General features: G+C 37.7%; 2 protein-coding genes across 3 annotated transcripts; one reads left to right on the plus strand and one right to left on the minus strand.

Annotated features, from left to right (window-relative positions):
- Positions 1-39,722: 39,722 nt before the first annotated feature.
- On the minus strand, positions 39,723-114,744 carry ND-B8 (NADH dehydrogenase (ubiquinone) B8 subunit). Of its 2 annotated transcripts, none has more exons than XM_090386085.1 (3): positions 114,630-114,744; positions 94,809-94,915; positions 39,723-39,973 (listed from the first exon to the last, which is right to left on the minus strand). In XM_090386085.1, the coding sequence occupies exons 1-3, from the start codon at positions 114,719-114,721 to the stop codon at positions 39,885-39,887; spliced, it is 288 nt and encodes a 95-aa protein (XP_090242211.1). In that variant the 5' UTR covers positions 114,722-114,744; the 3' UTR covers positions 39,723-39,884. The 2 variants fall into 2 exon arrangements, with proteins under 2 accessions (XP_090242211.1, XP_090242219.1); XM_090386093.1 differs by lacking the exon at positions 39,723-39,973 and adding an exon at positions 79,539-79,830.
- Positions 114,745-115,063: 319 nt separating this feature from the next.
- Positions 115,064-116,218, plus strand: msl-2 (male-specific lethal 2). Its single transcript, XM_090386105.1, has one exon. It carries the CDS (start codon positions 115,109-115,111, stop codon positions 116,189-116,191), a length of 1,083 nt encoding a protein of 360 aa, XP_090242231.1. The 5' UTR covers positions 115,064-115,108; the 3' UTR covers positions 116,192-116,218.
- Positions 116,219-116,810: the final 592 nt, after the last annotated feature.

The following is a 116,810-nucleotide window of genomic DNA, read 5'->3' on the forward strand; positions in this document are numbered from 1 at the left end:
TTATATTCATTCAACAGATTGTAATTTATTGGAAAAGATCAATGCTCATTCTGAATATATGGAATAAAGCGGGTAATGACCATTTTGTTTATGATTTTTAAGATAAGCACGTTAATATTACAATTCATTTCTTTTTTTTTTTCTAATGTGAGAGGTTTGTTTGGCTGGACAATAAAAACCACGAAGATAATTTGGGTAAGTAAAAACACAAGAGATATCCCTGCTTGCCTTTTTATAAATGCATCCTTAAGTTATTGCAACTGATCGATTATCCACAAATTGGGTATAAGTGGTTATGTCTTCATTGCTCTTGACATGTTAATTGCTGACTCAATGTTTTCTTTGATTTTGCTTTTATATCTCAAAGTATCCATTATTTTTCGTGTGTTGTTGTAGTTAGGGTTTTAGGAGCATCAGCAACTGAGGCCATATTGCTCCGTGTATACTGTCTGTAAATTGCGTGTGGTCGATTTTCTGTTTTGATGGACGAAAAATCCAAGTTTCCGGGACAAAAAACCGTGTTACCCTCGCCTGAGACCAACTAACTCAGCCACGTTGTGAAAGAGGCTCATAAAAATTCCTCACATCATTGACGAGATTCGAACTGAAGTCTTTTCCACCCGGTTTGGGGAGGATGCCGATTTTACCAACTGTTCTACCCATCAGAGCTTTTTAAGTGTTATGTTTCGTGTGTTTGACAATGTTCACTATACTTTTTGTAGATTCGCTGGTCAAAAAAGTAGTTTTTTGTAATTGGCATCAACAGGTAATTAAACATGTGGTATGTAAATGAAAGCTATCACATGGTATGATCACAAGTTCCTTGGTATCAGATAATTACTGTACGGCTTCCTGATGCTTCTTAGCCGATCTGGTCGTGGGGGTGACAAGCTGTTTTTCTAACGTTCGTAAAGATGTTATTGTTGAAGCACGTATAACAGGAGCCACAGTGGAGAGAAAACTAAGGAAATCACTAGTAAGTCGAAAGCAGGCATCTGAAAAATATATACAATGGGTGGAAGATGAAGGGAGAATGCAACTCTAAAAAGGAAGAAGGTCTGCAGAAAGTTGGTAAGCAGAACGAGAAGCAGGAATTTATAATTCCTGAGTTGCAGCACTCTGGAATTTATAATTCCAGAGTGCTGCAACAGACTGAAAAATTCAATCTGTACAAAAAAGGCCCATTTACAACTGAACTACGTGGTGAGAATTGTTGCAGTAAGGTTTAGGAGCATCATCGACTAAGACCACACTGCTTCGCATATATGTCTGTAAATTGCGTGTGTACAGTGGAAGATTTTCTGTTTTGTTGGACTAAACACCAGAGTTTCGGGAGAAAAAACCATGCTACCCTCACCTGAGACCAACTAACTCAGCCACATTGTGAAAAAGAGACTCGAACTCAGGTCTTTTCCACCCGGTGTAGGAGGATGGCAATTCCACCTGCTCTGCTACCTACGAGGGCTGCGGGAATTCAAGAATCTGTGATTTGGTAGTTGTGTGTCTATACAAAAGCCACTTCTTTATGTAAAAGAAGAAGGAAAAAGTTTCGACTGGACTGGTACCGCCAACGCCAAGACACTGGACTGGGAATCAGTGGAAAACGATCATGTCTGACGAGTCTCGATTTACACTTTTTTTTTTTTTCTTTGCACCAGTAGTAGGGTGAAAGTGTGTAGTGAACCTCAAAGCCATTCATAGAAACTGTCTCGTGTACACCATTCAAGAGGCTGGAAGTAGTATTATAGTATATGTTACGTTCTGTTACTGTTAGAAGGTCGTAAAACCTCCACTGAATATCTTTGTCGCATCTGACCAACTTCACCCTTCGGTGATTGCAAGGATTCTTTCAAGAAGACAGCGCAACTGTCCACCGTGAGAAAATTGTATCTGAATATGGTTCGTGGAACATTCCTAAGATTTCTAACATCTGCCGTGGCCGCTTAATTCTCCAGAATGAAGGTCTGGGATACGGTGGGTTCGGCTTTGGAGTTCTCTACCGATCACAATACAGTATCTGACATTCCTCTCGGAAGAATGGTGTCAAATCTGGAACTAGATTCCCTTAGACACCTAGTGGAATCCATGTCACGACATGGATAGGCCCTACTAGATACTAAACTCAACTGTCATTTTTAGGCCACCCGAATAATTAAATTGATCTGCCGTGCTGTGTGTCTTATGTCTGTTAATTACATGTGTTCTATGGTCGATTTGTCTGTTTTACTGGACCAAAAACCCCAGTTTCTGGGGGGAAACTATGCTACCTACACCGGAGACCGACTAACTCAGCCACAGAGTGAAAAAAGCCCATTAAAGTTTCTCGCGTTATCGACGGGATTGGAACCCGGGCCTTTTCCACCCGGTGTAGGGAGGACGGTGACGATACCACTGTGATACTACAAGGTGGAAGAAGGGAATTAAGGTTTGTTTTGAACGGTGCAAATGCAAATCAGCCTAGGCAACGCAACAATATATTATGTAGTTGCGCAATTCTGCATGTATTCTCCTATCAGAATGCCAGTTTTTTGGAGGAAAAATCCTTGAATTTCCAATCAAAGCTTTTAATAACTCGATGTGCAGTAACTGAAGCTGAAGCAATGATGTTATGCTAGAAAGACAGTCATCTACAAAAGTATTCTAAGCGTGTAGAGAATGTCCATTAGAGATGCATATTGCTGTCCTACAAGGAGGTCGCAAAACGTTTTTCCCCTGACCATGTTCTGTGTTCCAGGAGTAGGGCCGTGCAAATGGGGATGCATTGTAGCCCTATTTGCGGTATCTATGTACCCCCCCCCCATGAAAGGGTGCCATGAAAATCTCAACATAAATAAACGAGGTCCATTAACTCCTTTTGCATCCTGTCCCCAAGTACCTTTGCACGCCCTGCCCAGGAGGTTGGAATTAGGAATTACTCCTCTACGTAGTCACTACCCAAAGCGACACATTTCTTCTGTATTTTGAGCCACTTATGCCATTTTGTAGGTCTCACTTTGCGCTTTAAACCATGCTTCTGTGGCATAGATTACCTCTGCATTGCCAAAAAATGCCTTCCATGCAGAAATGATTTCAATTGCGGAAAGAGGAAGAAGTCAGAAGGTGCAAAGTCAGAGGAACAAGGAAGATATGGCAAGATCACTGGTTGCGAGAGCAGTGTGTGTTGGTATGTATTTGTGAAGCAACAGCATTTCCGGGTATCTTTTCTTTAATCGCCGCATGTAAATGCTTCAGTAAGTTGCTGTAAGTGCATTGATGGTGGTACCCTTCTCCAGGTAATCTATGAGAATAATGTCCATCTCATCCCAGAAAAATCACAGCAACATCCCTGCAGATAGTTGCACTGACCTATTTGGGAGTTGGTGACGATGGATGTTTCTGTTGTTTAAAAACCTGTTTTGTTTCTGGGTCAAAGTGATGAATCCAGGATTCCATTCATAGTCAACAATCGGAGGGAAAAAACAGGTCACAATCGCACTTAGCAGAGCAGGCCTTCCTTTTTTTTATTTCTGGACATATGAGCAAGAAAGGAATCCATAATTCTGAGACCTTATTTATAATCAAATTAATGTGACTTATGTTCCCCACGCCTTTGGGTAGCACAGTTGGCATAATCGCCATTCTCCCCACACGGAAACGGTCTCAGTCAATGAAGCAAGGAATTTTTATGGGTATTTTTCACAAAGTGGCTCAGTTAGTCGGTCTCAGGTGGGGACAGTTAAGTTTTTTCTCCCGGAAACTCAGGTTTTTCGTCCAGCAAACAGCAAATCGGCCACCGAATCACGCAATTTACAGACATATATGTACTGTGCAATATGTCCTAGGTTGCTGATGTGCCAAAAATCCTACAACAACAACAACAAGAAGCTGTCCACTGATCTGGTGATTATTGAAGATCGCCTGTTCTCTCCACGAATTCAGCAGTATGAAATGTGGATGGCTTTTCATTTCTTTCTTCATCACGGACACTCTCTCAGCTGCATTTCAACTATTTCCATCAATGTTTTGCATCATCCCATGGACAGACATACCCATACACTGCAGACATCTCTTCTTGGATAGTCCCTGTCTGTTTGCCTTGCAAAAACAGAAATTTCATAATGGACCGATGTTCAGCTTTATCCATGATGACACTGTCATACATTTAGCTCTAACAAAAGAAACATGACAGTTAAAGCAATGAAACTTCTGGTATATATTACTGCATAAACAAGCAATACAGTCAAAATAACGTTCATAGAACACACAGGGGAAGATCAAGGGAAAAACTTTTTGATACCCCTCGTATATCCTCTTCTAGGAGCTGGAGAAAAGGTCTGGTAGACCAGATGGCAATAATACCCCTTGTCCACTAAGCTCTTTCTTGTGATAGCTTCATCAAGAATAAATTAAATCGTTGTAAATCCCATATTTCAGATAGGCAGTGGAGACTGCTTTTTTGTGAGGGAGGGGGGATAGCAACTTTTATAACCATTAACAAATGACAGTACACTTATATAATATAAGAAAATGTTCTTTGGAGGGGATTCCTTACATCGCCACCGTGAGTATGCCTATGCAGACAAGAGAACCAGACCCTCTTCCCTTTTTTTATTGGTCCTCCACTACAGTACAGTGGTTTCGCCATTTACCACTCATTTAGAAAAGTCTGATTTTGATTGCTGTATTGGTTCTATGACTGTAGGAATTTCTAAAGTCCTCTTCAATCGTGGCTGTCGGTAGTCGATCTCAGACAGAGGGAGTAAGGAACTCTGCGAGTAATTACCAGTTTTTCATCCCGTACAACATGCAAATCGGCCCGCGAACACACACTTGTACAGATATAACACCCAATGGTGCAAGATGATCTAGTTGTTGGTGCACATAAAACCCTCAGCAACCTTTTTTTTTTTTTTTTTAATCAACAATTGACATTCTACTCACGTTTCCACTGTTGATCAGTATATATAATTGGATATTATGTATACTGATGAACTATACATCAATGTTATTTTACCAATAACATTTTCTATTTACTAATCTATAAGGGGTGGACAAAATAATGGAAAAACTTATGATAAGAGCTGGAGATACCCTTTGCTTTTAAAAAAAAGTCTGCATTCTATGTGGAATAGATTCAAATAAGTCTTGAACTGTCTCAAGAGGAATACTGGACCATTCTTTATAGAAGGAACGTTTCAAGCTCCTTGAATGATGAAGGTGGTGGAAATCTGCGCTCATTCCAAATATGCCCATAGTAGATCAATAACGTTTAAGTCTGGTGATTGTGCAGGCCATGTTTAGCCTGTTTAATGCTCCCCAAATGAAGATTGGACACATCTTGCTGTGTGCATTGGACGAAATGATATCGTTTGTGGAAAATAATGTTTGCACCTGGTCACTCAGAATATCAAGGTAATCAGTGACAGTAATTTGCCCTTTCGGGGTGAGGACAGGACCTAGAGAATACCAAGAGATTGCTGCCCAAACTATTGTTGACCTTCCTTCAAATTGACATTTGGCACAAGTCAGTGAGGATTATGCTCCCTTCCTTCAGCATTCGCCAAACATGCTGTTGGAGAAATTATGATATCCCCTCTAAGACCACACCAACAATTTCACACCTTTGAAATTCAGGCAGGTCGGTTATTTTCTTCATGTACCTTTGATATCACCACTAAATAAACATCAGCTTTTATCTTCCTTCCTTCACAGTACTATCTGGTAAGAACAAAAAAAAAAAAAAACTGTATGTTCACAAATACGTCATACAGCCATTACAAAAACCTTTCATACCGGGTGTTTCCATTATTTTGTCCAGCCCATGTGTATTCATTAAAGGCCATTGAAGCAATCAACTCTTTCATTGAGTTCCTGTGATTTATTCCAGTTTATGACTGATACTTAAATCTTGGAAGCCAGTGTATATCATTTGAGAGGGGGGGGGAAATTTCTCATGACACTATTAGGAGACCGCTGTATGATTTCAAGGTCGGATTTATGCTTCAACCACTCTTTCCTCAGAGGAGAATAACATGAGAGCTGCAGATATAATCGTGAAGGGAGATTATCTCCCTTGGACAATAGTTATGGTATCGAGATGATTCCTAGAGTCATCTCGATACCATAACTATTCTCCTCCTTTTTATTATATCCTCATACTACATAATGATCTTATGCATACTGAGTTGGTTGATTTCAGGTGATGATCGCATGATTTATTCTCCAGGAAACTCGGGTTTTGAGTCCAGCAAGCAGAAAATCGATCACAGAACACAGGAACTTTACACACATCATATAAAGCGCAATATGGACAAAGTTGCTGATGTTCCTGAACTCCTACAACGACCAATTTTATGTATATATTGTAACAGAGACATATCCTAGACTTGACACTCCTGGTAATAAAACCCTAGGGGCTCACATCTGGTGAGTATGGGCTTGGTACACCCAGGATCCTGAGCTGGATATAATCATTCTTCTCTTTCTTAGTGATTCCTCCCTCTATCTCTCTCGGGAACTCAGGAATGTTTTTTTTCTGGGTGGCGCAGCAAAAGCCTCAGGCTTCCTTTGCACCATATAGCTAATAATAGTAATAAAGCTGACACTCCTACGAATAATTAACTTCTGAGAAATGGATAATATCTAAGAAAAACCAACAGCAGTTCCTATTTAAACACTTTCTGGGCTAGCCACAATTTTGTAGGTTATTCGAAATTGTTTTAATTTTGACATTTCTCATGCAGTATGTGAAAATACCATAAGTGGCATTAATGAATATACGAGCAGGTTTTTTCACCAGAGTGGTGAAACCTGAGGATATAATGGTACACGCGTTTTTGATTTGACTATGGGTTCTAGCCCATCTGACTGCTGAATGCGGTGGTTTTGTATTCTTTTTACTACACTGGTGTGCAAAACTTAAGGACCAACACTATTTCTAAAGGTTACAACCACAAAATCAAACGAAACAGCCTCTGGCCATTTGCAGAACTGTGGCCGTTCGGTAGAAAGCTGGTGCACATGCAAAAATTTGAATCGTGATGAGAAGGCTCACATAAATAAAAGCAGCAGTTCAGCAGATTACCGAATGGTAAACACCATTGTTACAGACGTTCGATTGATTTCATACAGTGCTACAGACAACGAAATGGCCAGTAGACAACACTAGATGACTTTACCCGTGGTCGAATAATTGGGAAGTTGGAGGAAGGTCGAAGTGCGAGGAGTGTGGCTGCAGAGTTCGGTATCACCCATAGCATCATCTCACGTGCGTGGTCGGCCTTCAAAACGACAGGTACAGCTGTTCGAAGGACGACCGCAGTGGTGGTCGTCCACGAAAACCAACGCCCAATGATGAGCTCTATATACACGAAAGCGGGATCCATTGCAAACCACATGCACATGACACATGATATCGCAGTTTACTGTGACCGGGCGACTCCACAAAGGTGGACTGTTCACCCAACTGCCAGTACACTGTGTCCTTTTAACAACTACCCATCCGAGACACCGTTTAGAGTGGTGCATCGAACACAAGGACTGGACAGCAACGCAATGGGGTAAGGTATTCTTTGCTCGTGAGAGTAGATTCAGTCTTAGCAGCGATTCTGGATGTCAGCTAATCTGGCGAGAAGCACACGGTATCACCCCGCAAACATCATTGAAAGGGATCGATATGGCGGTCGAGGTGTTCTCGTCTGGGGAGGCTTTATCTTGGATGGACATACACAACTCCAGATACTGTAAGGCGGTACTGTAACAGGTGCACGCTACCGTACTGTGGTAATCCTTCCCCATGTGCGTCTGTTCCGAGGTGCCATTGGCCACGAGTTCGTGTTTATGGATGATAACGCCACACCCCATCGCACTTCAGCTGTTGATATGCTTTTGGAAAGTGAGGACCTTGTTCGTATGGATTGGCCTGCCCGTTCCATCGAACTAAATCCCATCGAACACATATGGGACGCTCTGGGGAGACGTCTAGCGTCACGTCCACAACCACCAGAAAATCTTCACCAACTGAAGATGGCGCTGACAGAGGAATGGACGATGTTACCCCAAGAACTTATCAACAACATTGTTCTAAGTATGGACAGGCGGTGCAACGCCTGCATCGACATTAGGGATGGCCATAACTCCTACTGAAGACCACCTCTTCCCTTTGTTCCATCTTTGACAGTGATGCATATGTATCCTGGCAGCCAGTGCTATGTTGCCATTTTTGAATAAAGTCCTTAAGTTTTGCACACCTGCTATGACCATATGTGTCTATCCTGCAGTATAAACAGGATTTTTTTTGTTTGTTTTCTATTTAAGTATTTTTCTTTTGGATTTTAAAATTTTCACTTATTTCGTTAGTTATTTTTTGTAATGTAATATGTAAGTAAATTGTAATAAAAGTAAATGTTGTGGCCTCTAAATTGAGCCCCCTTTAAATAGAGCCCTTATCAGGATGGGAAAAAAAAGATAATAATAAATAATTAAACTTGTACTCCCAGTATGGATTGTTTTTTATGCAAATCTTCCCTTAAGATTTCCTTAAGAAAATCACAGTTCTACTCAAGGACTTCGTAAAAATCGAATGGAATTATAAAAAAAAAAAAATAATAAAAAATATGCCTCTTGGTTTACCAATCAACAGGACAGTGTTATTCTTATAAACAGTTTGAGCTTCCATAACTTCCATAGTTCTGGTTGTCTACAATATGTCTGACAAAATATTGTCTTTAAAACAACAGTTCAGTTGGTTGAAATGAATCTTAGCATAATTACATGCCTTCTAGAAATAAAAACACACTCGTGCTGGGACCTTATTCACATTTAAATCATGTTCAGATTATGCTCTCCACTCCCTCTTGGGTAGCACAGTTAATATAATTACCGTCCACTTCCTCCCACCGGGTGGAAAAAGATCTGAGTTCCCATTCTGCCAATGACGCGATGAATTTTCATGTAACTTTTTCACAGCGTCGTTGAATTAGTCGGTCTCAGGAGAGAGTCGATTGTTCTTCGCTCCTGGAAACTTTTTTTTTTTTTTTTTTTAATTCAGCAAATCGACCAGAAAACACACACATCACTAAGTTGCTGATGCGCCTAGAATACTACAATAGGAACAAGTTATACTCGTGAGGTGCTGCACCCCAGTCACAATTTCTTTTTATATTCATAGGTTATCTTGTCATGGTAGTCTTCGTGATGGCTGAGTGGACATGTTACTTACCCAACTGCTACTTGTTTGGAGAAGGTTGGTTCGATTTCTGTTGGTGATTGGAGGAATTTCTTAAGTTCTCTTTACTCGAAGTTGTAGTTGGGCGATCTCGAGTAGAGGGAATAGGTTGTTGTTGTTATAGGATTTTAGGAGCATCGGCGACTAAGGCCATGTTGCTCAGTGTATATTGTTTTTAAACTGTGTGTGTTCTAAGGTCGATTTTTTGTTTGCTGGACGAAACACCCGGTAAATTCATTCATATTGAAATGTGATTATGAACTACAAAATGGCTTCATGATTTATTATCTCGGTCATACATTTTATTATTCAGTAAACACGAAATAAGGCAGGAGTAACTTAACCTAGATACTGGAAAAACCGATTTAATATTGACTCAATTACTCGAAAACTGTCGGACTCGTGATATTTCTTTTTAAACACATGGTCCATGACTGAAACGTAAAATAATGAACCAATGTATACTCCTCACAATGTCTTATGGAAGTGAAACTTGAGCACTCACCAAAAGAATGGAGGAGAAGCTGAAAACTACACAGCAAAGAATGGAACGAATTATATTAGGAACCAGACTGTTGGATAAGAAGAGAAAAATATGGATTAGACAGCAAACACAAATAAAGGACATTCTTATCAAAATTAAAGAACTGAAATGTACTTGGGCAGGGCATAAAGCTCGAAGACGTGATAACAGATGGGCTAAGAAAATAAAAAAATGGTACCTAAGAGGAGCTAAAATAAAACCTGGAAGACAACAATGGAGATGGATAGATGAAATTCAAGAGCTCGTGGGTAGTAAATGGATAGCCTTTGCACAAAACAGAAGTAAGTGGAAAGTTGCTGGAGAGGCAATTTTCCAGATCCACTGCAGGATTGAAAAGCCTGCAGTGGATCTGGAAATTAAAATGGATTGAAAATGGCTGATGATGATGATGCATGACAAGAGCAAGAACCGGGAGGGCGGAACATGTTAAGAGTGAATACTTCTGAACTTTACAGAAGTATTCACTTCTGTAAAATGCCATTTAAAATTTTAAAACAATTTAAAACAATATATCTTTATAAATTTGTAATACTAATATTTTGTGTTCTACAATATTCTACACACAATGTTTTTCTAGAATACAATATAAAAGATGTATTTTATAAATTCATAATAAAATAAATAAAATTTAGCAAGACAGAACAAATTATAAAGTACAAAATTAAATTATAAAATTAAAATTATAACCGATCAGCTTCTTTTTTTTTTTTTTTTTGTTTTTATATACATGTATATAACTGAACTGTTAATGCGAAATATGGAGCGCCCTCTATAATGCATCCATTTTCATCTTACGAGAGCTGCATGGAGGGTGAAGTATCTTTGCAAAGCTGTTCAATGGTAAAAGCGACAGTTAACTGTAGATTTTCAATGTCTACTGCATTTTCGATGTTTTTTTTCTGAGGTCCCTACATCGATTTAGTGATAATATGGGCTAGTGTCTAAATTCGGATATAAATAACCGATTTCAGACTAATGCGTTATCATATAAAATCGATTCCAGTGACAGACATCGTCTTCTACTCCTCCTCTTTCTTATCTATTCCTTCTTTTCATTGATTAAACGCTTCTGTAAAAACTTAATTTGTATTCAGAATTATTCAGTGTTCACAAAAACAGAAAAACACGTCTTTTTATTTACTTCCTGTCGGTTTAGAGTTAGGAGTAGAAAATTTACGAAACTAACTTTGAATACGGTTTTCTTTCCATTTTTAAATTTTTTTTTTTTTTTATTTTAAAGGTAGCAATTAGATGGCGGGATACTTGAATGGTAAACAGCAATCGAGTGTTTCCAGAAAGCAATTTGCTCGCCCAGTACCAAAAAAAATAACGATGATCGATTTGAACTAAACCAAATTAACTTTCTGCTAATAGCTACAACGACTAAACCGTTTTTTTTTTTTTTTTGTTTTTTTTTTTGTTTTTTTACATTGTAAATGGATTCACGAACGAGATTCTTGAAACTGGCTGGAGGAATAAAAATGCACAACAGTTAGCTCAGGATTTATTTGTTTTTTTATTAATAATGATTTCGGGAAATTATTTTATATTCGCAAAGAATACATGGTATAAATAGTGTATTATCCATATTCGTATGCCTGTCATAGAGAAGGAAGAAGAGAACTGCCAAGTTAGCGATTTTCAACAAAGAAAGGGAGGGAGGGTATAGTATACGTTGAAACTGACTGGGGCAAACCTCAAATTTGTTCTGCTTTTATAATAAATACACAAAGTAAAGGCCATGTAATTTTTATTATTACAAAGCACCCTAAATCTAAATAATGCAAAACTAAAACTATAAATCAATGGACATATTAAGTGCAAATTTAAAATATCTATCTAATCTGCACTAATGTTTTGGTGCAGCTTAGATAGATGTTTTATATTAATGATTTGCAAGTACAAGTATATTTTAGAAGCTATCAACCTTTTTCACCAAAAAAAGTTTATACCATTCATCCAAATAATAAACGCTGGTTTTGCAAATTTCCAGAGGATTTTCAGTTAACTGAGACCTGTTAACTTTCATCTACTAGCATGACAGATGTCACTTTTTAAATTTTTTCTGTTTTTTTTTTTTTAAATCTCGAAATAAAATCAGATCCGTGTATCAGAGACCTGTGACAGAGACCTGTTAACTTTCATCTACTAGCATGACAGATGTCACTTTTTAAATTTTTTCTGGTTTTTTTTTTTAAATCTCGAAATAAAATCAGATCCGTGTATCTTTCCCCACCAGTATTCTCTAACTGGTCACACTGTATTTCTGTTTTCATTTCAATATAATACTATGAATTATGAGACATTAAATTTTAGTTTGGCATTCAACAGATGCTAAGTGAGCAAAAGCATCCACCTTCTAGAAAACTCCACTTCCCAAGAGTAATCTTCAAGATTCCAGCAATGGATGTCTAATTTTTGCTGTTATGCTTTAATTTCACTGACTAAACACATACAGCTGATAAAAATGCAGATGTTCATGTTGTGAGCACCTGGGATCAGTGATCTTGAAATTTCTATAAAACTAATAAAAAATTTATTATTATTATTATTCGTTTCATTTAGATATTTTTAATTTGGCTTAGCAAATCATAATTAACAGATCACTTTTTAAACTTAAAGCTAAAAATAAATTTTTTATGATTAAAACAAAACAAGAGTTAACATATGCTATGCAAGTGTCCTTATTGCAATTAACAGTGCAAATACGTGAAGATTACCCAGTGGTATATGATGCAACAAAGCAAGCTTATACAGCATCAGCCAAAAAAAAAAAAAAAAAAACTTCCCCTTTTTACCTATCCATTTTCTCCAGAAGCGTCCAGTTCTTAAATTTATTTAAGCTGTCAACTTCCACAATGATAGATGGAAGTTTGTTACAGCAGTCAATCATGTGCTAGCTAAAGGCAAATTTCCACACATCTATTCTACAACTATCTTTTCTTAGTTTTGAATTTTTGCCCCCTGAAGTGCATAATCTGGGCAAGAGGAAGAACCCTATTAATATTAGTTGAGGCATATGATGCAAGAAGGCAAGCTTATATAGTATCAGCCAAAAAGAAAACCTTCCCATTTCACCCATCACTCCAAATGTTTGTCTAGTTCAGCCTTAAATTTATTTAAGCTATCAACTTCCACAACAACAGATGGAAGTCTGTTCCAGCAATCAATTACCCACTGGCTAAAGGCAAACTTCTGCACATCTATTCTACAACTGTCTTTCCTCAATTTGAATCTATAACCCCTCAGGTTCTTAATCTGAGCAAGCGGAAGTGTCGCATCAGCATTGAGCCTGCTCAAACCATTCAAGGCCTTCTACACCTCAATCAGATCACTTCACAGGTGCCTAGTCTCAAGATGCTGCAACTTGCAGGACTTAAGCTTTTCTTTGTAAGCAAGCCTTTGCCTTTGTTCCCCTGACCAATGTTGCTCTTCTCTGTACTCGTTCTAGCAATTAATTACCTCCTTGTCGCTGCTAGCAAAATTCTTATATATAATTGACAAAACTCCATGACCTGCTCTAGCAGCCTGTCTGCACTGCTCAAAGAACTTCATATCTGACTGCACAATTATCCCCAGGTCTTTTTCATTCTCTGCCTCCCTGAGTGTAGTACCACACAGTTGGTATGTTTCTCTTGGATTACTGCTGCCCACATGCAGTACTTTGCTTTTGTCAATGTTAAACTTCAGTTGCCACTTCTCGGCCCATCTGCCTAAATTATCTAGATCCTGTTGTGGTAGCATACTGTCTTAGTGTCATTAACAACCCCAGGGGTTCACATCTGGTGAGTATAGGCTTGGTACACCCAGGGTCCTGAATGATTATAGCTAGGGTCCTGGCTATAATCATTCTTCTCTTGGTGATTCCCTTCTACTTTTGACACTATCTCTCTCAGGGTAACTTGGAAATTTTTTTTGGTTGGTGCAGCATAAGCCTCAGGCTTCCTTTCACCATATTGCTAATAATAATAATAACCCTGCCAACCTTTGTATCATCTGCAAACTTGGACATTAGGCCTGATATACCTTCATCAATATCATTGATAAATACACAAAACAACAATGGGCCCAGCATTGAAACCTGGGGGACTACACTAATAACATTAGTCCACAGAGCAGTGTCCATTTATTACCACTCTCTGCCTTCTCCCACTCAACCATCCCTTTATCCATTGCAGCAACTTACCCTTAATGCCATACCACTTCAATTTGTACAGCAATTTTCCATGTGCAACAGTATTAAAAACTTTTTTGAAATACAAGTATACAATATCAATATTATTTTTTGCATCCAGTTCCTTTGTGACCACATCGTAGTATACAATCAAATTGGTGCCGACAGGGCTAGCCAGGTGGGTTAAGTGCCTGCCTGGCAACCCAAAGGTCGCGGATTCGAATCCCGCCTCTGGCTTGGATATCACGATGGTGCCGCACCTCCAGTTACAGTTGGATTTCACGGCCATGATACACGAAGGAAGCAGGAAAAAACTGGTTCCTTTGTGTATTGCTCACATCATATGAAATAAATAAAATTGGTTAGACAAGACTTCCCCTTAACAAACCCATGCTGTGTCTGAACGATTACTGCAGTCTTGTCTAGGTGATCCTGTATCACCTCTTTAACCAGTGACTACATTATTTTCCCCGGAACAGAAGTTAAACTAAGAGGTCAATAATTATTTGTGTCATCCTCTGAACCCCCTTTGTGAATTGGGGATATATATTTGCACATCTCCAGTCCATGGAGACCTCCCCTGAATCTAAGGATGCTCTCATAGTTTTGGCTAAGGGTCTGCTAACTTCCCTTATTGCCACCTTCAATATAACTGGATGGATTCCATCTACCCCAGGTGCCTTTTTTATGTTTAACTTCAACAATTTCTTCTCCACTTTGCTCTCAGTTATTATAAAATCGCTTAGCTTCCTGTTAGAGTTTGATAAACTTCTAGCATTCCCCTTCTGGAATAACTCCTCATGTGTGAATGTAGATGAAATACTCATTCAGTTTATTGGCTATTTGAGTAGGCTCATCAATAGTTGAACCTTCAATGTTAAGTGTACCAATCTGATTCATCCCCTTTCTTCTAGAGTTTACATAAGTAAAGAACACTTTGCTGTTCTTTGCATCCTTGGCCAAAGATTTCTGGTAATCTGTCTTTGCCTGCCTAACTTCCTTTGGGACTTGATTAGACTGGCTTATATCTGGCATAAGGCTTCTGTGTCGCCTGATAATTTATATGCATCCCATGCATGTTTCTTCTCTGCCATGAGCCTCATTAATTAATCTGATATCCATTTAGGCCTGAACCTTGAAAATATTTCTTAGTTGGTATGAAAAGCCTAGTAGCCTCCAAGATTAAGTCCCCGAAGGCTTCTCATTTAGAATTCACCATTGGTAACATTTCCCACTGTATAGAATTTAAAAACTGTCCGAGACCACTGCAGTCACCTTTACAAAAGCAAAAACCCTTCCCTTTACCCTTGATGGTAGTTATGTCTTTAAGTAAATCCCACATCAGTACACTGTGATCACTGTCACCTAGTGGTTCCTTTATCTGCAAATTCTTAATGCATGAATAATCACTGCTGATAATCAGATAAAGAGTATTACTCTTTCTGGTTGCCCCTCGAATATGTTGCTGTAGAAAACAATCCTCCAATAAATCCACAAAAGTCTTTTTAGCATACAAGTGACCAACCCACCAGTTCCAGTCAATATCTGGAACGTTAAAATTCCCCAATACAAGACATTCTGATTTACTGGCCCTCTCTATTTACCTGCACAACTGTTCGCTGTACTCATCAGAGTCATTAAGCCTATAACACACTCCTACTCTCATTCTCACTTTCCCAGTGTTTACATCACACCAAACAGACTCAATATTGCACTGTACACCCATGTCGACTGGATGCACTTCCTTAGATTTTATGTGTTTCTTAACTAACAGCATAATCCCTCCTCCCTTCCTACCCTTTCTGTACACATTGTACAAATTTCAATTGTGCACTGCTTATATCTGTGTGACGCTGTCTCTGATATTCCAACAATAACTGCATTTGATGAATTTGAAGTGCTGATCAAGGCTGCATGGAACAAGTAAATACATGGGCTGTATTTACTATACTTCTAACATTGGTGTACATACAAGTATACATGCACCTGTTTCTACTCTTAGTTACCCTAACACAGCCCATGTATTTACTTGTTCCATGCAGCTCCTGAAATCCAGCAATTTGCTCTCTAGACTGCTGCTCGTTATATAAAAGCAGTGCAAGAATCACTTTCGCCTCTGCCTGCAGCTACCATTAATCTTTTAGTCTGTGAATCCCCCCAAGCTAGCAGTTTTCTGACCCACCTAATACTGCCTTGATAGCATCAGCAAATATTCTTGCACCCTTTCTATTTAAGTGTATCCCATCCTTGTAGAAGCAGTCTCTCCTGTTAGCAAGCACAGACCACGCTGAAAAAAATTCTACTCCCGTTAACCTTGCACAATCTCTCCAGGGCTGAAATGATTGACAAGGCTCTCATCATATACTCCCTCCTATCATGTCTGGGCAGAATTGTAGACACTTTCAAATTTAACCCTAACTCGCAACTTTTTTCAGCATGGACCTGTGCTTTTTAAGTAAATCTGCAGATCTCTTACTCTTAAGGTCATTATTTTCAAAGTGTACGATATTACCTTTTGTGCCCTTAAAAGATATCTGCCCTACAATGTCATGAACTTTTTTCTCTGGCAGACATACCCTGGTATGATTTTTTTTTTGGCTGATGCTGCATAAGCTCATACACTTGCTTTCTTGCATCACATGCCACTACTACTACTACTACCTATCCCCTTTGCATAATATATTCCCCGTCTCCCTGACAATAGAGTCACCAACAATAACTACTTCCTGTGGGGCCAGCAAATTCTGCCAGTAAAAAGCCATTAAAAGCCTTATACACCTCAACCAGATCACCTCACAGGTCCCTAGTGTCCAGATGATGCAATTTGCAGACCTTAAGCCTTTCTTCGTAAGAGCACCCCTTTGTACCCCTCACCAATCTTGTTGCCCTTCTCTGTACTTGTTCCAGCAGCTCTACACCCTTCCTAAGAGGCCACCAGACCAGTATATAGTACTGAAGGTGTGGCCTGACCATTTCCTTTTACAAAGGGATAATCACCTCCTTATCCCTGCTAGCAAAATTCCTGGAGGGGTTATCCCTTACAGCTAATTTCAACATGCATATAGCAAAGTACATTGCAGAATAAATGAATAACTTCTTGCCAATCAGTCCCTGCAATTTCTTTGAAGAATGCCATTTATTTCTAATACATGTGGTGGTACAAGATGCTAATTGAAGTTTTTAAGAACACCAGAAAACCAGGAAAATATTCTTATATATTTTAAAACTCTGGGCATGGTCTAACTCATTATATAATAATAATGATTTTTCTGTTTATACTCCAGAACGACCACATGGTCAGAGGAGTTCACAAGATAGAGAGAATAAAAGAAACATCACCGTATTTAGCAATCACAAGCTTGAACCCCGGTCACTCAAGGCATATGTACTTATGCACCCTCGTGCCAACAGCTATGGCAGCCATTGTATCAAAGTAATGAGGTTTACATGTTGTCTTGACAACAGGGCTGTGATTGTATATATTTTGTTTCAACTCTCATTCGTGTATGGCATTCTGTCAATGATATGTAGAAACTCTGCCAATACTGATGGGGTGATTATCCCACTGTATAAGGCCATCTTGAGTACTGCATACAAGTCTGGAAATCTCGTTTTAGAAAGGATGTGGATCTGTTGGAATGGGTGCAGAGTAGAGCAACAAGGTTAGTTAAGGACACAAAAGGGTACTCTTACCAAGAAAGACTAGTTTTATAAATTGCAAATTTATAAAACTAGTCTTTCTTGGTAAGACTGTGTGGGGAGACCTGTTGGAGGTGTTTAAGGCTTTAAATGAATTGAGTAAACTAAATTCAGATGGGATCCTTACTCTTCTTGTATGAATGCACATAAATTTAATATGGGTGGTTCATGATAGCTGTGCATAATTCTACATTCAACAAGAGATTAATTGTTGGAACAAACTTCATCTGGTGGTTATGGAAGTGGGTAGTGAATACGTTTAAGGGAGGATTAGACAAAGATAAATTGTCTAAGAGACGGATATTTTTTTTTTTCTTGGCTGTACTTTATAAGCTTGCTTCCTTGTGTCATATGCCACTACTAATCTCAGATAAATTTTTGCTCCATTCATTACAGACCAGCTTTCACAAACATTGGAACTTTCTCTATAAAATTTTTAAAAAATGATATGGCCTTTTTTTCCCTTTTTTTTTTCTGAAATTTACTAGTCATCCATGCTACCTTAGATCCTTCATGATTAAGATCTTTAGCAAGTCTTTAACAGTTTAATGAATAAGTGTCCCATTTAAAGATTATTCTTTTCTCAGCACTAAAAGTAACTTCTTGAATACACATAGGCATAGAGAGCTGCACTCCTTATTTATTTTTTACCACCTGCTTCAAAACTGCATGTATACTTGCTAAACAAGGAGAAATTCCAGAATCAATATAAAACTGAGGTAATGAATGTGCTGCTGGCAAAAAATTTTAATTAGTATTAGCCATATAGTACAAGGAAGCCAAAGGCTTTTGCTGCACCAGCCAAAAAAAAGAAAAGAAGTAGATAAGAAAATGCAAATTATATGCTTCCTTCCTCACATAGTTGACCTTTGAATTTCTTCAAACTGTCAGTCTCAACTATCTGCAGAGGAAACTTATCCCAGTAATCAACTACTAGCTGGCTAAAGAAAACTTACAATTTAGTCTAAACCTCTTCTACTGTAATTTGAATTTATGGACCATAGTTCTGGATTTGTTTATAACAGTGAAAATTTCACCTTTTCATTTTACTAATCCCTCTCAGAGCCTTATAAACTTCAATCAGGTCCCTTCTGCAGTGCCTGGTTTCCAAGCTCTATAGCCAACATAATTTTTCTTTGGAATCTTTCCTCATATGGTTGGCCATTTGCCAGTCTAACCATGCAAGTTGCCCATCTTTGGACCCTTTCAAGAAGCACAGTCTTTTTTTCAGATAAGGTCTCCATGCTTGGGCATAGTATTCCAAATGCATCTTACAATTGCATTATGCAGTGGGATTACAACCTCCCTATCTCTACAGATTATTGTTTGATATATCATCAACAGGTCACCATCGTCTTTGTTCGCCATCTGTTTACACTCAAAACTTCATATCTGCCTGTATTGTAACTCCCAGATCCCTTTTTTCCTCTACTGTTTTTAATTCAATCCCACCAAGTGTATAAATTATTTTGGGATTGTTATTCCTAAATGTATTTTGCTGCATTAAACCTAGCTGTCACTTTTCTGACCATTCTTGAAGCCTGTTCAAGTCATCCTGAAGGAGTGCTGCTTGGCACTAATCATTAACGACTCTCCCAATCTTTATGTTGCCTGCAAATTTTGGCATCGTGCCCTTTATTTCTTTGTCAATGTTGTTTATGAAAATGAGAAACAATAGTGATCCAAGAACCGATCCATGGGAACCCCACTTCTAATGTTACACCAATCTGAATAATATCCATTAATCATAACCTTCTATCTTCTACCCTGCAGACACCCTGAAATATATCTTAGAATATTTCCAGTAATCCCACTATATTCCAGCTTATACAGTAACCTCTCATGAGAGAATGAGTCAAACGCCTTGCTGAAATCCAAATAAACTGTGTCAAAATTGTTCCTTACATCCAGCTCATGAGTTGAGTAACTGTCAAAATAAGTTGCTAGGTTAGTTAAACATGATTTTCCCTCTACAAAACCATGCTCTATATCCTTCAAAATGCCATTTCTATCTTAATGTACTTGGATTATATAGAGGATAACTTTGACATTGTTTATTTGGATTTCAGCAAAGCATTTGACTCAGTCCCAAATGAGCAGTTACTTTAGAGCTGGAACAGGTTGGAATCACAGGGAAAATCCATAGATGGATGGCTTCAGGGAACAAGGCAGAGGGTTGTGATAAATGGTTATTCCTCAGATTGGGATAATGTAAGAAGTGGGGTTCCCTAAGGATAAGTATTGGGACCACTGTTGTTTTTGATTTTCTTAAATGACATCAATGAAGAGATAGAGGGCATGATATCTAAATTTGCAGATGATGTAAAGATTGGTAGAGTAGTTAATGATCACCGCCAAGCAGAGTGACATAGACAGACTTCAGGGATGGTCAGAAAAGCAGTAGCTATGCTTTAATCCAGCAAAGTGCAAGGTCTTACACCTGGGGAACAGTAACTCCAAAATAACTAACACACTTGGTGGAGTTGAACTAAAGTCAGTTGTGGAAGAAAGAGACTGGGGAGTTACGATATGGTCAGACAAAGTTCTCCGAGCCTTTTAGACAGGTTGCAAGGGAGGCCTTTGGTATCCTATCAAAGATTTATCGAACATTTGCTAGTAGAGATAAGGACATCATAATCCCATTATATAAGGCTATTGTTAGACTACACTTGAAATATTGTGTTCAATGTGGATTCCGCACCTAAAAAAAGACTGAGCTTCTTGAAAATGGTCCAGAGACAGGTAACTTGCCTGGTGAGATCAGCAAGAGGACATCCTTATGAGGAAAGACTTCAAATATGTGGGTTGCATAGCTTGGAAACTAGGCGACTTGACTGAGGTGTTTAAGCCCCTGAGAGGCAATAGTAAAATGAATGAGGATGAAATTTTCATGGTTATAAATGATTCTAGAACTATGGGCCATAAATTCAAGATAAGGCGGGGGGAAGATGTTTAGACTGGACTGCAGGAAGTTTTATTTTAGCCAGTAAGTTATAAATTACTGGAATAAGTTACCTTCAGGTGGTAGAGGCAGACAATTTGAGGAAATTCAAAGGTCAACTGGATAGTAACCTAAAGGAGGAGGGACATGCATAAGTTGTCTATTTTATTTATTTATTTTTTTGGTTGGTGCAGCATAAGTCTTGTTGTTGTTAGTATTAGTAACGTCCGCATGGTGCAAGAAAGCCTATGGCTTATGCTGCACCAGCCAAAAAAAAAAAAAAAAAAAAAAATCCGAACAAAACAATGATAAAAACAAAAAAAAAAAAAATAAAATAAAATAAAATAAATAACTAAATAATAATAATTAATAAAAAAAAAAAAAAGGAAATTAAACCTATCATCCTATGCGCTTCCCTTACCCGAAAGTACTATCCAGATGACCTTTGAATTTCCCCAAACTGTCAGCCTCTACCACCCATGAAGGCAACTTATTCCAGTAATTTATAACTCGCTGGCTAAAATAAAACTTCCTGCAGTCCAATCTAAACATTTCTCCCCGTAACTTGAATTTATGTCCCCTAGTTCTAGCATCATTTATAATCTTGAAAATTTTGTCCTCATTCATTTTACTGATGCCTCTCAGAGCCTTAAACACCTCAATCAAATCTCCTCTAAGGTGTCTAGTTTCCAAACTCTGCAACCCACATATTTGAAGTCTTATTGTTGTTGTTGTTTGGTTTTTAGGAGCATTAGCAACTAAGGCCATATTGCTCCGGGGATATGCAGTGGTCATTCCCTGATCTTTCCGCATCCTCCATATTTAGTGGTCATGGGCTCGAACCCCGGTCTAATCAAGCAGGTGCTCTGCACTACTGCTCCTGCCCACCTGGCTATGAAGGTGCCAGCATAAGTCTTAGGCTTCCTTGCATCATATGGCCATTACTAATACTATTATAACCTCAATGTGTGCAACCCTCATCTCGTGATGTATTGTAAAGTTAAGTGTTCTCCAGAAATCTAAAACAGGAATATGACTCAACTAATGAATATTTGGAAAGTACAGCTAACACTGAAAACCATGCAACATATTCAAGTTCTAGAAGAGCAGAGAAGAAACTATGTCAAATTTTGCATTCATGTTAAATTTTCTCTTGTCCTCACTTTATTTTTAAAACCTTGTCTTTCTGAAAGTAATGATGATGAGATATGATGTTATTTTAAAATAGTTTTTAATGACAAATGATATTGGTAATTAAAAGAAAAACATTATAAACTACATGTGAATATTACATATGTTTATTGGAATAGGTAAAAGGTAACAAAAATTGATAACAGTAAAACCACCATAATGCTGCCATCTAACAACCAGGTGATGTTTTGTAATGTCATCAAGCATAACATTCAATACCATGTATTGCCCCCTTTTTTAAATAATTATGAGTTTTCAATTTTAAAATTGCATATCAGTAGCAGAACTAGGGTGAGGTAGATGGGGCACATGCCCTGGGTGCCAAATTTGGAGGGCAGCATTTTTATGGTTAAAAAATGCAAAAATTCTAATTTTTGCATTTTCAAAAGGGCACCATTTTTTTTATTTGCCCTGGGCACTATCAATCCTAGTTACGCCACTACATATCAGTCTTTGATGAAGTCTAGACAGCCTATCTTGTTTGAACGAAAAGGGGAGGAAAAAATACACAAAACCAACATTAAAGGTTACAAATTTTGTGAACTCCAGTCTCTAACATATTTTAATAGTCTTAAAAATTTTTAAATGAGTGCTATAGAAATTGAATTACAAATTTATGGATAAAATAAGTTAAAGATCAATAGTATGAATAGCACTATTGATCAAAGTATAAAATCAAGATACAGAAGTTAAAGGATATTCTACCCTAGATAACAACACCAGAACTACAGCTTGGAATTAATGACAACTCTGCAATCTGGCCAGAGGAATTTAAAAATTTATTGATTTAAAATTTGGAAAAAAAGCATTATAACGTAAGCCTAATATATCAGCAGTGGTGAGGGTTGAAAAAGAGTTACAAAAAGGTATCCATTTCTTGCCGGAGCAGAAAAGAAATGCAAGATAAAAATTTTTCTTATCTTAATCAGAAGTTAGGATAGCAATTGTGTACCTCTCTCCTCATCCAGCAGGTAGCAAGTACCTTTCTGTATTCATATTGCAGTCCTCTGTATATTAGAGACACGACATGGTTGTGTCTCTATTTCCCAAAGCAATTTTTGTGATTAAGAAAATACACGTGATCAGCTGTTTTCCTCACTAATAAAAACAGTGAAAACGTTTTCCACACTAAACAACATCTTCACTATAAATTTAGTAATATTCTTGCAATCATTTTTTTTTTTTTTTGTAGCTGCAAGTTTGAAGGTCAACAAATCCGTTCTTCCACACTTCACTCTCTGAGAATTGATCAATTCTGTTTCTACAGTAAAAACAAAGGGGTACTTATTCCACTGTTCAAATCAATATCCATATGACCTTGTGAATATTGTATATAGGTCTGAAGCCTAATTTAAAGAAATATACTGATTTAATATTAGCCATATTGTACAAAGAAGCCACAAGCATTTGCGGAATGCAGAGTATGCTGGAACATTACAAAAAAAAAAAAAACAGCAATAAATAAAGAATAAGCATTAAAAATAATAAATAATAAAGAGAAAAATAAAGTATATATAAAACAAGTTAGTTAATGTACACAGTACATTATATTTAAATGAATGTTCTTTTATTTTTTTCTTAAATAAAATGTTTTTTTCTTTTTCTTTTATAATGGACACTGCTCTTCATGGACTAATATTATTAGTCAAGTCCCTCAGCATTTGGTGTTGGGCCCATTGCTGTTTCATGTATTTATCAATGTTAATGATGAAGGTATATCAGACCTAATGTCCAAGTTTGCAGTTTAATGACAGTATGCTACTGCAACAGGATCTAGAAATCTTTGGCAGATGGGCCGAGAGGTCGCAACTGAATTTTAATATTGACAAATGAAAAGTACTGCATACGTACTTTTACATATGCAGTTAGTTGGTATGTTACTCTGGGGTTAACAGTAACCCCAGAGTAACATACCAACTGTGTGGTAAGGGAAGTGGAGAATGAAAAAGACTTGGGAGTTGCAACCAGATACGAAGTTTTCTGAACAGTGCAAACAGGCTGCCAGAAAAGCCCATGGGGTTTTGTCAGTGATATACAGAAATTTTACTAGCAGGGATAAGGTGATGGTCAGGCCATAACTCAAGTACTGTATGGAGGTATGGTATGGAGGCTTCATTTTAGGATGCTGGAATGAGTACAGAGAAGGGCAATGAGATTGGTGAGAGGAACAAAGGGTCGCTCTTACCAAGAAAGGCTTAAGTTCTGCAAATTGCAGTGTCTGGAGATTAGGCGCCTGCGAGATGATTTGACTGAGGTGTATAAGTCTTTGAATGGTTTGAGCAAACTCAATGCTAATGGGATTCTTCCTCTTGCTCAGATACACACCTAATCCAATTTTTTTTTTTTTTTTTTTTTGGCTGATGCTGTATAAGAATGCTTTCTTGCATATGCCTGTGCTAATGCTAATTTTACAACTTAAATTATACAGTTGTAATTAAGCTGAATTTTACTTGTATAATATTTATTACTCTCCTCCCCTATACTTTTTTTTTGTCCCTTTTCTCTCTAATATATATGTATCTCTTCAAAAATGATAGCATATTCACAGGCTATACATAATACATGCAGGGTTTTTTTTTTTTTTTTTTTTTGTTTTTAGGAGCATTAGCAACTAAGGCCATATTGCTCTGGGATATGCGGTGGTCATTCCCTGACCTTTCCGCATCCTCCGTATTTGGTGGTGATGGGCTCGAACCCCGGTCTAATCAAGAAGCGTGTGCTACGCACTGCTGCTCCTTCCCACCTAGCTATGGAGAGTATGCATGGACTGTCTAAAGCTAACAACACAGCATTAAAACTGCATTTAATTTATGAATTTTATACATACAAATTGTAAAATAAGAAAATAAATATATAAAATTTCATGAAAATCCACTGACTGAAAGTTGAGTTGTTACCTGCAGATGGACAGACAGACATGGCAGAGACAACAAGTGCATGTATATATGTGAATGCACCTAAAAAAGATTTGTTGAAGGGGTACAAAGGAGTAGAAAGCAGCATGATTGTGGATGAAAATATATTCTTACAAGAAGTGGTTTGAGTTTCGTACACTACATAGTTTGGAAATGAGATGTTCGTTGGGATTTTGAATCCTTAAAAGTGTTGAGCAAACTTAATGATGGAGGCATATTTTTTACTTTAAGGATAGTGTAAGCAAGGGAGATACAAATTCAAATTAAGAATGATAATTGTAGACTGGATGTAAGCAAATATGCCATCAGTACTAGTGGGTAATGGCAAATAATTTAAGAGAGATAGCTTATACAGCATCAACCAAAAAAAAAAAAAAAAAATTCTCACATAATCTGTCTATCTCTTCTAATAATTTATCTAATGATTCCTTAAATTTCGTCATACTATCTGCTTCCACAATGACAGATAGAAATCTGTTCTTGACTCTGGCTGAAAACAGGTTTCTGCGCATCTATCCTGTAGTCAACTTTTTTCAATTTTTTAATTTATGTTTCCATGTGTGTGTGAAAGAATAGGCATGCCATCAGCATTTAGTTTATTCAATCCATTCAAAGCCTTAAACACTTCAATCTTGTATGAACCTAGTTTTCAAGTGTTACAATTTGCAGAACTAAGTCTTTCATGCTAAGAGTATCCATTTGTGTCCTTAAATAATCTAGTTGCTGCTGTGTCCACCCATTCTGACAGATCTGCATTCTTCTTAAAATGAAGCTTCCACACCCGTATGCAGTACTGAAGATATGGCCTAACCACTGCCCTATACAATGGTATAATCACCTGTTTCCCTGCTCTTCAGTCAAAGAATATTCAATTATCAAGTTATCTATCACCTTGTCTTGGAATCCAAGGAAGTTATCTAGTTTTAAAGAGATTACATTAATATATGGAAGAAATAGATAAAATACAAAACTAGAGATACATACTTTGTTTATCCTAATGGTAGCTGCTGCATAAGGCTTGCTTCCTTGCATTGTATTTCCATTTTAATACTAATATTAATATTTTGTGCTGTAGTATCTATAGGCAAAATTATAGTGACAGATACTATAGCCGTCTACAAATACATTAAGACCTCTATATAACAAAATCAATCGTTCCTTTGAAAAATTTTGTTAAACAGAAATTCTGTTTTAATGAAATATGACCTTTTCAGCAATGAAAAATACTATAATTCAACATTCAGAAATATAGCAAAAGATGGAAAATAAATCAGAAATAAGTGGAAATGAATAAATTTCCTAACATTTTAAAACAATTAATTTATTAATACATACATATTAAGAAATGACTACTTATGAGAGACCTGGGTACAATGCGTACCCATGTCTCTCGAAATCAGAACATTATATAGAAATTTTCTTCGTTATACAGAAACTACTGAAAATAATGAAGAAAATTAAGAAGAACAAAAGACCAAGGAGAAATAAAAAAAAAGCTTGAAACATAGAAAAATTCCTATGTGGAAGTTTGTTAAAGAGAGGTCTGACTGTAATTGCAATATTTAATCCATTTAATTAATTCTATCCCACTATTTTTATTTTATTTTTTTATTTACTGTACCAGGCATTCTTTGCCAAATTCTGGCATCTTGCTGTAAATTACAATGTTATACATATAATATTTATTACAATTTACACTATTATACAGAAAATGTGCTACAGCCATTAAAAAGTATGGAACAATGTCCAAAGTGGCTCACTCTCACAAAGGTAACTGCAGTCCACCATATTTTGGCAGTCTGGAACTGAACGGTACAAGGAGCTGCCCAGTCCTGGCAAGAACCGTACACACCACAGGAAGGTGGGCCAGTCCCAGTAATGCATGTACTGTCTCAAAAGAGACTCTGACCCATATGATGTTGCCAGCAGGTAGGTCAGGATCCTCTGGGGGGCTCATTCCAGAGGGGCAGACAAAAAAAAAAAAAAACTACCCATGGTGTAGATAATTATTAAAAGCCGAGAATTAGGGTTGAATTTGAAAGTGTCTGCAATTCTGCCCAGACACGATAGGAGGGAGTATATGATGAGAGCCTTGTCGATCAATTCGGCCCTGGAAAGATTGTGCAAGGCTCAAGGGGTAGAATTTTTTTCAGCCTGGACTGTACTTGTTAACAGGAGAGAATGCTTCTACAGGGATGGGATACACTTAAATAGAAAGGGTGCAAGAATATTTGCTGATGCTATCGAGGCAGTGTTAGGTGGGTCGGAAAACTGCTAGCTTGGGGGGAGACAAAGACCAATATATTGACAGTAGCCACTGGCAGAGGTGAAAGAGATTCTTGCACTGCTTCTATTAGAATGAGCAGAAGCCTGAAAAACAAGATGCATGGTATTTCAGAGACTGCTGGGAGCCATTGCGGTACAAGTAAACACATGGGTTGTGTTAGGGTAGCTAAGAATAGAAACAGGTGCAGGTATACTTGTGTGTACACCTAGCATTGGTGTACACACAAGTATACCTAGCATTGGTGTACACACAGGTGCAGGTATACTTGTGTGTACACCAATGCTAGGAGTTTAGTAAATAAATTTGATGAATTTGAGGTATTGCTCAAAACATCAAAGGCAGATATTGTTGGGATATCAGAGACGTGGTGTCACACAGATATAAGGGATGCAGAACTGCAATTTGGGGAGTACAACTTCTACAGAAAGGATAGACAGGATAGGAAGGGGGGAGGGGTTATGCTATTAGTTAAGAAACACATAAAAACCAAGGAAGTGAAGCCAGTCAACATCGCTGGACAGTGCAGTGTTCAGTCAGTTTGGTGTGACATAAGCATTGGCAGATCAAAATTGTGAGTAGGAGTGTGCTATAGGCCTAATGAATCTGATGAGTATAATAAGGAACTGTACAGGGAAATAGAGTGGGCCAGTAAATCAGAGAGTCTTATAATGGGAGATTTTAATTTCCAAGATAGTGACTGGAATTTGGGGGCTGGTCACTCACACATTAGCAAGGCTTTTGTGGATTTATTGGATGATTGTTTTCTACATCAGCATGTTCAGGAGGCAACTAGAGGGAGTAATACTCTTGATTTGATTATCAGCAGTGATTCTTCATGCATTAAGAATCTGCAGATAAATGAACCACTAGGTGGCAGTGATCACAGTGTGCTGAAGTGGGATTTACTCAAAGAGGTAACTACCATTAGGGGTAAAGGGAAGGGTTATTGCTTCCGTAAAGGCGACTACGATGGACTGAGACAGTATTTAAATTCTATACAGTGGGACCAACTGATGATGTTACCAACAGCAAATTCAAAATGGGAAGCATTCAAAGAACTTATCTTGGAAGCTACTAGGCTTTACATACCAACTAAGAAATATTGTTCAAGGTTTAGGCCAAAATGGATGTCAGATGAACTAATGAGGCATATGGCAGAGAAGAAAAATGCATGGGATACTTACAAATTAACACATGACACAGAAGCCTATGATAGATACAAGTTGATATGCAACCAAGTTACAAAGGAGGTTAGGCAGGCGAAGGCAGATTACGAGAAATCCTTGGCAAGGGATGCAAAGAAAAACAGCAAAGAGTTCTTTACTTATGTAAACTCTAGAAGGAAGGGGATGAATCAGATTGGTCCACTTGATATTGATGGGTCAACTGTTGATGATCCTGCTCAGGTAGCTAACAAACTAAATGAATATTTTGCATCGACATTCACACATGAGGAGTTATTCAGCAAGGGGAATGCCAGAGGTGTATTCAACTCTAGCAGTAAGCATCTTGAAATAACTGGGAGTAAAGTGGAGGAGAAACTGTTGAAGATAAACACAAGAAAGGCACCCGGGGTGGATGGGATCTATCCAGTTATATTAAAGGAGGCAGCAAAGGAAGTAAGCAAACCCTTAGCCATAATTATGAGAGCTTCCTTGGACTCAGGGGAGGTACCCATAGACTGGAAATGTGCAAATGTGACCCCAATTCACAAAGGAGGATCAAAGGCTGACACAAGTAATTATAGACCTGTGAGATTAACTTCTGTTCCAGGAAAATTAATGGAGGCACTGGTTAAAGAAGCACTGCAGGATCATTTAGACAAGACTTCAGTTATAGCTCAGACACAGCATGGTTTTGTTAAGGGGAAGTCTTGCCTGACCAACTTGACTGGATACTATGATGCAGTCACAAAAGAACTGGATGCAGGGAATAACTTTGATATTATATACTTGGATCTTAGAAAGGCTTTTGATACTGTTGCACGTGGAAGACTGCTACACAAATTGGAGCAGTGTGACATTGGAGGCAAATTGCTGCTATGGATAAAGGGGTGGTTGAGGGGGAGAATACAGAGAGTGGTAATCAATGGACACTGCTCATTGTGGACTAATGTTATTAGTGGAGTCCCTCAGGGCTCAGTGTTGGGTCCATTATTGTTTTCTGTATTTATAAATGATATTGATGATGGTATATCAAGCTTAATGTCCAAGTTTGCAGACGATACAAAGGTTGGCAGGGTTGTTAAGGACACTACTGACACTATGCTGCTACAACAGGATCTGGAAAGGTTGAGCAGATGGGCTGAGAGGTGGCAAATGAAGTTTAACATTGACAAATGTAAAGTACTACACATGGGAAACAGCAACCCCAGAGCAACGTATCAACTCTGTGGTACTACACTGGCAGTGGTAGAGAATGAAAGGGACTTGGGTGTGGTTGTGCAGGCAGATATGAAGTTCTCTGAGCAGTGCAGACGGGCTGCAAGAGTAGCTCATGGAGTATTGTCAATGATATACAGGAATTTTTCCAGCAGGGATAAGGAGGCGATTATTCCATTATATAAGGCAATGGTCAGGCCACACCTAGAGTACTGTATACAGGTCTGGAGGCCTCATTTCAAGAAGGATGTAGAGCTGCTGGAACAAGTACAGAGAAGGGCAACAAGATTAGTGAATGGAACAAAGGGGTGCTCTTACGAAGAAAGGCTTAAGTTTTGCAAATTACAGTGTCTGGAGACTAGGCACCAGCGAGGTGATCTGATAGAGGTGTATAAAGCCTTGAATGGTTTAAGCATGCTCAATGCTGATGGGATTCTTCCTCTAGCTCAGAAAAATCACCTGAGAGGGCATAAATTCAAATTGAGGAAAGACAGATGTAGGATAGATGTGCGGAAATTTGCCTTTAGCCAGCGGGTGGTTGGTTGGTGGAACAGACTTCCATCCCTTGTGGTGGAGGTTGATAGCCTAAATAAGTTTAAGGCTCAGCTGGACAGGTATTTTGAACGAACAGAGGGGTGAAGTGGAAGTGGGTTTTTTTTTTTTTTTTTTTTTGGCTGATGCTGCATAAGCTTGCTTTCTTGCATCAAATGCCTCTACTAATGCTAATACTAATGCTAATAGGGAAAAAAAAAATAATAATAAAAAAAATAAATAATAAAAAACCCCCACCCATGGTGCAGGTTATGGGGGAAAAAAATAAAATAATAATAAAAATAAATAAATAAATAAAATTTTAAAAAATAAAATAATAATAATAATAGATGAATAGATAAATAAAAATAAATAAAAAAATAAATAAAATAAAATAAATTTGGAGAAAAAAAAAAAAAATAATTTAAAAAAAAAAAAAAATATATATATATATATAATAAATAAAAGTAAGTGTGGAGTGGCTGACTCCAAACAGAATGCAAAGAGCAGAAAAAAAAAAAAAAAAAAAACCATTGTCTAATCCACTTCAGGCCCAAGCCAGGGGTGTTGACCACTCTATATGATCTCCTCCTTCGAGCAAAGACTTTTGTAGCAAAGTTGTGAAGAGAAAATAAACATTCAGGGGTTTGGAGTATCTGGTCTAATTGGTTTTCCGATATTGGGATGGTGTTCACTAAACCTTACGAACCAGATGACATAATAGGGCTGACAGTACAACCTGTAGCAGTAAGTAATCATGGAGTTCTAACAGTGGACGATGAGAAAGGTAGCAGTAGTTATTAAAGGTAAATGAATGGGTTATAATATCAGGAAAGGAAATTACTATGGCTTAAGGTGCTACGTGGCCTCTATTAACTGCATAGATATAAGAGATTAACTCGGCATTGCGGTATAATATTATTAGTGGAGTCCCCAGGGTTCAGTGTTGGGTCCATTGTTGTTTTCTGTATTTATTAATGATATTGATGATGGTATATCAAGCTTAATGTCCGAGTTTGCAGACAACACAAAGGTTGATATGGTTGTTAATGACAGTATGCTACTGTAAGAGGACCTAGAAAAGTTGAGCAGATGGGCTGAGAGGTGACAACTGAAGTTTAACATTCACAAATGTAAAGTACTGCATATGGGTAATAATAACCCCAAAGTAACATATCAAATGTGTGGTACTACACTCAGGGTGATAAAGAATGAAAAGGACCTGGGGGTAATTGTGCAGTCAGATATGAAATTTTCTGAGCAGTGCAGACGTATAATGTCAGGCCACACCTTGAGTAGTGTATATAGGTCTGGAGGAATCATTTTAGGAAGGATGCAGAGCTGTTGGAATGAGTACAGAGAAGGGCAACAAGATCAGTGAATGGAACAAAGGGTTGCTTTTATGAAGGACGACTTAAGTTCTGCAAATTACAGTGTCTGGAGACTAGGCACCTGCAAAGTGATCTGATTGAGGTGTATAAGGCCTTGAATGGTTTGAGCAAGCTCAGTGCTGATGGGATTCTTCCTCTTGCAGAGATCAACTGCCTGAGGGGACATAAATTCAAATTGAGGAAAGACAGTTAAAATAGATGTGCAGAAATTTGCAATCAGCCAGAGAGTGGTTGATTGCTAGAACAAACTTCTATCTGTTGACAGCTTAAATAAATTAAATACAATTGAATTAAGGTATACCTTTAAAACATTAATCACAGAAGCCTTGAATGCGTATATACCATTAAAAAATTACTCCATGAGGAGGATTGCAAGTTGAATGAATAATGAAGTTGCCAGATTACTTGAGCAGAAAAAGACGGAATGGAAAAGTTACAGAGCAATAAAAAGTACTTATAACAGCTACAAATTGATCTGTGATAATGCCACAGAAAATGTTAGGCTGGCAAAGACAGATTAATGAAAATCGATGGCAAAGAGAGTGGAGTGGGGATAAGGAATTTTTTGTATATATAAATGCAAAGAGGACAAACCAGATCAGACCCTTATGTAATGGGCGTGGGATAGTATTAGATACCTAAGCTGATCTTGCAGATAAACTCAACAGTTACTTTTCATTGATATTTACAGAAAAAAAATCCTTTATATCAATGAGAAATGATGGGAGTGAAGTTCAGAAATATGCAATTAATAATATTAAAATTTAACATAATTATTTAATGAAAAAACGTTTGAGCCTACAGGCAAGTAAGGCTCTAGTAGGAGTTGATGACATATACCCTATAATTTTAAGGGAGGTGGCAAGTGAGTGCATTGAACCATTGAGGCTAATTATGAGAGCATCACTGGACTCAGTAGAGATTCTGTTGAATTGGAAAAGTGACAATGTATCTCCAATACATAAGGGCAGTTTTAAGGGTGGGAAATTACCAACTGGTCAGTCTAACTTCAGTAGTAGTGAAAATCATGGAGGTAATGCCGACTGGGCTAGCCGGGTGGGTAGAGTGCCTGCTTGGCAACCCAAAGGTCGCGGGTTCGATTCCCGCCTCGGGCTTGGATCAAAGTACTGCAAAAAAACCTTGGGAGGTGCACTATGGCCACAAAAGCCTATGCGCCAACAACTACCAAAAAAAAAAAAAAAAAAAAAAAAAAATGGAGGTAATTATCAAGGGTGGAATTCTGGGTCATTTGGATGGAAATGGAATTCTGAAGAACACAAAGTATGGTTTGGTAAAGGGAAAATCATGTTTCACAAACCTCGTTAGCTATTTTGACAAGGTCACTCGTGAGCTGGATTTAGGGAATACTTTTGACATTGTTTATTTGGATTTCAGCAAAGCATTTGACTCAGTAACACATGAGCGGTTACTTTATAAGCTGAAACAGGTTGGAATCACAGGTAAAATCCTTAGATGGATAGCAGGATGGCTTCAGGGAATGAGGCGGATGGTTGTGATATATGGTTATTCCTCAGATTGGGTTCATGTAAGAAGTGGGGTTCCTCAAGGATTAGTATTGGAACCACTGTTGGTTTTGATTTTCTTAAATAATATCAATGAAGGGATAGAGAGTATGATGTCTAAGTTTGCAGATGATGTAAAGATTGGTAAAGTAATTAATGATCACTGCCAAGCAGAGCTTCTTCACAGTGACCCAGACAGACTTCAGGGATAGTCAGAAAACTGTCAGCTATGCTTTAATCAAGCAAAGCACAAGGTCTTATATCTGGGGAACAGTAACCCCAAATTAACTTATACACTTGGTGGAGTTGAACTAAAATCAGTAGTGGAAGAAAGGGACTTGGGAGTTATGATATGGTCAGACATGAAGTTCTCTGAGCATTGTAGACAGGTTGCAAAGGAAGGCCCATGGTATCCTATCGTTGATTTATCGAATGTTTGCTGGTAGAGATAAGGACGTCATAATTCAACTATATAAGACAATTGTTAGACCATACTTGGAATACTCTGTTCAAGTGCAGAGACTGCACATAAAAAAAGACATTTAGGTTCTTGAAAGGATCCAGAGACAGGTAACTCACCTAGTGAGATTGGCAAAAAGAATCCTTATGAGGAATGACTTTGAATATGTGGGTTGCACTGCTAGAAATCTAGGCACCTTAGAGGTGACTTGATTGAGGCATTTTAAGGGTCTGAGAGGCAGTAGTAAAATGAATGAGGATGAGATTTTCATGGTTATAAATGATTCTAGAACTAGGGCCCATAAATTCAAGTTACAGGGAGAGATGTTTAGACTGGAATGCAGGAAGTTTCATTTTAGCCAGTGAGTTATAAATTACTGGAATAAGTTACCTACAGGAGGAGGGAAATGCACAGGTTGTCTATTTCCTTTTCTCTTATTATTATTTATTTTATTTAATTTTATCGTTATTTATTTTTATTTTTTTTTATTGGCTGGTACAGCATTAGTCTTAGGCTTTCTTGCACCTTATGGCCATTACCAATACTAACTGAACTCCTCAAATATTTGAGCAGTGCAGACGGGCTGTCATGGAGTTTTGTCAAAGATATATGGGAATTTTGCTAGCAGAGACAAGGAGCTGATTATCCCTTTGTATAAGGCAATGGTCAGGCCACACCTTGAGTACTGTATACAGACCTGGAGGCCTCATGTTAGGAAGGATGTAGAATTGCTAGAATGGGCACAGAGGAGGACAACAACATCGGTGAGAGGAACAAAGGGATGCTCTTATGAAGAAAGGCTTAAGTTCTGCAAGTTTCAGCATCTGGAGACTAGGCACCTGCAAGGTTGTTGTTGTTATTTGGTTTTTAGGAGCATTAGCAACTAAGGCTATATTGCTCTGGGATATGCGGTGGTCATTCCCTGACCTTTCCGTATCCTTCGTATTTGGTGGCTCACGGGCTCGAACCCCGGTCTAATCAAGAAGCATGTGCTACTCACTGCTGCTCCTGCCCACCTGGCTACGAAATATTCCAGTTATAAGAGAAATATTCCAGTTTGTCTGAAACATAAAATAATGAATCAATGTATACTCCCCACCATGACTTATGGAAGCGAAACATGGGTACTCACCAAAAGAATGGAAGAGAAGCTGAGAACTACACAGCGAAGAATGGAACGAATTATATTGGGAATCAGACTGTTAGATAAGAAGAGAAACACATGGATTAGGCAGCAAACTCAAGTAAAAGACATTCTTATCAAAACTAAAGAACTAAAATGGCTTCGAGCAGGTCACCTAGCTCGAAGACATGATGACAGATGGACTAAGAAAATAACAGAACGGTACCCAAGAGGAGCTAGAAGAAAACCTGGAAGACAAAGGTGGAGATGGATAGATGAAATTCATGAGTTTGTGGGTAGTAAATGGATGGCCAGTGCTCAAAACGGAAGGAACTGGAAAGATGTTGGAGAGGCCTTCATCCTGCAGTGGATTGAAACATACTTGTTTTTATTTTAAATTCAATTATATTTTGGACACTTATAATATACTTATTTATGATAATATAAATCCACAAAAAGTATAAAAATAATACACTTTTTTTGAGAAAAAAAAATATTTATTACTTAGTGATACAAAAATGCAAAAGAAATGCATGTCTACCATATTTTTCATGGAAAAAAAAAATAAAATAAAAAAAAAAATATATATATATAAGGATTAAGTTTTTTTTGATATATAGAACATATTAAAAAAAAGACTAAGTAAGCATTATATACATAAAAAAACTAAATAAAGAACAAACAAACAATATAATTACAAATGCTAAATACACGCTTTCTTAAGACATTTTCTATACATTGGAGGCAGTCTCTTTGCACATTAGCATTAGCAGAAGCATATGATGCAAGAAAGCAAGCTTATACAGCATCAACCAAAAAAAAAAAAAAAAAAACCATCCCATTTCACCCATCCATTTGTCTACTTCTGCCTTGAATTTATTTAAGCTGTCAACTTCCACAATGACAGATGGAAGTTTGTTCCAGTAATCAACCACGTGCTGGCTAAAGGCAGATTTCCGCAAGTTTATTCTACAACTGTCTTTCCTCAATTTGAATTTATGTTCCCTCAGGCAATTAATCTGGGCAAGAGGAAAAGTCCCATTAGCATTAGCATTAGCAGAAGTCCCATCAGCATTGAGTATGCCCAGACCATTCAAGGCCTTATATGCTTCAATCAGATCACCTCACAGGTGTCTCCAGCCACTGTAATTTGCAAAACGTAAGCCTTTCTTCGTAAGAGCAACCCTTTGTTCCATTCACTAATCTTGTTGCCCTTCTCTATACTTGTTCCAGCAACTCTACATTATTCCTGAAATGGCCTCTAGACCTGAATACAGTACTCAAGGTGGTACCTGACCATTGCCTTATACAAGGGGATAATCACATCCTTTTCCCTGCTAGAAAAATTCCTGTATATCATTGACAAGACACCATGAGGTACTCTTGTACACCACCTGCACTGCTCAGAAAACTTCATATCTGACTACATAATTACCCTCAGGTCGTTTTCATTCACTACCAACCCTCAGTGTAGTACCACACAGTTGATATGTTACTTTAGGGTTACTGCTACCCATATGCTTCAGTTGCCACCTCTCAGCCCATCTGCTCAACTTTTCTAGATCCTGTTGCAGTAGTGTACTGTCATTAACAACCCTGCCAACCTTTGTACCGTCTGCAAACTTAGAAAACAACAATGGACCCAACACCTGGGGGAGTCCACTAATAACATTAGTCCATGAAGAGCAGTGGCCATTGATTACCACTCTCTGTCTTCTTCCACTCAACCATCCCTTTATCCATAGCAGCAATTTGCTCCAATACCACACTGCTCTAATTTGTGCAGCAGTCTTCCATGTGCAACAGAACCAAAAGCCTTCCTAAGATTCAAGTATATGATATCAAAATTATTCTTTGCATCCAGTTCCTTTTTGATTACATCATAGTATCCAATAAAATTGGTTAGACAAGACTTCCCCTTAACAAACCAATGCTGTGTCTGAACTATAACTAGTCTTGTCTAGATGATCCTGCAGTGCTTCTTTAACCAGTGTCTCCATTAATTTCCTCAGAAAATTAAAGACATATAGTCTTCTCTTACATGAATTTTGTGGGATATGCAAAATTTTATTTCTCTAGCACATGTGAATTTGCTTTCCTTCTTTTCATATGTAGGTCAACCATTTGTCTTGCAAGTTGTTTCAAAAAATTTGATTTTTCTGGTATTTGGGATTGTACCTATAAGACTGGTGGACTATGTATGCATTAGTGCATGCAACATCTAAAATTCTAAAAAATATTGACATCAGCCATCTTTCTGTGCAATGTCTTGTGGTGCTTTTAGAATATTTGTAATATAGTGAGTCTACACCACCTTTGTTTGATTATAAAAAGATATAATTTCTGGTTGATTTGCAGCTGGATCAGTCTCTCTATTGTGGTGCATCCATGAGATGAGGAATAGTGGCCTTCCCTTTTTTACCAGCATATGATAACAAAGTAATATATTCTGTAAAAACCATAAAGTTCCAACCTCTCTTTTTCCATAAAGAGAGGTTGTTCCCTAAAAACCATAAAGTTCCAACCTCTCTTTTTCTGTTTGGTAGGAAATTGGAGGGAATTTTACTTTTATTTTTTTTTTTTCATGGTTCCCACATAAGTCAAACCATTGCTCTGTAGAAGTTGCACTAATTCAACTGAAGAAAACTAATTGTCTGCAGTGACATTTTAGTTTATTTTGAACAATGAACAAGAATGTCTTATAATAGATTGGGTTGGTTTTGGCAGCTTTCTTTCCTCTTCTGCTAGCCCTTTCCCATTAGCCTTTGCCACTATATATGTAGCTATTGTACAAATAAACATTTCTGACATCTGTGAGAAACATCAATTTGATGCCATATTTATCGGGTTTGTTTGGTATAAACATTTGAAATTTACACCTTCCCTGAAAACCAACCACCATTTTACCAATACATGCAGAACTTCCAATTGTGTACACACTTAGACAGTCTGTAATAAATTTCTCAAAAAGTTCTGATATTGGAACTGTTGGATCAATTTTTCAACATTCTCTTGTCAGTCCTCAGAATTACTGCAAATCTTTCTCTACTCATGATGTACCAGAAAATGTCTCTTCCAGTGCCATCTGTTTAAAAAATAATAGTGATTACTTTCTATGGATATGAAATAAAATGGATACGTTCATGATTTGAGTCAAACACAGCAATATATAAAAGCATACCTAAGAATGCTGCAATTTTCAAGGAATCCGTGTCAACAATTTCATTTCTGTTTTGACGTTTGTATTTTTCACACTAACAATGAATTTTCACATTTATCCAACAAACTTGTTCAAGCATGCCCGTACTAAATAGTAAATTCCATATTGCTAAAAGTTTGCTTGATTACCAAGTGCACAAGCTTGTCCTTTCAGACCAGGAAGTTGTAAAACTATGTTATGTTTTAGTGTTCTACCACGTGTAGGTGCAACTTCTTTTGTCAAACATTTGAAACGGTTTTTGCCTACACAATTTTTATTTGACATTCCATTTTCTTGATTATCTGGATCAGGATTTTCACTGTCGCTCTTATTGCCTCCGATATTTCAGATGCTGTATCATGCTTGCTTTCAATTGCAAAATCATTATCAACATCCCTTTTAGCATTAGATGAGGCATATGACGCAAGAAAGCAAGCTTATAGAGCATCAGGTAAAAAAAAAAAATAAAATAAAATAAATAAATAAATAAAAATCTTCCCATTTCTCCCATCCGGTAACTCCAAATGTTTGTCTAGTTCAGCCTTAAATTTATTTAAGCTATCAACTTCCACAACAACAGATGGAACTCTGCTCCAGCAATCAACTACCTCCTGGCTAAAGGAAAATTTCTGCACATCTATTCTACAACTGTCTTTCCTCAATTTGAATCTATGCCACCTCAGGTTCTTAATCTGAGCAAGTGGAAATAACCCATCAGCACTGAGCCTGGTCAAACCATTCAAGGCCTTGTACACCTCAATCAAATCACCTCGCAGGTGACTAGTCTCCAGATGCTGCAACTTACAGAATTTAAGCCTCTCCTGGTAAGAGAACCCCCTTGTTCCTCTCACCAGTCTTGTTGCCCTTTTCTGTACTTGTTCTAGCCACTCTACATCCTTCCTAAAATGAGGCCTCCAGACCTGTACACAATGCTCAAGGTGTGGCCTGATCATTGCCTTATACAAACGTATAATCACTTCCTTGTCTCTGCTAGCAGCAGCCCGTCTGCAATGCTCAGAGAACTTCATATCCGACTGCACAATTACCCCCAGATCTTTTCATTCTCCACCTCCCCGAATGTAGTTCCACACAGTTGATATGTTTCTCTTGGGTTACTGCTACCCATATGCAGGACTTTGCATTTGTCAATATTAAACTTCAGTTGCCACTTCTCAGCCCATACACCTAACTTTTCTAGATCCTGTTGCAGTAGCACACTTTTTATTTCACTATTTCATACCTTCCTTTCAACTCGTACTTTCTATTTCACTCGCATCACTATTACACTCTTCATACCATTTTTGTACTGTTTCTTCAAAATCATCATCCATAGGACAAATAGTCTTTGAATAACCCACTTTACTATCCATTTTACTGACAACAATAAATGTATCTACATGCAATTACAGTTATACTTGTACTGACTTGTCATCTGTCAGACGATGCTCACTTTCAATTTTGGATAAATTCGGTAATATTTGGATTATTTCATTAACGCATAGGAAATATGTTTGTTGTTTTCCCATTTGAGAGTACACTAAGAGAGAATTTAGAGTTTTGTCAATTAAAAGAGATATCGCAGTTTTAAAAATAGCGGTAGTCTGTTAGACAGGACTCGAACTGAGTTCTTTTCCACCTGGTGTGGGTAGGACTGTGATTTTGCCAACTGTGCTACCTACCAGGTGAAGTCTGTCAGACGATGTGTCAGTTTTTTTTTTGATTTTGATTTGGTAGTTGTTGGCGCATCGGCTTCTGTGGCCATATTGCACCTCCAAAGGTTTTTGCAGTACAGTGATCCAAGCCCGAGGCGGGAATCGAACCCGCGACCTTTGGGTTGCCGGGCAGGTACTTTACCCACTCGGCTAGCCCGGTCGGCAACGACGATGTGTCAGTACTTAAGGGTTAAACTGCTTAATAATTTCTGTACATGCCTTTGTGTTTTTTATTAGTCAACTAAATACATTTCTAATGTAAATTATTTTCATTTATAAAACTGTTTTCCAGCTATTCATAATGCCAGCCAGAGTATCATAGCAGCTAAGGACGCTACTCTGCAAATCAAGGGGTCATAAATCTTTCCAGACAGGTATTTTGGATTAACTGATAGATTTTTTTTTTTTTTTTGTAAATAGTAAAAAAATATATAAATTCAACAATCTTGGCTTCAATAGTATTTAATCGATGTTCAAATAATTACATAATTCAATAAGGAAACAAATAATATAGTAATAACAAGATAAGTGGCATCTGCTTTACACTATAAACAACTACAACGTTATGGGAAGGACTGCTATTTATTGACAGAATAATGGACATTTCTCTAATGTTTAGCTGCTAGCTTCTCAATGGTTTGTAAAACTTGATCAGCAGACAAGCCTTCTAAAGACAGATGCTCCTCCTTCCCATATTCTTGAAAATATAAAAATATACCATTTAATTAAAGATATCAAGAAAAACTTAACAAACAGAAATGGTCATACAGAGTTTAAAAAAAAAAATTCAAATGGAAAATTAAACATAGGTTTTTAATACAATTAGCCATTTTGAAGAATGGTTACTTATATCTGAAACCCATGCCTGGATGACATATAGTATCTGGGTGCTGATTAACCTAGCCCCTTAAAAAAGCATTGACTACGTTCAATGTCATAAAAAAAAAGTTAAAATGAACCAACAATGGGGGTTTCAAAAGGATAGATTTGAGGTTCAGCCATCCAAATAATTGCTTCTCCTTCTACCAAAACATGCTAACAACAAATTTTATTAACCATAGGTACCCTAAACTGTGTGTGTGAGGTTACTCCTATTGCCTACCATCTGTAAATCCACAAAAAAAAAGAGGGCTAAAAATATATAGGGATCTGTAAAAATATTTAAAATATTTTCAGAGTTTTAACTCTTTCACAAGTGAGTGTCCATAACTTGTGTGAGCTCGTGGTGAATTTTTCAAACACACATGGGCTACAGACAGTGAATTTCTATAGCAGCCAGCTCACTGGAGTGAGTGTCTTTGTAAAATTTTGTAAAAATTAACTCTTTGTATATATATACTCGGCGATCACTGAGTTATGACCACCTACCTAATACCATGTAGGGCCACCATTTGCATGGATAACAGCTAGTATTCACCTAGACATTGACTCCATTAAATGTCTGAAGACATCCATAGGGATTTGCAAGGCTTTCGGCAATGTCAGAATAAATGACAATTGCTTGTCCACATGCTTCACTTCCCATTCAAAACCCAACAAGTGCTCAATTGCATTAGAATTAGTATTAGTGTTAGAAAATGATGCAAAAAAAGCAAGCATGCATACATCCACCAAAAAAAAGAAATTCATTTCACCTATCCGCCCAGTCCAAATCTTCCACGAATTTATTCAAACTATTCGCTTCTACAAATGAATTGATGTCATGCGAATTTGTAGGCTAATCAAGATGAATGATATTTTCGTTGTGTTCCTTGATCCACTCATGCACAGTACGGGTCCAATGGTCTCCTGAGAGCTGCCAGTAGACCTTACCAGCGAAAAGTTGGTCTAAACACACCAGGGGTTTCAGTTTTTGCCAGCAAAACATGTTTCATATTAAACAACCACCATCACCTGCCTGGATAGTGGGCACCATCCAAGAATGGTCTGTGGACTCATGTTGCCAAACACAAAGGTGTCTGTCAGCGTGTTGCCCCAAGTATTTGGACTTATGTGACTGCAAACAAGTGTGACCAGCACACTTGTCTGCAGTTCTCTAGTATCCAATCAGCATGTTGTTGAAACCATAGCATTTGCCATAGATCACTTCTCATCTGTTGTGGAATCTCCCATACGTCTGAGTGTGCAGTGTATCATTATTTGGGATATTCTTCCTGCATTCTCCATATTGTATTGAGATATCAACTGTCACACAGTGACCCGCTGTTGAGCCCATAAAATGTGCAGCACCCTTTGCTCAACATGATTACCTGTGTAATCCTTTATGGTTCTGTTGGCAGGTGGTGGTGGTTTGACCCATTCAGCATCATTCATTGTACACCTTAACCACAGTGGGGCGTGAGCATCTAACAAGACATGCTCTTTCTGACATGGAAACCCACGAGTTCCCATAATCATGCCCTTTTGAAACTTCATGATATCTTTATTACGTCCCATAACTGTTACTTGCTACACTTTGACTTGCACGACAGATGCAAATTATCCCTGCTCTAGCTTATGAAGCTGTTCAGCTTTTTATATGGTGAGCTATGTAGCATAGTCCATTACAGATTTAGTGGTGACAATTTAGTGATCACTGAGTACACTCAGTGCTTTTAAATATTAATGTGTTCTAATTTTGACTTGATTTTCAACGTTAGGGTGAAATAATTGTCAAAAATCAAGTCAGAATATAAAAAAAAAAAATTTCATACCAAAATGTAAAAACACATCGACACATTGTTACTTTCTGTTTTTTGATGCATTAATATCTTCTATACATGATTCAGTTTCACCAACAGGTCCAGAGAATATATTCAATTTTAGCTAAGCTTTTGTTTTTCTTCTAATTTAAAAGCAATTTTCTTACCACCATCTATTATAAACTGCCTACAATTACTTGTAAAAGAAAAGAGATAAGGATATGACATCACCTTATTGAAGATTTCTAGGCAATTCGTACATAAACTGACACATTATTTGGATGACCTTGTAATGTACATATATATATGAGTATTACTGTTGAAAGGTTTAAAGAATATATATTTGTCTTACATGTATTCTCATTTTGACTTATTTTTTTAAAGGAACGAAACTTTTTTTAATGGATAAAAATCAAAGAATATCCATCTTGCATTTCACAGATAGTAATAGTAATCGAGGCATGTGATGCAAGAAAACAAGTGAATGTAGCATCAGCCAAAAAAAAAAAAATCCCACATCCATTCCCTCTAAAAGTTTCTTCAGTTTCTCTTTGAATTTATTTAAGCTATCAACTTCCACAACAACAGATGGAAGTTTGTTCCAGCAATTAACCACCCACTGGCTAAAGGAAAATTTCTGCACATCTATTCAACAACTGTCTTTCCTCAATTTCATTTTTTATGCCCCTCAGGTTGGCAATCTGAGCAAGCAGAAGAATCCCATCAGAATTCAGCAAGCTCACCCCATTCAAGGCCTTATACATTTCAATCAGATCACCTTGCAAGTGCCTAGTCTCCAGCCACTATAAATTGCAGAACTTGAGCCTTTCTTGGTAAGACCACCCCTTCATTCCCCTCACCAATCTTGTTACCCTTCTCTGTACATGCTCAAGCAACTCTACATCCTTCCTAAAATGAGGCCTCCAGACCTGTATGCAGTATTCAAGGCGTGGACTGACCATTGCCTTATACAAAGGGACAATCACCTCCTTTTCCCTACAAGCAAAATTCCTGTATATCGTTGACAATATCCCATGACCTGCTCTGGAAGCCTGTCTGCATCATTGCTCAGAAAACTTCATATCTGACTGCACAATTACTCCTAGATATTTTTCATTTTCTACCACCCTAAGTGTAGTACTACACAGCTGGTATGTTTCTCTGAGGTTACTTCTACCCACATGCAGTACTATCGATTTGTCAGTTTTACACTTCAGTTGCCACTTCTAAGCCCATCTGCCAAAATTTTCTAGATCCTGTTGCAGCAGCACACTGCCATTACTGTCATTAACAACCCTGCCAACCTTTGTAACATCTGCAAACTTTGACATTAAACCTAATATACCTTCATCAATATCATTGATAAATAAACAAAACAACAGTGGATCCAACACCGAACCCTGTGGGACTCCACTAATAACATTAGTCCATGAATAGCAGCATCCATTGGTTACCACTCTCTGTCTTCTCCCATTCAACCACCCTTTTATCCATTGTAGAAACTTACCCTTAATATCACACCACTCCAGTTTGTACAGTAGTCTTCCACGCGCAACAGTGTCAAAATCTTTCCTGAAATCCAAGTATATGATAACAAAATTACTTTTGCATCTCGTTCCTTTGTGACCACATCATAGTATCCAATCAAATTTGTCAGACAAGACTTTCCCTTAACAAACCCATGCTGTGTCTGAATTATTACTGCAATCTTGTCTAGATGATCTTGCAATGCATCTTTAACAAGTGACTCCATTATTTTCCCAGAAACAGAAGTTAAACTAACTGGTCTGTAATTACTCGTGTCACCCTTAGATCCCCCTTTGTGAATTGGTGATACATTTGCACATCTCCAGTCCACGGGGACTTCCCCTGAGTCCAAGATGATATAATAACCACCTGAAACTGCTATCTGAGTGGTAGCATCCCATTATAAATGAATGACTATATTCATATGAGAAATTCTGTTTATTTTGTAGTGCAACACAGGATAACCCACTATAACAGACCTGCAAAATGAATGACCAAAGCCTGCTTAAGGACTTTAATTGTGCAAATTCCAACATCAAATGTACATGACTGAGTACCTTATCACTATTTTTTCAAAATGGGTTTGCATCTTTTGTATCTTTTTCAGTATCATCCTGTTAGTAGTTTTCTGGAGTTAAAAAAAAATACTAACAAAAATTTTGGGAACTTTCAGCCTCTTGTGGTATCTCTCTAAGATATTTGGTGCAATTACTGGTATAAAAAAATATCTCCTGGAGCTGTTTTCTTTCCAGTCTGATCCTTGTAATTTCCAATTCCTCTTTTCTATAGTTCCCAAAATCCCAGACCACCTACACAATGTCGACGTCTGGGCAGCTGACCACTTTCTGGAAAACATGATTGATTGAAATGATCTTTTTCATCTTTTCTTACAGTTCGGTTCCACATTCTCTTCATTTTAGATTTATTATGAGCTATGCGCATAGCAAGAATCACAAAAAGAAGCACCACATCTTAAGGATTTTGATAACAATTAGATTTTGAGCACAGATCATATCATGAAATGAACCGGCTTCAGAGCATCATTAGGCAAGGAGGTTATATAATGTTCCAAATGTTGAGGGAAATTTGATAAAACTTTTGTGATAGAAGAAATAAATTATTCACATCAGGGAATATACAGCTTGTGTCATCACCTCCAGGGACCTTACTTGCTTTTAGGTTCAACAGTTTTTCTAATAAATAATCTTCTGCAAATGAAATATCAATCACATCATACTGCCCAGCTTGATCTGCAGAGTTTCTCGTCACTGTGAAGGGTCGTGTACAGATCAATGTGAAGTACCTGTTCATTTCGTCAACAACATCAGCTGTATTATCTACGTCATTTCCATATCCATTACACAAGGGTTTCTTGTTTGATTTTTTCGTTTATTCTTTATATCTGCATATGTGAAAAGCTCCTCTTTCTCATTCTTTTCTCTCTTAGCCAGTTATATCTCATAATCAATCTTTCTGGACTGACCTTTTCTTTGGCACTATTACAGATCAACTAATAACTGTTGTAGGCTTTAGTATTCAAGTCATCTTCTTTTGCTCCATGAAACTGGCCAGATTATTATCCATCCATCTTGATATCCTCCTTATGTAGTATTTTCTTAATGGTATTATGCATTTGTGGATTCTAGACCTCCTACTTTAAAGGTATTCCATAATTCTTCTCTATTCATCCTCCTTGCCCTCTCTAATGAATCTGCCCGAGTACTCCAATAGAGGCCACATAATGTGTTAAACCATCATAGTTTCCTTCTCTGAAATAAAAAAAAAGATAAGAAATTTATTGGAGAAATTTGAGAACAAATTCTTTAATAACTGGCTTTCAAGTTCAATGCCAGGCTACAGCAGCATGTAACCAGAACCTGTGCTACAGAGTATGTTTTTTTTTTTATTTGCAATGTTTTTTAAACTGGTATAATTATCTTCTGGCACATAATAGCTGTTTGTTTGTTATTTGGCTTTTAGGAGCATTAGCACTAAGGCCATATTTCTCTGGGGATATGCGGTAGTCATTCCCTGACCTTTCCGCATCCTCCGTATTTGGTGGTCATGGGCTCGAATCCCGGTCTAATCAAGAAGCATGTGCTATGCACTGCTGCTCCTGCCCACCTGGCTACGGAGGCACCTCGCATAACAGCTTTAGACACTAATGCACCAATAAAATCATAATCAATCAATTTGCAGTGTACGAGGGGGGGGGGGTTGTTTGAAACGTTCGTGGCTTGAGTATGAAGGGTTTATTTCACAGGTCTGGTAACATGTTACTTTTAAACAGAGTCCCCTTTGGAATAAATTCAAAAGATTGATTCAAGATGCAAAGAAAGATTCCTTTTGAGCCACCCCAGGAATACATCCAATGCAGCAATGACATCACTGTTGGTGGAAAAATGGATGCCACCTAGGTATTTTTTTTTGAATTAGAGGTTAAAGAAAGAAAGAGAGAAAGAAAGAGATTAAAGTTTGATCGGTGAAGACAGGATGTTAGAGGGTTGGAAAAGGAATTAGAATATCATCGGTTTGGCTGAAACAAGAAGAAGAAATGAGTCACTTAAGTTTATCAAAAGTGGAAATCTACTGTACACCAATGAAACAGTGAAAGGAGCGAAGGTGGAGTTGGCTTTCTGGTCCATAAATATATAAAAAACATTTTGGAATTCAAAAGTACATCACCAAGGATGTCAAGGCTACTACTAAGGATTTCTAAGGGGTACAAGCTAAAGGTTATAATGATTTATGCACCAACATCGAGCCGTGATGATGAAGATGTTGAAGAAATGTACACTGAAGTTGAGAGTCTTCTAGATGAGCAGAAAACTCACTACACTATCATTATGGGGGACTTCAATGCTAAGATTAGAAAGAGACAAAACAGCACAGAAAGGGGAACTATAGGAAATTTTGGAATTGGTAAAAGAAACGGAAGAGGTGAAAGACTTGGTGGAATTTGCAGAATCTCGAGGACTGTCAGTAATGAACACTTTTTTCAAGAAAAGGGTGAACAGAAAGTGGACATGGAAGAGCCCAAATGGATTAACAACTAATGAAATCGACTTAACCCTCACTAACAGAAGATATATCATAAATGATGTTACCATCGTGAACAAGATGAATGTTGTAAGTGATCACAGAATGGTAAGATGCACACTCGATCTCGATGTAAGAAAAGAAAGGAAAAAAACTGACTCAAGTAAATAATACGAAGGTCTTTGAGATAACAGAAGAGGAGAAAAAGCAGTATGTACTGGAATTTAAGAACAAGTTTGAGCTTCTGCAGACGGCTGAAGACCAAGATATTGACGAGGAATATTACAACTTTTTCTGAAAGTGATCAAGCCCAAGAAACCTATAGGTAAAAAAAAAATTCAAAGAAAAAAAATTAGTCAAGAAACACTGGTCATGATAAACCGAAGACGACAAATGAAGAGCAAGATAAACACTGACAAGGAGAAAATTGAGTATACTGAGTTATGCAAAGCCATTAGAAAGAGACTCAGAGAGGACATAAAAAGATTTAACACAAGAAAAGTAGAACAAGCATTAAGGGAAAAACAAAGGACTTAAATCAGTAGCCATGAGCAGTAATACAGAAAGACAAATGATACGGCATAATTCAAATAGTAGAAGACTACTATAGAGAATTATACAAGGAGCGAGGGAATGATGCCAGCAGTGGGGAAGATGGATCGCAAATTAGTAACACATACGACATACCCGATATCCTTCCTGATGAGGTAGAACATGCGTTGAAGAAAATGAAGAATCGGAAAGCCCCAGGGGAAGATGAAGTTACTGTAGAGTTGTTAAAATTGGGAGGAAGAGACATGACACAAAAACTGGCAAGACTCTTCACAAAATGCATTAGAAAAGGTGTGACGCCTGAGGAGTGGAATAATGCAATCATAGTTTTGCTGCATAGGAAAGGAGATAAATCAGAAATTGGAAATTATAGACCAATTAGCTTGTTATCCCACATCTACAAGTTGTTCACAAGGGTCATTACTAACATATTAGAAAGAATACTTGATGAGAATCAACCGAAAGAGCAAGCTGGATTTAGGACAGGATTCTCAACTATGGATCACCTTCACGTAATGTCACAGATAATGGAGAAAGTAAGTGAATATAAAACACCATTATGACTGGCATTTGTGGATTATGAAATGGCATTTGACTCCATACAGCATAAGGCAATGTTTTGGGCACTGGAAAGACAAGGCATAGATACCCTATATATTATGATTTTGAAGAAAATATATGAGAATACTACCTGAGACTAGACAAAGATAGTAGCAAATTTAAAATTGAGAAAGGAGTTCGACAAAGAGACACAATATCTCCAAAATTGTTTACTGCTGCCCTTGAGGAAGCTTTCAGATGATTAGACTGGTCGCAGAAAGGAGTCAATGTGAATGGAGAGTACCTAAATCGTTTACGATTTGCAGATGACATTATATGATCATAAGCCACAATCCCAAAGAAATAGAGAAAAATCTTAATCACTTATGCAGAGTTAGTAAGGATTTTGGACTAAAGATGAATATGGCTAAAACAAAAGTAATGATGAACAAGTATGCCATAGAAAGGGATATAATGATTGAAGGAGTAGTAATTGAAAAGGTGGAGTCATATACTTATCTGGGACAAGTCATTAGCTGTAATAATGATAAATAGCTGGAAGTCAAGAGAAGAATAAATTTTGGATGGATAGCATTCAGGAAATATAGTCACATACTGAGGAGCAATATCCCAATTTGTCTGAAACGTAAAATAATGAACCAATGTATACGTCCCACCATGACTTATGGAAGTGAAACTTGGGACTCACCAAAAGAACGGAAGAGAAGCTGAGATCAACACAGCGAAATATGGAACGAATTATATTGGGAATCAGACTGTTAGATAAGAAGAGAAACACATGGATTAGGCAGCAAACTCAAGTAAGAATATTCTTATCAAAACTAAAAAGGTCTTGGGCAGGACACATAGCTCGAAGACACGATGACAGATGGACTAAGAAAATAACAGAATGGTACCCAAGAGGAGCTAGAAGAAAACCTGGAAGACAACGACTGAGTTGGACAGATGAAATTCACGAGTTCATGGATAGTAAATGAATGGCCATTGCGCAAAACAGAAGGAACTGGAAAGTTGCTGGAGGGGCCTTCATCTTGTATTGGTTTGATAATGGCTGATGATGATAAAGTTCAATAGTGCTAGATCTGATGAATATGGAGGCTGGTCCAAGATTTCTAAGCCACATTCATGCAGTGCAGCCATGGCAATAAGAGACTTGTGAGCAGGCACATTGTCCTGGTGGAATAAGAATCCTTTGCTAAGTTTTCTTTGGTGTCTTTGATGTTTTCATGCAAATGCCCTGTAGCACTCTGGCCTTTCTGAAGGTAATTCACTAGCAACACTCCATCAGCATCCAAAAAACCGATGCTATCATCTTGCCAGCAGAAGGAAAGTAATATTACTTTTAAGTAATGGATTCATGTCACATCCATGGTCACAAACATTGCAAGGAAATTTGCTGGATCTGCTTGAAAATGATGAAAATGTTCCTTTGACTTAACTCTTGTGTGCTTCTGATATGCTGTTAATAACTTTGGGGCCCATTGTACTGACATCTTTTTCATAGGGAGAGCCTCTGTTATTACTACATGGTACACAAATTCAGATGAGATGCTGCTGCCCAAAATGTTGGCAATGTACCAAACTGTCACTTGTTGACTGCTCATCACCAGATCATGCACACACTGCCAACAACTTCTGGAAGGATGGGTGTTGCAGGTCTTCCACAGGGATCATTCTCCGGGTTCTTCATGCCTCATTTAAATTTTTCCGTTCACTTCTTAACCATGGAACAGAAATAGCATCCCCTCCAATGTTGTAACCATATTCCCATGAATTATCTTTGGCATTAGTCCCCTTTTCCCAAATATTGGATAGCTGCACAGAAATTGAGAAATTGATTTTATCCACCTTTTCAAATTCACAAAACTTTGTTGACTTCAGGACCTGTAATTAAAAAAAGACTGCACTGAAATTTGGTGGGTTATTATTTGAAGTGTAGTTCATTAACATTATTATCACTGAGGAAGAACTAGGGAAATAAACCATACTGTTTGGAATTGTTTAAATTTAAAACATTAAATTTATTCAAATTCTCTTCCAATAACTTTTGTTGTAACCTAAGAATTCAGTGAAGTGTAATCAACTCGGGTCTTAGATATCTGTATTATCAGTACTACACCCTTTAACAGCCATATTAGAAATTTTAAAAGGGGCAAAAAAAAAAAAAAAAAAAAAGATAAAACTTCATTTTGGAAGTATTTTGTTCTGCAGTTGTTGAAAGCTTTTGAGATGATTATGATTCTGTTATAGCTTTCATCGTTTATCTTCTCCAGTTTTTCACGAATTGAATCAGCTATGGCAATTAACCCTGAGTCAGTCATGTATGGTTGATTTGACCCTGATAATATTTAAGCAATTCATGCTTCACCTACTCCAATCGCTTAGCAAAAACTCCTAATATTTGTTTTTTGAAATGTTTTCTTTGTATTCACTGAAAATTCCAAAAATATCTGCTAATTATTGCACAGTTAGGAAAATTCATGATTAAGTTAAATCTAATTATATGCATATGTTGATTAGCATATGTCATATACTGTTATTGATAGCAAGCTTGCTTTACAGTCGCATTCTTTTTTACAATCAGTAACGCTGTCTGGCTTAGTGACATTGATTGTTATTGTTATTTAGTTTTTAGGAGCATTAGCAACTAAGGCCATATTGCTCCGGGATATGCGGTGGTCATTCCCTGACCTTTCCACATCCTCCGTATTTGGTGGTGACGGGCTTGAACCCTGGTCTAATCAAGAAGCGTGTGCTACGCACTGCTGCTCCTTCCCACCTGGCTACGGAGGCGCCTAGTGACATTGATGCATTGTCTAGAATCAAACTGCTGACATCTAACCGCTGACATCAAACCTGTTATTGAGGCTGACATCTAATTGGAGTATCTGTTTAAAAATGCAGTTTTTAAATTTGCATTAACTTGCTGAATGTCTAAAGGGAGTTTAACTTCAAAGGTGGGAAGGAGCAGCGTGTGCTACGCACTGCTGCTCCTTCCCACCTGGCTATGGAGGCGCCTAGTGACATTGATGCATTGTCTAGAATCAAACTGCTGACATCTAACCGCTGACATCAAACCTGTTATTGAGGCTGACATCTAATTGGAGTATCTGTTTAAAAATGCAGTTTTTAAATTTGCATTAACTTGCTGAATGTCTAAAGGGAGTTTAACTTCAAAATTTAATTTAAAATATATTATTTTAATATAGAACATGGATTTTTTATGGCTCTGTTTCAGAAAAGGTTGAAAATAGAGGGTGGCATCAAAAATATTAATACAATTCTGAATTATTTTCTGCTGACTAGCCAGACTATATTTTTTAATAATTGTACTGTGTCAACTTCAAAAAGATCATTCAAATCTGAGACATAGCACAAAGAATTAGCAACCATATCTTTTCCTTGTAAATAAATGTCCCATGGCTAAGATTTGGTCAATTCTACTATATTGGATGATATTCTCAATGATTAGGAAATGTGTATATTTGCTTAAAAGCAAATATAAATTCTTAAATTTGTTTAAGAATTTGCAGATAAAAGAACCACTGGGTGACAGTGATCATAATGTCCTGATGTGGGAATTACTTAAAGATCTAACTACCATCAAGGCTAAAAGGAAGGGCTTTTGCTTTCATAAAGGTGAATACAGGGGTCTCAGACAGTTCTTAAATTCTGTACAGTGGGATCAACTGATGATGTTACCAACGTTGAATTCTAAATGAGAAGCCTTCAGGGACTTAATTTTGGAGGCTACCAGGCTTTTCATTCCAACTAAGAAATACTGGTCAAGGTTTAGGCCTAAATGGATGTCAGATGAATTAATGAGGCTTGTGGAAGAGAAGAAAAATGTATGGGATGCATATAATGTATCACGTGACACAGAAGCCTATGGCAGATATAAGCTAGTCTTAAATCAAGTCACAAAAGAGGTTAGGCAGGCGAAGGCAGATTATGCCAAATCTTTGGCAAAGGATGCAAAGAAAAATAGCAGAGAGTTCTTTACTTATGTAAATTCTAGAAAGAAAGGGATGAATCAGATTGGACCGCTTAACATAGATGGGTTTGACTATTGATGATCATGCTCAGGTAGTTGATAAAATGAATGAGTATTTTGCATCTACATTCACACACTAGGAGTTATTCAGTGAGGGGAGTGCCAGAAGTTTATCAAACTCTAACAGGGAGCTAAGTGATTTTGTAATAACTGAGGGCAAAGTGTAGGAGAAATTGTTGAAGTTAAACATAAAAAAGGCAGCTGCGGTGGATGGGATCTATCCAGTTATATTAAAGGAGGCAGCAAAGGAAGTAAGCAAACCCTTATCCATAATTATAAGTTTCCTTGGACTCAGGGAAGGTCCCCGTGGACTGGAGGTGTGCAAATGTGTCACCAATTCACAAAGGGGGTTCACCTTTTGAACCCCCTTTGTGAATTGGTGACTATAGACCTGTTAGTTTAACTTGTGTTCTGGGGAAAATAATGGAATCAATGGTTAAAGAAGCTTTGCAGGATCATCTAGACAAGACTGCAGTAATAGTTAAGATACAGCATGGATCTGTTAAAGGGAGGTCTTCTCTGACCAATTTGATTGGATACTATGCTGTGGTCACAAAGGAACTGAATGCCAAAAATAATTTTTATATCATATACTAGGATTTCAGGAAAGCTTTTGATACTGTTGCCCATGGAAGACTGCTGTACAAATTGGAGAGGTACATTATTAAGGGTAAGTTGCTAAAATGGATAAAGGGATGGTTGAATGGGAGTCGACATAGAGTGGTAATCAATGGACACTACTCTTCGTGGTCCAATGTTATTAGTGGAGTTTGCTCAGGGTTCGGTGCTAGGCCCATTGTTGTTTTGTATGTTTATCAATGATATTGATGAAGGTATATCAGGTTTAATGTCCAAGTTTGCAGATGATACAGAGGTTGGCAGGGTTGTTAACGACAGTAAAGACAGCATGCTACTCCAACTGAATACAAAGGGTACTAGGAAAGTTTTGCAATACAGCTTTGTTTATTTAATTTTTTCAAAGTAATTTCCTCTACATTCAATACACCTCTCCATCCTCTGAAACCAATCTTTAAACCAGTTCTGCCAAGTTTCACTAGGGAGTAAAGCACACTCGTTGTCCCAAGCCCGTAGAAGGTCCTCATCACTGGAAAACCACCTCCCTTTTAGCTTCATTTTCACATGCGGGAACAGTGCAAAGTCGCAGGGAGCAAGGTCTGGAATGTAGGGAGGGTGCTCGAGAAGTTTCAGTCCTGTCGTGGTCAAATATTCGGTGCAGGCTTTGGTGCGGTGAGCTATAGCATTATCGTGATGGAGGTACCAGGTGTCCATTCTTGACTTTGGCCGCAGGTTCTTCATAGATCCAATGACTTTAGGCAGGCATTGTTCAGTATACCACTTAGCTGTGACTGTCTTCTGCGTGTCCAAAACGACACGTTCCACAATTCCACTCGATTTGAAAAATATGTCTCAACATGCAGCAACAAGCAGCTTCCTGTGATTCATTGTTGCGTCATATTGCAAAACTTTCCTAGTACCCTTTGTATAGATAAGTCGGGCAAAAGGGTTGAGAAGTGGCAGCTGAAGTATAACATTGACAAATGCAAATTACTGTACATGGGTAGCAATAACCCAAGAGAAACATACCAACTGTGTGGTACTACACTCAGGGAAGTGGAAAGTGAAAAACACCTGGTGGTAATTGTGCAGTCAAATATGAAGTTTGCTGAGCAGTCCAGACAGGTTGCCAGGGCAGGTCATGGAGTCTTGTCAATGATATATAGGAATTTTGCTAGCAGGAGAGGGAGGTGATTATCCCGTTATACAAGGCAATGGTCAGGCCTCACCTAGAGTACTGTATATAGGCTTGGAAGCCTCATTTCAGAAAGGATGTAAAGTTGCTAGTTGTTATTTGGTTTTTTAGGAGCATTAGCAACTAAGGCCATATTGCTCCGGGATATGCGGTGGTCATTCCCTGACCTTTCCGCATCCTCCGTTTTTGATGGTGATGGGCTCGAACCCCGGTCTAATCAAGAAGCGTGTGCTATGCACTGTTGCTCCTTCCCACCTGGCTACGGAGGCACCGTAAAGTTGCTAGAACGAGTATAAAGAAGAGCAACAAGATTGGCGAGGGGAACAGTGGTGTGCTCTTACTAAGAAAGGCTTAAGTTCTGCAAAGTGCAGCACCTGGAGAGTAGGCACCTGTGAGGTGATCTGATTGAGGTGTATAAGACCTTGAATGGATTGAGCAAGCTGAATGCAAATGGATTCTTCCTCTTGCTCAGATTAAGAACTTGAGGGGGCATAAATTCAAATTGAGAAAAGACAGTTGTAGAATAGATGTGTGGAGATTTGCCTTTAGCTAGCAGATAGTTGATTGGTGGAATAAACTTCCATCTTTTGTTGTGGAAGTTGATAGCCTAAATAAATTAAAGGCTAAACTGGACATGCATTTGGAATGAATGGAGGGGTGAAATGGGAGGTTCTTTTATTTTTTTTTTTTTTTTGGCTGATGCTGCATAAGCTTGCTTTCTTGCATTGTATGTCTCTAATAATGCTAATGCATTCGGAGAGAGAGGGGGGGGGAACCTCAAATGTTATCCAAACAACTGAAACCAAATAAAAATATTATATATAGCAACTGTACAGTTCACAGTACAGTTAAAGGAGCAATGCAAGGTCATCTCAATAAACATGGAGTTATAAGGCAACCACTGCATCAATTTTTTAGGGGGAGGAGATCATGTCAGAAATTTTATCCCAAAATGTGGTTTTACACTCAATCTCCAGATTTATATATCTATATTTGTTTTCTGAAGAAAAACAAGTACAGAAATATATAAGATTAGAAACTAGTTTTCCATTTACATGTTATGACTTGCTGCTTTTGTGAATAATAACACAATAATAACAGTATCGTACAATTATTTGTATATTTTCTAGGGACCAGCACTCAGCTGCAAACCACATTTTGGGAAACAGTTAAATAAATAAAGAAAATATCTTTAATGTTTACTAGAGCATACAGTAAAACAATTCGGACCCACCACAACATGTAAAGTTAGGGTTTTACAGCTGGACAGTACATAAAATTAACACTAACTTGTAATTCTGATACATTAATTTACACATACATATAAATACAAAGGGATATTTTTGTTTTCAGAATAGTTCATAGGGATTACACTTGAGGGATCTTTACCATGATGATGACATATGAGGTCTGGTGGGCGTTAGGTAATGAGCAGTATCATCCAGTATGGAGGGTAATTGTTCTGTTATTCTGCACCTGTACCTAATAACTGATGCTATTTATCCTTGTCGACCCTGTAAACTTTCATCAAATGGAGCACTGAGAGGACTTGTGCTGGTATGAAACCATTGCAGAGTTTCAATATATGTTTCCTCAGAAGCAGCATAGGCTTTCTCTTAGTCTACAATGGATGCTGCAGCAAGTGCAGATATCCCGTAAGTCAGGGGAGGAGATTACACCTGTTAACAGCTTCATTACAATCATGATCCTCACACTATTAATGGTAATTGGCACCTTGGTAGATTTACTTGCATGGCCTTTTTGTGTGGTCCACATTTATGGTAGTGGATATTTGTATGTTATCCATTTCAGGAACCAGTACTCTTCTGTATAAACTTTTTTTCTTTAGTGTCAGGATTGAAGATGCTCCAATTTCAATTGCAACCAGGACACAGGAGTAGATAAAAGTCTGAATATACTTCTTTTTGGTTTGCAATGCATTAACATAAAGATGTTGCTTGGCATATAACAATCTGAGGCTTCTCATTTTACTTAGTAAGGCTTCTATGTGGTTGTGGAAATGAAGCGTGGGGGTCGAAAATGACTCCAAAGTTCCTGTGGCTACTTACGATTGGGATAGGGTCATCACAAAGTGATAGCAGGACCTTAGTTGCCATTTGTTTTAGCAAGGATAGAATCACTGCTGATTTATTTGGGTTTAGCCTCAGTCCAAAGTTGTTCAGGCAGACTGTGAGTTCCCCAATCTTATTAATAATGAATGTCATCACTCCGAGTGGAATAGGAGTAAATAGATATCTGCATACATCAGTATATCTTGTCTATGCACAATAAAGGGCATTAGTGCTGATGTTCATAATAGCTCATATAGCACAGCTCCTTGTGGTAGCACCCCAGCATTTATTCCTCTGATGTAGTTTATGTTGTTATATTGAAAGAATACAAATCTATCAGTAAACAGTGATGTTAAAAAAGCTAGCACATCACCTTTGATATGAAAACAGATATAAAAAAGGCCTAGGAGGGCATTCATATTTATGCTGTTAAATGCTGCTTCAAGGTCTATGTACACTACCACTAGTTCTTGTTTGCTGTTTAAGGACTTTAAGGGTCCTATTGGTCATGACTAGTAGTTTTATCACAGTGGAGCATTTAGGGCCTTCATAGTGTCATTGTGGTGATTGAGATGGCAAGAGGTATTTTGTTGGTGCTGGTAGGATTGCTTTTGCACCTATATTGCTTAGGCACGGTTGTGTTATTGGTCCAGGGGCGGAATTTGGCCTATGCAGAGTAGGAAACTGCCTAGGGTCCGTAAAACGGTTTTATTGTACATTTTTTCATTATTTTATTTTAAATAAATTTATAATGTTCCGCTTGGTTCGCACCGATCAATCAAAGCATCTCTGCATGCCGCCCTCTCTGGTGAATCATCATGTATACTGTGCCAGGCGCAGTATACACGTGATTCACCAGATAGCACTAGTCGCATGTTGATTAGGTAGATTTAGTTACTTAATCAATGCCTCTGGTGTACGCTGGTATGAACTATTTGATTTAAGTTGGCAACTTCAATAATAGAGTTCAAATGTATTTTTTATATTTAGTAATAGAAGACCTTTTTTAACCCATTCAACTGTGTCCTCCATTACAATTTCTGAAAGGTAACAACCCTAGGTGGGGCCTGAAATGAGAATCTTGCCTAGGGCCCGATTTTTCTTTAGTCTGCCACTGTATTGATCTTTGGTAATAGGTTTGCTGTAGGAGGATTACATTGAATACTGTTTCTAGCAAATCAATAATAAATGAACTGAGGCACTTAACAATGAACTTCTTTACTGGTAGATCTTCACCTAATGGTTGAAGTGGATTAAATGAGAATCTGGATAAACAAGTCTAAGCAATGTTGGGATCAAAAACATCTAGGTTTTTTTTCCCTCCTCTTTTTACTGTGGCATTGATGTAGTTTTTAATTGCGACCAATTTTAACCTATTAAATCGGGCCCATGCCAATTAGTAGATGATTCAATCCTCTGTAGACTGACTTTTTCTGATTGTTTATGGAGAGCTTGCTTGCAAGCGAGGCTAGAGTTGAGGTTTCAGCTCCACCATGCTCTGGAATTTAGCCATCTGATACAGTGGCTGCTAGATCAACTGGGCACTGCTCAAGTACATTGCACAGTATACTTTTGCTGCAGTTAAAAATTTGTCAATGTCTCGGAACTTTGGCGAGATTACCATTGTGATTTTTTTTATATGTTTGATACACTAGTCAGAGATAGGAGCTGATAACAGAGAAAACTATCAGCTCATGGTCAAATGTGAATGCTGTTTCCAGTTAACTGTGAAATATACAGTAGGTAGATGTCAGGATCAAGTCCAGCTTGTTTTGTCCTTTGGCTGGTTCATTTTTGAGTTTGAGCCAATGGGTTCAATCTTTTTTGGCAGTGATTCTTGCAGGCTGTGTAGGCATTGGAAAAGGTTGAAATCTTTTCCAACACCTATATATATGGATCATATATCTATCAGTATTTCATTTCATTTTATGGTTACTAGCAGAGCTTCAAACACTGGTGTCTGGCTTGATTTTGCATGAACATATTGTGGAACTGCAAATCACTGAAGATTAATGGCAGACTGTGAGTTCCAGACTGTGAGTTACACCACTACTTCTTGTGCTTGACTGTGATGTGAAGATGTTTTAAATCCTGCCACTACAATGCAAACGATAGCTTCCTGCATGATTACAGCCATGTTTCTGTGATGCATATTATGTCAATGGTGTGGGACAGGAGAATCAATTCAAGCGTATCTAGCTTGTGAATACTTAGGACATTCTGATAGAAAAATTTTTTTGGTCATTTGACATTTAATCTCTTTCAATGCTGATCTGATCCCTGGTCAATTTCTCTTGTAACATTCTGGTCTATCAGTTATTCTTACTTGTATTGGTTGAGTTGGTGCCATAGGATCATTGCAATCAGGATTGATTGTGAGTCAGCCAGCAATTTCCTGGCAGGTAGGTTCGTAAAACAGCCAAATGACAGTTCCAAACACCCAGAAAGGTGGCTAACTAGTAATAGGGTAATACATTCTATTCTGAATGATGACTAGAGAGGTTTCTTGATAGCTGTGTTACATTTGCAGAAAATGTGAGGATTTTCTCTTAGTGCAGCTACAGTAAAAGACCCACTGGATGGCAGCAATCACAATGTACTAATGTGGAATTTAATTAAATACAAAACTAATGTCAAGGGTAAAAGGAAAGTTTTAATGATTACAATGCTCTCAGATAGTTTTAAAATTCTGTGCAGTGGAACAAACTGATGATGTTACCAACAGAAAATTCTAAATGGGAAGTAATCAGGGAAGTAATCAAAGAAGCTACCAGGCTTTTCATACCAACGAAGAGATACTGTTCACGGCTTAGATGTAAATGGATGTCAGATGAACTATTGAGACATGTGGCAAAGAAGAAAAGTGCACGAAATGCATATAAATTATCAGGTGGTACAGAAGCAAATGGTAGAATAAATCAGTCTGTAATCAAGTCACAAAGGAGGTTAGGTAAGCTAAGGCTGATTATGGGAACTCTGGCAAAGAATGCAAAGAAAAGCAGCAAAGACTTCTTTACTTATATTAACGATAAAAGAAAGGGGTTGAATCACATTGGTCCATCCACTTGATGTCAATGGGTTAACTGTTGATGACCCTGCTCAGGTTGCTGACAAACTGAATAGGTATTTTGCATCTACATTCACATTGTTATTATTCTTATTTTTGGTTTTTAGGAGCATTAGCAACTAAGGCCATATTGCTCCGGGGATATGCAGTGGTCATTCCCTGACCTTTCTGCATCCTCCATATTTGGTGGCCACGGTCTCGAACCCCGGTCTAATCAAGAAGCGTGTGCTATGCACTGCTGCTCCTGCCCACCTGGCTACGGAGGCACCCTACATTCACACATGAGGAATTCTTTAGGAGAGGGATACCAGCTGTTTATCAACTCCAATGGGGGAGCAAAATGACTTTGTAATAACTAAGAGAAAAATGAAAGAGAAATTAGCATTAGTTGAGGCATATGATGCAAGAAAACAAGCATATACAGCATCAGCCAAAAAAAAAAAACTTCCCATTTCACCCATCGGGACACTCCAAATGCTTGTCTAGTTCAGATTTAAACTTATTTAAGCTATCAAAATCCACAACAGATGTAAGTTTGTTCCAGCAATCAACTACCCACTGGCTAAAGGCAAACTTCTGCACATCTATTCTACATCTGTCTTTCCTCAGTTTGAATCTATATCCCCTCAGGTTCTTAATATGAGCAAGCAGAAGAATCCCATCAGCATTGAGCCTGCTCAAACTATTCAAAGCCTTAAACATCTCAATCAGACTACCTCGCACTGCCTAGGCTCAGGATGCTGCAACCTGCAGAACTTGAGCCTCCCTCTTGGTAAGAGCACACCATTGTTCCTCTTGCCAATCTTGTTGCCCTTCTTTGTACTCATTCTAGCAACTCTACATCCTTCCTAAAATGAGGCCTACAGACTTGTATGCAGTACTTAACGTGTGGCCTGACTACTGCCTTATACAAAGGGATAATCACCTCCTTGTTTCTGTTAGCAAAATTCCTATATATCATTGACAAGACTCCATGATCTATTCTGGCAGCCCATCTGCACTGCTCACAGACTCCATATCTGATTGCACAATTATCGCCAGGTCTTTTTCGTTCTCCACTTCCCCAAGAGGTGTACCACACAGTTGGTACATTTCTTTTGGGTTACTGCTATCCATATGCAATACTTTATATTTGTCAATGTTAAAACTTCAGCTGCCATTTCTCAGCCCATCTGCCCAACTTTTCTAGATCCTGTTGCAGTAGAATACTGTCTTTACTGTCATTAACAACCTTGCCAACCATTGTATCATCTGCAAACTTGGATATTAAGCCTGATATACCTTCATCATTATTATTAGCCATATGATGCAAGGAAGCCTGAGGCTTATGCTGCACCAGCCAAAAAAAAAAAAATTTCTGAATTATGCTGAGTGAGAGAGAGAGAAAACAAGGGTCAGAAGTAGAAAGGAATCACCAAGAAAGGGAAGAATGATGATATCCAGCTCAGGACCCTGGGTATGCCAAGCCCAAAACTTACCAGATGTGAGCCCCTGGGGTTATATCACTGATAAATACCCAAAACAACAATGGGCCCAATTCCGAACCGTGGGGGACTCCACTAATAACATTAGTCCCGTAGAGCAGTGTCCATTTATTACCACTCTCTGCTGTCTCCCACTCAACCATCCCTTCATCCATTGTAGCAACTTGCCCTTAATTCCATACCACTCCAATTTGTACAGCAGTCTTCCATGTGCAATAGTATCAAAAGCTTTCCTGAAATCCTAGTATATGATATCAAAATTATTTTTGGCATTCAGTTCCTTTGTGACCACATCATAGTATCCAATCAAATTGGTCAGAGAAGACCTCCCTTTAACAAATCCATGCTGTGTCTTAACTATTACTGCAGTCTTATCTAGATGATCCTGCAATGCTTCTTTAACCAGTGATTCCATTATTTTCCCCAGAACACAAGTTAAAGTAACAGGTCTATAGTTACTTGTGTCACCTTTTGAACTCCCTTTGTGAACTGGTGACACATTTGCACACCTCCAGTCCACGGAGACCTTCCCTGACTCCAAGGAAACTCTTATAATTATGGCTAAGGGTTTGCTTACTTCCTTTGCTGCCTCCTTTAATATAACTGGATAGATCCCATCCACCCCAGGTACCTTTTTTATGTTTAACTTCAACAATTTCTCCTACACTTTGCTCTCAGTTATTACAAAATCACTTGGCTCCCTGTTAGAGTTTAGTAAACTTCTGTCCTCCCCTTCCTTACAGAATTGCTCACGTGTGAAATGTAGATGCAAAATACTCATTCCATTTGTCAGCTATCTGAGATCAATAGTCGAACCACCAATATCAAGTGGATCAATCTGATTGACCCCCCTTCTTTCTAGAATTTATATACATAAAGTATATAAACTTTGTTGTTTTTCTTTGCATCCTTTGCCAAGGATTTCTTGTAATCAGCCTTCATTTGCGTAACCTGATTTGTGACTTGATTACAGACTAGCTTATATCTGCCATAGGCTTCTGATAATTTACATGCATCCCTTTTCTTCTCTGCCACGAGTCTCATTAGTTCATCTGACATCTATTTGGTGAAATTGAACATAAAAAAGGCACATAGGATGGATGGGATCTATCCAATCATATTAAGAGAGGCAGCAAAGGAGATAAGAAAGCCTTTAGCCATAATTATGAGAGTATCTTGAATTCAGGGGAGGTCTGTATGGACTGGAGCTGTGCAAATGTGTCCCCAATTCATCGAGGGGGATCAAAAGTGACGTGAGTAATTACAGACCTGTTGCTTAACATTTGTTCTAGATAAAATAATGGAATCACTGGTTAAAAAAGTAATGCATGGCAATCTGGACAGGCATGCAATTATACTGCAATCACAGCATGGATTTCTTAAGGTGCAGTCTTGTCTAACCAATCTAATAGGTTACTATGAGACAGTGACGAAGGAATTGGATGAAAAAAATAATTTTGATATCATATACTTGGATTTCAGGAAGGCTTTTGATAATGTTACCCATAAAAGACTGCTGTATAAATTGGAGCAATGTTGTGGATAAAGGGATGGTTATGTGGACAGACAGTGGTTATCAATGGACACTGCTCTTCGTGGACTAATATTATCAGTGGAGTTCCCCCAGGTTATGGTGGGCCCATTGTTGTTTTCAATATTTATTAATGATATTGATGAAGGTAATTAGGCTTAATGTCAAAGCCTGCAGATGATGATACAAAGGTTGGCAGTAGTTAACAACAGTAATCAGGTTGAGCTACTGCAACAAGTTCTAGAAAAATTGGGTCAGTGGGCTAAAAATGGCAGTTGAATTTGACAAATGCAAGGCACTGCATATGGGTAGCAGTAATCTCAGAGTAACAGGTCGACTATGTGCTACTATACTCAGGGTATTGGAAAATGAAAAAGATCTGGGGACAATTGTGCAATCAGACATGAAATTCTCTGAGCAGTGCAGACATGCTGCCAGGTCAGCTCATGGGGTTTTGTCAATGATATACAGAAACGTTGCTAGCAGGGATAAGGAGGTTATTATCCCTTGTATAAGGCCATTATTAGGCAGCATCTTGAGTACTCTATACGGGTCTGGAGGCCACACTTTAGGAAGGATGTAGATCTGCTGGAATGGGTGCAGAGAAGGGCAACCAAGTTGGTGAAGGGAACAAATGGGTGCTCTTACTTAGAAAGGCTTCAGTTCTGCAAATTGCAGCTTCTAAGGTCTAGGCACCTGCAGGACGACCTGAATGAGGTAAGGCCTTTAATGAATTGAGTAAGCTGAATGCAAATGGCATTCTTTTTCTTTTAGAGACTACACACGAGGTGGGCACAAATTTAAGTGAGGAAGGATGGCTGCAGAAGTTTGCCTTCAAGATAAATACTAAAACTTGCAGGTGATGCAAGCTTTGACATTAGATTTGAAGGTTGGATTGTTGATTGTTGGAACAGGCTTCTATCTATTGCTGTGGAAGGGGATGGTTTGAATAAATTCAAGGAAGAACTAGACAAATTTCTGAAGGGTAAGGATGGGTGAAGTGTGTAGTGTTTTTTTTTTTTGGCTTTGTCTAGTGAGAAAACTTGCTTTCTTGCATCATTTGCCACTACTACTTCAATTTGATCAAGAGTAATGTGGGGTGAGCTGCGAGACACAGTTTTCTGTTAACCATAGTAGGCTGTTTCATAGCTGTAATCTGGATGTGGTGGATGTTCCAATGATGAGATTGCATCTGGGGCAAGAAGTGTGGTTGGAGGCAGTTTTGAAGGACTGTTGGATTAGAAAGGGTTCTGCCGTGCAGAGAGAAGTGACTGGCAGCAACTTGCACCCAATATCTTGGTTGATAAGGGGGATTGATCTTAACTGCTATTAATCAGGAATGAAGACTGGATGGGCCAGAAATGATAATGTTGTTTACTTTAGTTGTCTACATAGGGTTTTCCATGATCTCTTTTTCAATACCATTTTTTTCCAAATTTGGTAGTTGTTTCCACATGCACACAGATAGGAATTCTGAAACAGGCAAAGCAGACAACATGTAGGCTTAGGTTAATGATCAGTTATAACTCTCTTGCTCTTTTCCCTCGTTCATCAGATGTGGTCCTCAGTGCATTTATTTCCCCTTTAAGGTGACTTTTCTAATTTCTTTTAATAGGAAAGTGTTTTGCATTTAGAGTGATTGAACACTTCTAGCATGGTGATTAGTTAACTGTTAACTAAACTAACTGATCTTGCTGTTGATTCTGAGTTCCTGGATCAAAACCTATGTGGCCACTCATCCCTGTCATCTGGTCTGCACCACAAGTGATATTTGGTTTTGACATGGGGTAGTGTTTAATGCTAGAGGGAAGAAACTTTGGAGGTTATCATTTGGGGATTAAAACTGCATCAAAATCTGGTAACCTTTGTTTTTGGAGATTTATTATACTCATCTTTGCTAAATTCCCAATTCCACTGCACTTGGCACAAAATACACACATGCATTTATCAGTGCATACTACTGTTATAGATGCCATCTTTAGACAAATGTCACAGTATGCGAAGGCAGTGAGAACCAGAAAAAGCAAAGAAAAAGAGACCCTCTTTTGTTGCTTTTTGGCACTGTAGCAACAGCCTGTGTTGTTGGATTTTTAAGGAACAATTATTTAAATCCAAGAATCTTTGATTGTTTATTCGGATACCTATTTTAACTGCTGTTATACTCTGGTTTGCAGAGACAACTGTGATAAATGATGGGTGTTCTTAACTTTCAAGAACTGAGGGAAGAGGATGTCCCTGTAGGAGGGGGCAGAGTGATTCATTGTGACACTATATGTTGACAATATTGTCACCTTTACTCTTCTGGATAACAGAGAGTTTAGTTGATGTGTAAAAGTTGGATGCTGTGCATGTAGTTACATGGCATGGGCATAAATATAAAAAATATTAAATACCTGTTCATCTGATCAGCTAATTGTGACTGAGCAGCAGAGGAGGAATCTACTGATAGTTGAATCATACATGTATGTATGATTCAACTATCAATGGACACTGCTCATCGTGGACTAATGTTATTAGTGGAGTCCCTCAGGGCTCAGTGTTGGGTCCATTATTGTTTTCTGTATTTATAAATGATATTGATGATGGTATATCAAGCTTAATGTCCAAGTTTGCAGATGATACAAAGGTTGGCAGGGTTGTCAAGGACACTACTGACACTATGCTGCTGCAACAGGATCTGGAAAGGTTGAGCAGATGGGCTGAGAGGTGGCAAATGAAGTTTAACATTGACAAATGTAAAGTACTACACATGGGAAACAGCAACCCCAGAGCAACGTATCAACTCTGTGGTACTACACTGACAGTGGTAGAGAATAAAAGGGACTTGGGGGTGGTTGTGCAGGCAGATATGAAGTTCTCTGAGCAGTGCAGACAGGCTGCAAGAGTAGCTCATGGAGTATTGTCAATGATATACAGGAATTTTTCCAGCAGGGATAAGGAAGTGATTATTCCATTGTATAAGGCAATGGTCAGGCCACACCTAGAGTACTGTATACAGGTCTGGAGGCCTCATTTCAAGAAGGATGTAGAGCTGCTGGAACGAGTACAGAGAAGGGCAACAAGATTAGTGAATGGAACAAAGGGGTGCTCTTACGAAGAAAGGCTCAAGTTTTGCAAATTACAGTGTCTGGAGACTAGGCACCAGCGAGGTGATCTGATAGAGGTGTATAAAGCCTTGAATGGTTTAAGCATGCTCAATGCTGATGGGATTCTTCCTCTAGCTCAGAAAAATCACCTGAGAGGGCATAAATTCAAATTGAGGAAAGACAGATGTAGGATAGACGTGCGGAAATTTGCCTTTAGCCAGCGGGTGGTTGGTTGGTGGAACAGACTTCCATCCCTTGTGGTGGAGGTTGATAGCCTAAATAAGTTTAAGGCTCAGCTGGACAGGTATTTTGAATGAACAGAGGGGTGAAGTGGAAGTGGGTTTTTTTTTTTTTTTTGGCTGATGCTGCATAAGCTTGCTTTCTTGCATCAAATGCCTCTACTAATGTTAATGCTAATGCTAATACTGCAAAGTCAAGTAGAATTCAGTAAAACTTGGCTACTATCCTATCAGGAGCTTAGAAAATGCAACCTGGCACTTTGCCAGCAGAGAACAACAAGGTGATTACTACATTGTAAAACGCAATGGTTGGGCTACTACAATAGCATGTACAGGTTTGGAAACTTAATTTTAGGAAGGATGTAGATCTGTTGGGAAGGATGTGCAGAAGAGCAACAAGATTAGTAGGGAGGCTATTCTTAACAAGAAAGAGTGGATTTTGCAAATTGTAGCATCTAGAAGCTGGCATCTGTGTTAAAACTAAACTGAAATGTATAAGGCTTTAAAAGTGCTGAGTAAACTAAATGCTAATGGCATCTTTATCCTTTATCATTGAAGGTAGAGAAATGATATTTTGCAGATCATTCTGTCAATTTCAATGTGAGAACCTACTGAATACCACTATGAGAGAGGGAAGAATTGATGTAAAGTGGGGCCTTGGTTAGGGAACTGACAACTGCACGAGGAAACATGAAATATAGAAAGTTATCCCAAGACATTCTTGGTATTTTAACAATTCCTCATAGCAATTCTAACTATTCCACTAGCTAACAAAAAAAAAAAACTAAATTCATGAAATTTTTATTTGTATGGCTATGCCATATTTACTTATACTATATGCATAAGTCCTTTGTAAGGATTAAAATAAGTCAGAATTCACTGGATTCTTTGGTAGTTCATCTCCAAGATCCCAGAATCTAGAAAAAAGATTATAGATTGTTTGCTTTCTTGAATATGATGTAACTGATATTTAATTTGATTCAGGATAAAATGTTTATTTCTCAATGCATTAATGACACTAAAAATTACATCTTAAAAGTAGTAACAAGGTTTAAACCAGGCATTGACACTCTATCAATGGTTGCCAGCAGGTGGTATACAGAAAGATTTTCTGTGGCATTTCATTTTATAAATTTTCCATATATCGTATTTTGAATACATTTGTCCAAATGGCATACATGAAGATTTTCATAGATGTGATGAACAAAAATGCTATCATTTACAACAAAAATGGTTGCCTAAATATTCAAGCAAATTTAAGTGCATATAGTTCTGCAGTAAAATTGCTACATTCAATAAGCAGAAGCAGCATCATATATACAGGGAAATAACAGTCAAGATAAGATCTGAGCAGTGCTCTGTATTTGAACTCAGGGGCTCACATCTGGTGAGTACGGGGTTGGCACACCCATGGTCCTGAGCTGGATATCATCATTCTTCGCTTCCTTGGTGATTCCCTTCTACTTCTGACTTGTTCTCTCTCTCTCTCTCAGGTAACTCAGAATTTTTTTGTTTTGGGTGGTGCACCAAAAGCCTCAGACTTCCTTGCACCATATGGCTAATGATAATAATATTGATGGAAGATATCTGCACCTCAGGTCATGGTTGAAAGCACTCTAAATTTTATTTATAAAGAACTTCAGTCCTAAACCTTTCTGATCCCATTTTATATATATAAATATATATGTTAAGAATCAAAAAATCAAGAATTTCTGATTTAAACCATAAATAACCTCAAGGGCTCGTATCTGGTGAGTATGGGCTTGATACACCCAAGGTCCTAACTGGATATCATCATTCTTCTATTTCTTGGTGATTTCCTTTCTGCTTCTGACTCTTTTTTTCCTCTCTCTCTCTCTCTCTCTCTCTCTCTCTCAGGGTAATTCAGAATTTTTTTTTTTTTTTTTGGTTCGTGCAGCATAAGCCTCAGGCTTCCTTGCATCATATGGCTAATAACAATAATAATTTTCATTTAATATACAAACTTAAATAAATAAGCAAAACTGCTTATTTATTTATATTATATTATATTATATAAACAGTGCTGCCATATATTTCAAACAAAAATTCAGGGAAAAAAGAGCCAATTTAAAAAAAAAAAGACTAAATATCAACAAAGAAAAACAGAAAACGCTTCTTTTTTTTTTTTTTTTTAATGCTTTCAAAGTGAGAAAACCTCACTTTGAAAGCATTAGAACCAACCAAAGGCTCAACTTTCTTAGCTTTTTTGATGAAAGATGAATTTTTCCTAAAGGGAGTAGAGCCATGAATTTTAACCCCTTCGGTGGCAACTTAAAATTCACTTTACATGGCATGCAGGGCAATTTTTTTTTGAAGAACACAATCCTCAAATTTCAGAAAATGAGAAAATAATGAAAAAAATTTAGCACCATGATTTTATTCTGAGTGCTGCCATCTTCTAGCAATAATCAGAACCACTTTTAAATATTTAACAGAGCCTGGAAATATCTTTGGATATAATATGTTGGGCACGGTACTGAACATGGAACTGTTTTAGAATATACTTAATTGAAACATACAGCAAATCATGAAACATTTCTGGGAATGCCACTGAAGGAGTTAATGATTCATTAATTACTACAACAATAACAAAACAATTTAATTAAATAAATAAAAAATACACCACAAATAATTCAATTCCTCAAGTTTTTATACTTCATTGGCTTTTATAATTCATTCTATCATGGCTTGTGCCAATTTAGCTCTTTCAAAATCTTTCTTCTGTATTAGCTTTTTTAAACAATTTATTAACATCATCAAAGGATTATCTAATATACTAAGTTTCAAGACCTGCAATTTTATCCTTGTGTTTTTTTTTCCCTTCTCCTTCAGATGACTAAATTTCCTTCAATTCCATTGCTTTCCTGGTTGCTCGTTTCTTGCTTTTTTTTCTTCTTGGTTTGCTTTTCATTGTCAAGATAGCTGCCATATCCTGTATGCAGTCTATACAAATCAGCAATTTCTTAGTAAGAGGGACAAGTTCTGGCTTATTATCATATTACCTGAAGATCATAACTATGAATACTGCATTTCAATTTATAACTTTCATTGCAGTTTTGCTAGAACAACAAAAACACTGTCCAATGTCTGTGCTACAATGTTCACAATATTCACTGGTAAAGCAACAATTAATTTTGAGATCTCTCTCTCAAACTACTACAGTTATACCTTTCAGTGGATTGTAAACAGTGAAAATATTTCAGTAAGTGATCACATCCTATTATTTTCTTGCTAATAATATGACTTCCTGCTACAATATAATGCCTCTAGGCACTACCAAGAAGTTTAACATTTTCCTTTTCCGTAATGACATAATTTCAACTTGTATTTCACTAACTTTAAGTTCTTCAAAAAATGTTTCCTGTCTTAAAGGGTCAAAATTTCTTGGGAATGCTTCAGTCTTCATAAAAATTCTACACTTAATAGCTAAAACCACCTGATGTACTTTATCACATAAAATGTGATCTTCTTTCACATATTTTAATTGAACTTTTATTGACTGTTTTCTCAGAAGGCACACAATTGGACTCAACACTAGTAATAGTATTAACCACATAGCTTTTCTGCGCTGGCCAGGAAAAAAAAAAAAAGGGAAAAAAAAAAGTAGATAAGACAATACAAATTATGTGCTTCCCTCATCAGATAGATAACAATCAGTTAACCTTTGAATTTCCTCAAACTGTCAGCTTCAACTACCTATGAAGGCAACTGGCAGGACCATGCCTTCATAGGTAGTTTATACAGTATTGGGGTCCCCGGATGCAAACGGGGTTAAGGGGCCTTGTTTATTTATGCTGAGACTTTGATGGCTCTCTCTCGATTGGAGCCTGCCCTAGATCAAGGGACCCCTGGTGCAGTGTGTTCAATGCACTTCCCCATTTGCACAGCCCCAGCAACTGGTTCCAGTAATCAACAACTTGCTGGCAAAAAAAAACTTCCTACAATCTCATCTAAACCTTTTCCCCTGTAATTTGTTATCTTATGGCCCCTAGTTCTAGATTCTTTGAACCAGTAAACATTCTGCTTTCAATCATTTTACTAACCCCTATCAGATCCTTATAAACTTCAATCAGGTCCATTCAATAGTGCCTGGTTGCCAAGCTCTATAGCCCTTCCTCGTACAGTAGCCCTATTGCTGATCTCACTAGGCAAGCTGCCCGCCTTTGGAACCTTTCAAGAAGATCAATGCCTTTTATAAATGAAGTCTCCACACTTGGACACAGTCTTACAAATGTGGTCTTAAATTGCCTTATACAGTGGTATTATGACCTCCCAGTTGCTACAGGATAATGCAGGATAAATCATCAATGTCTGTATCATAACTTTCAGATCCCTTTCTTCTACTGTTTTTAATTAACCACACCAAGTGTATAATTTATTTTGGGTTGCTATTCCCAGAGTGTAAGATCTTGCATTTTACTGCATTAAAACATGGCTGCCACTTTTCAGACCATTGTTGAAGCCCGTTCAAGTTATTCTGAAGGAGTGCTGCTTGGCACTGATTGTTAACAACTCTCACAATCTTTATGTTTTCTCCAAATTTTAACATCATGCCCTTTAATCCTTTGTTGAAGACATTTATGAACATCAGAAACAATAGTGGTCCAAGAACCAATCTTTGGGGGACCACTCTTCTGACGTTACACCCATCTGAAGAATATCTATTAATCACAATCCTCTGCCTTCTGCCCTGCAGCCACCCAGCAAACCATCTTAGAATTTTTCCAGTAATCCCAACATGTTTCAGTTTATATACTAATGTCTCATGTGGGACTGAGTCAAATGCTGTGCTAAAATCCAAATAAACTATGCCAAAATTGTTCCATACATCTCGCTCATGAATAATTGTGTCAAAATAGCTTAATAGTTAGTTAAACATGATTATGTCTTAACAAAACCATGTTGTGTGATGTTCAGAATGCCATTTCTAACTAAATATCCCTAGATTGTGCTCTTAATCATTGCCTTTAAGATTTTCCCTACCACTGAAGTCAGACTAACCAGCATCTGTAGTTACCAACATCACTCTTAGATTCACATTTACATATTGGCAGGCGCCTCTGTAGCCAGGTGGGCAGGAGCAGCAGTGCATAGCACACGCTTCTGATTAGACTGGGGTTCAAGCCCGTGACCACCAAATACGGAGGATGCGGAAAGGTCAGGGAATGACCACCGCATATCCCCGGAACAATATGGCCTTAGTTGCTAATGCTCCTAAAAACCAAATAACAAACAAACAACAAACATATTGGCAATAAATTGGAACTCCTCCAATCCAAAGGAATCTCTCCTGAGTCCAAAGATGCTCTCATAATTAACCATAATGGTTCAATACACTCTCTGGCTGCTTCCCTCAAAATTGCTGGGTATATGCCAACAACTCCAGGAGCCTTACTTGCCTTTAAGCTCAGAAGTTTTTCTAATAAACAGTCAACTGTAATTTCGAAATCACTAATTTCATGTGACTCAGCCTCACTCGCACTCTCTCCTCAGCAAAATGGGCATTTCATCAGTAAGCACTGATGAAGTACCTATTCAATTCACCAGCAACATCAGCTGGGTTACTAAGACTTTTCCCACACTCAATGCACAATGATCTGATCCAATTCATTTTCTTCTTCTCTGTATTTGCATATATGAAAAACTCCTCTCCATTCTTTGCTCTCTTAGCCAGTGCTTTCTCATACTCAGCCTTGGCTTTTCTAACCTTATCTGTGGTACTATTACAGATTAATCTTTATCTGTTGTAGACTTCAGCAATTTTTACTGCTGTTCTTTCTGCTCTATTAGACTGGCCAGCTCCATATCCCTCCATCCCAGCATCCTCCTGGTGCCATATTTTCTTAATAGTATATACGCGCTCATGGCTTCTGTAATTATTGCTGTAAAGGTAGTCCATGATTTTAATTTTAATTTATTTTCTCTCCCTCTGCCACGGGCCCCTTTCTGAAATTAAAATCCTTGTCTTTACCTTTAATTACTGAAACACATCCTTCATCTTCCAACTAACAACTGCAGGATCAGTACCTGCAGTTGTTAGTTGGAAGTAATGAAGAAGTTTGTGAGTAATGAAGAAGTCAAGAATATTTTTATCCCTAGTATTTTCTCTAAAATGCTGGTACAAATAATAATCATCTGGTTTATTTAAAAATTTGTTCCCCATTTTGAAAATTTCATTCCCACTTATTCCAATTAGAGGCAGATTAAAGTCACCATTAATAAGATATTCACATTTTCTGGCCTATTCTGTCAGCATGTAGATACTTTCATCACACTCTTCACAATATTCTGGTCTGTTGATTACTCTCACTCATTATATCTTTGCTTCCAACTAACTCACGCCACACAGATTTTAGGCTGACAGGTGTAACTTCTGACTCGGCAAAAACTCTTTTCGCACTCAGGCTGCTTTTGATAAGAAGCATGACCTCACCACCCCTTTCTAATTTTTTTTTTTTTTTTTTTTTTGCTCAACAGAATGTTGCAATGTAAATAATCACATTATCATATTAGTATACTAATAAATTAATCACTCATTACAGGATAATTAAAGACAGCGCTCTCTCTCTACTCAGATTGAAGTGTTTGAACTTTTGCTATTTTCCCTTTTGATTTACCTGCACACCATAATGCTAAAAAAAAGAACTTAGTAGTTTTCAAGAAAAATGTTTCTTCAAAATATTAGCCATCTTTTTTTAGAAATAAGGAAGTTTTAAAGCAACATCTTTATTCCCTGTTCAATGTAAATGAAATACTAGCATATTTTCTAGTGTTGATTATCAGATGACTCATTCATTTATGATGCTTTTTTTCCAAGAAACATAAAAGCTGTACAGTATATCCTGTCTCTGAATAAATTACCAAGAGTACCTACTACAAAGAAAAAAAGCAATCCACAAGTGCAAAAATGAATGTTTAAATTGGAGAACAGTGGTCCTTCACATGACTAATGATTAAATAATCACTGTGACCACTGAAGTGTTAATTTCTTGGTGATATAAAGATATTTTCAGATATTGCATGGTATACTTCCTGAACCAGTTATTCAGAAAATGAATTGTGGACCATATAACATTTCAATTTGGGGATAAGACATAGCCGAGTGGTCAGGAGCGAGAGTGCAGTGGTATGAACTCTTTGAGTGGACTGGGGTTCAAGCCTATGACTACTAAATACGATAAATGTTTGCACTGACAGTGGGTTAAGGAAACACCAAAATAAAAATCAAGAGCGTCAGGCTTGGCCAGCCGGCTTGTAAAAATTCGGCTGGGCACATCAACATGGAGGAATGACAAGCGTTCCACCCATGTCGCTGACCCCTAACCGGAACAAATAGCACGGAAATTACTTTTTTATAACATTGCAAATTTATGCACTATAACAAGGCAGAAATTCAATCTCTGAAGAAGTCATAAAAGAAGTGGCACCACAAAACTCTGAGAATTATCTGTATTCCTTCTAGAGGTTAATAACAGATTTTACTCTATGCAGGTTGAAGTAATTACATTTTTTCACTGTCCTCCAAAATAATAACTGCAATGCATGTTATTAGAAAAAAATGCAGAAACAGTATTTGCAAAACACTTTATTCTTAATTTTTATTCAAGTGATACTTTATGAACCATGTTAAGAACAGTATTATGAACCATGTTATTATTATGAACCATGTTAAGAACAGTAAAGATTAACAAAACATTTATCTATTGAAGAAGGTACAGGATCTTTAAATTGAATTTTATTCATCATTGAGGGTCTGATTTTCATTCAGTTGTGATTGTTCAAACAATTTCCATACACATCATTAGCATAACTGGAGAAAATGCACAAAAAAACATTTTCCAGTGTCATTCATCTGTTTGTAGCAGAATTATGGTCAGTACACCTAATACTGTCAGCTTGTACAGTGTCTTCATCTCAAATTATGAGTCCTAAAACAAACAGCCTCATTGAACCTGTCTCCCCCCCCACACTTCCTCTTTTCTGTAACTTGTGTTACAGCCCCTTACTCAATGTTCAGGACCAGTCCAGTTGACTCACCTTCTTCCCCTTTCAGTGCCACTGTTTAGTCTATAATCTGTACATTCAGTAGTAAACTCTAACAGCTGTGTTTCTCTTGCAGTTCTAAAATCACCTATGGTTATTCCTTTACAATGTATTGTAAACAAATTAATGTAAATGATTACACATAAATAAAATAATTGTGTGGTTACACAGTGAACATTGAACTCTAGAATTGGAACTGTTACAAAAACAATGATGAAACCGGAATAAAATAACTACACAATCATCCAGTAAACAAGAAAGGTGCACTCTGAAATCAAAACTAGAATTGAAATGAGAGTAGTCATATGGAGAACTATTGTCCTCCAGAGCAATTTGGGCCCAAATTACTTTAGACTACTGCCTAAGCTTCTATCCGTTATTGTGGAAGTGGATAGTTTGAATAAATTCAAGAAAGAACCAGACAAACTATTGGAGAGGATGGATATGTTAAATGGTTTTTTTGGCTGATGCTGTATAAGCTTGTTTTCTTGCATCATTTGCCACTATTAATACTAATACTACAGGTGGAGTACCAATCGTGGACAGGTTTTAAACATGCTGGTTGACTACGGGTAATGACTCAAGGTAATAAGGTAATAAACAGACTTTGCTTTAACATAATATATTTGAAACATCCCTTGTTGCAAATGATTCACCTTAGTATCAGCAGTGAACTTTAAAAAAATTTTCTATTTAAAATAAAGATAAAAAATTTTAGGGAACAGTATTTTTTGAGTTCTCAATAAATTTTTTTATTAATTATTATGTGTACTTACCTTCAAGATTACATTTACAAACAGCAGAAACACAGTAAAATCAACAAAAAATACATTTTGGCTTATGATGAAAATTTACTATAACAGTATTTTTATTGCAGAGGAGTTACACTGAGTGATCACTTCACAGGTCCTCCTTTTGCCCTCAGTACATCAGCTATCTAACGTGGCATTGATTCAACAAGATGTCGGAAACGTTCAGGAGGTATGGCCAACCAAGCTGTGTGTAATGTACCCAGCAATGCAGGTATGGAGGTGATTGCTGTATCCGGATGCCTGATATGCCTTTCCATAATATCCCACAAGTGCTCTATGGGATTGATATCGGGGGACTTTGAAGGCCAATCGATATGCTGGAAATCAGAACTATGTTCCTCAACCCATTTCTGCACATCAAGTGCCTGATGGCTAGGTGCATTGTCATCTTGGAAGACACCATTGCCATTCGGGAAAAAGTGTAACATAAAGGGGTGTACACAGTCAGCAAGCAGTTGACGATAGCAGAGATCACTGATACGTTGTTCCACATGCACCAGGGGTCCAAGTTCCTGCCAGTGAAACATGCCCCACACCATACAACCGCCTCTGCTGGCCTGCATTTTTGATACCATGCATGATGGATGATGTTATTGACAGGCTCATGTTATTGACACTAAATCCGTACACGACCATCCACCGTGTGGAGTAAATAATGTGACTCATCCAACCAGCACACCTTCCAGTCTTCTAATGTCCAACTTACATGCTCTTTGCACCAGGCAAGTCTTTTACGCCAATGAATCTTGGTTAGGAGAGGATGCCGTAAGGGTCATCTGCTGGTATAGCCCATACGTGCGAGCATGTGACGCACGGTCATTTCAGATATTGTACGAGATATTCAGATATTGTATTACCACCATTTGCAGCGCCTCCGTAGCCAGGTGGGAAGGCGCAGCAGTGCGTAGCACATGCTTCTTGATTAGACCGGGGTTCGAGCCCGTCACCACCAAATAGGGAGGATGCGGAAAGGTCAGGGAATGACCACCGCATATCCCAGAGCAATATGGCCTTAGTTGCTAATGCTCCTAAAAACCAAAATAACAAATAACCACCATTTGCAGCAAAAGGTGTATTTCAAGTGACGCTATTACACACTCCAAAATGTGTAGCATATTTCTAATGACATCTTTAATGTGCTACCAAAATTCTTGGCAACTGTCAACTTCAGTGGTATTTACCAGGGATGGGCAACCTCCAGCCTGAAGTTGGCCCGCGGTCATTTTTGAAATATATATAATAAACATCCTGCTGAAGAATATATATCACGAAATTATGTTTATTGTAATTTTTATTATACTTGCTGTTATTAAATTGTTTTTAACATTTTGACTGCGTGACATCTAATAAATCATTTGAATTTGTGCCATATGTTACAACCTGAGAAGTAGTAGTATTTTCAAATGGTAAGCATAGTTTTAGCATTGTTTTAGTAAGTAGTTTTTTTTTGTTTTTTTTTTTTTTGGTAGTTGTTGGCGCATTGGCTTCTGTGGCCATAATGCACCTCCCAAGGTTTTTGCAGTACTTTGATCCAAGCCCGAGGTGGGATTCGAACCCGCGACCTTTGGGTTGCTAGGCAGGTAATTTACCCACCTGGCTAGCCCGGTTGCCTTAGTAAGTAGTAGTATTGTCAAACGGTAAGCATAGCTTCTGGCAACACTGATAAGCAGGCACAGACTTGCATGCAGTCAGTAGTAGTTCCCAGACCCTCGGCTCTACAGAATGTGATTGCAATGCAAGTGTATTGTGAGTTTAAATGGCAAATGTCAGTGAATAATTGACAGATAAGAGTAAATAATTTGGAGAGGATTTATCATTTTATTTTTATGGAGGTATTTATTGAAACCTATCGCAATACATAATTGAAAATCTAAGATTATTAAGGTTTTGTAAAATCTTTGAAATTATAATAATTTTCAATTTAATTTTTTTATAATTGCATACTGTAATTGTATTTTTGCAATTTTTTTATTTTGAGTTTGTATTTAATTTTTCTTATCAATAAAATTAATTATGTGTATGAGTATATATAAATATTACAATAACTGTTTACGACAATTTTTTCATTATACACCGTTTTAATAATCCTAAAAATCATGGAAAACTAAAAAAAAATTGGCCTGCACGTACCTCACAGACATTTTATTTGGCCCACCATTTAAAAAGGTTGCCCACCCCTGGTATACAACCATGCCTTTGATATAACACTACAGATAAAAATCAATGGAGCTATATTGAAAAACTCACACTAGCAGGGCTTTTGTGGATTTATTGGATGATTGTTTTCTACATCAGCATGTTCGGGAGGCAACTAGAGGGAGTAATACTCTTGATTTGATTATCAGCAGTGATTCTTCATGCATTAAGAATCTGCAGATAAATGAACCACTAGGTGGCAGTGATCACAGTGTGCTGAAGTGGGATTTACTCAAAGAGGTAACTACCATTAGGGGTAAAGGGAAGGGTTATTGCTTCCGTAAAGGCGACTACGATGGACTGAGACAGTATTTAAATTCTATACAGTGGGACCAACTGATGATGTTACCAACAGCAAATTCAAAATGGGAAGCATTCAAAGAACTTATCTTGGAAACTACTAGGCTTTACATACCAACTAAGAAATATTGTTCAAGGTTTAGGCCAAAATAAATGTCAGATGAACTAATGAGGCATATGGCAGAGAAGAAAAATGCATGGGATACTTACAAATTAACACATGACACAGAAGCCTATGATAGATACAAGTTGATATGCAACCAAGTTACAAAGGAGGTTAGGCAGGCGAAGGCAGATTACGAGAAATCCTTGGCAAGGGATGCAAAGAAAAACAGCAAAGAGTTCTTTACTTATGTAAACTCTAGAAGGAAGGGGATGAATCAGATTGGTCCACTTGATATTGATGGGTCAACTGTTGATGATCCTGCTCAGGTAGCTAACAAACTAAATGAATATTTTGCATCGACATTCACACATGAGGAGTTATTCAGCAAGGGGAATGCCAGAGATGTATTCAACTCTAGCAGTAAGCTACAGAATCTTGAAATAACTGAGAGTAAAGTGGAGGAGAAATTGATGAAGATAAACACAAGAAAGGCACCCGGGGTGGATGGGATCTATCCAGTTATATTAAAGGAGGCAGCAAAGGAAGTAAGCAAACCCTTAGCCATAGTTATGAGAGCTTCCTTGGACTCAGGGGAGGTACCCATGGACTGGAAATGTGCAAATGTGACCCCAATTCACAAAGGAGGATCAAAGGCTGAAACAAGTAATTATAGACCTGTGAGCTTAACTTCTGTTCCAGGAAAATTAATGGAGGCACTGGTTAAAGAAGCACTGCAGGATCATTTAGACAAGACTTCAGTTATAGCTCAGACACAGCATGGTTTTGTTAAGGGGAAGTCTTGCCTGACCAACTTGATTGGATACTATGATGCAGTCACAAAAGAGCTGGATGCAGGGAATAACTTTGATATTATATACTTGGATCTTAGAAAGGCTTTTGATACTGTTGCACATGGAAGACTGCTACACAAATTGGAGCAGTGTGACATTGGAGTCAAATTGCTGCTATGGATAAAGGGGTGGTTGAGGGGGAGAAGACAGAGAGTGGTAATCAATGGACACTGCTCATCGTGGACTGATGTTATTAGTGGAGTCCCTCAGGGCTCAGTGTTGGGTCCATTGTTGTTTTCTGTATTTATAAATGATATTGATGATGGTATATCAAGCTAAATGTCCAAGTTTGCAGATGATACAAAGGTTGGCAGGGTTGTCAAGGACACTACTGACACTATGCTGCTGCAACAGGATCTGGAAAGGTTGAGCAGATGGGCTGAGAGGTGGCAAATGAAGTTTAACATTGACAAATGTAAAGTACTACACATGGGAAACAGCAACCCCAGAGCAACGTATCAACTCTGTGGTACTACACTGACAATGGTAGAGAATGAAAGGGACTTGGGGGTGATTGTGCAGGCAGATATGAAGTTCTCTGAGCAGTGCAGACGGGCTGCAAGAGTAGCTCATGGAGTATTGTCATTGATATACAGGAATTTTTCCAGCAGGGATAAGGAGGTGATTATTCCATTGTATAAGGCAATGGTCAGGCCACACCTAGAGTACTGTATACAGGTCTGGAGGCCTCATTTCAAGAAGGATGTAGAGCTGCTGGAACGAGTACAGAGAAGGGCAACAAGATTAGTGAATGGAACAAAGGGGTGCTCTTACGAAGAAAGGCTTAAGTTTTGCAAATTACAGTGTCTGGAGACTAGGCACCAGCGAGGTGATCTGATAGAGGTTGAATGGTTTAAGCATGCTCAATGCTGATGGGATTCTTCCTCTAGCTCAGAAAAATCACCTGAGAGGGCATAAATTCAAATTGAGGAAAGACAGATGTAGGATAGACGTGCGGAAATTTGCCTTTAGCCAGCGGGTGGTTGGTTGGTGGAACAGACTGCCATCCCTTGTGGTGGAGGTTGATAGCCTAAATAAGTTTAAGGCTCAGCTGGACAGGTATTTTGAACGAACAGAGGGGTGAAGTGGAAGTGGGTTTTTTTTTTTTTTTTTTTTTGGCTGATGCTGCATAAGCTTGCTTTCTTGCATCAAATGCCTCTACTAATGCTAATGCTAATGCTAATTTCACTGGAGAATCATAACCATGATCCATCCATCACATTTCACAAAAGATAAGGATAATGATTATTCAGGAGGAACTGTACTAATCATATGAAAGGGTGCAGGTTCATCATCATGCAACCAAAGTAATATCTACCAAAAGCACATCTAAAACAGTCAGAAAGAAAATATCCCTTGCCATAAAGATGATCCAGTAATGTATGCAGAAATAAACATGTCCTCAACTATTTGATCAGACATTGCCAGATACCACTGTTGGTGGTATCTAACATCCATGGTATATGGGCTGTGCCTTTCCTACTTATGTTGGTTGTGGATACTATGGTATGCAATTTTTCGTAAAACAAGCCACATGTTCAGAGGATCTTGGTAAAGAACAGGGATCTTCTGCACACTTCTTTAATAGCCATATAAAGTACAATAGGCTCATCGTGGCAGAAAGTCCATATGCAGCCATGCACAGATCTTTCGATGTGATAGGGATACATCTTGTAAATCCTCCACACAAAGGACTATTATGTTTCCACACGTACGACTACTATCCTTTAACTTGGATCATGGTCAACAGCATCCATTATTTCTTTCAACAAGTCTGAACTGTGTACTGCTTGAGCTGTATGCACTATGACTGGATGGTAGATGTAGCTGTATGACTTGGATGGTAGAAAAAATAATTGAGTGAAAGAATTTTGTCTATCAAACTGATGCAGATTTGGATTATTTTTGTCTGCAGCATCTGGCAGTTACAGGCCCATTTCCCATGGACAATAATTAATTAAATCACATATCTTAGGTAGGTGCATTTGCTAATACTAGATGCATATAAATTAAATCAGAAGTTGAGAATTCCATAATTAGTCTAAACTGTCATGAACTTATATGATAGCAAGCCTCTTATTGCATTCAACAACACAATGATATGGTAATATAAACTGCATTAACATATAAACAGATAATAGATTAAATTAATACATACTGTTATAATGGTTAAAATATAAATATTTTTAAATTTTTCTTAAGGATTCATTTCTGCTTGGTCATTAGATAAGCACACTGAAATAAAAAAAGAAATATTTCTGTTCCAGTTCTCCCTTCTGTGCTCTCCCCATTCAGTTCCTGTTTTTAACTTTTAGTTTCTAAACTACACAGTAATAGTTTAGCTTATTCTGTTGTTTTTCTTAGGTAAACTGAAAGTTTCATGCAGGATGGTGGGGCAGATATCCTAGGCTCTCCAACAATAACAACATCTGACACATCTTGGTTCTATAATTATAAAGTCTCACTGTAATTCCAGTTTAGGTTTTAGTCATTCAGTTCATCATGTTTTGCATCAATTAGCTTTAACTTCCATTATTCACTACAGCTGCAGTTGTAACTCTCTGTGGGCACAAAGACAGAGTTTCAGTGTAACATCAAAATGTCACCAAACTATCTTAAATATGTACCAAAGTGGAAAGATCTCAACAAATATCTTAAATCAGTTTCATGGCATAAATTTATTTATGCCATGAAATTATTTGTATTTAAATTAAATCAAATTTAATTTAAATACAAATAATTTCAGTAATCAAATCGTGTGTATTTATTTATCATCTATTAAGATGAAAATCCACATATCATGTGGTTTTTCATTTTTCACACATCAAGTGGAAGCATTACCCTGTAAATCAATGGGCATGAAATGCACATTTCTTTTTAATAAATTTTTTTTCTGGATTCACATCAACTGTGTCATATGTAAAACATAATGCAAAACCTGTAAGGAAGTTTTACATAATTTAAAAATTTAAATTATGTTGGCTTTGCATCCCTTTCTCTTATACCAGAAGTGACATCATGAAATTTTCACATCATTTTTCTTAAGAATTTATTTCTTCTTAACTGTTACACAGGTACCATAAAAATAATAAAGAAATTTTTCTGTTCCCAGTTCTTTTTTCTGAAACTGTTTGCAAAAAAACCCTCAAGAACATTTTCAGCTCCTTCTGTTGTCAGAAATCCACTGTAGAATTCAAGTTGTGCAATTCTGAATCACCATGTACGTTAAATTTTATGCGTTGCATTACGAACTCAATCAGATAGTCAACATTTCATGAAGACACAAAAATGCTACTCCATATTACCGGTGAAGTATTTTGGAGCTGTGGAGATAAATTTGTTCTCTGTGTCAGCATAATGAATAATAAAATTACTTGAGACAACTGACTGAGCTGTATTAAAATAAATATAGAAAAATAAGTAAAAATAAGTTAAAAATAAATACAAACAACATATTAAAAGTAATAAAAATATAAACAAGATAAAAAATAAGCTAAAATCACAAAACATAAGTGAATACCTCTTAAGCTGGGGGCACCTCTTTGTCAAATAAACAGTGCATGGCACAATATAATATAAATAGAAGGTTTTGATATGTGGTAGAGGGAAAACCAATATATAATGATGTCAAAAAAATTGCAATTAATCAGAATCAGGATCTGGCAGTGATAAACAACATGCATTAGCAACAATATTCCAAGTGCCAGTTTTCATCGTATTGCAGGATAGTAGACTCCATAATGGGGTGGATGCAGGTACCTTTATTTGTGGTTAAAACTGGAGTTTGTTATAGATATATAGAGTGCCGTATGCCACAAGCAGAAATGGAAATTATGTGAGTCGTCAATAATTTCAACATTACTGGGGGTGGAGAGAAATCACACTTAACATGTTGTCAGTTCCAGTAATACTCAGTAATGGTGGAACATGAATGCTAATGGAATCTTCCTCTTGCTCAGAATACACACTTGAGGGGACATAAATTCAAACTGAGGAAAGACAGTTGCAGAATAGATGTGTGGAAATTTTCCTTTAGCTAGCGAGTGGTTGATTGTTGGAACAAACGTCCATCTGTTGTTGTGGAAGTTAATAGCTTAAATAGATTCAAGGAAGAACTGGATAAACTTGAAGTGCAAATTGACAAGTGAAATGAGAAGTTTATTTATTTATTTTTTGGCTAATACTGTATAAACTTGCTTTCTTGCATCATATGCCACTATGCTAAGGCTAACAAGCAAAATTCACAGTGCCAATAGCCTCTACATGCTCATGAATGTGGTGTTCCAATCTCCTGCCAGATTCACCAATGTAACATACTCCATAATCCAGCAAAATCTGTTATACTATAAACAGAAGTGCCCAATTTCTACTATTAGAGACTGATATTTTTAAAGGTGTGATCCTGATTTACTCCAACGTAGTCTCCCTGTTTGCTTCTGTTCCTGCCAAACAAGACATCAAATGTTCTACACAGTTCTCGGTTGGGGAATACTACAGTGAAAGAATGAACGGCGCACTTTCTGTAGAGAATATTTGAACTGTGTCAAATTTGTGTTTCACTGGGACAATGGTCAACAATTCTTTACGCTGGCAGATTTCAGGGTGCAGACAGACATGGGTGCCTCACTCAGCTTTGTTATAGCTAACGTTGCTACAGAGGAGCTGAAATTAATATCTTTTCGAATTTGCCAAATTCAATCTTGCTCTGGCAGTGTTATATTGACAATGTGTTCCCAGTCATTCCCTGGAAGTTCGGGACCTATAATTCTCAGTTATCTTAATTCCCCCATCCAGTTTATCATGGAATTAGAGACAGACAATGGGTCTTATTTCCCTGGATATGATGGTACACTGTGTGGGCTCACACCTTAAAACTTCTGTTTTTCAGGAAGAGAGAGAGAGAGAGAGAGAGAGAGAGAGAGAGAGAGAGAGAGAGAGAGTGAGTGAGTGAGTGAGTGAGTGTGGGGTCCAGAATATCAACTATGGACCAGCACATGCCCCTGGGCATATGGAGATTATTGCTTGTACTTTGTTTAGTCAAGTGTGGCCCCATTCCAGTTCTATGAGATACAGGGATACCAAAGTTGCTAAAATAAGGGTGGACTTAATGAGATATGGATACCCTTCCCTTGTTCTGGACTTGTGATATCACATAATAACAACAACATCCTCCCCTTGTGACGTTCAATTCTACCTACTGCCTACATCCTCCATTATCCTGTAGAGAATACTTCTGTAGAGAATACTACATGAGCTACTGCAAGAGTAGCTCATGGTGTATTGTCAATGATATATAGGAATTTTTCTAGCAAGGATAAGGAGGTGATTATTCCCTTGTATAAGGCAATGGTCAGGCCACACCTAGAGTACTGTATACAAGTCTGGAGGCTTCATTTCAAGAAGGATGTAGAGCTGCTGGAACGAGTACAGAGAAGGGCAACAAGATTAGTGAATGGAACAAAGGGGTGCTCTTACGAAGAAAGGCTTAAGTTTTGCAAATTACAGTGTCTGCAGACTAGGCACCAGCGAGGTGATCTGATAGAGGGGTATAAAGCCTTGAATGGTTTGAGCATGCTCAATGCTGATGGGATTCTGCCTCTTGCTCAGAATAATCACCTGATAGGGCATAAATTCAAATTGAGGAAAGACAGATGTAGGATAGACGTGCGGAAATTTGCCTTTAGCCAGCGGGTGGTTGGTTGATGGAACAGACTTTTATCCCTTGTCGTGGAAGTTGATAGCCTAAATAAGTTTAAGGCTCAGCTGGACAGGTATTTCGAACGAACAGAGGGGTGAAGTGGAAGTGGTTTTTTTTTTTTTTTTTGGCTGATGCTGCATCAGCTTGCTTTCTTGCATCAAATGCTAATCCGAGTGTTTCTGATCATCTTGCTAGTACTATGGAACTGTGGTATTAGATGTGTGCAACTCCCTGGCAGAAAGTTGTAGTCTCTCATTATTAAAGTAAGAATTCCTTCCCTTTGCTTATACAGTGGTTTTGTTTATTACATAAAATGCCTGGATTGTGGAGTGTGTCACATTGATGAATCTGGCAAGAGACTGTAAGACCACATTCATTATCATCAGAAAGCTACTGGCACTGCCAATTTTACTTTCTCCACCACTTCTGGGCATTACTGGAACAAACAAACAAGTTTGAACCCCACAATAACGTTGAGATTGCTGACCACTTGCATAATTTCCATTTTGGCTCATGACACTCCATATTTCTATATTGAGTCTCAATTTTAAACACAATAAAGGTGCCTACATCCACCACATTATGGAGTACACTATCTTACAACATGATGAGCACTGGCACATTTGAAATATTGTTGACGGTATACATCATTTACTGCAATCAGATTCTGATCCTAACTTATTTTTGTATATTTATTTTAATAAAGTTCAGCCTACTGTCTGAAGTAATTTTATTACTGATATGATCCCCGATGCATGAAGCCTTTTTTCTAATGTCAGCATAATGGTTTTACCATTCACTTGGAGAGATCCTTATGAAATTACAACTCAGTCCTTCTGGACTATTAACCTTTCATCCACTATTTTTAATGCTTACTTGATACCATCGAACCACACCTTCATCTTGATCTACTTCTCAGCCTATTACCATTCAGTTTTGCTTCAAAAATCTGTTTAGATAATGTCCCATCCTTACTATACGCACATACCATTTAAGATTAGAAGCATTAAAGGTCTCTTTGATCCAGGGTAAGTTAGATGAGCTCAGGCAGAGGAAATAGGGTCCTACCTTGGGAATTGTTCCAGAGATTTTTCAAATTTGTGCTATGCAAATTGGCTATAAACACTGGAAAACACAAGATATGCATTGTGCAGGTTGAAATCTCTGTATAATTTTCCTTAAGAGTGTCTGGGTACTTTGCACACAGTTCATAAATCCTTTGTAGAAGATTACACTAAAGGTAAGTTTCTCATATAAATGTTTAAAGTGAAATCAGTGAATCTAAATGTATATTTACATGCACGTTGAATGTTAATTACAGTAAAGAAGTTTGTTTCATGGAGGAATACTGCAACTGTGATTAATCTACTATCTTACATCTTTCTAAGGCAGTAGTATTTCAACCTAAGGTAATGAGCTGGCATTATCTCATTATTACATCTTGAAAATCAATCATTATTTATAACTCATTATTGTCATTACCATAAAAAAAAAAATTGATTCTATGAGACACATTCAGAAGACAACCACTTTTCTAAGGAAATTTACACAACAGGATTTTTCTGTACAACAAAAATAAAAACTTCACTACCTACTCAGGAAGACAAAGAAAAATTTAATGACCAAAATATATACATAATTTTAGAAAGAGTTTAAATATTCAAATTTCACAAAGTGCCAAACTGCATAATATTATAGAGTCTAGTACAATACACCACATCTGTTACTCAGTATTCTGTATTTATTCATACAGAATATCGAATATAAATTCTGTATATATTCTACATATGAATTCAGTATATATTCTATATTCATGCTTTGATAATAGTATCAAATACACCTATGTTTTACAAGACTTTTTTTTTTCTTTTGTGTGGTTTACAAATTGGACTCAGGGGAAGTCTCCACGAATGGAGATGTGCAAATGTATCTCCAATTCACAAAGGGAGATGGGGGATCACAGGGTGACATGAGTAATTACAGACCTGTTAGTTTAACTTCCGTTCCAGGAGAAAATAAGGGAGTCACTGGTTAAAGAAGCATTGCAGGATCATCTAGATATGACTGCAGTAATAATTCAGACACAGCATGGGTTTGTCAAGGGGGAGCAGTGTCTGACCAATCTGATTGGATACTATGATGTGGTCACAAAGGAACTGGATGCAAAAAATAATTTTGATATCATATACATGGATTTCAGGAAAACTTTTGATATTGTTGCACATGGAAGACTACTATACAAATTGGAGAAGTATCGCTATAAGAGCAAGTTGCTACAATGGATAAAAGGATGGTTGAGTGGGAGAAGACAGAGTGGTAATCAATGGTTACTGCTCTACATGGACTAATGTTATTAGTGGTGTCCCTCAGGGTTCGGTGTTGGGCCCTATGTTGTTTTGTATATTTATCAATGATACTGATAAACATATATCAAGCTTAATGTCAAAGTTTGCAGATGATACAAAGGTTGGCAGGGTTGTTATAACAGTAATGACAGTATGCTGCTTCAACTGGATCTCGATAAGTTGGGCAAATGGGCTGAGAAGTGGCAACTGAAGTTTAACATTGACAAATGCAAAGTACTGTATATGGGTAGCAATAACCCAAGAGAAATGTACCAACTGTGTACATTTCTCTTGTACTACTGGTACTACACTCAGGGAAGTGGAAAGTGAAGTGAAAAATACTTGGGGTAATTGTGCAGTCAGATATGAAGTTTGCTGAGCAGTGCAGATGGGCTGCCAGGGCAGGACATGGAGTCTTGTCAATGATATATAGGAATTTTTCTAGCAGGGATAGGGAGGTGATTATCCTGTTGTACAAGGACATGGCTCCTCATGGCAAAGTGTAAGCAACGGTGGGTCCCATAGGAGCCCAACAGCTAAATGGTCAGAGAAACAACAGACCACTCCCCACACACTTTTTAAATCTCTGGCCACCACAGAGTTCTGTGTCACTTACAAATAATACAACATGGAGATGGGAGAAACCCCTGGTGCTGTCAAACAACTAACACACTTGTACAAGGCAATACCTTGAGTACTGTGTACAGGTCTGGAGTCCTTATTTTAGGAACAATGTAGAGTTGCTAGAACGAGTAAAAAGAAGTGCAACAAGACTGGTGAGGGGAAAACAAAGGGGTGCTCTTACCAAGAAAGGCTTAAGTTCTGCAAACTGCAGCAACTGGAGAGTAGGCACATACGAGGTGATCTGACTGAGGTGTATAAGTCCTTGAATGGGTTCAGCAAGCTGAATGCTGATGGGATTCTTCCTCTTGCTCAGATTAAGAACCTGAGTGGGCATAGGTTCAAATTGAGGAAAGACAGTTGTAGAATAGATGTGCAGAAATTTGCCTTTAGCCAGCGGGCAGTTGATTGATGGAACAGACTTCCATCTTTTGTTGTGGCAGTTGATAGCCTAAATAAATTTAAGGCTGAGCTGGACAGGCATTTGGAACGAGTGGAGGGGTGAAATGGGACTTTTTTTTTTTTTTTTGATGATGCTGCATAAGCTTGCTTTCTTGCATCATATGCCTCTGCTAATGCTAATACATGTATATTTGTGTGTGTGTATGCATGTATGTGTGTGTGTGTATGTACAGTATCCATAAAGCGCCTCCAGAGATGCAGTTTGCTGCAAATCTATAGCTGCATCTGTTTATTTATAACATCCATCAAAAACCACATCATGCCACCAAAAGTATCCACATAGAGGCATATTATATACATGCAATTATAGATGGGCAGCAAACTGCACATCTATAGTTGCATGTTTATGGTATGCCTCGATGTGGATACCCTTGGTGACACAGAATAAATCCAACTTAGTTTCTTGCCAGATTCATTACAGCATCACACAAGGCTTTATTTGCTATATCTATCACGACATTCACAATAAGGGACTTCATATCAATTTCCTGCTGCATTTGTTGCAGCATTGCGGTGTCTATCAATCACAATGGCATTCATGATATGGGTCATTGGGTCAGAAATTCTGGTAATTGTGTTGTGATATACCATATTCTTAACATATCCTCCTCATGACAAAGTCTAGAGAGAGTAGCTTGAGGGGGGGTAGCCAAGGGATTGGCAAATCTCTACCAATTCATATTGCCAGAAATTCATCATGGAGATACTGAGATACAATATTAGGTAAGTGCAATATAGCCATAGTAGTCCTTGTGCTAATCCCCACACTCCAGCAATGTTATGCAGTGCTTGATGCCCTAAATTTACTTGACAAGTGTCTCAGATTCAGCATCTGAAATCTACATCATTCTGCAATAAGACAAGCTTCTCCCCCTCCTCCACTGAGGTTAAGCTGTTTGTCAGCATCTCAAAAGCAAATTTCTAGGAAGATGGATTGTTAATATACTGGCCATCTCATTTCCCAAACATAATCCTGTCTTCATGTGGGGTTATGTTACAGGCATGGCAAATATCACACTACGGCAACCAGGATTGATGACTTGAAGATCCATACCCTGAATGCCATTGAGACAAGACACTGTGATGCTGCAATGAATGAGGTGGCAAACTGATTATTAGCTAGATATATCCTGAGCCACCGAGTGTCCATATTAAGGTATATACAGTTAAGCAATAAAACTTTAAAATATTTATTACAAATTAACAGCAAACTGCATGTCTGTAGTTGCATTCATTTGTTTAGGGCATCTATTAAAAGTCCAAGAGGAACTTTATGGATGCGTGTGTGTGTTGTACACAGATAACAACAAGAAATCAAGCAGCACTTCTGAAAGTAGAAATAGAGAAGTGTAAATTCAATATATTCAGCATGAAATACAAGGTATTTCATGCAAGGTATTTCATGCAACCATGTATTCTTGTGTTTGCATGAAATATCTAAGTATCATAATAATTATCTCCAATTCTATAAGTCAATAACAAGTATTGAAAGTGACTCATCTTCCTGCAAACACAATTCAACATGCTTATATGTGTTTTCTTAAACTTAATGCAAAAATCATGCAAGCAATGGTCCATGCAATGTTCTGTTTCAAAGTTTCCCAATCTCTCTCTTTCTCTCTGGGACTCTTTCCTTATGGTTTCACTTTTCTCTTAAGTCACATAACACCTAGAATGAAGAATGTGGTTGCCACAGACTAATTTACTGAAATTCTCCCCAAATAATTCAGTGAATATTTCCACAGTCTTGCTAACCATAAATCACATTTGTCACTCTATAACAGTCTCTGTCAGCCATTAAATGGTATATTAGTACTTATAGTTTCCACGCAATATCATAATTAACCTTCTGTGCAGAGTGATTCCTTGCCAAACATAATAGTTCTCTGTAGCACAGATGCATGAATTACTGTTATGACATAACCACTCAAATGTAACTAGGCTTCATCAAGTTGGACAATGAAAGGAAGTTGATTAGTTGCATCACGTATTTCAACTGCTTTGGAAGAGAAAGAGGGAATTATAAATGCCAATTCAGAAGAGCATGGAAGTATCCATAGAAAATGCATGCAGCAGAAATAGACTGTCTATGAGACAGAGAGTGAAGAGATTCTGTTAGAGATGAGTCATTAATTAGCCTAATTGCCCTCTTTGAATGGAATCTAGAAGCCTGAGAGAGGTTTTTGGGGCACCACTCCAGATGTGGGAACAATATTCCATGGTAGGGTGGATTTGCTATTTGTACAGAGTGAACAGCTGTATGGAAGAAAAGTAACACTGAGAGCGAAAGAAAAAACCCAGTTTTTTAGATGCAGAGGAAGCAATATTTGTAATATGCATAAGCCAAGAGAAATTAGAAGACAGGTTAATCCCCAATAGAGATATATGGGCTTGCCTAGAAATCGGAGTGTCATTGAAGATAAGCATAGGAGCAGAAGAATCCTTTTTTGTGAGATATAAGACAGGACTGAGTTTTAGAAGGACTGAAATCAACTAAGTTATCTTTGCCCCACTGAAGAAACCTGGAGATCAGCATTTAAGGAATTGGTAGTGAATATTCGAGAAGTTGAAACTGTTTGTGCAGGGAAAGGTTTCTCAAACTAGAATGTACAATGCAATGTGCTATCATCAGCAAAACTATGGATAGGATTTCCGGTCAATGGAAGAAGGTCATTAATATACAAGAGGAAAATACTGGAAAAAGAATTGAACTTTAGGAAATACCAGCATTAGTAGAGAAGTTAGAAGACAGAGAGCCATCTACCATCAGTGAGCGGTCAGAGAGAAAACGGGATACCAAATTATAAAAAACACTTGGTAAACCATAAGTCAAAAGCTTATTTAGAAGACCTTTATGTTAAACATGATCAAAAGCCTTTGAAATGTCAAGAGCAACTGCTTCAGTTTCACCAAACCTTTCCATTGAATTTGTCCACAGCTCAGTAATATAAGCCAGAATATCACTAAAGGATCAACACTGATGGAATCCATATTGGCAATCATTGATCAGATGGAAGGTTTCTAGATAGTTTAAGAGTCAGCAGTTAATTGATTTCTCCATTACTTTAGAAAGAATAAAAGTAAGTGGAATGGGACAAAAACTAGATGGGAGGGTTTTGTCATCCTTTTTAGGAACTGGCTGGATATGAGCAAATTCCAAGCAGAAGGGAAAACATCTTTGGAATAAGAAAGAGAAAAAAGGTAACAGAGAAAAGGAGTAAATTCAGAAGCAGAGGTTTTGAGTGGAGAAATACCATCAGGACCTGGAGCTTTCTTAGCATCGAGATTGTTCAAAATTCTTTGGACATCCTTTTGACAGAATACCACAGGAGGAATTGAACAGAGTGTACTGGGAATTGTAGGAGGCGGTTTACCAAGATCATCAATACACAAGTTGGAAGAAAAGTAAGATGCTAGCAGATCAGCCTTATATTGCCTTAGACGTTTCTATTGCCACTTCAGCTGAAGTGGCAATAGAAATGTCTGGTTTTGACAGAGATGGGAAGAGAGCTAGGCAAAAGTTGTGGCCAATAGCTTTAGCAAGAGACCAGAAAGCTCGACTCACATTTGGAAAAGAAGCAAGTTTTCTACTTTTAGCCTGTTCGAAAGGAATGATTAATAACTGCTTTACAATTGTTGCAAGCTTTGGTGTAGGCAGAAAATGAACCTGGAGATTTGGATACAAACCAATTGCAACATTCGTATCTTGAACAGCCTTAGCACATTTATTGAAAAACTAAGGTTTAAATAAAGAATGAGATTTTAAGGTGGAGTGTGGAATAAAAGCCTTCATCCCTACAAGAATAATTTCACTGACACAATTTGAGCAAATATTGACATCAAAAGACTTGAAAGAATAATCTGACAAGGAAAAGAAGAAAAATCTTGCAGATCATCCCATTTTGCATTCTTGTAATGCCAAACAATGCAAAGTTGATAATGGCCACAAGAGAAAGGCTCCATTGGAGAAGTGGCCATCACCAAGTTGTAATCTGAGGTGCCTAGAGCACCACTCACCTTGAATGTGTACTTAGAAGAGTTGTTTGTGAGAAAAAGATTAAGCGTGTTGGCTGCATGGTTAGGATTGTCTAGTATTCTGGTAGGTATATGAGAATCTGTGCGAGGTCATCAGTAACTGTAAAAGCCTTGGCATCTTGACCAGCTGGGTCCATGTGACTAGAAAATGGAAGCCAGCTGGAGTTATGAACAGTAAAATCACCAAGAAAAATTACCTCACTGTTAGGAAAGTTGGGCTGGAGGAAGTCAGGTTTCAGAGAGAGAGGAAGTCACAGAGTTCCAAGTGATTAGTGGAGTTGGGAGAATAGAAGCAACAGATGAATTTGACAATGTAGTAGAGAAATTTTAAGCCAGAGAAGATCAAAAAGAGGGATTCCAAATTACTAAATCTCTGACAGAGAATATCAGAATGGGCATAAGCACAAATACCATGTTGTTTGAATCGAAAGGAATCATATGTTGAATAATTCAGACAACTGAGATGAGCTGAATCAACTGACAACTGGGATTCGTAAGTGGAAATGGACATCTTTGAGATTACCACGTTTATTTGTGAAATGAGCGAGGAAGTGTTTGAGAGGTTTAGATCTTTTCACAGATAAGTTTGTTCTATTAGTTTGATAATCCATGATATATTCAGTTGTAAAGTTTTTCTGTACGAGGTAAGGAACTTTTTGGATATGTGACAAGAATATACCCAACTCCATGACATAACATGGCCTTGACAATGCCCCCCCCCCACATACACACTACTAGGACTCCATCCAGTCACTATCTGGCAGAGTAGATGCAGCGAGATTATACACTAGCTAATCTGGAAGCCTCCTAGAGGGTTACCAATAGGTTTGATCCAGTGTACTCTCTAGCGGCTGGCCTGTGAACACTGTTTTAGAGCTGAAGGATATTTTTGCCTGGACTGCAAAGGAGTTTACTGACATGGGTTAGTGCAATTTATATAATTTTTATACGTGTGGGTATGAAATGATCATCTATTGGCAACATTTTAATTATATCTCATATTGTGTATGCCTTCACAACAAGTTGCAACGAAAATTCACTTTGAATAGTTTTCTGCATAAGTAACATATCACTATATTGTTACTTATTATTGGCAGATACTAACACTCAGACGACACCTTCTCAAGGCTTTTTGGCCTCTCTTCAGTGGGTGGGCAGGTACCCTGGTGTTGCAATAGTGACAACCCAGTTATGAAGTATAACTCCACAATATGAGAGATGCCTGATGGTGTACACTGATTTAGAGTAAAGGATATTTTTGCCTAGACTGTGAAGGAGTTTACTGACATACAGGTTAGTGCAATTTGCATCATTTTTACGTGCAGGTATAAAATGATCATCTACCTGGGTAGATGAATTAGCATAATTTAATTATATCCTTAGTTTTCTCTATTGGTGAAGCATTACTTATGCAAGTAGTGCAATACCGTGGCAACTCGTTGTGAAGGTATTCACAATACGGGATATAATTAAAATGATGCCAATTCATCTACCTGGGTAGATGATTATTTTATACTTGCATGTATAAAAATGTCAGTAAACTGTTTTGAAGATGTACCCTAGAAATATAAGGAAGATTGGATCTTGTCATGATATCCATTATAACGTCAAAAGACTTCAATCACACTGCATGATGGAAAAGATTGGAGGGTTCCCGCAGCTTTGCTCTGGAGACTAAATATGGATTCCATCACTTCAAGTCTCCACTAAGCAATGAGGTGGTATTGCATTAGTTGATGAGAGTCATCTACCACCTAGAAGACTGGTGAAGAGATTTAAGCCATAACAGAGGGGGAAACAGAAATATCTGGGGATGATGTTAGAACACAAGGAGATCAAGGCTCACCTGACTGAGAAATACCATCAGAGACTGAGAAGCCTGCAAAATCAAAGCTGAATTGCAGGAACATGGTCACAGCAATAAACACTTATGCAGTCCCAGTACTAACATATTCCTTCAACACTGAGCTGGAAGAGATTATGAGATCCACCAGGATAATGATGACCAAGAGCTGCCAACACCACCCGAAGTGAGCCATCGAGAGACTGATCACAGTCAGTAAAGAAGGGCAGGAGAGAATTGACTGACCTCACTGAACAAGAGAAGGTAATTAAGAACCTGCAGGATTACCTCCAGAAAAACACAGCACCACTCTGCGAAAACATAAGAAAGACAAACAGCACGCAACATTCAACCTCAACAAGGAGACCACCCTCGCACCGACAGAAGGAACAAAGACAGAAAGATGGGTAAAGAAGGCACTTCGTGGCAGACACTACAATGACCACCATCAACACTACATAGATAAGATGGCTTCCAATGCTTTGCTAACGAAAGGAAAGCCATTTCCCGAGAATGAAGGAGTCATGCTCGCCATCTGAGATCAGGTAATCAATGCCAGGAAATACATTACCAAGGACCCCAGACTAACAGATAACATATGTTGTCGATGCTACCTGGCCATGGAAATAATCTAGCAGATCATCGCAGAATGCAGAGTGATCACTCAGACAGAGTACACACAGACACAACCAGGTGGCCAGGATAATACATCAGAAAGAAACTAGTGCAAAAGTACCAGTTGATCAAAGAAAGTTTGTTGTATTACAAATATGAGCCTGAGGCCATAGTAGAGACCTCTCTGACAGAATATACTGGGACTGTGCAATAATAATGGACAAGGTGATCCCACAAAACAGATCAGACATAACCCTCATCAACAAAAAAGGAAATGGTTTACCTGATCGACATAGTAGTGCCCAATACCAGCAATCTCCAGAAAACATACGAAGAAAATATCAGGAAGTACTCAGACCTAAGACAGGAAGTAAAAGATATGTGGCTTATTGAACAAGTGATGACCATTCCGATCACCATGTCAAGCACCAACCTGAACACCTGTAGGATAGTAAAAGAGTTCCTCGATCAACAGTAACAATAATAATAAAAGTAACCGGACACAACCAAGCCACTCCATGCATTTGGTCCCAGTTTACCTTCATGGGACAGAAAAAAAAACCCATAAAGGAGAAAAAGGTTTTTTATATGTATAATAATAATCCCAAGTTGAGTGCGTGAGATAAACAGGGAGATCCCAGAACAGAGACCCCATAGGGAAAGAAAGCTTTATATATAGGGAAAGGTAACAAATCAATATTGAAATCAGAGGTTTAAATGATTAGTTATTAGATTAATAGAAAGCACATTTCACATTTTTACATGGACACATTTTACATAAATTAATCTGTCTGTATTCTTTATTCTGTGGGCGCCTCCGTAGCCAGGAGCGGCAGTGCATAGCACACACTTCTTGATTAGACAGAGGTTCGAGTCCGTGACCAGCAAATACGGAGGATACGGAAAGGTCAGGGAATGACCACCGCATATCCTCGGAGCAATATGGCCTTAGTTGCTAATGCTGTGACCATTATGCTCCATCAGGATCAAGATTATTCATTAGCTATATTGCAGAGTTTCAGTGTTAATATTGTACTGTACAAAATCTGAGCAATATCCTCAGATATCTCTTGGTAGAGGAAAGACCAAATTACATCCACTGAGAACGATAATTTTGACCCTTTAGCAATAGCCATGCACTATTGGCAAGAGGGTCATGACTCTCAACCAAATGAAATTCAAATTATTAATAATGCATGAGATTTCAAGATCTAGCACTGGTTGGAATCCACCCACATATTCAGCACTAGACACACTTTGAACAGAAATGATGGTAATGGTATGAGAATACGTCCCACCTTTGAATGTGTAGTGCTGCACAAATTGGATGGATTGTGCCCTTGGACTTCTCTTTGCCCTTTCTTTTTGCCACCTCCCCCATGTTTCAAGTAATTCATGAGCAACTTGAGATTACACTAACCTAGGGACAGTCAGGAATTACTTCTTTTCTTTCCTTTCCTTTTTGTTCATTTTTATTCTATGTGACACTTCTACATTATTTTCTTCATGTATTTATACTCACTGCCTCCTTTCAAATATTACAGTTGATAAAGCAAAATATAGATGCCAAAAGTTACTGTTTTTTAGATTTTATTATATTTTAAACACTTTTGACTAAGCATATTTTACTACATATTTAATCAAAGTTATTTATATTTTTAAAAACAAATAAATATTCTGAAATCTAGTCAGAGCAATCAAAAATTATTCATGTATCCAGTTCCTAACCTTTGAGAGAATTTCGATTGTGGACTAGATGTGTTGCACATTTAGTCTACATTAATAAATCTGAATGAGAACGATAAAAATTTTAATTACAAATTAATTATATTATAAAGGGAATTTTATTTAATAAACATTATAAATTATGCACAAATTCTGAGTCTTAACATGTAGTGAGAAGATAGTCATTTAACTTACCATATCTGGCATAAATCTTAGGTCGCACACCACTACATTCTCGAATCAGCACTGGAAATTGCGGATTATGTTGCTTTAGTGGGACATAATGCTGTTCAATAAAATCTCTAAAATAAAAACAAACAAGTCATTAAAAAGAATAAATAAAATTTATATAATAGCAATGAATTAAAACTGTAGAAATAGTGGGAAGATAAAATAAAGTGGATATGTCAAATGCACCAAAGGGTACAAAGCAGCAGCAAAGGATGCAAATGTGTATATATATATATATATATTTATATATATATCTATTTCTATTACACGACAGCCAGAAGCCAAAAGCAAGGATAGCCGAAATATGAATAAAATAAAGAATTAAAAATGGCATCAGATAAGGGTGGGCAAATTTGGATATGGTTCAAAAAGGGGGAATAAAGCAAAAATGCAATTAAATCTGATGTCAGCAAAGGTAAAAGTTGATAAATGATAAGGTATTTCATCAGGGGACTATATCCGACCATGCATCAAAAGACTACATTTCTATACTTGCCCAAAACTAAGTAAGAGAAGAATATTTTGAAAATAAACCACATAAGATCGAAAAGCAATCTAATTGCATTTTTGCTTTATTTCCCCTTTTTGAATCATATTCAAATTTGCCCATCCTTATCTGATGCCATTACCTTTATTTTCATGTAATCTATTTTATTTTTACAGGTCATCATTTTTTAATTATTTCTTTCATTCATATTTCGGCTATCTTTGCTTTTGGCTTCTGACTGTTATGTAACTCATTTATTACTATGTAGAAATATATATACATTATGTATATTATATTTCTAGATGCAACAATTTCATGAGACAGGAATTGTGTTCTAAATAATTCTGATGACTTCACTATAATAAAATTGTTGACAGGAGAGTGCCTCTACAGGGATGGGGCAAATTTGGATATGGTTCAAAAAGGGGGAATAAAGCAAAAATGCAATTAAATCTGATGTCAGCAAAGGTAAAAGTTGATAAATGATAAGGTATTTCATCAGGGGACTATATCCGACCATGCATCAAAAGACTACATTTCTATACTTGCCCAAAACTAAGTAAGAGAAGAATATTTTGAAAATAAACCACATAAGATCGAAAAGCAATCTAATTGCATTTTTGCTTTATTTCCCCTTTTTGAATCATATTCAAATTTGCCCATCCTTATCTGATGCCATTACCTTTATTTTCATGTAATCTATTTTATTTTTACAGGTCATCATTTTTTAATTATTTCTTTCATTCATATTTCGGCTATCTTTGCTTTTGGCTTCTGACTGTTATGTAACTCATTTATTACTATGTAGAAATATATATACATTATGTATATTATATTTCTAGATGCAACAATTTCATGAGACAGGAATTGTGTTCTAAATAATTCTGATGACTTCACTATAATAAAATTGTTGACAGGAGAGTGCCTCTACAGGGATGGGGTACACTTAAATAGAAAGGGTGCAAAAATATTTGCTGATGCTATTGAGGCAGTGTTAGATGGGTCGGAAAACTGCTAACTTGGGGGATACACAGACTAAAAGGTTAACAGTGGTCGCAAGCAGAGGCAAAAGTGATTCTTGCATTGCTTCTATTATAATAAGCAGCAGCCCGGAAAGCAAGGCAATGGAGATTTCCAGGACTGCTGGAAGTCATAGTGGAACAAATAAATACATGGGCTGTGTTAGGGTAACTAAGAGTAGAAACAGGTGCATGTATACTTGCATGTACACCAATGCTAGGAGTATAGTTAATAAATTTTATGAGCTTGAAGTGCTAGTCAACACCTCAAAGGCAGGTATTGTTGGGATATCAGAGATGTGGTGTCACACAGACATAAGCAGTGCAGAATTGGAATTTGGGGAGTACAATGTATACAGAAAGGATAGACAAGACAGGAAGGGAGAAGGGGTTATGCTGTTAGTTAAGAAATACATAAAATTAGCATTAGCATTAGTAGAGGCATTTGATGCAAGAAAGCAAGCTTATGCAGCATCAGCCAAAAAAAAAAAATAAAGGAAAATAAATAAATAAAAAATAACCACTTCCACTTCACAACTCTGTTCATTCGAAATACATGTCCAGGTGAGGCTTAAACTTATTTAGGCTATCAACTTCCATGACAAGGGATGGAAGTCTGTTCCACCTACCAACCACCCCCTGACTAAAGGCAAATTTCCGCACATCTATCCTACATCTGTCTTTCCTCAATTTGAATTTATGCCCTCTCAGGTGATTATTCTGAGCAAGAGGAAGAATCCCATCAGCACTGAGCATGCTCAAACCATTCAAGGCTTTGTACACCTCTATCAGATCACCTCGCTGATGCCTAGTCTACAGACACTGTAATTTGCAAAACTTAAGCCTTTCTTCGTAAGAGCACCCCTTTGTTCCATTCACTAATCTTGTTGCCCTTCTCTGTACTCGTTCCAGCAGCTCTACATCCTTCTTGAAATGAGGCCTCCAGGCCTGTATACAGTACTCTAGGTGTGGCCTGACCATTGCCTTATACAAAGGAATAATCACCTCCTTATCCCTGCTAGAAAAATTCCTATATATCATTGACAATACACCATGAGCTACTCTTGCAGCCCGTCTGCACTGCTCAGAGATCTTCATATCTGCCTGCACAACCACCCCAGGTCACTTTCATTCTCTACCACTGTCAGTGTAGTACCACAGAGTTGATACGTTGCTCTAGGGTTGCTGTTTCCCATATATAGTACTTTACATTTGTCAATGTTAAACTCCATTTGCCACCTCTCAGCCCATCTGCTCAACCTTTCCAGATCCTGTTGCAGCAGCATAGTGTCAGTAGTGTCCTTGACAACTCTGCCAACCTTCGTATCGTCTGCAAACTTGGACATTAAGCTTGATATACCATCATCAATATCATTTATAAATACAGAAAACAATAAAGGACCCAATACTGAACCCTGAGGGACTCCACTAATAACATTAGTCCACGATGAGCAGTGTCCATTGATTACCACTCTCTGTCTTCTCCCCCTCAACCAACCCTTTATCCATAGCAGCAATTTGCTCCAATGCCACACTGCTCCAATTTGTGCAGCAGTCTTCCATGTGCAACAGTATCAAAAGCCTTTCTAAAATCCAAGTATATAATATCAAAGTATTTTAAGAGCACAAAAGGTGATATAGTTGTACACGTTGGCACTAATGATATCAAGAGTAGGAGACCGGCAGAATTGCTTAACAAGTACAGGTCACTGTTGAAAAAAAGCCGTGAAATAGGGTTGAATTTGAAAGTGTCTGCAATTCTGCACAGACACGATAGGGGGGGGTATATGATGAGAGGCTTGTCGACCAATTCGGCCCTGGAAAGATTGTGCAAGGCTCAAGGGGTAGACTTTTTTTAAGTCTGGACTGTACTTGTTAACAGGAGAGATTGCTTCTACAGGGATGGGATACACTTAAACAGAAAGGGTGCAAGAATATTTGCTGATGCTATCGAGGCAGTGTTAGGTGGGTCGGAAAACTGCTAGCTTGGGGGGAGACAAAGACGAATAGATTAATAGAAGCCACTGGCAGAGGTGAAAGAGATTCTGGCACTGCTTCTAATGGAATGAGCAGAAGCCTGAAAAACAAGATGCAGGATATTTCAGAGACTGCCGGGAGCCATTGCAGTACAAGTAAACACATGGGTTATGTTAGGGTAGCTAAGAATAGAAATAGGTGCATGTATACTTGCGTGTACACCAATGCTAGGAGTTTAGTAAATAAATTTGATGAATTTGAGGTATTGCTCAAAATATCAAAGGCTGATATTGTTGGGATATCAGAGACGTGGTGTTACACAGATATAAGGAATGCAGAACTGGAATTTGGGGAGTACAATGTCTACAGAAAGGATAGACAGGATAGGAAGGGAGGAGGGGTTATGCTATTAGTTAAGAAATACATAAAATCCAAGGAAGTGAAGCCAGTCGACATCGCTGGACAGTGCAGTGTCGAGTCAGTTTGGTGTGACATAAGCATTGGGAGATAAAAATTGAGAGTAGGAGTGTGCTATAGACCTAATGACTCTGATGAGAATAATAAGAAACTGTACAGGGAAATAGAGTGGGCCAGTAAATCAGAGAGTCTTATATAATGGGAGATTTTAATTTCCCAGATATTGACTGGAATTTGGGGCTGGTCACTCTCACACTAGCAAGGCTTTTGTGGATTTATTGGATGATTGTTTTCCACATCAGCATGTTCGGGAGGCAACTAGAGGGAGGAATACTCTTGATTTGATTATCAGCAGTGATTCTTCATGCATTAGGAATCTGCAGATAAATGAACCACTAGGTGGCAGTGATCACAGTGTGTTGAAGTGGGATTTACTCAAAGAGGTAACTACCATTAGGGGTAAAGGGAAGGGTTATTGCTTTCGTAAAGGCGACTATGATGGACTGAGACAGTATTTAAATTCTATATAGTGGGACCAACTGGTGATGTTACCAACAGCAAATGCAAAATAGGAAGCATTCAAAGAACTTATCTTGGAAGCTACTAGGCTTTACATACCAACTAAGAAATATTGTTCAAGGTTTAGGCCTAAATGGATGTCAGATGAACTGATGAGGCATATGGCAGGGAAGAAACATGCATAGGATACACACAAATTAACACATGACACAGAAGCCTATGATAGATACAAGTTGATCTGTAACCAAGTTACAAAGGAGGTTAGGCAGGCGAAGGCAGATTACGAGAAATCTTTGGCAGGGGTTTTGCAAAGAAAAACAGCAAAGAGTTCTTTACTTATGTAAACTCTAGAAGGAAGGGGATGAATCAGATTGGTCCACTTGATATCGATGGGTCAACTGTTGATGATCCTGCTCAGGTAGCTAACAAACTAAATGAATATTTTGCATCGACATTCACACATCAGGAGTTATTTAGCGAGGGGAAAGCCAGAGGTGTATTCAACTCTAGCAGTAAGCTAGAGAATCTTGTAATAACTGAGAGTAAAGTGGAGGAGAAACTGTTGAAGATAAACACAAGAAAGGCACCCGGGGTGGATGGGATCTATCCAGTTATATTAAAGGAGGCAGCAGAGGAAGTAAGCAAACCCTTAGCCATAATTATGAGAGCTTCCTTGGACTCAGGGGAGGTACCCACAGACTGGAGATGGGCAATGTGACCCCAATTCACAAAGGAGTATCAAAGGCTGACACAAGCAATTATAGACCTGTGAGTTTAACTTCTGTTCCAGGAAAATTAATGGAGGCACTAGTTAAAGAAGCACTGCATTAGCCATAATTATGAGAGCTTCCTTGGACTCAGGGGAGGTACCCACAGACTGGAGATGTGCAATGTGACCCCAATTCACAAAGGAGGATCAAAGGCTGACACAAGCAATTATAGACCTGTGAGTTAGTTTAACTTCTGTTCCAGGAAAATTAATGGAGGCACTGGTTAAAGAAGCACTGCAGGATCATTTAGACAAGACTTCAGCTATAGCTCGGACACAGCATGGTTTTGTTAAGGGGAAGTCATGCCTGACCAATTTGATTGGATACTATGATGCAGTCACAAAGGAACTGGATGCAGGGAATAACTTTGATATTATATACTTGGATCTTAGAAAGGCTTTTGATACTGTTGCACATGGAAGACTGCTGCACAAATTGGAGCAGTGTGGCATTGGAGGCAAATTGCTGCTGTGGATAAAGGGGTGGTTGAGGGGGAGAAGACAGAGAGTGGTAATCAATGGACACTGCTCATCGTGGACTAATGTTATTAGTGGAGTCCCTCAGGGCTCAGTGTTTGGTCCATTATTGTTTTCTGTATTCATAAATGATATTGATGAGGGTATATCAAGCTTAATGTTGAAGTTTGCAGACGATACAAAGGTAGGCAGGGTTGTCAAGGACACTACTGACACTATGCTGCTGCAACAGGATCTGGAAAGGTTGAGCAGATGGGCTGAGAGGTGGCAAATGAAGTTTAACATTGACAAATGTAAAGTACTACACATGGGAAACAGCAACCCCAGAACAACGTATCAACTCTGTGGTATTACACTGACAGTGGTAGAGAATGAAAGGGACCTGGGGGTGGTTGTGCAGGCAGATATGAAGTTCTCTGAGCAGTGCAGACAGGCTGCAAGAGTAGCTCATGGTGTATTGTCAATGATATATAGGAATTTTTCTAGCAGGGATAAGGAGGTGATTATTCCCTTGTATAAGGCAATGGTCAGGCCACACCTAGAGTACTGTATACAGGTCTGGAGGCCTCATTTCAAGAAGGATGTAGAGCTGCTGGAACGAGTACAGAGAAGGGCAACAAGATTAGTGAATGGAACAAAGGGGTACTCTTACGAAGAAAGGCTTAAGTTTTGCAAATTACAGTGTCTGGAGACTAGGCACCAGCGAGGTGATCTGATAGAGGTTTATAAGGCCTTGAATGGTTTGAGCATGCTCAATGCTGATGGGATTCTTCCTCTCGCTCAGAATAATCACCTGAGAGGGCATAAATTCAAATTGAGGAAAGACAGATGTAGGATAGACGTGCAGAAATTTGCCTTTAGCCAGCAGGTGGTTGGTTGGTGGAACAGACTTCCATCCCTTGTCGTGCAAGTTGATAGCCTAAATAAGTTTAAGGCTCAGTTGGACAGGTATTTTGAACGAACAGAGGGGTGAAGTGGAAGTGGTTTTTTTTTTTTTTTTTTTTTTGGCTGATGCTGCATAAGCTTGCTTTCTTGCATCAAATGCCTCTACTAATGCTAATGCTAAAGTTATTCCCTGCATCCAGTTCTTTTGTGACTGCATCATAGTATCCAATCAAATTGGTCAGGCAAGACTTCCCCTTAACAAAACCATGCTGTGTCTGAGCTATAACTGAAGTCTTGTCTAGATGATCCTGCAGTGCTTCTTTAACCAGTGCCTCCATTAATTTTCCGGGAACAGAAGTTAAACTCACAGGTCTATAATTACTTGTGTCAGCCTTTGTGAATTGGGGTCACATTTGCACATCTCCAGTCCATCGGTACCTCCCCTGAGTCCAAGGAAGCTCTCATAATTATGGCTAAGGGTTTGCTTACTTCCTTTGCTGCCTCCTTTAATATAACTGGATAGATCCCATCCACCCCAGGTGCCTTTCTTGTGTTTATCTGCAACAATTTCTCCTCCGCTTTACTCTCAGTTATTACAAGATTCTCTAGCTTACTGATAAAGTTGAATACACCTCTGGCATTCCCCTCGCTGAATAACTCCTCATGTGTGAATGTCGATGCAAAATATTCATTTAGTTTGTTAGCTACCTGAGCAGGGTCATCAACAGTTGACCCATCAATATCAAGTGGACCAATCTGATTCATCCCCTTCCTTCTAGAGTTTACATAAGTAAAGAACTCTTTGCTGTTTTTCTTCGCATCCGTTGCCAAGGATCTCTCGTAATCCGCCTTCGCCTGCCTAGCCTCCTTTGTAACTTGGTTACAGATCAACTTGTATCTATCATAGGCTTCTGTGTCACATGTTAATTTGTATGTATCCCATGCATTTTTCTTCTCTGCCATATGCCTCATTAGTTCATCTGACATCCATTGAGGCCTAAACCTTGAACAATATTTCTTAGTTGGTATGCAAAGCCTAGTAGCTTGTAAGATAAGTTCTTTGAATGCTTCCCATTTTGAATTTGCTGTTGGTAACATCATCAGTTGATCCCACTGTATAGAATTTAAATACTGTCTCAGTCCATCGTAGTCGCCTTTACGAAAGCAATACCTCTTCCCTTTACCCCTAATGGTAGTTACCTCTTTGAGTAACTCCCACTTCAGAACACTGTGATCACTGCCACCTAGTGGTTCATTTATCTGCAGATTCTTAATGCATGAAGAATCACTACTGATAATCAAATCAAGAGTATTACTCCCTCTAGTTGCCTCCCGAACATGTTGATGTAGAAAACAATCATCCAATAAATCCACAAAAGCCTTGCTAATGTGTGAGTGACCAGCCCCAAATTCCAGTCAATATCTGGGAAATTAAAATCCCCCATTATAAGACTCTCTGATTTACTGGCCCACTCTATTTCTCTGTACAGTTTCTTATTATACTCATCAGAGTCATTAGGCCTATAGCACACTCCTACTCTCAATTTTGATCTCCCAATGCTTATGTCACACCAAACTGACTCGACACTGCACTGTCCAGCGATGTCGACTGGCTTCACTTCCTTGGATTTTATGTGTTTCTTATCTAATAGCATAACCCCCTCCTCCCTTCCTATGCTTTCTGTAGACATTTTACTCTCCAAATTCCAGTTCTGCATTCCTTATATCTGTGTGACACCACGTCTCTGAAATCCCAACAATATCTGCCTTTGATGTTTTGAGCAATACCTCAAATTCATCAAATTTATTTACTAAACTCCTAGCATTGGTGTACACGCAAGTATACATGCACCTGTTCTTCCTCTTAGCCACCCTAACACAACCCATGTGTTTACTTGTACCCCCATGATTCCCAGCAGTCTCTGAAATATCCTGCATCTTATTTTCCAGGCTGCTGCTCATTCCAATAGAAGCAGGGCAAGAATCACTTTCTCCTCTGCCAGTGGCTACTGTTAATCTATTAGTCCTTATATCCCCCCAATCTAGCAGTTTTCGGACCCACCTAACACTGCCTCGATAGCATCGGCAAACATTCTTGCACCCTTTCTATTTAAGTGTATCCCATCCCTTTAGAAGCAGTCTCTCCTGTTAACAGTATAGACCAGACTGAAAAAAATTCTACCCCTTGAGCCCTGCACAATCTTTCCTGGGCCGAATTGAATGACAGGGCTCTCATCCTATACTCCCTCCTATCATGTCTGGGCAGAATTGAAGACACTTTCTAATTCAACCCTAATTCATGGCTTTTTTTCATCAGTGACCTGTACTTGTTAAGTAATTCCGCTGGTCTCCTACTCTACTAAATCTAAGGAAGTGCATCCAATTGATGTTGGTGGACACTGCAATGTTGAGTCTACTTGGTGTACATAAGCACTGTGAAAAGAAAAATGAGATTAGGTGTATGTTATAGGCCTAATGAATCTGATAAGTTGATTATTCCTCTGTATAAAGCAATGGTCAGGCCACACCATGAGTACTGTATACAATTCTGGAGGCCTCATTTCAACAAGAACGTAGAGCTGCTGGAACGAGATCAGAGAAGGGCAACAAGATTAGTGAATGGAACGAAGGGTTGCTCTTACGAAGAAAGGCTTAAATTTTGTAAATTACAGTGTCTGGAGACTAGGCACCGGCAAGGTGATCTGACAGAGGTGTATAAAGCCTTGAATGGTTTGAGCATGTTCAATGCCGATGGGATTCTTCCTCTTGCTCAGAATACTCAACTGAGAGGACATAAATTCAGATTGAGGAAAGACAGATGTTGGATAGATGTGCGGAAATTTGCCTTTAGCCAGCGGGTAGTTGGTTGGTGGAACAGACTTCCATCCCTTGTTGTGCAAGTTGATAGCCTAAATAAATTTAAGGCTCAGCTGGACAGGTATTTCGAACGAACGGAGGGGTGAAATGGAAGTGCTGTTTTTTTTTTTGGCTGATGCTGCATAAGCTTGCTTTCTTGCATCATATGCCTCTATTAATGCTAATGCTAACTTTGTTTGTTATTTGGTTTTTAGGAGCATTAGCAACTAAGGCCATATTGCTCCGGGAATATGTGGTGGTTATTCCCTGACCTTTCTGCATCCTCCGTATTCGGTGGTCATGAGCTCGAACCCCTGTCTAATCAAGAAGCATGTGCTATGCACTACTGCTCCTGCCCACCTGGCTAGAATCTGATAAGTATAATGAGCAATTGTGCAGAGATATAGAGTGGGCCAGTAAATCAGAATATCTTATAATGAGGGATTTTAACTTTCCAGATATTGACTGGAAATTGTGGGTTGGTCACTTGCACACTAGCAAGACTTTTGTAGATTAATTGGGTGACTGTTTTCTACAGAAACATGTCTGAGAGGCAACAAGACGGAGTAATACTCTTGATCTGATTATCAGCAGTGATTATTCATGCATTAAGAATTAGCAGATAAAGGAACCACTGGGTGACACTGATCACAATGTACTGATGTGGGAATTACTTAAAGATGTAACTACCATCAAGGCTAAAAGAAAGGGCTATTGCTTTCGTAAAGGTGAATACAGGAGTCTCAGACAGTTCTTAAATTCTGTACAGTGGGATAAACTGATGCTGTTACCAACGTCGAATTCTAAATGGGAAGCCTTTGGGGACTTAATTTTGGAGGCTACTAGGCTTTTCATTCCAACTAAGAAATACTGTTCAAGGTTTAGGCCTAAATGAATTTCAGATGAACTAATGCGGCTCGTGGCATAGAAGAAAAATGTAAGGGATGCATATAAAGTATCAAATGACACAGAAGCCTATGACAGATATAAACTAGTCTGTAAAAAAGTCACAAAGGAGGTTAATGAGAAATCCTTAGCAAAGGATGCAAAGGAAAACAGCAAAGAGTTCTTTACTTATGTAAACTCTAGAAGGAAAGGGATGAATCAGATTGGACCGCTTAACGTAGATGGGTTGATTACTGATGATCATGCTCAGGTAGCTGATAAACTGAATGAGTATTTTGCATCTACATTCACACATGAGGAGTTATTCAATGAGTGCCAGAACTTTATAAAACTTTAACAGGGAGCTAAATGATTTTGTAATAAATGAGAGCAAAGTCGAGGAAAAATTGTTGAATTTAAACATAAAAAAGGCAACTGGGGTGGACTGGATCTATCCAGTTATATTAACGGAGGCAGCAAAGGAAGTAAGCAAACCCTTAGCCATAATTATAAGCTTCCTTGGACTCAGGGAAGGTCCCCATTTACTGGAGGTGTGCAAATGTATCACCAATTCACAAAGGGGGTTCAAAAGGCGACACAAGTAACTATAGACCTGTTAGTTTAACTTGTGTTCTGGGGAAAATAATGGAATCACTGGTTAAAGAAGCACTGCAGGATCATCTAGACAAGACTGTAGTAACAGTTAAGACACGGCATGGGTTTGTTAAAGGTAGGTCTTGTCTGACCAATTTGATTGTATACTATGATGAGGTCACAAAGGAACTAAATGCCAAAAATAATTTTGATATCATATACTTGGATTTCAAGAAAGCTTTTGATACTGTTGCACATGGAAGACTGCTGTATAAATTGGAGAGGTATGGCATTAAGGGTAAGTTGCTACAATGGATAAAGGGATGGTTGAGTGGGAGACAACAGAGAGTGATAATCAATGGACACTGCTCTTCTTGAACAAATGTTATTAGTGGAGTTCTCCAGGGTTTAGTGTTATTATTATTAGCTATAAGGTGCAAGGAAGCCGAGGCTTTTGCTGCACCAGCCAAAAAAAAAAAAAAAAAAATTCCTGAGTTACCAAGAGAGAGAGAGAGAATCAGAAGTAGAAGGGAATCACCAAGAAAGAGAAGAATGATGATACCCTCAGGGGCTCACACCTGGTAAGTATGGGTCACACCCAGGGTCTTGAGCTGGATATCATCATTCCTTTCTACTTCTCTTTCTCTCAGGGCAATAGGGAAATTCTTTTTTGGCCGGTGCAGCATAAGCCTCAGGCTTCTTTGCACCATATGGCTAATAATAATAATAATATCCAGCTGGGCCAATTTTTGTTTTGTATATTTATCAATGATATTGATGAAGGTATATCAGGTTTAATGTCCAAGTTTGCAGATGATACAAAGGTTGGCAGGGTTGTTAATGACAGTAAAGGCAGTATGCTACTTCAACTGGATCTAAATAAGTTGAGCAAATGGGCTGAGAAATTGCAATTGAAGTTTAACATTGACAAATGCAAAGTACTGCATATGGGTAGCAATAACCGAAGGGAAACCTACCAACTGTGTGGTACTACACTCAGGGAAGTGAAAAGTGAAAAAGACCTGGGGGTAATTGTGCAGTCAAATATGAAGTTCACTGAGCAGTGCAGACGGGCAGCCAGGGCAGGTCATGGAGCCTTGTCAATGATATATAGAAATTTTGCTAGCACGGACAGGGATGTGATTATCCCATTATACAAGGCAATGGTCAGACCACACCTAGAGTACTGTTCACAGGTCTGGAGGCCTCATTTTCACAGGTCTGGAGGCCTCATTTCAGGAAGGATGTAGAGTTGCTAGAATGAGTACAAAGAAGGACAACAAGATTGGTGAGGGGAACAAAGGGGAGCTCTTACAAAAAAAAGCTTAAGTTCTGTAAATTGCAGCGCCTGGAGAGTAGGCATCTGTGAGGTGATCTGATTGAGATGTATAAGGCCTTGAATGGGTTGAGCAAGCTGAATGCTGATGGGATTCTTCCTCTTGCTCAGATTAAGAACCTGAGGGGCACAGATTCAAATTGAGGAAAGACAGTCGTAGAATAGATGTGTGGAAATTTGCCTTTAGCTAGTGGATAGTTGATTTGTGGAACAGACTTCCATCTTTTGATGTGGAAGTTGATAGCCTAAATATATTTAAGGCTGAGCTGGACAGGCATTTGGAACATACATTTTAGGGAGGGTTTTTTTTGGCTGATGCTGCATAAGTTTGCTGTATTGCATCATATGCCTCTACTAATGCTAATGCTAAAAAAGTCAACTGATAAATCTGTATAATATGATATATTTGTACATATCATTTATATATGTTCAAACATCGAGAAGTTATGACTGCGAATATGCACTGCCCAAGATTAAATATCAGACACTGAAAAAAAAAAAAAAAGATTGAAAATTGGAAAACAAATATGGCATAGAAAGAGAAACAATCCTTTTTACTTATTTATATTTATTATTACACATGACATCTCACTTTTCAGTCCTTATATGATTATAAAATATTTAAGAACTACTTTATTCACACATCATCAGAACACAAAGGGCAAAAATGAGTCGTCAAAGTTAGAAGTTAATGGAGAATTGAGAGTTGAATAAACTCATAGACATGCTAACTGGCATAAAAAAAAAAAAAAAACTCAGTCACAACCATCACCAACCAGGTCACATATCCTGCAGTCATTTGTACAAATGACAGCAAGAGGTGTCGGTGTGAGTCGATATACCAGACATGACCAGTAATCAAATATCTAATGACTTAATGCCAACTGGTTATTTTTCCAGTTCACACACATCCAGCTTTTATTCATAGAGAAATACTATTGAGAGCTATGTCTTGCATCATAATAAAACCTAAAATACCCTGAAAAAATTTTCATTCTGCACCTTTCATTTTCATCACAAAAAATATCTGTTATTCTACTTTTAAAACAGATTTAAGGTATGATATTGACCATTAAACACATTTTTATTATTATTATTAATGATATTTTCCCGGTCATTTTACAATGGATTATACAATAGTATTTTTCATCATATGCTATTCATCCATTAATGATCATGTGTTGGCGCCTCCATAGCCAGTTGGGCAGGAGCAGCAGTGCGTAGCACACCCTTCTTGATTAGACCGTGGTTCAAGCCCGTAACCACCAAATAAGGAGGATCGGAAAGGTCAGGGAATGACCACCGTATATCCCCAGAGCAATATGGCCTTAGTTGCTAATGCTTCTAAAAAAAACCCAAAATAATGAGCATGTTAAAATGAAACAAAGACACTCGCACAGCATGTGACACACCCCTTTTTGAATTAATTATAAGAAACTAATTTTTAGCTTTTTTTTTTTTTTACTGAATAGAAAACGGGCATTCTATGAAATATTATTTGCTAAGCTCAATTAAAAATATCAAATTAAAATAAACAATAGAAACTAATAATAATAAAGAAAGATTTTATTGTATTTTTTATAATTTTCAAAATTCACTTATTCCTCAGATTGGAACACAGACACCTGCATGGTGTATGGAAGACACAACAAGAACATCTATTTATTTTTGTCAACTCTCTGTGTTTAATGGGCAAATCCAAAGCTCTATGACAAGATTTTATTTAACCCCACAATGTGTATGTTGGTGTAGAAAATACAACAAAAGAAGTTATCTAAAAATATCTACTATAATTACATTTGTGAGAATTTTAGTATCAATTTCCACACATTAGATCTGGAAAGTATGACTGTAAAAATCAGATCTTTCCATGTTGATGTACAAAATGCAATACATATCCATTTTATGAAATGGTTCTGTAGAATAGCACCCTCTACTGTTCATTAATTTTTGGTTTTGGCTTTCATTTGCTTGTTTGGTAATTAGGCAGTTGGGTAATAATTTTTTTGATTAAATATTACAATAAAGAGAAGAAGACCAAGAAGGATGTGGATAGAGGGTGTGAGAGCAGCGATGAATAGGTTTGTTTGTTATTTGGTTTTTAGGAGCATTAGCAACTAAAGCTATATTGCTCCGGGGATATGTAGTGGTCATTCCCTGACCTTTCCGCATCCTCCGTGTTTGGTGGTCACGGGCTCGAACCCTGGTCTAATCAAGAAGCGTGTGCTACGCACTGCTGCTCCTGCCCACCTGGCTACGGAGGTGCCGCGATGAATAGGACTGGTGGACGGAGATTGAGAAGATAGAAGAAAATGGAATAAAAAATAACAGAGGAAAGACTTTTCAATGTTCGGTAGCTGAGAACCATTGTAATAATGGAATAATCCTAAGATAAGAGAGAATACATTACAGTAAAATTTCGTTACAACAATAGCATTTTAACAAAAGTTTCACCATAACAAAAACATTTCTAGGTCCTGTTGACTTCACTTATTATTAGTGCTTTGTAAGTCTAGTTTGAATGAAGTAATTCTGATGAAAAATTCAATACAACAAATTTATTTTCAGTCTACCCATGCTTAAAATGTATTGGTTTAAAACAAAAAAAAAAACAACTTTACTCTAAAATTATGAATGACACTATATTCCATATTTCAAAAACACCTATGAAAGCATTCACTTGAAAAAAAAAAAAAAAAATGGAAATTTTAAAAGATGTGGTAACAGAATTCATTATTACCTTCATTACTACTAAAGTTAAACATTAAAAACAAAAAATAATGCATTACTTAATATGTGAAAAGTAATGGCATGTGGTATTTCTAATAAATAAAATATGCTTTCAATATGACTCTCCGAACAAAATATCTTTACTTTTGTTGGCGCACTTATTTCATAATTTTATTTATTTATTATTGCTTTTAAATTTGATATTTAAATAAAATAAACAAAAATTACTGTTTATATACATTAGAAAAGTGCAGTGAACTAAAAAGTGAACTAAACTTTGATACAATGAAATGACTTGTGCACCCTTGGGAAATTCATTGAAAAGGGATTTCATCGTATTTGCTCTTATATTCATTATAATGTTAAAATAAAGAACAGCATTACAAAGTGCATAATTTTTAATGATTTCTTGCTTTTATTTCCAAACATGCCTTTTTTATTTTTTTGAAAACCACAACCAAAAGAAATATTAGAACATGTAGTACTTGGTACCATACATGGATTGAAGGTTGAGAAGATGAAAGAAGATACTTGTTGACATTGGACATGAATTTCTGCAGGTCTTAATTTTCAGAAAATACACATGAAGGGAGGCTTATTCCGGAAAATGGAAGTTGAAAAAATAAATGAGGAAGAAAAAAAGTTGGTTCTGTGAATTTGATGTTGGACAGTAAAAGGATGCTGACTGGTTGCAGTATGTGTTCGGACTGGTTTGGAAGAGAGAGCGGGAATTATATAAGCCAATTCAGAATAGTGCCCATGGAAGCATCTATAGAAAAGGCATGCAGCAGAAATAGAACAATGAGTCAGGAACTGGACAGACTTTGTAAGAGATGGCTCATTAATTAGCCTAAATGCCCTCTCTTGATTGGCATCTAGAAGACTGCGAGAGAGTTTTGGGAGAACTGCCCTAAATGTGGGAACAATATTCCATGACAGGGCAGATTTGAAATTTGTATATAATGAGCAGCTGTTCGGAAAAAAAAATTAATGCCAAGAGTGAAAGAGAAAACCCAGTTTTCCCGATGCAGTGGAAGCAATATTTTTTGATGTGATTATGCCAAGAGAGAGATTAGAAGTCAGGGTAATCCTTAATAGAGATACATTATCTTGCCTATAAATCTGGGTGTCATTGAAGATAAGCATAGGAGCAGAAGAATCCTTTTTGCTAGATATAAGACAGAACTGAGTTTCAGAAGGACTGAAATGAACTAAGTTATCTTTGTCCCACTGGACAATTACCTGATCAGCATGTATGGTGTGATATTCAAAAGCTTGAAGCTGTTTGTATAGGGCAAGGTCTCTGAAACTGGAAGGTGTTTCTGGTCAATGGAAGGAGGTCATTAAAAAGGAAAAGAGTGGGAGAAAGAACTGAACCCTGGAGAACACCAGCATTGGTGGAGAAGCTAAGGACAGAGAGCCATCTACCATCACCTGCATTGAGCGGTCAAAGAGAAAACCGGATACTCGATTACAAAAAATAGTTGGAAAATCATAAGATGGAAGTTTATTTAGAAGACCTTTATGCCAAACACGAACAAAAGCCTATGAAAAGTCAAGAGCAATAGCTTGAGTTTCCCAAACTTTTCCACTGAATTTGTCCACAGATGAGAAACATAAGTCAGTATATCACAAGTGGATTGACACTGACAGAATCCAAAATGGTGATCGCTGATCAGGTGGAAGATTTCTAGATAGTTTAGGAATTGGTGGTTAATGGATTTCACTATTACTTTAGAAAGAATAGAAGTAAATGTGATGGGACGATAACTGGATGGGAGATATTTCTCATCCTTTTTAGGAACTGGCTGGATATAAGCAAATTTCCAAGCAGAAGAAAAAACACCAGGAGGAATAAGAACATGTAAAAAGATGAAACAGAACAGGAGTAAGCTCGGGAACAGTTGTTTTCAGAACAAATGAAGAAATACCATCAGGTCCTGGCACTTTCTTGATATTAAGTCTGTTCAAAATTATTCTGACATCCATTTGAGGGAAGACCACAAGAAGCAGGGGACGGTGAGTACTCAGAAAGGTTTACCAAGCTCATCAACAGACGAGTTAGAAGAAAAGTAGGATGCTAGCTTCAGCTTTATCTTTAGCTGAGGTAGCAAGAGAACCATTGAGTTTTAACAGAGGGTGGAAGTAGAGATGGGCAAAAGATGCAGCCAATAGCTTTGGCAAGAGACTAGAATGCTTGACAACCATTTGGACAGGAAGCAAGTTTAGATTTAAAAAACTTCTTCTTGTTCAAATGGTTGTCAGGCATTCTGGCCTCTCTGCCAAAGCTACTGGCTGCAACTTTTGCCCATCTTTATTCCCACCTCTGTTAAAATCAGATGGTTTCACTGCCACCTCAGCTAAAGATAAGCTGACCTGCTAGCATGCTACTTTTCTTGTAACTTGTGTATTGATGATCTTGGTAAGCCACCTCCTTCCATTCCCATAAACTCCATTCAATGCCTCCTGTAGTCTTCTGTCAAAAGAATTATGAACCGTCTTGATATCAAGAAAGCACCAGGTCCTGATAGTATTTCTCCAGTTTAGGGTTAAAAAAAAACAACAATTCTAGTGTAAATGGCAAAGTATGATTAGGCAAGTTAAAAAGGCTAAGGAAGTTTCAAAAAAGCTATTTTTAGAAAAATCAAAACTATATATATATATATATATGAATGGAATATATGTACATATAAAATTTTCAATTTATTGATTAAAGAAAAATTACTAAATTCAAAAAAAAAAATGTATATTGTTGTTAACTTAGTATGCCTTTCTCTCCTTTGCTAATGATGTTTTTTTATATACTGATGTTTCTGTCATCATTCATTTGATGTAATCAGAAAAAAAATGTGATAGAAAATTTTAAAAAGAGTAAAAAGATTAATGCATTACAAAGCTTGATTTTTTTTTTTTTCATTATATTTTTCACTAAATTTTGGTGGAAATCTATTATTTATCAGTATATACCTCAGTTATCACCATCTTCTCACTAAATACTGCATAGTGACTAGTCACAAACTTTGCTCCTAAGTTTTCATACCTGTACAGAATTGCATATACAGTACATATATATTTTTTATTTTTATTTTTTTTATATTTTAAACAAGACTATTGTTTCTAAATAGAATTTTTTGATATTTTTATTCAATATAGTATCAGAATTAACAATAATTTTTTTTTTTAAAGTTTCTCATTTTCAGTCATTTCTTGCCATTTATCCCAGAAAACTGAGTGGTGAATGACATGTTGGTGTACAAAATTCATTCTGCAAACCAACACTGCAATTGTTTTGTATTTTATTTATACTTTTTTTCCATTTTAAACTGCAATTTATTTTTGAAATCGATATCATCCTAAAAACCCAATTTCACCTACAAAAGTGTTAAAAAAAAAAAAAAAAAAAAAAAAAAAAAGAAATCGCTAATACAAGCATGGGTATACAGGCATTCCTGAAATAAGTGCAGCAAATTCGAGGGTGTAGTCTCTGGGTTAAACAACGAAAAATGTTTTATAAACATAAGTCTGGAAATGCTTTCATCAAACTAAAGCTATGCAAAATTTATCTCTGCAAAGAATAGGATAGTAAAATTCCTTTTCAAAACTATATGGTATGCACACATTTTAAGGAAACTGAAGTCAACAGTAAAAATGCAAATGAATGACTGCCTTTATCACTACCACCTTCAACATGCACAAACAATTGTATTTAGAATGATATTGAGTTTACACATACAAATCACTGTAGACAGGCTTTAATTTCATTTATGCACCGTGAGAATAATCAAGTACTGTTCTTTTGGCAGTAAGTTCATTTGAAAGTCAATGCTTAAAATGGGTAATAACACATACAGAGGAAAAACTATACATTCTATATCCCCCTGCCAAATTTCCAAATGGCCGATCTTTAGCAACCACACCAAATCAATTGCCAGACCTGAAATCCTGAGTCACCTCCCCTTCCACACTGGCAAACCTGGTGGTTTGGTAGTTTCACAATTTGCATCATGGTATGCTCACAAGTGTGGCCAATTCTAGGGTTGAGCAGGGCTCCTAGTGCAAGAATTAATGCTGAAGATACCTGGACCCTCCTCACTGGGACTGAGGGGTACCCCTCTTTTCAGTGGAACCCTGGGTGTTTATCACCAACTGCAATCTTCCCTGAATACACATTTATCTCTTGAAACCCATGGCAATGGTGCAGTAACTTTAAGGTTGTACATGGAGAGGTATCCTCACCTCTTAGCACATTTAACATTTTAAATGGAGAGGGGAATTTTAAAATAATTCTAAAAGTTTATTTAATGATCAAGATTTTTATCATTCTGTGAAAAACATTAACCACCTAAAGATTAGTTAAAATAGTTAACCAAGTAAGAAGTGTTTGGTAATTACATGAATGAAAGTTTAAGGTTGCATCCAACCCCCTCTCCTTTATAATTACGCTTGAAATATTTGTTCTTCTGAATTGTTTATATGTTCCTACAACCATTCAGGGCTCTAGCAGAAAGAGGTGAATGATAATGCAGGTTTATTGTTTTTTTTATTCTCTTCGTTAATACTTTAATTCTTTTCTTGGATTATTTTAAAAGTGTAATCATCAGAGAATTAGAGATACTCAGATCCACGATATGCCCACGTGAAAATGCAAATCCCTGTTTGAAAATATATTCGTTAGAGGAGGACTAAGTACCACACAGCAAAAACATGTAATAACGATTGAGGAGATGGGTGAAGTAAGACACGATGTGATCAAATCTCTGACGTTCAAGACAATTCTTATGATGACCCAGCTGAGCATAAATGTTTCCCTGCACTTCGAAACCGCATTACATACCTCACTCCTTGACTTTCTCGCGATTTCTGGCATAAATGAATTCTAAGCTCTTTCAAACTCGGACCTAACCGCAAAATACGAGCACCTGCCATTTTCTACAGATCACTAATGCCCTCTACAAGGTGAAAATGTATTTATATCTATGCATTTAAAAAAAAATAAGTATTTTATTTTCTTCTGCAAGTTTCGGTTAATTCCTCTTTTAATATTAGTCAAAAATTATTTTAACAGCGATTACTTTTAATTTGCTCTTAAAAACAAGCCTTGTTTTGTTCTCTCAACTTCTGATACAAGAGGGCGCCACCCAACCTCTTTTATTGATGACATCACATGGAGGCAACGGCTATGGCGATCCTTTGTTGGTAAGCAAGTAATAGTAATTATCTTGTTTTTTATATTAAAAAAGTGAATGCCGAACGCAACTAATGAAGCGTGTTTAGTGCATTTAGCGTCTGGTACAATTTTCTACAGCTTATAATATGAATGCTTTAAGTCTTTATGTGACCACGTGCCGCATGGTATTTCAGTCTGGTACCGACGATAGTGGCGCTTGGGCCGATATTTACCACCTCTTGTCATATCTTCGACAAGCATTGTCTTGTTGTGTTTGTGGTAAACTCCTAATTATTCCAATGTCTTCTAGCATTTCGAGTTGTCATCATTACGTTTGTAAATCATGCATCGGTGGAAAAATGCGACTGAAACCTTCTTGCAGTTGGTGCAAAGATTACAATAAATTTACCGAAAATGTACATCTTCGAATACTCTTGCAATGCTACAAAAAACTCTGTGAATATTTAATTAGCACTGCACTCCACAGGAAATGGGGCAGCTTAAATGGTGGCAGTAACATTAACTTTTCTGATATTGTGCAAGAAGGTGCCGAACTACATGATGACTATCGTTACTCTGACGTATCACAACGGAGTGCACACCGTTCAGTTTTAAACGCGAACAGAAATATGTGGTCGACGTCAGAGGGCGCTCGTGGTGATGATCGCATGGCTTCCCAAAGCGCGATTTCAAATGCAGTTCTCAACGGTGATGCTGCAAAAGGGGTCGCGAATGGCAATGGGTCTGTATATAGTGTCACAGTTGCTGGGAGCAACTCTACTAAAATTATGATTAAAAGGACCAATACCGAAAGCAGTAGTACAGAGACTCAACTTACAATTATGGATACTGGTAATAAAAAGTTAAGGACTAGCGATTCCAGTCATACACCAAAAGGTGGCCAGAGGGTGAAACCAAAGAAGAAGGGTTGTCGTTGTGGTTTAGCAACCCCTAATCCAGGAAAACTGACCTGTTGTGGGCAAAGATGCCCATGTTATGTAGATGGAAAGTCGTGCAGCGAATGTCGATGTAGAGGGTGTAGAAATCCCCATAAGGCTCCTGAAACCCAAAATAGTGACGCTCCAAGTACAGACGAAAAGGAACAACAACCTCAGCCACAACCGCAATCTCCTGTAGATATCCAGAAAACAGATACCAGTGATACATCTGTCTGTTTAGAAGTGAAAGTTGAAGCGGATGAAAATAGTGACATTGATGTTGATGGCTAATTTTCGATTTTTTTTTTTTTTTTAATTAACTGGAAGTGATCAAAACCTTACAGTGGACATGTTTTATAATATTGTGTGCTCTGTTTTGAATGTATGTTTTCTTTAGTGTAAAAGAAAACGTGAAGTCTGAAATGACCCTCAAGGAGCAAAACTTTTCCACGTTATGATTTCCACAACTGAATTCTCAGAAGGGAGAAAAATAGTGAGTCTACCACCAAATATACAGCACTGCACACTGTGACGTTTATAAACTTGTCTCATTCTACATTGCTGTAGGGCAGTGGTTCTCAAGCTTAAAACCTTTGTATTATTTAATTATTTTTAATAAGATTTTGCCTGGTGTGAGGAGGATCAAGAAATATTTCTTTTTGATATTCTTGAAAGAAAGTTGCATTTACCATTACAGTCAGCCACAGTTTAATATCAAAGTGGGGAAAAAATATATTTTAAACAGCTTTAGAGAATGTGTAAGGCCATTCTGAATTTTCAATGGAATAGGCTTCTGTTATTTTTATATATTGTGTACAAATTGTGTGTATTTTTGTTGTTTTTATTTTACCTCTATTAGAAAGCATAATTTTGCTAATATAAAATGAGTGTAACCTTTGTATTATTTATA

Source organism: Mastigoproctus giganteus, chromosome 1 (assembly GCF_048544385.1).
Source record: "Mastigoproctus giganteus isolate SK-2022 chromosome 1, ASM4854438v1, whole genome shotgun sequence".
Lineage (NCBI taxonomy): Eukaryota > Metazoa > Arthropoda > Arachnida > Uropygi > Thelyphonidae > Mastigoproctus > Mastigoproctus giganteus.

Coding starts and splice junctions, on each gene's coding strand:
- ND-B8 (XM_090386085.1), bottom strand. CDS start 114,721: ATGGCAGGTGCTCGTATTTTGCGGTTAGGTCCGAGTTTGAAAGAGCTT. Junction 94,916..114,629: donor CGAGAAAGTCAAGGAGTGAG/GTATGTAATGCG, acceptor TTTTTATTTTAG/AGATTTTATTGAACAGCATT. Junction 39,974..94,808: donor TAAGATTTATGCCAGATATG/GTAAGTTAAATG, acceptor TATATTTTCAAG/AATATGGGAAGGAGGAGCAT.
- msl-2 (XM_090386105.1), top strand. CDS start 115,109: ATGAATGCTTTAAGTCTTTATGTGACCACGTGCCGCATGGTATTTCAG.